Raw genomic sequence first — 144,179 nt, forward strand, 5'->3', positions numbered from 1 at the left:
CAAATGCAATCTTTGAGTTTTGTTTGGATACTGATTTGGCTGAATCAATTATAACAGATACTTGGAAAGGGGGCGAATCTGAAAAATTCAAACATGTTCGAGTATTAAAGAGTTATCACAAGGCCCTGGCTGCTGTGGCTCAGTGGATTGAGTCTTTGCCTGTGAACCAAAAGGTTAGTGGTTCAATCCAGGTCAGGTCACATGCCTGGGTTGCGGACCGGGTCCCTAGCTGGGGGCATGCAATAGGCCACCAGTTGATGTTTCTCTCCCTTTCTTTCTCCCTCCCTCATCTCTCTCTAAAAAATAAATAAAATCTTTAAAAAATAAAAAGTTATCACAAGTTTTGTTAGGTGCAATAATGGTGATTATAGACAAATTTTATTTTATAGTTATGTATTTCACACTGAAATACATAAATAAGTGGCCATCACTTTAAGAAGTATCCTTGTCCATAATAATATCTAGAACTATAAACAAAAATATAGAGGTTACAAAAAATGAACCAACTGGGAATCATGAAATTGAAAAATACGATAAATAAAAGAACTGAAATAAAAGCTGATAGATGGGCTCCATACTAGAGTGGAGATGATGGAGGACAGAAGCAGAAAACTTGAGGACAGATTAATAGAATTTATCCAATCTGAGTAAAAGAGAGAAAATAGACTCAGGCGGTGAGTCTCAGTGACCTGAACAATTATAGCAAAAGAGCTAACATTCAAGTCACTGGCATTCTAATAGGAGAGGAGAGAGAGTGGAACTGAAATAATGGGAAGAAATTATAGCTGAAAACTTCCAATTAGACAAAGACATAAACTTACAGTTCACAACTGGGTCTGTAGCTCAGGAGAGAGAATGTGACTGCAGTAGAGATTTGGGTCTCCAGTTAATAGGGAGAAGATGGCAAGAATGAGGCAAACAGTCAATTGAGTCTTGGGGGACATGAGTGCTTGGGGAGACAGAGAAAGAGGATCCAGCCTCAAATGCAAAGGGGAAGGAAGAAAACCAGGACAAACACACCACTCCCTGAGGACAAAGGGGAAGAGGGAGTTGTAAGAAGGATGGTGTGATCATGGGGTCAAATGCTACCAAAGGTTGAGTATGATAAGGATTGAAAAATAGCCACTGCACTTACATGGAACTTTATCTGAAAGTGTCATTGGTTGGAGCCAGAAGCCAGGTTGCATTGGTTTAAGGGGTAAATGGGAGGCAGGGAAATGGATATTTGGAATAAAAAGGTTTGACTGAGAAGTAAAGGCAAGGGAAAGGCGAGTAGCCAGAGGCTGGTAAAGGGGCTTTTGTTTGTCATGCTCTCAGGCAGAGAGGTAGGGCTCAACAGAAAGCAGAGGATGCAGACATAGATGGGAATGGAACGTGCATAAATCAAGATTTCTTACACAGTTCTCAAAGTCATGCTCCTTGTTCAAAGCCCAGATACCCTCAGTTCAAGCTTTTCTTTTCCTATCATTGGATCCCATAAAAAAAAAAAAAGTCCTTTCTCCCACATTCCCGAAATCACATATGTTCCTCTATCAACCAATACAAGCCCTTTCCCTACTTTTAATTTTTTTAAAATTCTGGTACAATGTACACACAATAAAATTTACCATTTTAAAGCGGTTTTTAGTATATCCACAAATTGTACAACCATCACCACTATTGAATTTTAGGATGTTTTTATTACTCCCCTCGCTCCGCCCCCCCCAAAAAACCATACCCATTAGCAGTCACTCTCTTCTCTCTCCCCAGCCTCTAACAGCCACTGCTCTACTTTCTTTCTGTATGTACTTGCCTGGTCATTTTATAGAAGCAAATCATATACCTTTTATGGCCTTTTACATCTGGCTCCTTCAGAGAAGGAAAACTCTGACTCCAAGAAACCTCCGCTGCCTTGCGGCATACCTCTTCAGCGGAAAGGCTAAGGGAGTAAACCCCGACAGAAAATCCGGAGCCGGAGTCCCTAAGGCGGTTTGATGTTGTAGTCAACACCGGCAACTCCTGCGGCGCACCTGAAGCCAAGCTGTATTGACTCCGTCTTTCCCTTGGGCCCTTCAGCTGCGAAGAGAGGGGGGGTCTGCTGCATGGGCAACAGCAGACCCTCCATATCACCCTGCCCAGGCTCTGTAGCTTCAGCTTCACTGGAGAGGACACTCCAGCGTCATCGCAAGATGTCGATTCAACACGGGAGGAGACAGATACCGTGTCACTCCCGAGTTGGACTGCACAGCCATTCTCGGCGGTGCAGATAGACTCTTAAGAAGCTACACCATCGTCTCTCGAGACGGACGGCTGCCGACGACGACGACATCTGGCTCCTTTCACTCACCATGTTTTTGAGGTTCACCTATATCGTAGCATAAATAAGTACTTCATTCCACTTTATGGCTGAGTAATATTCCATTATATGGATATTTTACATGTTATTTATTTATTCATTAGTATGGACATTTGGATTGTTGACCACTTTTTTGCTATTATAAGTAATGCTACTATGAACATCTGTATACAATTTTTTAATGTTATCATTACATATCTCTGCCTCTTGAGAAACTTAATTTTTTTAAATTTATTGATGAGAGAGAGAGAGAGGAAGAAGCAGAGAGAGAGAGACAAAGACATTGCTCCACACATCCATACATTCACTGGCCGATACCTGTATGTGCCCTTACCAGAGATTGACCCCACAACCTGGGTATCCCAGGACAACACTCCAACCAAATGACCTACCTGGCCAGGGCACAAATTGTTTTATGCACATATGTTTTCAATTATCTTGGGTATATGACTAGGGGTGGAATTGCTGGCTCATATGGCAATACTATTGTATATTTTAGTTTTTGAGAAACAGTCAGAATGTTTTCCAGGGATTATAATATTTTACACTCACAACTGCCCTAATGGGTATGGAATGGTATCTCATTATGGTTTTGATTACCATTTTCCTAATTATTAAGGGTGTTAAGCATCTTTCACACGCTTATTGGCCATTTGTGTATCTTCTTTAAAGGCATGTCCATTAAAGTCCTTTGTAGTCTTGGCTGGTATGGCTCAGTGGATTGAGCACCAGCCTGTGAACCAAAGAGTCACCAGTTCGATTGCCAGTCAGGGCACATGTCTGGGTTGTGGGCCAGGTACCCAGTTGGGGGCGTTTGAGAGGCAACCCCACATTGATGTTTCTCTCCCTCTCTTTCTCCCTCCTTTCTCCTCTCTAAAAATAAAAAACAAAAAATAAATCTTTTTAAAAAAAAGTCTTTTGCACATTTTTAATTGCTTATTTTTCTTCTTGTTGTTGAGTTGTGAGAGTTCTTTATATATTCTGGATGCTAGACTCCTACCCCAAATGTGATTTGCAAATATATTCTCCCGGTATGTGGGCTATCTTCATTCTCTTGAGAGTGTCCTTTGACTCACAAAAATTTTACATTTTAATAAAGTTTAACATCTTACTTTTCCTTTAGTTGCTCATCCTTTTAGTGTCATAGCTAAGAACCATTGCCTAATCCAAGGTTATGAAGAGTTATACTTATATTTTTGCCTACTCTTAATCTTAAAAGCAACAAATGCTGGCAAGGGTGTGGAGAAAAGGGAACTCCTCTACACTGTTGGCTGGGCTGTAAATTGGTACAGCCACTATAGAAAACAGTATGGAGGTTCATTAAAAAATTTAAAATAGAACTACCATACGATCCAGCAATTTCACATCTGGGTATATATTCAGAGGAAACAAAAATGTCATGTAGAAGAGATAGTTGTACCCCAATATTCATAGCAGCGTTATTTATAATAGCCAAGACATGAAAACAATCTAAGCATGCACAGAAAAGTGAATGGATAAAGATGTGGAATATATATTGTTCAGCAATAAAAAAGAATGAAATGCACTATTCGCAACAACATGGGTAGACCTTGATGGCATTATACTGAGTGAAATAAGTCAAAGAAAGATAAATACTGTATGATCTCACTTATAAGGGAAATATTAAAAAACCCTCATAAAAAAAAAGAGATCAGATTTGTGGTTACCAGAGATGAGGGGTGGGGGTGGGGGAGAATTGAATAAAGAGGTTGAAAAGCACAAACTTCTAGGCACAAGTTAAGTAAGTACTGGGGATTCAAGTTATAACCTAATGACTATAGTCAATACTGACGATATATGGTATATTTGAAAATTGTTAAGAGAGTTAATCCTAAGAGTTCTCATGACATGGAAAAATACATTTTTTCTCTTTCTTTTGTATCTGTATGAGATGATGAATTACTGTGATAATCATAGTAAAATATGCAAGTTGAGTCATTATGGTTTACACCTTAAACTTACACAGTGCTATAAGCAAATAAATCTCTGAAAAATAAAACTACTCTAAAAATAAAGGTTATTAATTAATAAAAAGACACATAAAAATCCTAAACCTGTCTTGTGTTATAAGTACACAATAAAGATTTGTTAAATCTGAATGAAAGACCAGTTAGTGGTCAAAAAATTAATGCAAATTTTCTTCCTTATAAAAATGTGACTTGATAGAGGGGAACTTACTTAACTTGATTTTTAAAAATCTATAAGAAAACTACAGTTATTCATACTTGTGAGAAACTAGATAGTTTTCCACTAATATCAAGAACAAGGCAAAGATACCAGTTCTCACCATTCCTTTTCAACATCGTATTAGAAATTCTAAATAATGCAATAACACAAAAAAAGTAAATAAATGATATACAGATAAGGAAGGAAGAAATAAAACTCTTTCCTCACATAGGACAGGATTGTCTACAAAGAAAATCTCAAAGAGTGGACAAAAAAATAGTTCTGGAACTAATAAGCAATTACAGCAAGGTTGCAGGGTATAGATTCAATACCCAAAGTCCACTACTGTCTTTTATACCTGCAATAAAAAATTAAGACTTGAAATTAAAAATATAAAATCATTTTCATTAGCACCTATACATGAAATATTTGGGTGTAACCAACAAAATATATTTAAGATATATATGAGGAGAGCTACAAAAAGTCTGATGAAAGAAATTAAAGAATTAAATGAATGGAGAGACAGTCCATGTTCATGAATCGGAAGACTCAATATTGTTAAGATGTCAGTTCCTTCCCATTTGACCTCTAGACTCTATGAAATCTCAGTTATAATCCCAGCAAGTTATTTTGTGGATAGCGACAAACTGAGTCTAAAGTGATAGAGAGGGACAAAAGACACAGAACAGTCAACACAAGTATTGAAGAACAAAGTCTGAGAATTGACACTACTCAACTTCAGTAATCAAGACAGTGTGCTACCGGCCAGAGAACAGAAAAATAAACCAATGGAACAGAATAAGGAGCCAAAATAGAGACCCACACAAACAGAGTCAACTGCTCTATGTAAAAGAACAAAGGTAATTCAATGGAGAAAGGATTATTTTTTCAACATAAGAGATTGGATATCCACATGCAAAAAACAAACAACACCCCCCCCCCAAAAAAACCTAGGTGCAGACCTTATACCTTTCACAAAAGTTAACTCAAAATGAATCATAGCCCTTAATGTAAAACACCAAACTATAAAACTCCTAGAAGGTAACACAGAAGAAAATCTAGATGTCCTTGGGTATGGCAATGACTTTTAAGATATACCATCAAAGACATGATCCATTTAAAAGAGTGAATTGAAATTCATTAAAATTAAAAACTTCTGCTCTATGAGAGACACTGTCAAGAGAATGAGACAATAAGCCAGAGACTGGAAAAAAAATATTTGCAAAAGACATATCTGATAAAGGACTGTTATGCAAAATACACAAAAACCTTTAAAACTCAACAATAAGAAAATGAAAAACCTGATTAAAAAATAGTCAAAAGATCTGAATAGGTACATCATCAAAGAAGATATACAGATGGCAAATAAGCATAAGAGAACATATTCAACATACTATTAGGAAATTAAATGCAAATTTAAAAAATGAGATATTATTACGTATGTAGTAGAATGGTTAAAGTCCAACACCAAATGTGAGTAAAAATGTGAAGGAACATAAACTCATTCATTGCTGATGGCATACAAAATGGTACAGCCACTTTGAAAGATGACAGTTCAGTAGCTTCCTACAAAATTAAACCTGCTCTTATCATTCAATTCATCAATCATGCTTCTTAACCTACACATGAATAGTTATAGCAACTTTACTCATAATGGCCAAAACTTGGAAGCAGCCAAAATGTCCTTCAATAGGTCAATGAATAAACAAATTATGATACATCCAAACAATGAAATAGCATTCCACCATAAAAAGAAACGTGTTATAAAGCTATGAAAAGAGAGAAAATGTAACTTCATATTGCTAAGTGGAAGAAGCCAACATGAAAAGGTTACATACATACTGTATACGTCCAACATTATGACACACTGGAAAAGGTAAAACTATGGAAATAATGAAAAGGTTAGTGGTTGTCACAGGTTTGGGGGAAGAGGGTTAAACAGATGATGGTTTGTCAACTGTACCAAACGCACCTCACTTAGGAAGGAGGTTAATGGTGATACTGAGTGCTTTGGGGAAAGGAGGGTAGTTACATGGGAATCCTCTGTACTTTCTACTTAATTTTGCTGTGTACCTAAAACTCCTCTAAAAAATGAAGTCAAACAATGAAATACTACTCGGCCATCAAAAAGAAGATAATTTTATCCTTTGCAACTGAATGAATGGGCCTGGAAAATATCATGCTAAGTGAAACAAGCCAGTCAAAGAAAGACAAATACCATATGATTTCACTCATGTGGACTCTAATGAACAAACCGAACTAAAAGCAAAATAGAGACAGAGTCATAGATAGAGAGCAGGGGGGTGGGGATCGAGCAAAAAAGAAAAAGTGGGGTTGGGTGGAGGTAGAAGAGGATATAAGGGGTATAAATGGAAATGGAAAAAATATAATAAAAAATAAACTATTTTTTAAAAATGAAATCTATTGAGAAATGTGTGAATCAGTCATCATTCAAGTATTTTTTAGGCTTACACAGGTTCAGCATTTGGCAGACAGAGCAAACCACAACTCAGCAGTCCACAGTATAGAACAAAGAAGGTTACCTTAGAGCAAATCCTCAGAGGCCAAAGGGACTTTCCTCTTTGCTTATTTCTGCAACTTGGGGAAGACAACATTTAGTTCTTAGGAGGCGCAGGGATAGTCAGCTGGCACCTGGGCCAGCTTCCTGAGACGCTTTCAAAAGTATGGCAGGGGCCACCTTCTTATTCCCAGGGCTGCCCCCAATATAATCCTGTTGCCATGGGAGCTGGACAGAGGAAAGAGCTGCTGTCACCCAGTGTCATGTCCCACTTTGTTGTTCACCTGTCTCAGCCCATTGTTGATATTTTTCTGTTTTAGTTTGTATCTTTCGTGCTTGTCCCGAGTGCCTGCTACACAGAACAAGAAAACACGCTCTCAGCTTCCCTCACCAAGTCTCTCTAGGTCAGCGGTTCTCAACCCCAGCTACATATTGAAATCACCTGGGGAGATGGAAAAATTAATGCTATGTGGGTCCCACCTGCTGAGATTCTGACTCAGTTGGTCTGGGCATGCGTAGCTGGCCAAGCTTCCCAGGTGATTCTAATGTACAGCCATGGTTGCAAAACACCAGTCTCAGTCTTTGAGGTGCACAGACTCCAGCCAGTCATATGAAGGAAGTTGTTTCTATATCATAAAAGAGTTTTAAACACACTTCTCTCTCCTCCACCCTCCACCCCAACCTCAGTACACGTAAGAAGGTTCTAGGAAACATTCAATTTTCATAGAAACGTACCGAGCACCTGCTATGTGTAAGCTGAGTGCTACGAAACTGTAGACACTTCCCGCAAAGACTCAGTGTGCAAAACGTCATCAACCTACACCTCTTAATACAGAGGACTAAGGTATAGCATCACTAGAGTCACTATTTGTGCTTGGAGCTTGGACAGACTCCATTTGACAAGCCTCTGCCCTGGCTCAGGGGCTGCGTCAGCTGGAAAAGGGGACAGGTGGTCTCTGTCATTCAGCCAAATGTGCAGCACAGCACGTACGAGGTAGATGGGGCCTGGCGTCTTGCAGAATGACTGGCATATTCATTTAGTGGCTAAAAGGGCCGCACAGAAGTGTTCAGGACAGGAAATCAATTCCACCAAAGGGGATCGGATCCAGCTCCACTGGAGAGGTGACATTTGAGCTGAGCCTTGAGGAATGACATGCCCAGTGAAAACACAGGAGACAAGCATTCCCTGAAGTGGGCTGACCTGCGTTGTGGAGAGGGGGTATCTGAGGCATTTAGCACCACCGGAGCACATCACTCCACTCCTCCAAGCCGCGAGTTTGGGAAGGCTGGGCTCAGCAGCTGCCCGGCCCCGTGGACCTAAGCCTGGCACCCTATGTCTCTTCTTCTAAGACCCCACTCCCGAGGCCTGGGTGCCCTCACACAGCCTTGTGAAAAGTCCCTTTACCCCACTCCCGCTATCCTTCCCCTACAGGCTGTTTTCTGACACCCCAACCAAACTGGGTTTTTATATGTAAATTTAGAACATGTCTCTGAAGCATGTTAATAAAGGTTAGTATAAGGAGGTTTAACCCTTAATATGTAAAGTTTTCTAAGAGTGGGACTCTTCTCAAACAGATGTGTTCGCACAGTCCTCTGCATCCAGCACCCATGAGACAGTGCCCACGTTTCCTGCCTCATCTCTTTTCAAGCTTCCTCGCTCATTTTGCTGCAGCCATTGTGGCTCTGCTTTTTTTTAAGATTTTATTTATTTATTTTTAGAGGGGGGAAGAGAAACATCGATGTGAGAAAGAAATATCGATCAGTTGGCCCAGGCACATGCCCTGACCAGGAACCTAACCAGTGACCTTCCACTTCTTAGGATGCTTCCCACCCCACGGAGCCTCACCGGTTAGGGGCTCTTTCAGTCCTTGGAACACACCTTACTCTGCCTCTTAATGAGCAAGCTTCTTCCTGCCCCAAGGTCCTTGGATTCCTCCTAGCAGCTGCCTTGTTTGGTTTCAACTCAAATGTCACCTCTTTCTCAGAGGTGGTCCCTGACCAACCTCACACTTCTTCCCACACTCCCCACCCACATCCCCCACCGCCTGCCCCCACCCAGGCATCCTGGGGTGATATTGCCTCTCAGGAGACATTTGCAGTTGTCACAGCTGGAGGGGCACAACAGCCCCCTGGTTGGCAGAGGTCAGGGATGCCGCTAAACCTCCTACATGCACAGACGGCCCCACAACACTTATCCGGCTCACACGCCACAGCGGAGAGACCCGGCTCTGTCACTAGCTTCTCATTCTCCGCAGCATTAATCGGTACCACAGCGGATGGGCTGGGGGCGCGGGTCCCCTACTAAACTGGAGCTCACCGTGAACTGAAGTTCAGGGTGGTTCTCTGCTCCAACCCCAGCACCAGAAGGGTGCCAGGCACACGTGACTCTCCAGTCTTGCCCCACCTGCCCTTGTCCTGGGAACCCACAGCACCTTGTAGAAGCCAGGCAGAGACTAACTGGTGACCCTGAGAAAACAGAAAGTCAGTTTTCAAAATGAAAACAAAAAGCACATTTATTGGTGATTGTTCATACAATGAAAATATGAGACCCTCACTTTCACGTAGTCACAAAATTATCTTCACTGCCATCAGTGGAAGATTGGTTCTGCTGCTTCTTAAAGATGTGGAACATTTCCTAAGTTTAAGTATATGGTCCTAACTATACTCCATTCTAATGTCCCAAAACAGATTTTAGAAAATGAAATCTCAACTGTTTCAAAGGATCAAAAATAAAACTCCATCATAAGTCTCTGAGATTAATAAATTTACAGAAACAAAATACCTCCCATTCCTCCTCTCAGTTATTGACAATTATTTTCGACAGTTTTAAATGATAGCAAAATTAACTTTAAAAAAATCTAAAAAAATAAGTGATGGAGTCTGGCCAAGATGGAGACCTAGATAGACACGCTGCTTCTCTCTCCACAACTAAGAAGGAATATCCTTATTTTTTCCTTGTTTAACTCACTTGGCAAAACCAAAATTTTAATTCAGTAGTGAAAAAGGAATAGCATTGAAATGAAATAAAACCTTCACCCTTCCAAAATAATTTTAATAATCAAAGTGATCAGGGACAATTTAGAATTTCAGTTGAAACTAGTAATACTCTCAAAAAACACTATTATACTTTTCGAAGGCAGCAAGACTTTTTCCCTAATTTCTCCCTTTCCTTTTTCCTTTTTATTTTTTTTTTTAATCTCTGCCCTGCATCATTGTAAAAATTAGTTCAGATTCCCTGACAGTGGCTGACATAATTGCCAGGAGCTATGGCACAGATATAACAAATAGTGTACATGGGTTAAATCAGAGGGCAATCAATCCTCTTCCTCTGACCTACTTTGTCCACAAAACCACTCTAGTTTCTTCTATTAGAAACTCCATTCTGGTCCCAGGGAAAACACTTAAAACTTTGTATATTCAGAACCATGAAAAAAGATCTAAGGCAAAATCACACTGAATTAATTTTCCCATGAAGGAAATAAAAACCAATATACCTCCATGATCTGAAACTCTTGGGTGACTTAAGAAATGTAACGTTTGGAGCTAACAAGATAAAAAACAAGGTAATCATAGAATGCTTCCAAGTGAAGTCATCTAAGTACCAAGTCAGATTTGCTGATTTGAAGCCCTATGTGACCAAAGTTGTTCTTTTCCTGTTTACCCAGTGAGGATTGTTGCTGGACACAGGATTCATAAGGTCTAATGAGAACATACGATTCTAAAGTGTTCATTTGATACTTGGGAGTCAGTTCTGCTATGATCAGAAGGACTAAGTAAGGTTTCACATAAAGATTCAGGGCCTATTACCAATAAGGCTGACCACACACAGATGAGCTAGAGACACTCTAACCAGCATCACCGACATGTTGGAATATGGTGAGAAATTGACAGAAAAAGCATCCTGGAGCTTAAAAGGGCTTTGCAGGTGAGATCTGGTCATCATCTTCTGCAGTCAAGGGCGTAAAGCCTTGGATAGCCACTGAGTCTTAATGCAGCTTGTAAGGACTGTCCTCAAAGCAGACGTTCTCATTTGCTTGGTAGTGCGCAGCAGTTTCATTCTGCGAAGTTCCAGTCAGAAGCTCTATGGATGAAGGCTTGCTACAAAAAGAATAACATGAGGAAGTGAAAAGCAGGTCACTTCTAAATAATGAGCAGCATGTTTGTTCACTTGCAATGCCAGAGCCCCATTCCCACAACCTGTTAGATGAGTAGAAGCTCCCAGAGTTGAGGATATTAAGTTGTGGAAAAGTTTGTTGAATCGGCAGGATTAAAAAACAAACAAACTAAGATGTATTCAGACTATCCTTCTTCAAGAGATTCATGTAATTAGAATACAAACATTGAAAGTCTAAGACAGTTATCAGAAATCAAATAGAAGTACAAATATAAATCAAGATGCATACTCTCATGGTAGCTAGCAAATGGTTTGGTTGGTGCATTCCTATCTGTGGATTGTGTCATTATAGGGTGAGTTTTTCAATCTAGGAAGTGATATACATCCTGTAATTAAGATAAACAGACTACGAAATACCAGAGCATATTGAATGTAGTAAAACAGTGCTGTTTCACAGAAGTGTGTACTGAATGCTGGTGTCAAAAATCTTACTGTGTCTCTATGGTCGGAATCAGAAAGGCATGAGTTAGATGACTTATATAACACATATAGTCACACATTGTGTACAAAAAAGTATGGGTGAAGTTTTGGTATAGCTGCTGTTTCACAATTAGTATATAGTGATTCTTTTTATTACCTGAGGCTACCCGGGAATGATGTGAAATGTACTGAGTCTTCACTCGACTCAGATCTTTATGAACCACTGACACACGTGTGAACAGCTTAGGTGTCAGTAACACGAAACGAGTCAGTGTGATATGGCTGCAAAAGAGTGTCACAATAAAAAGCTCTTTTTTTTCCTTTTTATATTTTACAATACTTTCCCCAATAAATATTTACATTTATAATTAAGCAATAAGAGGTGAATGTAAAGAAAATATTGACAGTTAATGGACAGAAATCAACTAAAGGGATACTATATTCCATGCTTTTCTGCCTGGAAGTATTTTTTTCCCTTCTGTTGATGGACCAGATACTCAAAATTTCTATTCGTATGGGTTTGGAACTCTAAAAAACCTAACAGAGTCTTTTATTTGCTGTATTATGTGAACTTGGATGTTCTTAATATTTCTAAATCTGCTCTCTAATCTATGAAGTAAGAACAATAGGCTCATTGATATGAAGGAATGACGGTAATAATTGAGGCCAACACCTACGGAGCACGTGCAATAAGTTGGGTAATGTCCAAGGCAAAGTCTGCGGGCTGGCTCATGTGATTAAAACATGGGCAAGATTGCCATCTGATGAAAGAGAACTAGGAATAGTGAATGGAGCCTAACAAGGATGGCTTTTGAATCAAAGACCTTGCTTAAAGCCCAAACACGACTCAGTGTAGCAGGCTACGGGGAAGCGGTAGTAAGTAGTTGTTTCATACCTGTCAGGTGTTTGCTCAGATGAACCCAGGGGTGGGTGAAAGTAAGGGGATTTAAGCTTCAATTGGGCAGTACGGTGGATTCACAAAAATTATACATCAAATGCCCGTTGGACCAGATAAGCAACTCAAAGGAGCAGAGCAGGTTGCAGATGGAACCACAGGGCTGGGGACTGCGGAGCACAGGAGGCCCCTGCCCCACTGCAGGGCCTCTGCTCTGCTTCAGCCTGGCCTTGTCTTCCTCCAGATCCTTGCAAGGGGTCTCCTGTCTGTCAGGGCTCCATGCACCGCCCACTACCCTGTCCACATCCCCCTGGTATTTGCCTGGAAACACCGAAAGGACCCTGTTTATTTGCTTATGTGATGTGTCTGTTTTGTTCATCTCTTTGGAATAGAATAGGCTTTCAGTAAACAAAGCACTGAGTGAAATCAAGGATAAACCAAACAATTCAATGAATGTAATTTCATCAAACACAGTTTGCGACTTAGTTCCATTACTCTAAGAGATGAGGATTGGGGGGCTATTTCTGTAGTAGTTCCTGGTACAACGCCAGGGAAATGTAGAAAGCTAAAAATATCACTGGGAGGAGCAGACAGTAATGGAGGCTCTCATTAAACTGGATTTTTCAGGCTCTGGGGTGAAAAATGGAGAGTTCAGGAGAAAGAGGAGAGGGACAGACCGAGATTTTTCTTTATTTTTATTAGAGTAGGAATGTCGAAATGCATTGACACAGACCTCTCGAGCTTACCTTATATGCAACACCTTTCTTCTCACACACAAATATTCTAAATTGGGGAGCAGTTAAAGAGAAAAGTAAACATGTCAGCCAAACAGTTCATGAGATCTTTTCGCAAATATGTATATCAGTTCTGCTATTACTTTAGTATATACAAAACTGTACAGAGGCAGGACAGGGGCTAAAAAAGTTAAATTCAGAAGAGTGTATTTTTAAAAAAAAGGAAATCACATAAAACTCAGACTAGACTCTTCCCTGATAACTTCAGGTAACTCCTTTTAAATATGTAGGACCCAGACAAGCCCCTTTGTGCAAACTATTTCATGTTCATTAAAGGTTTAGTGTATTCCCACACATGCCCCAATTTACTTTAAGCAATCACTAATCATTATATTTCATTTTTTAAAAATGGATGATAGTGACTCTTTCATGGAGGCCTGTTACACACACACACACACACACGCACACACACACACACACAGCAGGGGTGGCTGCTGAAATCTGTCTCCCTTCCAGTGTCGCATTTGCCTCTTCGGTTAAGTGAGTGATGTAAAACTCCCAACAACATTATCCTTCATAAGAACAGAAACTGGGCCTTGAGGGGAGGAGAGCAAGAAGAGTAAACAAATCCTATATGGTAAGGTTTGTCGCCTTCCAAATCCCAACTCTACCCAACAAACTCTTACTTCTTAGTATTTAATTTCTCCTATGGAGAATTTAAATTTCATTTTCTCTTTACAGGCCAATATTTTAAGAAAAAAAAGAAAAAGCTTATGAGACAAGGAAGTCATGTGAAGTCAGAATTACGTGGTGTGAGGAGCTACGTGAAAGCAGCCCGTGGCTCTGGAACCCTTGCTCCGTTCCCTTCGGCACAGCCCTGCAATGACTTACTTTTGGTGACCACGGCAGCCACAACAATGAGCGCTATGAGGGCCGCCGTGGCGAGTCCCATGTACAGGGACTTGTTGCTGCTCGTCCGTGGATTTTGTTTCAGGCTCACGTGCTAAGGAAAGACCAGCAGGTTAAAAAAGCACCTTGTTAGAGTTATGGGTAGAAAACATTTCCTAAAATAATGTACTCATTTATCTTTATTGGCCCTTGTCTACTGCTAGATCATGAGGGGTAAGGCCAAGTGATCTGAGGTTGTAACCATGGTGAAATTATAAAAGAATTTGAAATTCAGTATGTATTTGGGGATGTAGAAATATTTTATATCATGCTCGGAGTGGGATATTTGTGGGTGTGTATATATTTGTCCCAGATCAAACTGTACACTTCAAAGGGTACTCTTTATTATATGTAAATTACCCATATTTTCAAAAAAATCACTAAGCTATTCCCACAAATATATTCTATTATGACATGAAAAAGAAAAACAATTTCTTCATATATAAGTGGACTTGGTGAGGCCATGATGCTACGTAAGACTTGCTGATGCTATATGATGTCATCTGGACATACTTAACTAATGAATTTGCTCATTACTAGACTCCTTATTTTTTAACTACATGAGTAATTCAAGACTCTGTCTATATCTATATAATGGGCCAGAAAACAACTGCTCACAGACTTGGCCTTGATTAATAATTAACTTAAAATGCTGTGCAATGGGGCAGAAATCCATGTGCAGTTCATGAGAATCACCCTTCTAGAATAAGTCTGAAATATGCCAATATTGTGCCAGACCCGTTTACATAGCTTAGTTCCAATCCTGAAAAGATCCCAAAGAGTAGATATTTTAACAGAAAGGAAGTGGAGGATCAGAGAGAAGGATCAAACCTTTTCCTGCATAAAATTTTAATCTCTGGTGTCAGAATCCTGGTTCTTTTAGCCTCTGCGAGACCCTTGACAAGATATTTAGCGTCTCTGAACCTCTGTTTCTGTGTCTGTCAACTACAGGTTGAATAGAGTCCTTGGGAAAGATATGTTTCAATACTTCCTGAGAAACACTGTGAGGAATATGAGGAGGGCAATTTAGCATTTGAGCCATGTTTAAAGGGGAAATGGCCACTATCTGGGATGGAAAGGTGCGTTGGGATAACCTGACCATGGGGGCTAAAGTGGTAGATGGTACATGGGGTCACCAAAGGAGACTTTCCTTTCCTTTTAAAAATATTATATTACACAAAAAGTGCATGTTCATTTAAAAATGTGCAGCTAAGCACAAAGAGGAAAAGTAAAATCAACCATAATTCTAACATCCAGAAACAACCACTGTTACCATTTTTTATTATATACTTCTTCAGAATTTGTTGTATTGTTTTTTCTTAACATAAATAATTACTATATTCAATACATAGTGAATATATATTATTGGTAAAGTTATTTTTTTTTCATTTAATCAGTGATAACTGTGTTCCCAAATCAGTAAATGCACCGCAGTGATTATTTTATTTTGTTTTATTTTAATGAGAGAAGGCAAGGGAGAGAGAAAGAGAGGGAGAGAAACATTGATGTGTGAGAGAGACATCAACCAGTTTCCTGTTGCACGCCCCCAAATGGGGACCAGGCCCACAACCCAGATACATGCCCTGACTGGGGATCGAACCAGTGACCTTTCAGTTCACAGGTTGGCATGCCATTCACTGAACCACGCCAGCCAAGGCTGCAGTGATGACATTCTTAATGGAAATATGTGGGTGTGCTTAATTAATTAATCCCTTCCTATTGAGTATTGAAGTTGTTTATAACACTTTCATGATTACAAATAGCAGCAATGAATATCTTTGCTCATCCATCTTCATGTGTTTGTTCAATTCTCTCCTTAAATAGTGTCCAGGAGGTTATCACTGGGTCAAAACATATGCTGCATACTTTCAAGATACCAGGGAGATTTGTTGACATCCTCAGAATCAAGACACAAAAAGCCCACAATTTTACTACTGTATATTATGCACTTGTGCTCCTATTTGCTGTTAACCATACCTGTCCTACAAGTAACTGAGGTCAAGAACAATCTCACCATTCAGAATGTGTGTGTGTTTTCAATTCAGCATAAATTCGGCCATATAGCAACGTAATAATCACTTCCACTGTGGAAGTGCTGATATTTAGGCGGTATATACAAATTCAGCCCACATCCACCACATAGATCATGCCATATAAGTTGTTAAAATAGCTCATATCACTCCTCTGTAGTGCTCTCTTCGTAACTAAGGTTAACAGTATGAAGTAATCTGACCCCACATGAAATCACCGCACTTTGTCTTAGCTTGAGTTTCTCTAACTGTTGTGGGTTGTCAATTCTCACCACTTGTGACCAGGGAAGACCTTAATAAGTCATCCTGTGGGGAGGTTCCCGTATAGAAACACTGCAGTCACCTCGAAATTTCCGCATAGGAAGGCAATCGGGTTGGAAAGGACATTAGGGAGGCTTTGCTGAAGCAGCACACTTTCACTTACATAACATATTGTGGGGGGGACGGCCTCCTGGCCACCACAGAGCCTCAAAGCATGTTATCCCCTAATGGTAACTTAAGTCTTCCTGGGGGGGTTATATCAGCTTGCTCTCCTGAAATTAGTTCATTCTTTTCTGTCCTATTTTTGGCCAGGAAAAAGTCTGTAGTGCGTGAGTGTTGTGTGTGTGTGTGTGTTTGGGTAAAATATCACTTATCAGGCATCTCTAACAAGCTGGTCTACCTATATCTATATGAACTTCACAAATTAATTAAAGCATCCCTATTTAAGAAAAATACTATTTCCTTCTTTGTCTCTCCACTAGAAAAAATCAGTCTGGGGGCCAGCCTTACAGACAATCTCTAAATATCACTTGCTTCCAGGGAGACATACAGGGGACAGTGAATAAAGTAGGGGATTTGCTTACGTTTCTGCTGCTCTGCCCATGGCCATCTGAAGGCTGCGTCACAGTGCTGTTCCCAGCTGCTCAACAAAGAAAATTATTTAGAGTGAGGAAAAATATTGAATTTTCTCTACAGACACTAAATCTATTCACATTGCTTTCTGGTGATGAAGGAAAAGATGAACAATAATATGCCCAAATGCAGCAGGCATGGCAGGAATTATACCAAGTTACTAGCGTTTATGAATTTGTCCTGTAAGGTTCTGTTTCTTAACAATTTTGTCATGGACCCTGTGAAAATGGCCTCCTTTTTTCTTCTTTATAGAAAAAATGCATTACATACAAAGCGTTACCTACAATTTTAGGAGCACGGAGGACATTCTTGGAACCAGGTTAAGAATGCCACTTATACAGAAGTAATCAATATTTTTATGCCAGATAAGAACCCGCCAGTGAATGCCCAGAGGCCGTATGCACATCCAAAGATCAAACTACTCTGTTCACGATGGACATCACATTGATTTTACATTCAAACTATAAGTAAAATGTACAAAGATGCCTAAAACAGGTCGCATATAAGTCCTATATTACATGCCAATGTGCCTAGACATTGATCCAGAAGTACTGTAGAAAATACCTATTATATCAGCCACAAGACCAATAAATCTTATACTACCTAAAATCCTAATATTAAAAGATATTATTCTTTATTTTTTGGTAAAACAATTATATTTATGTATGTATGCAAATTTTTAATGATAAAAATATCTTAATTTTAACATAATCCTACATTTTAAATAACTAGTACTTTCATACAGCCCAAACTAAAAAGGATATAAAAAGCCTCACTCTCTTCTTTCCTCTAATCTCTATCAATCTCCACACCATTTGTATTAGTTTCTTGTTTAATTTACTTTCTAAATAATTTTTATTTTTTAATACAGGTGACATACAATACTATATTACCTTCATGTGTATAGCATAGTGAACAGACATCCATATAACTTATAAAGTGAACACCTTAAAAAATATAGTATGTGTTTGCTTCCTCTGTCGAATATTAATTGACAATAAGGTGTCTGTTTATTTCTAGGCTCTCTATTCTGTTCCATTGACTTATGTGTCTGATTTTATGCCAGTACCATGTTGTTTTGATTACTATGGCCTTATAGTATAGTTTGATATTAGGTAGTATGATTCCTCCTGCTTTGTTCTTCCTTCTCAGGATCACTGTTGCTTTTGGGGGCCTTTTGTGGTTCCATATAAATTTTGGAAATATTTGTTCTAGTTCTGTGAAATACATCATAGGAATCTTGATAGGAATCGCGTTGAATTTGTAGACGGCTTTGGGTAGTATGGGCATTTTTATGATATTAATTCTTCTTATCTATGAACACAGTATGTGCTTTACTGCTGAGTTTCTATGGTTTTGTCAGTAGCTAGGGAATTTAAAAAACCCAAAGTATGTATGGTGATTATGACTGGACTCTTTTGTCATTACTAGAATTGGAAATTTGTTTAACCATTCCAGATCTGTTTCCTCATCTATAAAGTTGGATTAAGAAAATTGTAAGGATGTGAAGTGCTTGGTACATCATAGATACTCAGGTAAAAGAGAATTCTATATTTGACCTATAATTTCCTAGGAAGGGCAGGAATATGTTCTCTTTTACAAACTAGATATTTCAAAGCACCAAAACTTTAAAGGGATAGAAGAAGATATTTCATGAAAATGGAAGGAAAGGAAAACAGTGGGGTAGCAATACTTATACCAGACAAAATAGACTTTAAAACAAAGGCCATAACAAGAGATTAGAAGGATGCAGCAATTCCACTCCTGGGTCTTTATTTAGAGGAATCCAAACTTTAATTCCAAAAGACATATGCACCCATATTGTCATTGCAGCACTATTTAAAATAGCCAAGATATGGAAGCAAGCTAAGTGTCCTTCAGTAGATGAATAGATAAAGAAGAAGTGGCACACATATACAGTGGAATAAAACTTGGCCATAAAAAAGAATGAAATCTTGCCATCTACAACATTCATGCACCTAGAGGGTATTGTGCTAAGTAAAATAAGTCAGACACAGGAAGACAAATACCATATCATTTCACTTATATGTGGAATCCAATGAACAAACTGAACTAACAAAGAAAATAGGGACAGACTGCTAAACTGAGAGTGGGAAGACAGCTTCGGGGGGATGTTAGAGGTGGAGGGATTGAGCTAAAGGGAAAGAGGACTCACGGACATGAGCAATGCTGTGGGTATTGCTGGGGGTGGGGGTATAAGGGGATTAAATGGTAACAGAAAAAATACAATAAAAATTAAATTAAAAAAAATAATTGCAAAAAAAGAAATTCAGCAGTAGTGAAATTGAAATAACTGTATTTTCCAATATCTTTACATAATTTCTGTGTTTATGTTTTACTCATTCTGAGACTACTTTAGCCGAAGGCAATATTTAGGCTGAGGCAATATCTATAGTCTAGGCTGTGTTCATGACTTGTGTTTGACCTTAAGTAAGTCCTCAGTTATAGAACTGGATGACCCAGAAAAAATAGTCTGGGTTTGAGTCAGATGAGATTGAGTTCAAATTTGAAAATGTCCCTTAAAAGTGTGACCTTAATCAAGGTCTGTTGCATACATATAAACATATATTGCTAGCTAGGGTAACCTTAAACTATAACTACAACTTATTAATATGACCCATCTCATAAAGTTGTTAAATTAGATGATATATGTAAAGTACTTAACATCATATAAGGTAAATATCAGCTGTTAGGAAATATTATGGCATAAAGAAAGGAGCAGGTGTGGCTCAGTGGATTGAGTGCCAGCCTGCGAACCAAACAAAGTGTCACAGGTTAGATTCCCGGTCAGGGCACATACCTGTGTTGCAGGCCAGGTCCCCAATTGGGGACCTGCAAGAGGCAACCACACAGTGATGTTTCTCTCCCTCTCTTTCTCCCTCCCTTCCCCTCTCTCTAAAAATGATTATGTAAAAACAATTTTTTTTTGAAAAAAGGAGCAGTGTGGAGCGGGGAGGCACTGTGCAATGACTTCCAAACATCTTGCCTTTCAGTCAGCATAAATATCCAGTGAGGGTGCAACAACATGCCCTTGGCACATAGCCAGGACCTGGGAGCGGTCCCCAACACACAGCCATAGGGCCTCACCAATCTGGGAATGGCAATGAGTAAGGCCTCCACTGAAAAAGTAACTGAGATAAAGTACGAAAGTTCCCTGGCACGTACACTGTCAAAGGTGCGTGGCGGGCCGTATTGCAGCCCAGATCCCTCCCAGACCTAAGAGTCTCCACTTCTGTGAAGCCACCACCCACAGACGGTGGACATGGGAACAGCGAGACTTGGCTCGAGAGCCTCAGATACTCAGCCAAGACGGGGACGTAGCTGCCTCGACGTCTCTTCCTACCTCGGAAAGCTCCACCTTCCCCAGGTTATAGTGACATGATATTTACAAAGTGATTCCCCACTCCTACTTTCTTCCTCCTCTCAGCCCTAGAAGTGTGGGTGCAGCTGCTCCTCCTGCTGTTACCTTGTGTTCTTATCTATTTTCACTCCGCTTATGTGTCTGGAAACAGTTCACATGAGGATTTCACATTCAAAACCAAATGCCCCCATTATCTGATCCCAACAGAACGGGTCCCTCTGGGACCCTCACTGCAGGTCCATTCTAAATTAACCATCTTCCAGGAATGACTGGCAACAGGTAGGCCATGAGGGGGTCTTACAGATCGGAAGCTCCCGAGTACAGTGTGCCGTACACAGGAGGAGTTTGCAAGGTGTGGCCTTGTTGGACACAGCACTAGCACAGGGACACACAGCCACCTCTGCGTTGCAAAGGGGTCAGCATGCGGCACTCCCCACACTCACCACTCTGGCCACACCATTAGCTGGGGAAGAGAACAGGCTTCAGGATCACCTTCCTCCACTGTGGGAAAGGCAGGCCATTCTTCCAATTCAAAAGAGGAGAGATTACATGGGACCTGCCCAGAGAGGGGAGGATTGGGGAGACTTTTTGGAAGCGAATAGCAGATTCTCCGTGGGGCGGGCCTCTGTCTTTGGTGCTGGTGTTGGTGGCCTCAAACCACCTCTAAGTGTCCACCTGCAGCCCACACAAGGCAGAGTCTCCTAGATGTATCGAGGTTCTGGAGCTTAGGCCAAATGCCAACACAGGTGACTAGTTTGGTCTGGGTTTAATTGTTTTACAGCTCTGGCCCAAGGGAGCCAGCCCAGTAATACAAAAATGTGGGGTCAAGACTAGTTTGTGTCATTTAGAAAAACAGAGACATGCACGTGGATGTTCTCAGATCACACAGGCTACCTATGCGAGTCAGGTTTTGTGTCGGACGTCTGGTAATAGTCGTATTCGCTATTGTAACTACGTCCCAAGCTCTTCACCTCATTTAACCCTCACAAGGATATACACGATCAGGGACGTTCCATTCATTTTACAAGTGATGGAACCAGATTCAGAGAGGGGGAGACATTTGTTCAAGTCACATAGCTGATTGGAAGGGTCAGTGTCGGCACTCGTGTCCAATCGTATGTTAACAGCACGGCAATGATTATCAAAACGTGAATGCTCTCGGTCCTCAGGGAAGAAAATGAAGTTACCTGTCGGGCAAGAGCTCGATGATGAGCCGGTCGTGTTTGTTTCCTGTGGTGTGATAGGCTGGGTTTCTGTTGCCTGCTTCAGAGAAGATGAAGTAGTTTCTGCAATAAAAAGAATGGAAGAGCTGTGTTCTATCTGTAGAGGAAAATTTCCATCCACCCCCAATAAAAACAAACAACAAAACTAAAACCAGGAATTGCCTTCAATTCTTTCTTAGAAATATATTCAAAAGAACATTAAGACATTGTACTGCTTTCTAGGTATTTTATTGTTAGGACTAAATCTGATATAGATGATGGTCTAGATTATCATCGACAGACAGAAACTTTTCACACTTTTCATACCCTTCGGATCCCCCTAAGTGCATAATGCCCATGAGAATAGTCACGGGATGTAAAGAACAGCCCAGGGAATAGAGTCAGTAACATTGTAATAACTGTACACAGTGTTAGATGGGTACTCGATTTATCAGGGTGATTGCTTCTTAAGTTATATAAATGTCTAATCGTGGGATTGTTCATCTGAAACTAATATAATATTATATGTTACATGTATTTTTAAAAATAAATAAAAACTTGTAAAATGAAAAAAGAGAGAACTTAGCATAAATCCTGTCACATAGAGAGAGCAAACAACATAACCAATAAAATATACTTAAAAAAAAAGAGAGAGAGAGTAAATGATAACTCATTGAAATCTTATCCTTCAGATGAGACTCCAGCATAAGGACAGGCTAAAGGGTCTCTACTCAAAGTTCCCTGTGGGGAACAATCTCATATTCTGGCCCGTCTCCTGGCATTCCCTGAATTGTCCTGATAAGCCTGTGCTCAACTGAGCCAACACCACATAATCCTCATTAACTAACCAAGATAATTGGGGCCCTGGCCGAGTGGCTCAGTGGGTTAGAGAATTGAACCAATACGATGGGTTCAATTCCCAGTCAGGGCACATACAAAAATGAACTAGTGAATTCACAAGTAAGTGGAACAACAAATCGATGTTTCCGTCTCTCTCTCCCCCCAAAAATCAGCAAATTAAATTAAAAAAAAAAGATCATTGGTCTGGGGATTTTTTTTTTTTTTTTTTTTGGCTAATAATGAATGCCCTTGAGACCCTGATTTTTAAAAACTATGGATCTCTTTATGCTGAAAATACTTATAGGTACAAAAGGTACATATAATCTGGAATGGAGATTGTCAGAATCTGTGAAACTCACATGTGGAACCCAGGGATAAGCATTAATCATAGATTGTACTTCTACCTTAAGATAATACACTGGGTGGTCTACCTCCTCTCATTAGAGGGCCTCTGAACTCAAAAACATATCAGTTCACCTGTCATAAGATCCTGCATGGGTGCTGTAGCTGTAGGAGCAGAGGTGAAGACCCTAGTTGATGGTGCACTGGTGACCTTGGGTGGAACTAGAAACCAACATGAAAGCAGGATTAATCAATCAGCAGGAAACAAGAGCTTTGTGCTGTACATCAACTCAACCTATGAGAACTGGGCATTAATCTCCCTGAGGCATTAATCTCTCTGAAGTAAGAGTTCTTTTTTAAAATTTTTAAAAGATTTTATTTATTTATTTTTAGAGAGAGGAGAAGGGAGAAAAACATCAATGTGTTTTTGCCTCTCACACACCCCCAGCTGGGGACCTGGCCCACAACCCAGGCAACGTGCCCTGACGGTGAATCGAATAAGCAATCCTTTGGTTCGCAGGCGAGCGCTCAATCCACTGAGCCACATCAGCCAGGGCTGAAGTTAACAGTTCTTAATCCTTGGTCTACTAGAATTGAATGAGAGAGAACTTGAGAACCTGCTCACAAAAAGGAAACTACATTGAAAAGTATATATTTCAGGATGTTCAAAATAAAAATGTTCCCCAGGAATAGCACTGAAACACTTTTAAAAGACCAGCCATGCATCAGATTTGTGAATCTTCGTAAACATTGATGAGTGGGGGAAATGTCTAGAACCTGAACCTGTTTCTGTCCTCTCAGTGGTGAATGACTAAGACTTAAACAGTAGCCACAGACCCAGAATGTTTACCAAATAAATAGCATTCAGCTCAGTCAGTTGTGAGTGTACCTGCCAAAAAATACACTCTAAATGAGGATTAACCCACAACTCATTAGCATGTGCTAGATCACAGGGAGAATTAACGCAACATACATTTCGTTAGAAGGTAATAACTTTGAGTCTTTAAAGACTCAGAGTGGGTATAGCATTACGCCTCTTCTATGGATAGTCTCAAAAAGAGAGCTGAAACTTAAAATTAAGCCCAATCACAGTGACTTGCACAAAAACAAATCAATGAAACCCTGATTCAAGAATATGTATTTTTTAGCATGGGAAATATAGTCAATAATATTCTAATAACTATGTATGGTGTCAGATGAGTGCCAGCTTTATTGGATTAGTCTTAGTAAGTTACATCATGTCAAATCATGGGAGTGTACACCTGAAACTAATATAATAATGTATGTTACCTGTATTCAAAACATAATTTTTAAAAGAAGAATGGGTACTTTTTTTCCCTTCAGGCACCTTTTTTTTTCCTTATGAGAAGCTTTCTTAAATCTAAGCTAAGTATAAAAAAGAACACTTGTATAGGAGCCCATTGATTTGAAAGCTGTTCTTTTGAGAGAGTCAGTATAATTTGGAATCAAGCCAATGTTTGCCTTGAGAGGAAAAAAGCTTTATTCAACAAATATCTGGGAGTATCCATTACACACAAGGCACTGGTCTAAAGCACAGGTCAGCAAACCTTGCGTGAAGAGCCAGACAAAAAGTGTTAGGGTTTGGGAGGCCCTGGTCTCAGCGGCTATTGCTCAGCTCTGTCAGTGTGAAAGCAGCCATAGACCAGATAATGACTGGATATGGCTCTTCCAATAAAACTTTCATATAAGACCAGTGCTGGGCTGGTTATCCTTGAGTGGAAGGTCCAAGTAGAGAGGACTAAAGGAACTCCACCCAGATTTGCTGGTGAGACAAAAATCTCATTAACCTGACACTTCTTCCCTGGCATTACCTAGATTTTCCTCACAAACTTGTGCTCAGCTGGGCCAATCCACATCCTCCTCATTGGATGGCTAATGATAAATCAATCCCTTTGAGAATCTGATTTAAAAAACAATGGGTCCTCTCACTCTGAAGATACATACAGGTACAGTAGATGCATATAACATGGGACAAGGTTTCACAGAACACCTGGGGTCAGATGGAACAAACCCAGGGAAAGAATCTTTAGCACAGATTGTAACCCTGTCTTACACATGCCCTGGGTGCTCTATATCCCCTCATTAGAAGGCCTCTGGCCTCAGAGACACATCGGTTTACCTGTGTTAAGTTTTGGCGTTGGTGTTGGTTCCGAAGTTGTAGGAGCAGAGGTAGAGACCCCAGCTGATGTGGCAACACTGGTGACCGGAGGAGGAGCTAGAAACCAACACGAAAGCAAGGATTAATGAAGCAGCAGGAAACAAGAGCTTGTGCTTGGCCTGCACATCCACATAACCAAAACACTTCTTTCCAACAAATACTTGTGAGTGTCCATTACACGCAACACATTAGTGTAAAGCACAGGTCAGCAAACTTTCTTTAAAAGGCCTGACAGAAAGTGTTAGGGTTTGGGGGTCTGTGGTCCCAGCGGCCATTGTTCAGCTCTCTCCATGGGAAACAGCCATAGACCAGGGAGTATAATGACTGGATACGGCTGTTTCAATAAAACCCGTGTTATGCTTAGGAGGAGGGTCCGACCTCAGAGAGGACTAAAGGAATTCCACTCAGATTTGCTTGCGAAGACAGACTCTCATTAACTGGACCCTTGTTCCCTGGCATTACCTATATTTTCCTCATAAACCTGTGCTCAGCTGGGCCAGATCCACATCATCCTCATTAGATGTCTAATATCACAGGCTGGGGGTGCGGGGGGTTGGCTAATGATAAGTCAATCCCTTTAAGAATCCAAATTAATAAATAATGGATCCCCTCACTCTGAAGATACATATAGGTAGAGTAGATGCATGTAATATGGGACAAGTTTTTAAAGAGCTTGTTCCTAGCTGGAACCCAGGGAAGAACTGTTAACATAGATTGTAACTCTGCCTTAACACAAGCCCTGGGTGGTCTTCATCCCCTCATTAGAAGGCCTCTGGCCTCAGAGGCACATCAGTGTACCTGTCAGAAGGTCCGCTGTTTGTGCTGCAGTTGTAGGAGCAGAGGTGAAGACCCTAGGTGATGGGGCACTGGTGACCTGAAGAGGAGCTAGAAACCAACATGAAAGCAGGATTAATGACGCAGCAGGAAACAAGAGCTTGTGCTGGCCCTGTGCACACACACATCCATTGAGAGACTGTCTCACATAGAATTGGACATTAACCTCCCTTGAACTCCAAGTGCTTGTCCTCAGCCTACTACGACCTGACATGGGAGGGTTTGAGGACAACAGAAACAGAAACAGCTGCATCGAAATGTATATATTCCAGGAGGTTCAGAGGTGAAAAACGCTAGTTGGGTTACGCACTGAAGCACTTTGAAAACACCAGCCAGGCATATCAGATTTATGTATCTTTATACACATTGATGTGGTGGGGGAAACTGTCTACAGCCAGGACCTGTGTTTGTCCTCTATGGTGAATGACTAAGATTTAAACAGTAGCCCCAGACAAAGAGTGTTTACTAGATACATAGCCCGCATTTCAGGTCGGTCCTGAGGTTACCCTCCCAAGAGTCCTGCATCCTAAATGAGGATTAACTCACACCACCGATATATGCTAGATCACACAGACAGTGTATACATTATACATTTGGCTGAAAGGTGAATTAGGCCATTAATGGTCACTGTGAAACTAAGAGATGATAACAGGTAATAACTTTGGCTCTCTCCATGACAGAGCAGATTTAGGATTTCAAAGCACTTACGGAAGATCTCAGAGCTACCCTGAGAGAGAGAGAGAGAGAGAGAGAGAGAGAGAGAGAGAGCTGGCACTAGAATTAAGTCTGAACACAGTGCCTGGCACAAAAGCAGATCAATGAAGGCCTGATCAAGAATGTATGCTTTTTGCCCTGGTTGGTATGGCTCAGTGGATTGAGCATCAGCTTGCAGACCGAAAGGTTCCTGGTTTAATTCCCGGTCAGAGCACATGCCTGTGTTGCAGGCCAGGTCTCCCGTTGTAGGCATGAGAGAGGCAACAGATCGATGTTTCTCTCCCCGTTTCTCCCTCCTTTCCCCTCTCTCTAAAAATAAATAAATAGTCTTTAATAAAAGGAAGGTATACTTTTTTTTTTCCTCACAAGGCACCTTTTTATCCTGCAAGAAGCTTCCTTGAATCTCAACTCTATTACTAGAAAGGAGGACTTTGCGTAGGAGACCATTGATTTGAAAGCTCTTCTTTAAGGGATCCACTTTAATTTGGAATAAAGCCAATTCTTGCCTTGAAGAAGAAAGAACTGTTTTTTCAACAAGTACTTGAGTCAGCAAACTATGTAAAGGGCGTGATAGCACATGTTTAGGCTCTGGTGGTCCTATGGTCTCAGTGGCAATTGCTCAACTGTGCCAGTGTGAAAGTAGTCATGGGCAAGATAGTTTAATGATTAGGTATGACTGTTTCAATAAAACTTTATTCATAAGGCTGTTCGTGAGACTGTTTTGAATATGGTCTGTCTCTGGGCTATAGTTTGCCGACCCTAATGTAAGCTGTAGCATGAGACTAAAAAAGGAGTACAAGCCTATCTCTTCTCTCCAGTTTAAAATCGAATCTTCAGAAAAATGCAAGCATGCAAAAAGAAATCCAATCAAAGGTGCATAAGGAACAATTAAGAGGAGGATACCTAGTCAGATTGTCTATCCAGCTTGTCTGATTCATTGGTAAGTATCCTCCACTGAATGCTAGGGGGGTTGCTGGTGAGGAGAAGCCTTACAAGAAGAATGAAGAGTAAACTCAGCCTGTGTAAATGCAAGAAAACGTCAGCAAAGAACTGGTTTGGGGAAGCTGTGAGTTACTGCGGCTCGGTCATGGACCTGCTTTATACTGGATACAGCAGCTGCCTTGGAATTAACCCACCTATTGAAGACTCCTACTTCATTGCCGCGTTACTTTTAAAAATTCAGCCAGGCGAAGGAACGTCACAGCTCCAACAATATTGCAATCACCATCTCTGCTTCACTGCTCCCTCCTCACATCTGTCTCTAGCCCTCTATCCCACCAGTTTCTTTCCTCCCCGAAATTGCCTCTCAGATACAGTTGCCACAGAGTCAGCTGTTCCCTCCATTTGAATTGACCTTAACTTTCTTGCCTTCATAAAAAAGACAAACACCAAGTTGATAACTTGGGAGATTACATAATACAGTTTCTCTTAATTATAAAAGAAAAATAGATATAGGTTATTGAGACCACAGGTATTGGGTTCTACTGTCAACAAGAGACCTTAGTGGATGGAGATTTATTAAGAAGGAGAGCATAAACCAGGAAATCCCCAAATATCACCCCCTACTTTTTTCATCAGATGATAAGGCTCTTAGCATGTCCCCCTCAAAGTGGAAAATATGTAAACTCCCAAGATATTTGGATTTCATGAAATTCCTAAAACCAGTGGGTGAAGAGTTATTGGGATGCTAATATTTTCATATTGCAATAAGGTCATTTTCATTTTTCAACAAGCTATGCTATGATACGAAAAGAGATACACTTCAAAAATCAAAGGTAGGGCAAAGGGTAGGTGTGGAACTATATATGCTTACACAATGTATATTCCAAAAGATTAAATGGACAATCATTAAACTTGGTTATGTAGGAACTGTTAAGTTGGTTTTGCTGAAACAAAATTTTACCCTTGAGATACTATTTGAATGTTGGTTTCAATAAAGGTTCTTCAAATTGTTAAAAAAAAAAAAAAAAACTTGGTTATGTATCCATTTGACAGTACCCACAACTAAAAAGTAGGACTTAATCGCACCGATAGTACGTGGGGTTGTCCTAAGAAATCAAGTAATGTAACACTTGCACAGAACTCAGCATGCTTCCTGACATATGAGACAGAATAAACATTAACTTCACTGAAATCTTATCCTCAAGGGTAGGATCCAACTTCAGAGGGGACTGAAGGATCTCAACTCACAGCTCCTTGTGAGGACTGAATCTCATTTACCTGATCCTTTTTCTTTTGTGTATCCCTGTATTTTCCTCATAAACTTCTGCTCAACAAGGCCAAATCTACACCATTTTCATTCTATGCCAAAGATCAGTGGTCTGGGGTGTTTTGGCTAATAATGTATCCCACTGAGAACTGACTGAAAAACTAACAGGTTTCCTCATTCTGAAACCATTTATACAAAAAGGGCATGTAATGTGGAATGGGGGTTCACAGACACGATGCAGTTCTCTTTTGGAAGCCATCTAAAAAACCTTACCCTGAATTTGACTTGTGTCTGACCACAATGCCTTGGGTAATCTACAGCCTCTCATTAGGAGGGCTCTGGCCTCAGGAACACAGCAGTTTACCTGTCTTGAGTTTCTGCGTGGGTGCTGGAGTTGTAGGAGCAGGGGTAGAGACTCTAGGTGATGTTCCAACCTTGGTGACCGGAGGAGGAGATAGAAGCCAACACGAAAGCAAGGATTAATGAAGCAGCAGGAAACAAGAGCTTTGTGCTGGGCCTGCGCATCAGCATAACCAATGAGAGGCTGTCCCCAGGCAGAACTAGGCACTGATCTCCCCTGAACTCCGCGTTCCTGTCCTGATTCTATTCATTCAGCCAGGTGAAAGAATGTCACAGCTCCAACAATGTTGCAGTCACCACCTCTGCTTCACGTGCTGTCTCTTCACATCTGTCTCTAGCCCTCTAGCTTACTAGTTTCTTTGCTTCCCTGACAGAGGAGGGCTTGAAGGGGGAGAAACAGAAACAAACGAACAGAAGAAAAACTGCATTAAATGATATATATACTGGGAAGTTCAGAGTTGAAAAGGGATACCTGGGATTTACACTGAAGCGCTTTGAAAATCCAGCCATGCATATCAGATATATATATCCTCATAAACATGCATGAGAAGGGACACATGTCCAGAGTCTGAACCTGTCACAGTCTGCTCAGTGGGGAATGACTTGGACCTCGATAGCAGTTCCCAGGCCCAGAATGTTTACCAAATAAATAGCATTCAGTTCACTGAGTCCTACAGATATGCTCCCCAGGGACCTGCTCCCTATATGAGGATTACCTCACACTCACTAGCATATGCCACATCACACAGGCAAGTTATACATTTGGCTAGAAGGTAAACTAGACCACAGGAAATAACTGCTATTCCTTCCAGGGTCAGAGAGGGTATAGGACTCAAAAACACTTAGGGAAGGTCTTAGAGCTACCCAGAGAGAGAGCTGAAAAGTGAAGCCAAACCCAGTGTCTGGCACAAAAGCAGATCAACGAAGGCCAGAATCAAGAATGTGTATATTTTTCTCACCAGGCATCTGTTTTTGTTTGTTTTTACAACGTCCTTAAAACTCAACTCTGCTAACTATAAAAGAAACCTGTAGAGAGCAGACCATTGGTTTGAATGTTCTTCTTTTCAGAGAATCTGTTTAATTTGGAATTAAGCCAAGACGTGCCTTAAAAAGGAAAAACTTTTTTTTTTTTCACATACATTTGTGAGTTTCTATTACATGCAAGACCCTAGTCTTAAGCAAGGTCGGCAAACTTTCTGTGAAGGAGCAGATAGTAAATGTGTTAGGCTTTGGGGGCCCTGTGGTCTCAGGGACAGTTGCTCAGCTGTCAGTGTGAAAGCAGCCATAGACCAGATGGCACAATGGTATCGCTGTTCCAATAAAACGTATTTATAAAACACTTGTGGGCCCTTTTTGAATCTGATATGGCCTTGGGCTATATAGTTTGCTGACCCTAATCTAAGCTATAGTCAGAGGCTTTTAAGAAGTGTACATTCTAATCCTTTCCCTCCAGTTTAAAATCTCGGCGGCGGCAGCCGTCCGTCTCGAGAGACGATGGTGTAGCTTCTTAAGGGTCTATCTGCACCGCCGAGAATGGTTGTGCAGTCCGACTCGGGAGTGACACGTTATCTGTCTCCTCCCGTGTTGAATCAACATCTTGCAATGATGCTGGAGTGTCCTCTCCAGTGAAGCTGAAGCTACAGAGCCTGGGCAGGGTGATATGGAGGGTCTGCTGTTGCCCATGCAGCAGACCCCCCCTCTCTTCGCAGCTGAAGGGTCCAAGGGAAAGACGGAGTCAATACAGCTTGGCTTCAGGTGCGCCGCAGGAGTTGCCGGTGTTGACTACAACGTCAAACCGCCTTAGGGACTCCGGCTCCGGATTTTCTGTCGGGGTTTACTCCCTTAGCCTTTCCCCTGAAGAGGTATGCCGCAAGGCAGCGGAGGTTTTTTGGAGTCAGAGTTTTCCTTCTCTGATGTGCCCTGACTGGAAGATCGAACCAGCGACACTTAGCTCGCAGGCTGACGCTCAATCCACTGAGCCAAACCATCCAGGGGGAGTTTAAAATCTAATCTAGAGAAAAAAGGAAGCATGCAAAAAAATCTGATCAAATGAGCTTAAGGAACAATAAAGTGGAGGAAACCAAGGCAGATCTAGTAATGCATGTGTCTTCATCAAAAGGAAATGTCTTCCCCAGGAAGAAGCTAGGAGGTGTAAGGGTGGATGCCAATGAGGAAAAGTTATAACAGAAAGTTGAAGTATAAGATGAGCGTATGAAAAAAGCAAGGAAACTGAAGCAAAGAATTGGTTATTGGAGCCCGAGAGTCACTTTGTCTCAGTTATGGGCCCATTCCCCACCTAATAGAGCAGTGGCCTTGTAAATATGTGCCTATTAAAGAATTAGGAGACACAACCTGACTGATGTGGTTCAGGAAGTTGGACACTGGTTTGATTCCCGCTCAGGGCTACCGACCAATGTTTAACTCTCACATCAATGTTTTTCTTCCTCTCTTTCTCCCTCTCTGTCCCCCTTTCTAAAAATAAATACATAAAACTCTCTTTAAAAAAGAAAGCATTTAAAAAATAGGGAGGCATTGTAAAAGCAGCCTATTAATTCCTTTCCAGGTTATATTCAGCCAGATCAACATAATTTCACAACTCCAAAATTTTGCAATCTACATCTCTTCTCCACGTGCTGCCTCTTCACATCTGTCTCTAGTCCACTATCTCATCAGATTTGTTGGCTTCCCCGAATAGATATAGTTTCCCCAGAGTCAGCTGTTTTCTCCATCTGAATTGACCTTATCTTACTTCCTTCTTAAGGGACATAAGCCTAGTCCAAAAATTCGAGTTTACAAAATGAAGTTTCTCGTAATTAAAAAGAGAGAGGGAGAGAGATACAGGTTATTAAGGCCACAGACATTGTATTCTGCTGTCATTATAAACCTTTAGTGGACAAATATTCATTAAGAAGGAGCACTAGAAACCAGGAAATCCCAAACACCTACTTCTTTCATCATATAAGGTTTAGCATACCCACAGCAAGACTGAAGAACTGTAAACTTCCCAGATTTCTGGATTTCATGACACCTTAAAACAATTGGTGAACAGTTAGTTATTGGGATGCAAAGGTTTTCAACTGCAATAAGGTCATGTTTATGTTTAAATAAACAGTGTGATGATGTGAGACATGCTTTCAAAAAATTCAAGATAGGGCGGAGTATGTGGGTGGAACTATATGGGTTTACACAATGTACAGGCAACAAAATTGAGTTGATAATTGTTTTTTTCCCTAAATGTTTGATTCCCCAAAATTTGAAGAATAAACAGATAATCCTATTACTCTAATATTTTCTGTGAAGAAAATCAAATTTTAATTTATGATAACCTAAATCCTAGGGTCAGCCCTTAAGGCAATAGAAGGAACAGTCATCAAAGAGTTGATAGTTATTAAAGCTGGTACTGTATCTACCTGTCGGGATCCACAACTATAAATTAAGATTGAATCACAACCAGAGTACACAGAATTGTCGTAAGAATTAAGTGATATAATACCTGTAAAAAAACTTATGCTTCCTGGCACATAGAAGACCGACTAAGTGTTAACTTCACTGAAATCTTGTCCTTCAGTGGAGGGTCCAACTTCACAGAGGACTAAAGGACCTCCATTCAGCTGTGTGAAGTCAGTAGCTCATTAAGCTGACCCTTCTCTTTGGCATTCCCTATATTTTCCTCATAAACTTGTGCTCAACAGTCAAATACATACCATCCTCATTAGATATCAAAGATTTTGGTGGTTGGTTGCCTAAAAACAATGGCCCCCTAACTCTGAAAATACTTATAGGTACAAAACCTGCATTTAATAAGAGATGAGGGTTCATGTGTCCCGTGCCGCCCATGGCTGGAACCTAGGGAATAATTCATACCCTAGATTGTACTTCTGCCTTAACACATGCCCTGAGTGGTCTTCATCCTCTCATTAGAAGGCCTCTGGCCTCAGAGACACATCAATTTACCTGTGTTAAGTTTTGGTATTGGTGTGGGTGCTGGAGTTGTAGGAGCAGAGGTAGAGACCCTGGGTGATGCTGGAACACTGGTAATTTTGGGTAGAGCTAGAAACCAACAAGAAAGCAAGGATTAATGAAGGAGCAGGAAACAAGAGCTTTGTGCTGGGCCTGTGCATCAGCATAACCAATGAGAGGCTGTCCCCAGGCAGAATTAGGAGCTAATCTCCCCTGAACTCTGAGTTCCTGTCCTGGTTCTACTATTACCTGACAGGGAACGGGTATAGGCGAAGGCCAAAAAAGGAAAGAGCTGTATTGAAGAGTATATTTCAGGAGGTTCAGAGGTGAAAAAGGTTACCCAAGATTAACACTGAAGCCCAATGGAGAAGACCAACCATATCTATCAAATATATGTATCTTCATAAACATCAATGAAGTGAGGAAAATGTCTGCAACCTGGACCTGTCTTTGTTCTCTAATTGGTAAATGACTAAGATTTAAACAGTAGGCCCTGGCTGGCATGGCTCACTGGATTGAGTACCGGCCTGCAAACCAAAGGGTCACTGGTTCGATTCCCAGTCAGGGCACAAGCCTGGGTTGAAGGCCAGATCCCCAGTTGGGGGCATGTGAGAGGCAACCACACAATGATGTTTCTCTCTGTCTTTCTCCCCCCCTTCTCCTCTCTCTAAAAATAAATAAATAAAATCTTAAACAAACAAAAAAAAAAAAGATTTAAACAGTAGTACCCAGGCCCAGAATTTTACTAAATAAATGACATTAAATTCAGTCACAGGCTGCTCTGGCTGTGGAGTAGCCCACTTTCTGTCTCACTGTTTCAATGATAAGACTCTATTTCATTTTAACCTCTTAAAAAAAGGAATTCAGTCTCAGTTGAGGGTACCTTCCTAAGGGAGTTACACCTTAAATGAGGATTAACTCAAACATGCTAGCAAATCCAAGATAACACAGAGAATTTATATAATTTATATTTGGCTAGAAGTAGGACTAGCCCATTTAAGGTTCCTTCTTAAACCTGAGAAAAAAAGATAATGACTTTGGCTCTTTCCAAGATCTGAGGTGTATAGGTGTTCAAAGCACTTATAGAAGGTCTCAGAGCTACCCAGAGAGGGAGCTAAAACCAGAATTCAGTTCAAGCACAGTGCCTGGCACAAAAGCAGATCAATGAAGGCCTGATTCAAGAATGTGTACTTTCTGACCCTAGCAGCATAGCTTAGTTGTTTAGACCATCACCATGATACACCAAGGTTGTGGGTTCGATTCCCAGTCAGAGCCCATACAAGAATCAACCAATGAATGTACAGAGAAGTGCAACAACAAATCGATGTTTCTCTTTTTCTCTCTCTCGCTCTCAAAAAACAACAATAACAACAACAACAAAACCACAAATTTTTTTCTTTTTTTCTCACCAGGCACCTTTTTATCTTGCAAAAACTTCCTTGAATTTCGACTCTAGTAAGTAGAAAAAAGAGAAGCTTTGTATAGGAGACCTTTTTTTTAAGTTCCTCTTTTGAGATCCAGTTTACTTTGGAATCGAGCCACCTTTTGCCCTGAAGTGAAAAACACTTTTATTTTTCAACAAATTTGTGAGTGTCCATTACATGTGAGACATTGGTCTACAGCACAGGTCAGCAAACTTTCTATAAAGGGCCAGACAAAAAGTGTTAGGGTTTGGTGGGTCGTGGTCCCAGCGACCATTGTTCAGTTCTGTCGGTGTGAAAGCAGCCATAGACCAGAGAGTATAATGACTGGATACAGCTGTTCCAATAAAACTTTATGTGTAAAACCAGTAGTGGGTTTGTTATCCTAGAGAGGAGGGTCTGACTTCAAAGAGGACTAAAGGATCTTCACTCAGTTTTGCTTGTGAAGACAGAATCTCATAACCTGACCCTTGTTCCCTGGCATTACCTAGATTTTTCTCATAAACCTGTGCTCAGCTGGGCCAGATCCACATCCTCCTCAGTAGATGGCTAATAACATGGGTCTGGGGGTTTCTGGCTAATGATGAATCCCTTTGACACTTCAATTTTTAAAAATGAGTCCCTTGCTCTGAAAATACAAGTAGGTGCATTAGACAAATATATTATAAGACAACAGTTCACAGATCATGTGAGGCCAGATGGAACCCAGGGAAGAACTGTTTGCATAGGCTGTAACTCTGCCTTAATACATACCCTGGGTGGTCTGCCTCCTCTCATGAGAAGTCCCAGAGCTTCAGAAACACATCATTTCACCTGTCTTGATTTTCTATGTGTGTGCTGGCATTGTAGCAGCAGAGGTAAAGACCCTAGGTGATGGGGGGACCTGACGACCTTAGGTCAAGCTAGTAATCAACATGAAAGCAAGGATTAACCAAGCCGTAGGGAACAAGAGCTCTGTGTTGGCCCTGTACACACGCATCCAATGAGAGACTGTATTCAGGTACAATTGGGCACTAACCTCCCATGAACTCAGCGTTCTTGTCCTTAGTCTACTAGAATCTGACAGGGGGAAGCTGAAAACAAGTTGGCTAAAGGAAAGCATTCCTTTAAAAGTATATATTCCATGAAGTTCGGAGGTGAAATGGTTACCCAGAATTAATACGGAAGTACTTTCAAAATATTACCCAGACCTAGCCAAGTTATATGTCTTCATAAACATCTGTGTGGTACAGAGAATGTCTAGAACCTGGACCTGTCTTTGTCTTCTTGATGGCAAATGACAGAGTTACTTAAATAGTAGCTCCCAGGCCCAAAATGTTTAACAAATAAGTAGCATTAAATTGAGTCAGTCCTGAGGGTACCCTCTCAAGTGACCTGCACCATAAAAGAGGATTAACTCATACTCACTAGCAGATGCTAGATTACAGGGAGGATTTATACAACATACACCTGGGTAAAAGTGGAGTAGACCCCAGGTAATAACTTCAACTTTTTCCAGAGTCAGAAGAGGTATAGATTGCAAGACAATTATAGAAGGTCTCAGAGTAATTCAGAGAAAGCTGAAACTAAAATTAATTCCAATCATAGTGCCTGGCTCAGAAGCATATCAATGAAAGCCTGACTCAAGAATGTGTAACTTTTTCTCACTACGTACCTTATTTTTTTTTACAAGAAGCTTTCTTAAATCTAAACTCTACTAAGTGTAAAAGAGAACCCTTGTATAGGAGACCTCTGACTTAAATGCTCTTCTTTTGAGAGAGCCAATTTAATTTAAAATTGAGCCAATTGCTTCCTTGAAAAGGAAAAAATTGTTTTTCAACAAATGTTTGTGTCTATTACATGTAAGGGATTAACCTAAAGTTATAAAGGGCCAGATACTAAATGTTTAGGCTGAGTAATTTTGATGGGGGAATCAAATGCTGGAAAACTTTAGTTTCAGGTAACAGCTAATGAGCTTAGTAATCAGTGTACGTAAAAAGCTATTGTTTCAGAAACTGGAGGTACAACCCACCCTGATTCCAAGAAACCAGAAGCAGTTCCACCTTGTGCCTCAGGAGGCCTGCAAGCAATCAAGATGGTATCTGAGCCATTGTGCTCCAGGGTGAGGTGACCACCACCCAGGACACAGAAGAAAGAATGCTGCAGCTTTTATCCAATTAACCTTTTCCCTGAATTCCAAACCCTTTATAAAGAGTCTGTTTGTAATGGAATTGAAGACAGTCTGTTAGGGTACAAACCCACCAACTCCTCAGATTCCTGACCATCCAAATAAAGCGCCCATAAAGATTCAGTCCCTGTCTCTGCTTATTGGGTCTGGTAGGTGACAGGCAGCAGAGAAACCGGCTTGTCCAGTTGCAATCTCAGTGGCAGTTGCTCAGCTCAATCAGTGTAAAAGTTGCCATACAAAAGATAGTGTAAATGGGCGTGACTGTTCCAATAAAGCTTTATTTACAAAGAAGGGCGTGGGCCTATGTTGAATCTGATCTGGCCCAGGGGCTATTGTTAGCTGACCCTGATCTAGGGTGTAGTCAGAGGCTTTTAGGAAGATACAATCGAATCCCCTTTCTCTAGTTTTAAATCTAATGTCAAGGAAAAAGCAAGCCAACAAAGTCTACTTAAAAGAACTTATATGCATGATCCATGGACATGAACTAAGGGTGGGGTGGAGGGATTGCTGGAGGGAGGGAGGTACTGAGCGGAAGAGGGCAAAAGGGATAAAAACTGGGACAACTGTAATAGCAAAATCAATAAAATATATTTTTTTAAAATCTCTTTAAAGAAACATAAGGAAAAAGAAAGAGGAGAAAAACTGACCAGATTGGCTAATGAACTTGTCTTCTTTAGAGCTTACACAAGGCATATGCAACAAGATTGAATGGACAATTATTAAAGTTGGTGTTGTGTCTACTTGACAATATCTTGTAAAATAGATTTGAATCACACCTACGATGCATAGGACTGCCATAAGAATTAAGTGATAATGTCTCCTGACATAAGAGACAGAGTAAATATTAACCTCACTACAATCTAATTCTCCAGTGGAGGGCCTGACTTTGGAATGAAGTAAAGGATCTATACTCAGAACTCCTTGGGAGAACACAATCCCATTAACCTGATCATTTTACTCTGGCATTTTCTGTGTTTTCCTCTTAAACCCATGCTCATTGGGCAAAATCCACACCATCCTCAATAGACACCAAAAATCAGTATTCTAGGGGGTTTTACCTAATAATGAATCTCTTTGAGAATCTGACTATAAAAATGAATGGGTCTCCTCATTCTGAAAGTACTTGCAGTTACAAAAGCTGCATGTAGTATTGGACCAGGGTTCACAGACCCTGTGACACCTTCATTTGGAGCTACCTAAGAACCCTTACCCTGGATTGGACATCTGATTTAACGCAATGCCGTGGGTGGTCTACATCCTCCCATTAGGACACCTTTGGCCTCAGACACACATTGCTTTACCTATCTTGAGGTTCTGCGTGGGTGATGGCATTGTAGGAGCAGAGGTGAAGACTCTAGGTGTTGTTGGGGCACTGGTGTCCTTAGGTGGAGCTGAAAGTCAACATGAAAGCAGAGATTAATCAAGCAGCAGGAACCTAAGAGCCTTGTGTTGGGCCTGTGCACACACAACCAATGAAAGACTGTCCGTCCCCAGGCAAAAATGGGCACTAAACTCCCCTGAACTCAGAGTTCCTATCCTTGGTCAATGAAAATCTTGCAGAAGAGGGCTTGAAGAAAAGCCAAAGCCGACAAAAAACAAACAGACAAACAAACAAAACACACATACACAGCTGTATTGAAAAGTACATATTTCGGGAAGTTTAGGGGTAAAAAAGGATACCTGGGATTAACGCTGAAGCACTTTGAGAAGACCAGCCTTGCCTGTCAGATTTATGTATCTTCATAAAGATCAGTGAGATGGGGAAAATGTCTAGAACCTGGGCTTGTCTTTGTCCTCTCAGTGGTGAATGACTAACTTAAAAAGTAGTTTCTAGGCTTAGGAAGTTAAAAATAAATAAATGAATAGCATTCAGATCAGCCAGTCATGAGGATACCCTCCCAAGAGACCTGCACCCTAAATGAGGACTAACTCATGCTCACTAGCCTACGTTAGATCACACAGACGATCTATTCATTTGGCCAGAAGGTGGACTAGACCACAGGGTCGGAGCGGGTGTACGATTCCAAACCACTGTGGAAGATCTCAGAACTACCCAGAAAGAGAGCTGAAACTGGAATAAGCCCAAACACAGTGCCTGGCACAAAGTACATCAGTGAAGGCCTGATTCAAGAATATGTACATTTTTCGACCCTGACAATGTAGTTCAGGTGGTTAGACTGTTGTCCCGATACATCAAGGTTATGGGTTTGTCAGGGCACATACAAGGAGCAACCAATGAATGCACAAATAAGTGGAACAACAAATATTACTCTCTCTCTCTTTCTCTCTCTCTTGTTCAATATATTTAAAAAATAATTAAGAAAAGAATATGTACATTTTTCTCAATAGGCAATTTTTTAAATAAGAAAATTCTTTAAAACTCAACTCTGCTAACTATAAAAGAAACCCCTGGAGAGTAGAAATTTAGTTTGAATGCTCTTCTTTTTAGAGAATCAGTTTAATTTGGAATTAAGCCAATCTGTGCCTTAAAAAGGAGAAATTTTTTTATCAACAAATATTTGTGAGCATCTATTACATGTAAGATATTAGTCTAAAGCTGAGGTCAGCAAACTTTCTGTGAAGGGGCAGACAGTAAATGTGTCAGGCTTTGGGGGCCCTGTGGTCTCAGGGACAGTTGCTCAGCTGTCATGTGAAAGCAGCCATAGACCAGATATACAAAAATTATTTATTTATAAAACACTTGGCGGGCCTGTTTTGAATCTGATCAGGCCCTGGGTTATATAGTTTGCTGACCCTAATCTAAGCTGCAGTCAGTGGCTTTTAAGAAGTGTACAATCTAATCCTTTCCTGCCAGTTTAAAATATAATCTAGAGAAAAAAAGCAAGCATGCAAAAAATCTGATCAAAAGAGCATAAGGAACAATAAAGTGGAGGAAACCAAGGCAGATCTAGTAATGAACTTGTCTTCATCAAAGGGAAATGTCTTCCCCAGGAACAAGCTAGGGAGGTGTAAGGGTGGATGCAGGTGAGGTAAAGCTATAACAGAAAGTTGAAGCGTAAACGGAGCTCGTAAAAAATGCAAGAAACTTTAGCAAAGAATTGGTTATTGGAGCCAGAGAGTCAAGTTGCCTTGGTTTAGACCCACTTCCCACTGGACAGAGCAGTGGCCTTGTAAATTACCTGCCTTTTAAAGAATCGATAGGCACTGTAAAAGTCTCCTACTAATTCCTTTCCATGACATTTTTAAAAAATTCAATGAGATCAAAATGATTTCACAACTCTAAAAGTTTTGCAATCATAATCTCCTCTCCACGTGCAGCCTCCTCACACCTGTCTCTAGAGCTCTATCGCATCAGCTTCTTTGGCAACCCTGAATTGCCTTCCCGATATAGTTCCCCTGGGGTCAGCAGTTTCTCCATCAGGACTGACCTTATCTTACTTGCCTTTTTAAGGGAAATAACCTAGTCCAAAAATCGGGAGTATGTAAATAAAGTTTTCTTAATTTAATAAAAAAGAAATAAAGATACAATTTATTAAGGTCACAAAATTGTATCCTACTGTCAATATAAGATTTTACCAGAAGATGAAGAAAAATACATCAGAAACCCAGGCTATTAAGATGTGCACCTCAAGAGAGACGAAATGTAAACTTGCCAATTTTTGCATTTCATGAAAATCTTAAAAGCTACTGGTGAACTGTTATTGGGATGCAAAGGTTTTTATATTGCAATGAAGTCATTTTAATTTTTAAACAAGCAATGTTGGGACACGGTATGAAATATGCTTCAGGAAATCAAAGGTAGGACAGAGGTTGGGGTTCAAATATGTATGTTTAGACAACATATATGAAACAAAATTGAGTTGATATATATGAAAACTAGGTGATAGATCTACTTGATAGTATTACATAAAATATTGCTTATTTATATGTTTGAAACTCTCCATTATAGTTTTAAAACATTGAGAGGACATTCATAATTTTTCTAATTGCAGAGAAAAAGTGGAGGTTTTTAAATTGAATAAATTCAGCTTGAATAAAAATGTTCACTACATTTCACAGTGGAGCTGTGAATGCTTTTTCATAAATTAATTAACGTTTTGAAGCACCGCGATAAGAGATAGTTTGCTGACTGGGAAGATCCTCTAGCCCACGTTCTTGAATCACGGTTGTTTTTAACACTTCCTTATATACAAGTAAATAATTCTATTTCCCAACAGTTATTTAAAAACAGAATTGTAGGAACCTCCTCCTTCTTTATTAAAGGAAGAGTGAATAGTAAACCTCTCAGTTCACCCACGTTACGTGATTAAAAGAAGGAGGAAGACAAGCTCACCTGGCTTTACATCCAATAATACGTTGATTTTCATGTCATTAAACCACCCTGTGTGCTCCACACGGCAGCAGTACGTGCCGCTATCAGACGGGGCTGCGTCCTCTATGGTTAGAGACACATTCCCTTTCGAAATCATTCCTTTTAGGTTATAACGCTTGTCCTTCTGAAAGGTGACTCGGTGTCCGTCCGTCCAGATGAGCTGATCTGAGCACTGAGATGAAGGACATGCCCCTCGGCCCCAGCACATGGTTGTGGTCTCACGAGCTGTTGAGTAGGTGCAGGGCAGCGTGACAGACTGACCCCCCACTCCGTTAACTCGGGCCTGAGAAACTACCGCGTCTGCAGAGAAAGGGAGAACAGGGCGTGAGGCCTCGGTATTTTAATTTTACATTTATTTCCACTTTTATCTCTTTGGATAGTTTGTTTCCTTTGTAATCATGTGACTTTACACCTTGAATCTAAAGTTGTATTATAAGCATTTTTCTATTTACATCTTTATCAGCATTTTGTTTTCTGATATTTGTAAATAACACATAATTTAAACTTTCTTTTTTCCTAATAGGATACGTTTCTAAAAGAGAAATTATCAGAATAAAGAGCAGAAATATTTTCCACCTCTTTTTTCAAGCTCTTTCCAACATGTTTGAACCAAATGACACTCTAGCAATAAGCAATACATGAACATATATTTCATCCTGTGTTCGACAGGATCTGCTTATTAAATAGGTAACGCCTGTATATTGCCTTTCCCGTCCCCTTGAGCCAATCACTGTCTTAGTTGAAATACGTCTGAAAATTCTATTGCCAAGTAGGTACCTATTGTCACGAGTGAATAATAGCTATCACTAGAGCCAGGCCCTCTTCCCCTGGTGAAGAGAGAGTATCAGAGAATATTCAATCAAGTACTGAATTAGGCCACTTTAAAACAAAAACTCTCTCCTGTGGTCATGGCATTAAAACTCTATATTTTCAAATGCAGTCAAGGTGATCCTTAAACGAAATCTGAGATTCACCAACTAATCTTATTTATTTATTTAAATTTTAAAAAATTAATTACAATTGCTTTACAATATTCTATTAGTCGCGGGTGTATAAAATGGCGATTAAACATGTATATAACTTATGAAGTGATCACCCCAATGAATCTAGTGCTCATCTGACACCATAAATAGTTATTACAATATTATTGACTATATTGCCTATGCTGTTCTTGACATCCCTCAACTAATCATAGTTAGGACTCGGTTGTGAGTTACAGAAGTGCTCTGGGAATAAAATGTTCATTGTTACCTAAAATAAGAGATTGTCCTGTATTTTTTTTTTTTGCCTGACATCATGTAATACATGATAATTATAAAAATTAAATTATAGAGGTATAACAAAAGTAAAATTTTCCCCCATGATCTCACTTCTAGTGATTATTCAGTTTAGAATATGTCTATCCCTAAACTTTAATCTCATAGAATGCTTTGAATCAAAATTATCTTATTTTTAAAATAAATCATTGCAAATGGTTAAAAAAAATACCAACTGCACAAAGAGTACCATGAAAGACTGGTCACTTTTCCATCCTATCCCCATTTCTTCTTTTCCTCTTCTTTTACCCTATAATAACATTGGTGCTATTTTTCACATGTATACACATGCATCCTCAACTGTCCGACCACCCCATTTTTTGTTTAAACACAAATGGCAGCATATGATAGCTATACTTAGCCACAGCTTTTGTAATTCACAGCATTTAAACAATTTCTTTGGAGTAAGATTGCAGCCTGGTTCTTTTCTCACTAGTTGACACATTACCTTCCAGAAGAGTCCAAGAACATCCCTCTGCCTCCACCACACCCACACACCCGCTAAACTCCCCCATGCTCAGGGCTTATTCACTTACCTGTCCAAAGTAGTATGAGGCCCATGAAGGCTACCCAAGGATGCATGATGGTATCAGCCTAAAGGAAAACAAAGAAACAAACAAAAAACAGACTGTTTGGTGTGGCCCCCACCAGATGGTATGGGAACAAGTCTTAATTCTCACACTGCCACTTTTCATTTCACCCTGACTGGGTGAATCCCATGAGCCTACCCTGCTAGGGATTGGAGACCATGTACACTGGCTTCAGGTCTCTGTTAGCTCAGTGTGGCTGAGCGCCTGCACCTCCGACAGACAGGCAAAGCTGTATGTGGAAGCAGGTCCTATTTCCCAGATTCTTTATTCTTTTATAGGATGTAAGCAAGTCATCCAGCTTCATTGTTTTGCGTATGTCTGTCCAGTTTTCCCAGCATCATTTATTGAAGAGATTGTCCTTAACCTTTTCTATATTCTTGTCCTGTTGTCATAGGTTAATTAACAATATAGGTGTGAGATTATTTCTGGGTTCTCTATTCTGTTCCATTGATCTATGTCTGTTTCTATGCCAGTACCATCCTGCTTTGATTACCATAGCCTTATAGTATAGTTTGATATCAGGTAGCATGATACTTTCAACTTTGTTCCTTTCTCAAGATTGTTTTGGCTATTCAGGCTCTTTTGCAGTTCCACATAAAATTTAGGATAATTTGTTTTTGTTCTGTGAAAAATGCCATTGGTATTTTGATAGGGATTCTATTGAATCTGTAGATGGCTTTGGGTAGTATGAAGATTTTAACAGTGTTAATTTTTCCTGTCCATAAGCATTTATTTGTATCTTCCTCAATTTCTTTCCTTAATGAATTATAGCTCTGTGGCTTATTTTCTCTCAAATTATTATTATTTTTTATTTGGAAGGTATGCACTTTTGTGCTAGTAGCAATATTTATACTAACACCTTCTGACCCCCACCTATATATGCTATGAGGCATTCATTATTTTAGCTGCTGCCTATTGGAAGTGTAAGTTTTAGAGGTGCTTAGGGGGGGATTCTGGTCGTGACTGAGGCCTTTTGGGACTTGTACCAGTCCTGGAACCGCTTGGTTGGAGCTATCTTGTAAACCCAGGCCAGTCACTTCTTGTATCAGGTTGAGGGGACTTAAATAAGGCTACAATGGGAGCTGAGGCTAGCCACTGCTTGTAAGGAGCTTAAGGGTGTTTAGGAGAGTCTGGGGGATTGTGGGAGGGGGCAATTTGCAGAGCCCAACCCTTGCTCCTCTGAAGCTTGAGGGCATCTGAGAGAGAATTTAGAATGTGTCCAGCTGAGCTACTGCTCTTGTGGAGCTGGAAGTCAATAGGACAGATTGCAAGGAGTGCCAGAAGCATCCCACTACCCCGACAGAGCTAGAGGGCATTTAGAAGAGACAACATGAGCCCCGAGGCCCCAGTGAAGGGTCTGGAGCTGCTGGGACAGGCTCCAGCAGGGTGAGCAGGCTGGGTGGGGCAGGGTCTCAGGGAAAAGCCAGAGCAGGGCAGGCAGTGTTAGCCAGGCTAATGGAAAGAGAGAGATTTACGCCTGCCTGTTCAGGACCAGCTAGATAGATGGAAGTCTCAACAAAGGAACAATAGCACCCACCAGAGCTTCTGTCCCCTGAAAGAGCTCCTAGCAATCCCTGCCCCTCCAGCCTTTGCCCTAAAGTCAGTCAATTTAGTTCCTCCCCTATGTCCCAGGCAATTCTGGAACTGCTGCGTCTGTGCCAGAGCCTGGAGTGAGTGAGTTTGTGCCAGACCCTCTAAGTACAGAGTCTTGGTCTCCCACAGTCCTTCCTCAATCTCAGACGTTATCCCCACTGGTGCTCAAAACTGCATGTATGGGGACTTGTCTTCCCGGCATAGGTGCCCCATGCCAGGGAGCCTGGTGGGGGGCTCAGACCACTGCCTCAGCGGGGGGCACCTCTGCAGCCCAGCGGACCCTCCCATTCATTAATCAGACCACACAGCCACCCCTCCTACCTGTCTCAACATGGCTCCTTCTTTGTAGCTGTAGAGGACCTTCTGTTCAGCTAGTCTTCAGGTGGTTCTCAGCAATGACTACGCTACAATTTAGATTTCACTCAGATGTGCTCCTGGGAAGAGGTGAGTTCAGGGTTTACCTCCTTGGCCACCTTGACTCCACCCCCTCTGAATTTTCCCTAATTCCTATTGGCTGAATCATTGTTGTCTTAATATGCCTTATAATACACGGAAAGTTCAAGCAACAAAGTTCCGATCTTTTCTTAGGCATTAATTTCCAAAGGGCTCTACTTACCGGTGAGTTAGGAGGCTTCCAGCTTCCAGCTCCTCTGGTCGCTGTCACTGATCCTTCCCACAAAGGTCGTATGGGTAAAGACAACTATCTTGCAGAATTCCATTCTTTATCTCTTTGCCACACCCTTACATAAGAACATTGGGAGTATCTTTGAAAGTCAAACTTCTCCAGCCCACCACAAACTTCTTGCTGAATTTATCCACTTACTAACTTAAATAGATTATAAGAAGATATTAGTAGGCTGGAACAGTATTTGTTCTCTGCTAGGCTATCTTTAAAAGATTCAGCACAGAGCTTGATTTTGGGTCAGACTCTAAGCCTGAAAAGTCATGCAAATTCTGAGATTGTTTGTACACAAAGGGACCTTAAACTACCTGGGGCAACTCGTCAACTTATAATGAATGAACTGAGGACCAAAAGGAGGACTAGAGGATGGGACCCAGAGAAGACACACTATGACGCAGACACAGATGTGAAAGCCTAGTGGCCTACTTCTACTAACTGTTCTTGTCACTCAACAAACATTATTTCACCAAATAGTCAATGAGCACCCCATGCTAAGCAATAGAGCAACATTCTATGATAAAAATAAAAAAAAAAAAAAAAAAAAAAAAAAAAAAAAAAAAACCTACAGTCTTTACTGTGGAAAGTTTAGGAAAACAAGCTGCCACCTTTAATAAAAATGAACTAGACCCCAATATAATTGATATACATCTTTTGGTGTTAATTGCATATCCATGGACACTCAGGGTATTAACTGTAACCCCACCATTCTTTTGACATTGTTTCTGTAAGTGCTCACTCAGACTAATACGGAGCTTGTAGATAAGCAGCATGTTTGTATAAGAATCCTAGGAACTAACTTCAAAAGATACAGACTCCAGCCTTTAGGCATCTCACCTCCAGGAGATTTGCTCCCCTTCATCTGTGGAGCCAGGATGATGTGAAGCTCCGATGCCATGAGCCAAGATAACTTAACCAGGATGAGGCGCACCAGACCGTCACTTGCCTTATCAGAATGGACTGTGCTAGTCTGCACGCAGAGAACTATTCAACCCCCTTCCTTGATCCCTTTGTTCTGTTCCCCTCTCCCTCCTTATAAAAATCTCTGCCTCCACTGACATGTAGAGATGGGCTTTGAGACATGAGTCCCCCATCTTCCAGTTTGTCAGCACCTGAAAATAAACCACTTTCCTTTGCAGCAGCACCTGCCTCTCAAATATTGGCTTTTGTAGGGGCAGGCAGCTGGATCTGCTTTCACTTACAATACTACTTGTGCACAGCAGGATATTTTCCCCCAAAATTATAATATTATGGTGACTTTCCCCCCACCCTGAAACCAAAACAATGGGTGTTGTCTGCTTAAAAACATTAACAACATCACAGATTTGCTTTTGGATCAACTCTTTCACTTGCAAGCAGTGTGCCTTGTTACATTATCACATGATTGTATGACATTTTCTTCACATCAGTTTTAGGGAAAATGACTTGGTCAAAGTGACTTAATAGCATTGGGCTTTTGTAAGATTAGTTATTTATTACTATGCAAAATATTATAAATATTTTCTAAAGGTGACGACCCACAAAACAACTATATTAAAATAATATGTATATTTAAACAAATATTCCACCATCACCACCACACACGAATATCTTAAGTAACTATTTTTTAAAATCTCACTCTTTTCTCTGGGAAAAGAGTCACACAATAAACAGAAGGAATTTAAACAAGAATTCAGAAAAACAATATCACTATTATGTATAAATGAGTCACTTGGAATGTCTCTTATAATCATAGTCAATGTAACTAAGAAAAGATACAGAGGAGCTTGAAGCCTGAAAAGTAATATTTCTGGCTCGTATTGCTCTTTGCACAGGTTTCCAGCGGAAATCAGCCAAAATCTGAGCCCTCCTTAAGCTTGAGAACCTTTCACCCAAATGGTCTAGCAGCTGCCCCACCATTTCCCCCTCTTCCCATCTGAGTCCCAGAAAAGGCTGATGGAAAATCTTAAAAATTATAGCTCTAGGGCGCTGCTACTTATCTCCAGGAGGATCTATACTTTCTCTCTAGAAATCTGCAAACAATCTAATGGGGTTTAGTTTAATTTTTTATAAGTTATTTAAATTTAAATGAGACTAAGCTCAAGGGATGTCCCAAAATTAATTGCTGGCACACCGTGGAGGTTATATGGGTTCATTCCCAGACCACCCACAATAAATCGAGTGGGAATCTTTTTGCTGGTGAAGGGCCCTGCCTTCAATTTGTAAAAATAACTCAGCACCTGGGAATCACAACAAGGGAAGTATAAAGGAGGAGCCACTTGGAATTTCTGCTTCAGGAATTCCAAGCCTAGAAAAAATAACACATAGTAAGACGTTACTTTTTCAGCCTAAAAGAAACTGTGAGTCCTAGGCAGAGCTCTATGAACAAATCACAGTCAATATTATTACACTGTTACTAAGTTACCACTTGTCACCTCCAGGGTATTTGCAATAGCTTTTCATTCCCCTTTCTGCTATCTTTCCCATTCCAAATAATTGATGTAATGTGGACCCTACTCTGAAAACCACGGTTCCAGTCCTAGCCTGCTGCCACACTCAACTGCCGCCTTGACCTTTAATTTACTTAACCTGTCCCGGTCTCTTTTCTTTCTTTCTTTCTTCCTTTTATTTATTTATGAATTTATTTATTTATTTATTTATTTATTTATTTATTTATTTATTGTAAGAGAATCTATTAGGGAAGCAGCAAGACAGACTGGCTACTTGGCAGACAAAGCAGCCCTCATTTCTTACTATGAAAAGGAAGGCGAACGAGACAACAAGATTACTATAATGCTCTATCTTCTCTTTTACTTACAGAAGAAAATGGAGATCGTGAAACAATTACAGAAACATGTAAAAGAAGTGAAAGTCTATATCCTGACCATTTGCCCCTGTGGGATAAACTTATTAATTAGGGTAAATTCTTCCAGATTTTTTTTTTTTTAAAACCAGTTGCCCGGGCCCAGAGGATAGAACTGCAGACTGGAAACCGCCAGCACTTTAGACATGACACAGAAGGTGCCAGAGCCCTTCTGCTGCCATATATTACAGGGACCAGGGCAGCATGCCCTGCCTCCGCCAAGGAGAGAAGGTCTTCCAGGCTTTTATAAGGTAAAGAAAAGATTTTGCGTCAACTATATATCTATACTAGTCTGGAACTTTTTGTTTCTTTTGACTAAGCAAGATAGAACTCTCCTCTGACAAGTAACATAGGCTCTGTCAGAGTAAGGTGTTATCCGCTCCTCACTGTTCTATTCCCAGGGCCTAAAAAGGTGCCTGACAGAGGAGATGCCAATGAACATTCAGAGAATGAATGGATGGAATGAATGTTCCTGCCGGTCACACTAGGAGTTCTGTGGGGTCAGGGGTGTGTCTATCGGATCTGTCTCTCTGGGCTCCCATCAGAGTAAGCACATAGTAAGCACTAATAAATGTTTGTTGGACTAGCAAAACAGCTCAGTGATAGAAATACTTAATTCTTTCTGCCTGCACCAGAGTGCTCATGGATCACAATAATCAACTATTCCCCTGTCGATGAAAAAAGTCTCTTGCAAACATCATTGCAATGGTAATCTGTGTATACATCCACTTGTTTAAAGATTTTGTAGGATAAGAATCTCCTTTGGAGGGGAACCGCTGAGCTGGTACAAATGCATTCTGGAGTCCCTTCCTTCCAGCATGTCATAACTTTAAAACAATTAATTTTTCAACCTGGATGAGAGCCACTGCCTATGAGTTTGTAAAGTGAGCTCCTTTACGTAGCTCCCTATAAAAAGCCAACGCTTCCCCAAACTGTCCAGACGCAGCCCAAACACCAGAACTCACACAGTCGTCCAGGCTGCCAGAAAGCCTCTAGAAAGGAGCAAACAGGCTGCCTGCGTCTTTGGTGACTAAGGTCCATGGCCTGCAGTGCAGCAGCAGTAAGGCCATCACCTGGGAGGGGCAGCTTCCAGGCAGGAACAGGTGCCTGCTGATGATTAATCCCTTACGGGCTGAGGGGTCTCAGCAGGAGGGGGAAACAGCCAGGGGGTAGCAGACTTCCAGGTGCCTGACATGGGAGATGACACTGACAAGCATCAGCCACTTTCGCCTACATGAGAGCACACGTGGAGCTCAGGGCTACGTGTGAGTTCTCCAGGGAGTGAGGTTACAGAGCTCGGTCTGTAACTTTCTGTGATGGGTGAGAGCAGGGACAGGCACTAGGGAGACTGTGTCTCCACCATCTTGAATTGGAAGCTTAGGGACCGCGGTCTTCCCGCCAAGGGACCCGATGCTGACAAATACAGATTGCCGGAGCCCTTTGCCTTCTTCCCACCAGGAAACAGAAATTGCATCCCAGTCACTGCTTCTTCTTCTGTGAAAAACAGAACTCCAGTTCTCTCCATGAATGGAGAAGTTGGTCGGAGATATTTCCCTCTGAGGCACCCCAAGCAGAACTGGACAGCATACGCCGAGTGTGCTTCCTTTTTCTCCAGGTGCTCCTGCCCCCACCAGCTCACTGGGCCAGCTTCTTGGTTGGGGAAGGAGCGCTGTGCAGTGGCATCTGCTGTCGGAGAGTCTTCATTCAAAGCAGCATAAACCCTGAGTCTCAAAGGAAACCTTCAAGGCCATCTAGTCCTCCAGCAGTTCCTTACCCCTTCATGAGTCACCGCTCTCCTTGAAAATCAGTGGCCCCTTTAGACTTTCTGTTCCAGGACATGCACACTTCCCAGCATGTAGCTTTCCCTCCCATTTCAGGAGCCTCAAGGACACATCACGGGACTGAAATTCCTGGAGTTTAGGACCCTATAGTAAGAATTCCTACTTTACACAGAAGCTCCTTTGAGTTCTAAAGTCCCAATGAGCAGTCCCTGAGCTGAGTAACCTGGCTGGCCGGAATGCAGAGGTAATGTTGCAGCAAGTCTGAGTATTGTGCAGGTCATGGTTCAATCCTTATGTGAGCTAATTATCTTCAGAAATGGAAAAAGATTGTTGGGTAACCATGGGCAGAAACAATCCTGATCAGCTGACACACTTGATAGTTTTTAAAGACAATACAAGAGCAAAAATCAAGCTGGCCATGGCTGGTGTGGCTCAGTGGACTGAGTGCAGAATGGCCTGAAAACCAAATGGTCGGTCACCTCTTGGATTCCCAGTCAGGGTACATGTCTGAGTTTTTGGGCCAGGTCCCCAGATCAGTGCTTCTCTCACACACTGAGGTTTCTCTCCCTCACTTTCTCCCTCCCTCCCCCTCTCTCTAAAAATAAATAAATAAAATCTTAAAAAAAAATGAAGCTGGGAGCTATGGCATAGAGGAGTGACAACCCAGACGTTATCAGGGTTGCTGCCCACCGCTGACGTAGCTGTAATACTCCGGTGGATCTTCTATTTCATATTCGTTCTCCTCAACTGTATAGATGTTTTCCTTGGAGCGCATCCCTTCTGCCACCGTATTTTCTAACCCAGAGGGAGGGAGGGTGGCCAAGGTGATGAGGCTGTGGAAAGAAAATGTTGCAGCAGAGGTGAGCACTTCTTGGCAACAGAGAACAGGCTTCGCTGAAGGGTCACTGACCCACCATAGCACGTGATGCTTGACTGGGTCCTGACCAGGGTGAGGGTGGGGGGACCATCAATAGAACAAAATAATGTGAGGAACACTGAGAAAATTTGAATTACTATTAATTAACTTAGGTATAAAAATGGCAGTGTGTGATCTAAGAGCATATCTTTATTCTCGGGAGGTACAGTCTCTGAAGTTTAGTGATGTATCAAGATGTCTGAAGCATCCTTAAAATGGATAAAAAAAAAGAAAATATGTGTACAGCTAGAGAAATAGATAAAGTAAATGTATCAAAATGTTAACGCATTTAAGTAAGGGGTTCTTTATTTTAAAATATTTTATTTATATATTTTTAGAGAGAGGTGAAGGGAGGGAGAAAGAAAGAAAGGAGAGAATCTTCAATGTGTGGTTGCCTCTTGCATGTCCCCAACTGGGGACCTGGCCCACAACCCAGGCATGTGCCCTGACTGGGAATCGAACTGGCCATCTGTTGGTTCAGAGGCCGGCGCTCAGTCCATTTAGCCACACCAGCCAGGGCTCTATGTTTTTTGTATTATTATTTCAATTCTCCTGTGGAGTCGAGCAATTTTAAAAAACAAAATAAGAGCCCTGGCCAGGTACTTCGGTTGATTAGCACATCCTCCCGTTATGGAGGGTTGCAGGTTTGATCCCCACCCACCCCATGGGGCACATACAACAATCACCCGACGAATGCATAAAGAAGTGGAACAACAAAGCGCTGCTTCTCTCTCTCTCTACCTTACTTCCTCTCTCTCTGAAAATCAATAATTACAAAGAAATAAAAACAGATTCATAGATTAAAAAAACAGACTGAGAATGGTCAAAGGGGTAGGGGACTAGGGGACAAACTGAAAAGGTGAAAGGATTAAGCAAGGAAAAGAAAGAAAAGAAATGAATTATGTTACCCAAGCACATCTCTCTGTTCTATGACCTTAGGTACGACGGGCTTTGCTTCTTTCATTCACTTATGCAGGAAATATTCAGTGTCTTATATACTGCCCTATGCACCAAGATACACAGCAGCGAAGAAAACACACAAATCCCATGAAGGCTTCATATTTAGTAAACTTTGTACCTCTGGGTCCTTTTCTGTAAAATGGGACTAATTGGTGCTCTATCTCACCAGGGTGCTATAAGGAGCATTTATTTATTTAATAATCAAATATTTATTAAGTGCCTACTAAGTATCAGTTACTGTGCTAGGGGATGCAGTTGTTGATGTAGCAGATGAGTTTTTTACTTCATATGCAGTTTACCTTTGTAGGTACAGATGAACATTAACCCAATTATGTCACGAATAATGACTTAATGCATGTAAATGATACCTATGAATGTTATCACACTTCAGGCTTCAGCTCTGGGAAAGAACAGTGACATAGATAATCTAAAACTACTGATAATTAAAATTTTACTTGACCTTTTCTGACTTCTTTACTGCAGACTATTTTGTCTTCATGAATATATTGTCGTTACTTAGTCTAAAATTATTAGTGGTTTAGATAGCATTCAATAGAGTCATTTTTTATCTTGAAATATACTGCATTGAAGCAACATACCAGATGTCGCTAAAACCCAATAAAAGGTACGTTAGCTATATGTATTTGGACTTGAGGTGTATGACCCTGTGAATATGGTCAGGAATGGAGACTAAGACTGCAACATAACGAACCAGCCGTTCTCAACTCCATTTGCACATTAGAATCACTTGGAAAGCTTTTAGAAAAATACCTCTGCTTAGGCCTCACGCCCTACAGCTTCTGGCGCATTTATTTGCTCTGGGGTTGACAACACATTGTGCAAGTGCCACAGGGGATTCTAATGCATTATCTGAGTTGAGAACACCTGCACAGGGCTGGGTTTCTTGTTCACTTCCGGAGCCCAGTGCCTACTCCAAGCCTGGATATAGTAAATGCTCAATTAATTGAAGGGTCAGTTGAAGAAAAAGATCTATTGATACAGAAATAAATATTTCCTATCAATGGGGAGATAAATTCTGTACATTAAATTTAGGACTACAGAAGCTAGATTGATCTGAACATAAATAGAGCGGTGTGTTTGCATTTCAATGTAAGATTAGGTCCCCAAGTCCCAGGGAAGGGCTTCTGAGAGCAAAGATCAAAGCCCTATTAGTGTAGGGACCTCCAAGATTCCTACTTTCCTCCACCCCACCCCTCATTCTTACCTTGAATTCTGTAACTTCTTCTTCCTATGAGAATACCCTAGGTAAAGAAGGGAAGAAAAGTCAATTAAAATTGCTGTCACAAATAAATAAAATGGATCCACTGGAGGTAAGGATTGTTTAACCAGATCTGGTTTCCCCTTAGATTGAATTAAATCAAAGTACCACCGTGTGTCTTGGTTTATTATATGAACTATGCTAGAAAGTGATAAAAATGCATTGTTGATATTTAAACATATATGGAACACTTACTATGTGTCTCGTAGTGTGCTAAGCACCAAGAACACAAAGGTAAATTACGAGCCCTGACTTTGTGAAGCTTGTGTTCTAGTGAGGGTGGATTTAAAAATGATAATAATAACTATAATGATAATACCTCACTGTGATGTGATATAAAGGAAACCAACAATGCGCTAGAACTGACACTAGAGAAGGTGGTCTGGAAAGCACTCTCAGAAAAGGTGACCTTTAAGGTTGCCTCTGAAAGAACTCAGCTAAGTGAAGGGCCAGGTGGAGCATTCCAGGCAGAGAGAATCCCTGATAAAGATCCTGGGGAGGGCCCGAAACCGAAAACATGGCTGGAATAAGAGTGACCCAGGATAAGGTCTGAGAGGTAGGCTGGAGCTGGATCCTATAGGACCTTTAACAGCTCAATGAAGGGTTTGAATTTTATACTAAGACCTGTAAGAATAATAACATGCAGAAATATGATATGATTGGGTTTAAGAAGATCACCCAGGCTGCTTTGTGGAAGGTGGATTAGAAAGAGGTATACAGAAGTGAAGAGGTAAGTAGAGATGATGGTGCCTCGGAGTAAGGTGGGGGCCAAGAGATACAGAATAATGAATGGACTTTAGATATATTTTGGAGAAAGACTGCAGGAATTGAACTTGGGTTGTGTGTTAGGAGTGAGGAAAGAGAGGATTCAAGGATGGCTTCTGGCTTTCTGGCTTTCAAAACCAGATAAATGGTAGTGTAACAAGAGGGCTGAAGGGCCAGGGAGGGAGAGGGTGCATGCTGGGAAGGTACAGTATAGACTCTAGGTTCCACTGGATGTGTTAGATGTGCGAGACATCTAAGTGGAGGTGTCATTTGGACAAACACTCTGAGAGTTGGAGAGAGGTCCTAAGGATGACATTTAAGTGTCTGGAAATACAGGTCATCACACAGAGGTGTAGAGAGAGGGAAGTGGCCGGCCCTGAGGGATTGCAACACCTAGAAGTGAAGCAGAAGGGGAAATAAAAGTGGCTGAAAAGAAATGGCCAATGAAGTAGGAGAGCAGTGTTTCAGAAGTCAGGAGAAGGAAGACTTTCTAGAATGAGTGAGACTTAAGTACTGCTGAAAGATGGACTAGAATGAAGGCAGAGGTGTCTATTGCTCTTAGCTAAATGGAGGTCATTGGTGAGTTAACTAACCTGTTTCCTTGGTGCATTGGGTGTAGAAGCTTGGTGGTGGGTTGCACCATGCAGTGGGGTGAGAAGCAGGAACAGCTCTTCTGAGAAATATGGCTGTGGAGGAGCGGAGAAGTGAGGGTATGTGGAGAGGAATGTGTACATTAAAATCTATTTTTGTGCTAATAACAATAGTATCATAAGAAAGGACGAGACAGGTAATTCCAGGGAAAGGGAGGAAGGCAGGCCTGGCGAAGGCAGAGCTGACGGAACAGGCCTCTGACACTTCATCAGCTGAGTAGACATGGGGAGGTCTGCATGGCTGTGAGGCACAGATGTTCATCCCAGAGAGGGCACTAGAAAGACAGAGGTTTGCTGGGCATTACCGAGTGCCAACACATGGAGTTGATGTCATGACTTAGAAACCGGTCACCTGGGTGCTAAGATTTTCTAGAGCAACTGCTAGGGGAAAGATTGCAAATTTAACAGGACTTCCCCATCTGTTCTCCTAAGTAGCCACGATTGTGGAGTAATACATACTGCACGTGTGTACAGAATGCCAGGCTCTCTCCAGTCCTCATTAACCTCCCTTCAAATCCCTTTACTTGTACCAGAACAGTCCTTAATATCCAGGCCTGTGCAAAACCCAAAAAGGTAGTGAGTGTCGTCTTTGGCCTTATCAACCAATACACCATATTCATGTGATCAATTCACAAACTCCAGTGCTGTCATTAGCCTTGGTTATGGGCCCTAGGCCAGGCTGTGACTAATCAAGAATCCTAGCCTGGAGCTTATTTTTCCCAGCACAGGTTTATCTCAACCACCAGGTGTACAAAAATATTTATACCTCAGTTCTTAAACTGTTTCCTCATTTTTTCTTTTTTTTTTTATCTCTTGCTCAAGGATATATTTTGATCTTTAGAGACAAAGGAAGGGAAGGAAGGAGGAAGGGAGGGAGGGAGGGAGGGAGAGACACACAGAGACAGAGATATCCATGTGAGAGAGAAATACTGATTGGTTGTCTCCCCTATGCACCTGAGAGGGGATCGAACCTGCAACCTAGGTATGTGCCCAGACTGCGAATTGAACTGGCAACCTCTTGGTACACGGGGCAAGGTATGTGCTCCAACCAACTGAGCCACGCCAGCCAGAGCCTCATTCTTCCTCATATTCAAAATCCTCTGAACTCAGAAACCACTTAAATGCCTCCTCCTACACCCCAAATATAATTACCTGAGCCATGTCCCTCCGTGGTGAACATCTTTAGAAAGGTTGTAGTAAAGATTCTCCATGGAATCCAAGAAGGGGTGACCTTGGCTAATGTCAGAAAGCAAAGTAAGGATGAGGCCTCTCTGAGAGCACGGGGTTTGTTTCAAGGAATCAAAGGGGCAGCAGAAAAAACAAGAAACACAACAAATAAGGAGCAACACATGCTCAACTTTCAAACCTGGACAACTTCCTTGAGAGTACATCACACATTTAAAATGTTCGTTACACATTTTAAGAACTGTGTTACAGTCATCACAGCGTAATTGTTAATAATAGAACTAATAGCCACACCAATGGCCACACTAATGCTTTTCATAAAACATCTCCTAAAATTGTTCCAATGGCCTATATGGTAGGTATTATCATATTTCATAAAGGAGAAAGTCAAAAGTTTAAATAACTTGTCCCAAGATTACACAGCTAGTAAGAGGCAGAATTGGAGTCGAACTCAGCTCCAACAGCCACAAAGTACACACTCTATAAATCTTAAAACATACAAACACATGCACTTCCCCCCGACACACACACACACAGTTCAGTGGGTCTCAATCCTGGCTGCATTTTGGGGAGAATCACCCGGGGAAGACTGTGCAAACTCCCAGTGCTCAGGTCTACCTCCAGAGACACTGGTTTCTCTGGATTGTGGGCGGGGCCCAAGCATCAGCAGGTGTGAAAAAACTCCCCAGGTAAAGCTAATGGGCAGTCAGGCTCCCAACCACTGATGTGGGCCTCTCCTCCCCAAGCAAAGTACAGCACAGGAAATGTAGTCAATGCACTGTGATAAGCATGTATGGTGCCAGGTAGGTGTGTATGGAAATACTGAGGGAACACTCTTTAAAGTATGTGATTGTCTAACCACTATGCTCTGCCCCTGAAACCTAAACAAGATAGTGTTTAACGGAAACTGTAACTGACAAAGAAAAAAGAAACCAAAAAAGAATAAAATGGCTCTTAATCCTAAAACAATAAAATAAAATATTAAAATAAAATAAATGCTCACTTTGGTTTGTTTAATCCAGGCCCACTTAAGTTCCCCCATTGCATTTGACTCTTAACAGTATTTTAACCTAGGACAATTTTCCCTCCTCCTCCTCCCCTCCACAGACCGATTGGGCAAGGCGGTTGCCCTGTGGACTATTCCATATTCTGGTTTTGTCTGTTTCCTTATGGTGTCAACCTCTTCTCTTTCTGTTTCCTGTAAATGAAACTTAGCACTAGAGGGCTGGTTTGACGTTTTGGAAAGAACACTTCACAGCTAGCGCCGAGTGCTTCAGAGTCCATCACAGCTGTCTGGTTGCTCCACATTTAGAGACGCTAAGATTGACCACCTTGCACCTTTCTCTTTTAAATTAACTCTATATTCTGATGATCTTTCCATTCCAGCTCATATAGAATGTCCTCATCCTTACGGCTACATGCATATATTCCACTTAACAAGACATAGGGTGAAAACACCAAAATTAAGTTATCATCCCCTTGAAATAAAGAGTTTGACTCAGTTAATTTGTAAAAATGATAATAACAGACCCAGCAAGGCCTAGGATTCTGCTAGCCTAACAAATAAAAAGGCTTTTCAACGTGAGAAGCCACAATCATTTATTTGACATCAATATAAATAGCTATTCGGAAAACACTGATTGGGACAGAAACGCAGAGTGTTTGATTAGGATACAAAGGCTATGAGTATTTATAGAAAGAGAAGGGAACAATTGCCTCAGCACAAAGAAGGCATTTTTACTGGTGCAGAAACAGAACGTAGTGACGTTAATGCCAAATAATGTTTTTAATTTTCAGTCTATGAGTCATCGCTGCAGCAGTCATAATAACTGTTTTCTTGTTAGTTTTGCAAGCAGCTCTTTGGGATTCAAGGTTACTTCAGGCCCATGACAAAGGTGCTTTTGCCCTGTTTTAACATTCCAAAGGTTTCAGGCATGTTACTCACAAGGCGGTTCTTCTGGCTTCGCAGCGCCGCCAACTCCATTTTAAGGTGGCTCTTTTCTTCCTTCCTTCCATCCTTTCTTTCTTGCTTGCTTTCTTCCTTTCTTTTTGGTGCCACTTCTTTAATTATGTGAATGCAAGTTTCCTTTTTAAGAAGAGAGAAAGGGGAGTTTCTAGAGGTTCTTACAGGATTAGGTGATCCTTTAAGACAGGGCCTTCTGTTTCTCATGCTCTCCAAGCAGAGAGTAAGGTTCCAATAGAAAGAAGAGGTTGCAGACGCAGATGAGAATGGAATGTGCATTAATCAAGATACTGCAGAGAGTTCTCAGAGTCATGTTCCTTGTTCAAAGCCCAGATGCCTTCAATTCAAGCTTTTTTTCCCCCTATGAGGGGATCCCATAAACCAGCTCCACAGTCCCCATATCACACATGTTCCTCTGTTGATCAATACGTTTGTTTCATACTCTTAATTTTTACTTGGAGGTGCAATGCACATAACAAAATTTACCAGTTTTAAGTGGTTTTAGTACATTCACGGAGTTGTACAACCATCACCACTATCTAATTTTAGAATGCTTCTATCTTATGAGTTTTAAAGACACTCATTTCTGCCCCCTGCCCCATCCACAGCATACACAAGATGGTTCTAGGAAACTCTTCAATTTATTCAGCAGTTTTCATAGATATGTATTGAGCACTTACTATGAGTACGCTGGGTGCTGAGAAACTGTAGACACTTCCCGCAAAGACTCAGTGTACAAAGCGTCATCAACCTACACCTCTTAATACAGAGGACTAAGGTATAGATAGTGTCACTAGAGAGTTACTGTTTGTGCTTGGAGCTTAGACAGATTCCATTTGACAAGCCTCTGCCTTGGCTCAGGGGCTGCGTCAGCTGGAAAAGGAGGACAGGTGGTCTCTGTCACTCACCCAAATGTGCAGCACAGCACATACTAGGTACGTAGGGACTGGCCTCGTGCAGAATGACTTGAGGTAGACACTAGCAGCGTGCCTGGTATATTTGTCCAGTGACTAAAAAGGGCTGCACAGAAGTGTTCATAAGAAGAGATCAATTCTGGCTAGGGGAATGAGGTTCAGCAGAGTTGAAGATGTGACATTTGGGCTGAACCTTGAAAAGTGACACGCCCAATAAAGAAACAGGAGACAAGCATTCCCCAAAGCTGGGTTGACTTTTGGGGAGGAGAGTGGGCATTTGAGGCATTTATTACTGCTGGACCATAGCAGGGAGGGGCTGCATGAAGCAAGCAAGGGGCTTACTACAGTGTAGGGTCATTTACCCATTGAGAAGCAGTGGGAGGGTTTTCAGCTAACCTGTAATACCATCAGATCTTGTTTTTGGCCCTGGCTGGTGTGGTTCAGTGGATTGAGTGCTGGCCTGAGAGCCAAAGGGTCATCGGTTTGATTCCCAATCAGGGCACATGCCTGAGTTGCAGGCCAGGTGCCCCATTGAGAGTGCATGAGAGGCAACCACACATTGATGTTTCTTCCCCTCTCTTTTTCCCTCCCTTCCCCTCTCTCTAACAATAAATAAAATCTTAAAAATAAATAAATAAATAAAAAGATCTTGTTTTTTTTTAGATTTCACTGTAGGCTGTGATGAGGAAGGCCCCACGGGCCACCACACCTGGAAGTCAGCCCTGGAAAGGCCCTGGGGGAGTCCTTAAGGAAACTCGATGATTAGATTCTGGAAGTTGAGTACTGGAGGCTGGTAAGGCGCCAGCTTACATCTGGATGGTTCTCATTACCTTTTCACTGGGTGGAGTCACGACTTTTTCTTTTTCCCCTGATAATCTGATGTGATCAAGAGTCAAAGAAATCTTGGGAGGATGTGTATCTTGAGACCCTTCAAAGCTGTCTACCACTAACTGAAAACAGACCTTGATCAGGGAGAGAGCCATAGACAAATTATTTCTTTCTTTCCAGAGAGCACTGTGAACCTCAAAGAAAAATTTCTCAACAAACCAGGCCAGGAGATTCAGAGCATAAGTACGCTTCCCTGCAATTCTTAGGGTTTTCCTGTATTTGGGGAACTCAGAGTGAGTAATTTCGCTTAGCCTCAAAAATGGTATCACAATTCCCACACAGTCAAAATATAAAGTTTTTGTGTTCATTTACTGTGATTCATTTCAGAAATAGGTAGAAATGCAGAATTATTGCATGCTCTCTTTTGTACATGCTCTTTCATGAAGTATGTTTTTGTTGAAAGGTAAACTAGTTTGTAGTACCTCTTCTTCTGTAATTAGAACAAAGAAAAAGATATATTCGTAGCTCACATCTGACCGGAATAGCTAGGAGTATGACTCAGGAATGTGCGCTGTGACAGCTCCCAGCTGTTCTAATCTATTGTTTCCACAACTGCAGGCACCCACATAGCCTTTGCCACACTCCCATTGCTTTTTTGCTATTATTCACTCAAGTTGTCTTAATTAAGTTTGTCATTGGAGGCATCTAAACAATATCCACTAAATTATGGTTTTGATGCACTGTTATCTAAAAATACACATCAAAACACATCCGCATTTTAAAAAAATAATTTACTTGTTTGTTTATTTATTTTTAGAGAGAGGGGAAAGGAGAAAGAGAGGGAGAGAAACATCACTGTGTGGTTGCCTCTCACTCGTGCCCCCAACTGGGGACCTGACGTGCAACCTAGTCATGTGCCCTGACTGGGAATCGAACCAGTGAACACTTGGTTCACAGGCCGATGCTCAATCCACTGAGCCACAGCAGCCAGGGCCACATCCACATTTTTTAAGTCCATGGGGGACCCACCTGAGGTGGCCCTGCATCACTCCATTACCCCACGCTGCCCGTTTGGGAAGACTGGGTTCAGCAGCTGTCTGGCTCAATAGATTGGAGCCAAACTCTGTCACCCTCTCCCTCTTCTTCCAGGACCCCTCTCCTGAAGCCCTCACACAGCCTTGTGAAGAGCCCCTCACTGTCAGGATGTACCCCACTCCCATTATCCTTCCCTACATACCCTCTTCTGTCACCCCAACCAAACTGGCCTTTTATATGGAAACTTAGAACATGTCACTGAGCACGTGCATGAAGTTAGTACAGTTCCCAAACCTGTGTTCACAGAGCCCTTTGCATCCAGCCCCTGGGAGAGACAGTGCCCACGACTCCTGCCTCGTCTCTTTCCCACGCTGCTCACTCACTGTGCTGCAGCCACACCGGCTGTTTTAGTCCTTGGAACACACCTTACTCTCTGCCTCCTGACACACAAGCTTCTTCCCGCCCCCAAAGCCTTGCATTTGGGGGATTCCACCAGGTGGCTGCCTTGTTTGGTTTCAACTCAAATGTCACCTCTTTCTCAGAGGTGGTCCCTGACCAACCTCACACCTCTTCCCACACTCCTCACCCACATCCCCCACCGCCTGCCCCCACCCAGGCATCCTGGGGTGATATTGCCTCTCAGGAGACATTCGCAGTTGTCACAGCTGGAGGGGCACAACGGCCCCCTGGTTGGCAGAGGTCAGGGATGCCGCTAAACCTCCTACATGCCCAGACGGCCCCACAACACTTATCCGGCTCACACGCCACAGCGGAGAGACCCGGCTCTGTCACTAGCTTCTCATTCTCTGCAGCATTAATCGGTACCACAGCGGATGGGCTGGGGGCGCGGGTCCCCTACTAAACTGGAGCTCGCCGCAAACTGAAGTTCAGGGTGGTTCTCTGCTCCAACCCCAGCACCAGAAGGGTGCCAGGCACACGTGACTCTCCAGTCTTGCCCCACCTGCCCTTGTCCTGGGAACCCATAGCGCGTTGAAGAAGTCAGGCAGAGACTAACTGGTGAGCCCAAGAAAACAGTCAGTTTTCAAAATGAAAACAAAAACCTCCTCATCAGTGTCAATACAATGCAACTAATAAGAGACCCTCACACTTTCATGTACTCACAATTATGTTGGCCACCATCAGTGAAAGATTGGTTCTGCTACTTCTTAAAGATGTGTAACATTTCGTAAGTTTAAAATATGGTCTTAATTACAACTCTGTCCTAATGTCCCAGGACAGATTGTAGAAAATGGAAAACTCAATATATTCTACAAGATTAATATATTTAGCAAAAATAGCCCTGGCTGGTGTGGCTCAGTGGATTGAGCACCAGCCTGTGAACTGAAAGTTTGCTGGTTCAATTCCCAGTAAGGGCACATGCCTGGGTTGTGGGCCAGGTCCCCAGTTGGGGACCTGTGAGAGGCAGCCAACTGATGTTTCTCTCTCACATCAATGTTTTTCTCCCTCTCTTTCTCCCTCCTTTGCCCTCTCTCTGAAAATAAAAAAATAAAATCTTTAAAAAATAATTTTAAAAAAGATTAATATATTTTGAAAAATAATTTAATATTAAGTAAATACTTTCCCTTCCTTCTAACCCATTCTTTCTGTCAGGTATGAACAATGATTTTCTATGGTATAAAATGATAGCCCAATTACCCAATATCAACTTTTCTAAAAAAGAAAATTATTTAAAAAATAAAGCTACTGTTCTGGCCAGGTGGCCCACCTGTTTGGAGCATCATCCCATATACCAAAAAGGTTGTTGGTTCAACCCCCAGTCAGGTCACATCCTAGACTGCAGATTTGATCCCAGGTAGGGGCACGTGTGGGAGGCAGTCAATTGATTTTTCTCTCTCACATTGATGTTTCTCTCTCTCCCTTCCCTTCACTGTAAAGTCAATAAACATATCCTTGCGTAAGGATTAAAAAAAATGAGAAGATACTATATAGCAAGAGACTGATGAATGCAATATTGTAGAAAGTATTTACTAAGCACTGATGCTAGGAGAGCTATTAGTAAAAACTCAGACAAAATAAAAACCCTTTGCATTTCTGTGATGTTTTTCACTTCTCAGACATCTCTCAAGTAACGTGTCATTGTCATGGAATTAACGCTATGCTCTGACATAGGTATGGAAATAATGATCTCTAATAGATGTAGAAACAAAGGCAGAAAGAACAATGTGCTCTAATGTCATCCAGTGTCACTGGTGAGAGTTAGGACGGAACTCACGTCCTAGTTCTAATTCCGTGTCCCGCCTGCTGCCCCCACAACCCCACATAGTGTCACCGGTGCTACTGGGGTGCCAGCAGCTATTATTGCACTCATGAGTTTCACACAGGATTGGAAATGCTGGAATAAGCAGAGTGTGGCAGAACCCCAGAGCCTTTAATGTACCATCATTAAGGTTATGGAGAATAGAACTGCACCATGAATTCAAAGCCCCAAAAGTCACAGAACAGGTTGCCAATGGGAGCTGCAGGTAAGACAAGGACTGGGGGTGAGAGGATGGGACCCCATCTAAAGGTCTTCATGGCACTGGGATGCAGCCCGATGTTACCTGGTCTTTCCAGAGAAGCTACAAATCTGGGTTATAATCTGCAATCTCCATGGTCATGTATGTTGTCTTGAATTTAAAAGAAAAACACTGTAGTTTGAACAAAACAAATTTTTAGACTGGATTAGTCTGACCCAGTTTGGGAAATCTGATAGACAAGGCTTACCAATCTGATTTCCCCATATAACCTTTATTCAGAGGTGCTTGCTCTTAATTTTCTAGAATTCTGCAGAATTGTGTCAAAAATGTTGCCTTCAAAAACAAGCATCCTGCCCTCCTAGACCACTATGGTGTGAGTAGCACTGAACCCCAAGCATGAATTATTTCAGGATTGAACCGAATTGAAATTAAAACTCAGCCTTGAGAACTATTAAAGCAATGTTTGTAGTGGCTGAAAATATCCTTATTTTTTGCTTGTTTAACTCCCTTCGCAAAACCAAAATTTTAATTCAGTTGTGAAAAAGGAATAGCATTGAAATTAATTTGAGATGAAGTAATCTTCATCCTCCCAAAATAATTTTAATAAAGTGGTGGGGGACTATTTAGAATTTCAGTTGAAACACTATTATATTTGCAAACTTACTTTCCTAAGGAAGAAAGCCTTTCTCCTGTTCTCTCCCTTTCCTTTTATCTAGCTCTGCCCTGGGTCATTCTAAAGATTAATTCAGATTCCCTGACAGTGGCCTACATAATTGCCAGGAGCTATGGCACAGATGTAACAGAAATAGTGTACATGGGTTAAATCAGAGGGCAATTGATCTTCTTCCCCTGATCTGCTTGGTCCAATCACCACTCTAGTGTCTTCTAACTACTAGAAACTCCATGCTGGCCCCAAGGAAACCTTATATTTTCAGAGCCAAAAAAAAAAAAAAAATCAAGTAGTGATATCACACTGAATTTATTTTCCCATGAAGGAAATAAAAACTTATGCACCTCCATAATTTGAAAACCTTGGGGGACTTAAATTAGATTTCCTGATTTGAAGTCCTACATGACCAAGGTCATTCTTTTCCTGTTTACCCAGTGAGAATTGTTGCTGGGCACATAAGGTCTAACGAGAACATATGATTCTAAAGTGTTCATTTCATACTTAGGAGCCAGCTCAGCTATGATCAGAAAGATTAAGTTTTCACATAAAAATTCAGGGCCTATTACCAATAAGGCTGACCACACACAGAGGAGCTAGAGACACTCTAACCAGCATCACCGACATGTTGGAATATGGTGGGAAATTGACAGAAAAATTATCCTGGAGCTTAAAAGGGCTCTGCAGGTGAGATCTGGTCATTGTCATCCGCAGGGAAGGGCAAAAAGCGGGGTCTTAATGTACATTGTAAAGATCGTTCTCAAAGTAGACATTCTCATTTGCTCGGTAGTGCACTGCAGTTTCATTTTGCAAAGTTCCATCCTTACTGCCATTCGATGAAAGTTTCCTAGATAAAAAGAATAACATGGTAAGAGAAGAGCAGATCAATTCTAAAGTACAAGCAGCATGTCTGTTTATGATCAGGTAAGACAGGGAATTTGCAACTCCCAGAGCCTCACTCACATAACCTATGGAATGAATGGAAGCCTCCAGAGTCATTGATATTAAGTTGCAGGAAAGTCTGTTTAATAAGCAGTATTCAAATAAGTCAGACTAGCCTCCTTGAAGAGACTCATGTAATGGCATACAAAAATTGAAAATCTCAGACAGCTAATGATATCAAATTGAAGTATTTTATTAAGATGCATATTCTCCAAGTTGGCTAAGAAATTCTTGGCCTTGTTTTTCCAACAGTGGATTGCGACCTTTTAGAGAGGATTATTAAATTTATGGTGTTGTCTACATTCTGTATTTAAGAAAAAATAGAGAATACGAAATATTGGAGTGTATTGGACGTAGTATTTAAAAGTGTTGTTTCACATAAGTATGTACTGGATACTGGTGTTAAAAATCTGTGTCTTTATGGTCAGAATGTGTTTTTATGGTCAGAATCTGAAAGCCATGAGTTAGATGAATTTTATAACACACACACGCACATATTAAGTGTACAAAAACTTTATGCGTAGAGTTTTGATATAGCTGCTGTTTTGCAATTTGTACATAGTGACAAATTAAGCCTCTCCAGAAAAGATATGAAATGTACTGAGCCTTCACTCAACTCAGGTCTTTAAATGAGCTGCTCACACAAGTGTGAACAGCTTAGGTGTCAATAGCGCGAAATGAACCAGCGTGATACAGCTGCCAAAAAAAATGTCGTGAGAAAATGCTCATTTTTTTTTGTGCTTCTCATATTTTACAATACTTTCCACAAAAAATATTTTCATTTATAATTAAATGATTAGAGGTGAATGTAAAGAAAATATTGACAATGACAGGTTGGAAATCAGCTAAAGGATGCTATGTTCCATGCTTTTCTGCCTGGAAGAAGTATGTTTTCCCTTCTATTGATGGAGCAGGTAGTCAAAATTTCTATTAGTATGGGTTTTGAACTCTAAAAGACCTAATATTAAGTCTTTATCTGCTGTGTGATGTGAACTTGGATGTCCTTAATATTTCTAAATCTGCTCTCTAATCTATGAAGTAAGAACAACAGGCTCATTGATATGAAGGAATGACGGCAATAATTGAGGCCAACACCTACGGAGCACGTGCAATAATTTGGGTAATGTCCAAGGCAAAGTCTGCGGGCTGGCTCATGTGATTAAAACATGGGCAAGATTGCCATCTGATGAAAGAGAACTAGGAATAGTGAATGGAGCCTAACAAGGATGGCTTTTGAATCAAAGACCTTGCTTAAAGCCCAAACACGACTCAGTGTAGCAGGCTACGGGGAAGCGGTAGTAAGTAGTTGTTTCATACCAGTCAGGTGTTTGCTCAGATGAACCCAGGGGTGGGTGAAAGTAAGGGAATTTGAGCTTCAATTGGGCAGTATGGTGGATTCACAAAAATTATACATCAAATGCCCGTGGGACCAGATAAGCAACTCAAAGGAGCAGAGCAGGTTGAGGATGGAACCACAGGGCTGGGGACTGCGGAGCATAGGAGGCCCCTGCCCCACCGCAGGGCTTCTGCTCTGCTTCAGCCTGGCCTTGTCTTCCTCCAGATCCTTGCAAGGGGTCTCCTGTCTGTCAGGGCTCCATGCACCGCCCACTACCCTGTCCACATCCCCCTGGTATTTGCCTGGAAACACCGAAAGGACCCTGTTTATTTGCTTATGTGATGTGTCTGTTTTGTTCATCTCTTTGGAATATAATAGGCTTTCAGTAAACAAAGCACTGAGTGAAATCAAGGATAAACCAAACAATTCAATGAATGTAATTTCATCAAACACAGTTTGCGACTTAGTTCCATTACTCTAAGAGATGAGGATTGGGGGGCTATTTCTGTAGTAGTTCCTGGTACAACACCAGGGAAATGTAGAAAGCTAAAAATATCACTGGGAGGAGCAGATAGTAAGGGAGGCTCTCATTAAACTGGATTTTTCAGGCTCTGGGGTGAAAAATGGAGAGTTCAGGAGAAAGAGGAGAGGGACAGATGGAGATTTTTCTTTATTTTTATTAGAGTAGGAATGTCAAAAGGCATTGACACAGACCTTTCGAGCTTACCTTATATGCAACAACTTTCTTCTCACACACAAATATTCTAAATTGGGGAGCAGTTAAAGAGAAAAGTAAACATGTCAGCCAAACAGTTCATAAGATCTTTTCGCAAATATGTATATTAGTTCTGCTATTACTTTAGTATAAACAAAACTGTACAGAGACTGGACAGGGGCTGAAAAAATTAAATTTAGAAGAGTGTATTTTTAAAAAAAGGAAATCACATAAAACTCAGACTAGACTCTTCCCTGATAACTTCAGGTAACTCCTTTTAAATATGTAGGACCCAGACAAGCCCCTTTGTGCAAACTATCTCATGTTCATTAAAGGTTTAGTGTATTCCCACACATGCCCCAATTTACTTTAAGCAATCACTAATCATTATATTTCATTTTTTAAAAATGGATGATAGTGACTCTTTCATGGAGGCCTGTTACACACACACACACACACACACACACACACAGCAGGGGTGGCTGCTGAAATCTGTCTCCCTTCCAGTGTCGCATTTGCCTCTTTGGTTACGTGAGTGATGTAAAACTCCCAACAACATTATCCTTCATAAGAACAGAAACTGGGCCTCGAGGGGAGGAGAGCAAGAAGAGTAAACAAATCCTATATGGTAAGGTTTGTCGCCTTCCAAATCCCAACTCTACCCAACAAACTCCTACTTCTTAGTATTTAATTTCTCCTATGGAGAATTTAAATTTCATTTTTCTCTTCATAGGCCAATATTTTAAGGAAAAAAACTAAAAGCTTATGAGACAGGGAAGTCATGTGAAGTCAGAATTACGTGGTGTGAGGAGCTACGTGAAAGCAGCCCGTGGCTCTGGAACCCTTGCTCCGTTCCCTTCGGCACGGCCCTGCAATGACTTACTTTTGGTGACCACGGCAGCCACAACAATGAGCGCTATGAGGGCCGCCGTGGTGAGTCCCATGTACAGGGCCTTGTTGCTGCTCGTCCGTGGATTTTGTTTCAGGCTCACGTGCTAAGGAAAGACCAGCAGGTTAAAAAAGCACCTTGTTAGAATTATGGGTAGAAAACATTTCCTAAAATAATGTACTCATTTATCTTTATTGGCCCTTGTCTACTGCTAGATCATGAGGGGTAAGGCCAAGTGATCTGAGGTTGTAACCATGGTGAAATTATAAGACAATCTGCAATTCAATATACACTTAGGGATGTGGAACAATTTTATATCGTGCTTGAAGTAGTATTTATGTAAGTGCATATATTTGTTAAAATTCAAACTGTACACTTTAAAGGGTATATGTAAATTACCCATATTATTTTTGAAAATCAATAAGCTACATCTTCTTATTATATTAAAAAAGAAAGAACAATTTTTGTTCATATGTAAGTTGACTGGTGATTCTATAGAATTTTGTTTAAGTCTCCTGGTGCATTTCACAAGGATCACCCTTCTGGAATAAGCCAAAAATATGGCAGACATAGTGCCAGGCCCCTTTACTTAGCTTAACTCCAATCCTAAAAAGATCCCAAAGGATAGATATAACAGAAAGAAAGTGGAAGTTGAGAGAGAAGGATCAAGCCTCTTGCTGCATCAGAGTCGAACCTCTGGAGTCAAAATCCTGGCTCTTTTAGTCAACAATTATTTAGCTTTTCTGAACCTCTATTTCTGTGTCTGTCAACTACAGATTAAATACGGTCCTTGACCCTGGCAGGGTAGCTCAGTTAGTTAGAGTGTCCACTCCCTTATGCGAAGGTTAGGGGTTCGATACCCAGTTAGAGCACATACCAGAAGCAACCAATGAATGCATAATGAGTGGAACAACAAATTGATGTTTTTTTTTCTCTCTCTACTCTCCCCTCCTTCTTCTTGCTCTTCAAAATAAATACAAATTAAGTGAAAATAAATAAATAGGGTTCTTGGGAATGGTACATTTAGATACTTCCTGAAAAACACTGTGGGGAATGTAAGGAAGGTACTTTAGCATTTGAGCCATCCATGTGTTTGTTTTGTTTTCTTTTCTTTTTAATTTTTTTGAGCTGTCCATCTTGTAAGGGGAAATGGCCACTATCTGGGAGGGAAAGCTGCATTGGGATTACCTGAATATGGGTGCTAAAGTGGTAGATGGTACATGGAGTCACCAAAGGAGACTTTCCTTTCCTTTTTAAAAATATGTTATATTAAAAAATGCACATTTATTTTAAAATGTGCAGCTAAGCACAAAGAGAGGAACATTAAAATCAGTCATAATCCTAACATTCCAGAACAAGCACTGTTACCATTTTAATTATATATTCTTAATATTATTTAGCACTTCTTTGGGACACTTTGTTCAAAAGGCCTTGGCAAAAGAACTCGCCAGCACAACACTGAATCCCAGGGTTTTCAGGCTCCTGTTAACAACGCTGTGGGTAGGAGGTGAAGCCTCTGAGAGAAAACAAAGTCAGGGAGAGTCGGGGCCCCTGGCCGCACTCAGAGCTGATCACAGACTCGCTTCTGAATTGTTTCTACTTTTTCGCTAACCATACCTGTCCTACAGGCAACTGAGGTCAAGAACAATCTTACCACTTAGAATGTGTGTTATTTTTTTAATTCAGCATAAGCCTGGCCATATAGCAATATAATAATCATTTCCATAGTGATAGTTCTAATATTTACAAATATATACAAATTCAGTCCATATACATCAGATCCATCAGTGTCTAGGCATATAAATGTTAAAATTTTTCATGTAGCTCCTATGTCATGTTTCCATTGTCACTAAGGTACACAACATAAAGTCATGTGACCCTATCCTAAATAATCCCACTTTGCCTGAGCTTGACTTTCTTTTACTATGGCTGAGTGGGTTGTCATTTCTCACCACTTGGGCTGGAATTGTTCTCATACATCAAACTCTCTGGTTAGTTGCTTCTAAGAGTTATTGGAACGTACAAAAGGAGAGTGGTTTCTACCAGGGGGCCAAAAGAAAATCGTCCTATTCATAAATTTGCCTAACTTATTTGCAAAGAAGAGACTTGCATGAGCATCATGAGACTACAGACCTTATATTTTTCTCAAGTCCACTGTGGAAAAGTACAAGCAAATCTTTCAAAATCACAAAGTTGTTGAAGACATTAAAACCTTAATAAGTCATCCTGTGGGGAGGTTCCCATATAGAAACACTGCAGTCGCCTCGAAATTTCCGCACAGGAAGGCAGTCGGGTTGGAAAGGACATTGCGGAGCCTATGCTGAAGCAGCACACTTTCACTTACATAACATTTTGTCGGGGGGACGGCCTCCAGGCCACCACAGAGCCTCAAAGCATGTTATCCCCTAATGGTAACTGAAGTCTTCCTGGGGGGGTTATATCAGCTCGCTCTCCTGAAATTAGTTCATTCTTTTCTGTCCTATTTTTGGCCAGGAAAAAGTCTGTAGTGCGTGAGTGTTGTGTGTGTGTGTGTGTTTGGGTAAAATATCACTTATCAGGCATCTCTAACAAGCTGGTCTACCTACATCTATATGAACTTCACAAATTAATTAAAGCATCCCTATTTAAGAAAAAAACTATTTCCTTCTTTGTCTCTCCACTAGAAAGAATCAGTCTGGGGGCCAGCCTTACAGACAATCTCTAAATATCACTTGCTTCCAGGGAGACATACAGGGGACAGTGAATGAAGTAGGGGATTTGCTTACGTTTCTGCTGCTCTGCCCATGGCCATCTGAAGGCTGAGTCACAGTGCTGTTCCCAGCTGCTCAACAAAGAAAATTATTTAGAGTGAGGAAAAATATTGAATTTTCTCTACAGACACTAAATCTATTCACATTGCTTTCTGGTGATGAAGGAAAAGATGAACAATAATATGCCCAAATGCAGCAGGCATGGCAGGAATTATACCAAGTTACTAGCGTTTATGAATTTATCCTGTAAGGTTGTGTTTCTTAACAATTTTGTCATGGACCCCGTGAAAATGGCCTCCTTTTTTCTTCTTTATAGGAAAAAATACAATTTTAGGAGCACGGAGGACATTCTTGGAACCAGGTTAAGAATGCCACTTATACAGAAGTAATCAATATTTTTATGCCAGATAAGAACCCGCCAGTGAATCCCCAGAGGCCATATGCACATCCAAAGATCAAACTACTCTGTTCACGATGGACATCACATTGATTTTACATTCAAACTATAAGTAAAATGCACTAAGGTACCTAAAACAAGTGGCATGTCACTGCTACCTTATATGTCAATCTCTATTTGTCTGCTATAAGTATTGCTATCCCAGCTTTTCTTCTTTATTTTCATTTACATAAAAGTTTTCTGAAATATCTAGGTCATCATAGAGAACATATCGCTGGCTTTCTTAGGTAATTATAGGTCAATTATAGAATTCTCTTTTAACTAAATACCTGTGATGTACCAAGCACTTCACATCCTTACAACAAGTTTCTAATCCCATTTTATAGATGAGGAAACAGACCTGTAATGGTTCAACACGCTTCTAACTCTAGTAATGACAAAAGATTCCAATTGTAACCACCACACCACACACTTCGGTTCTTTGAAACTCCGTAACTATTGACAGAGCTATAGAAACTCAGTAGTAATTTCTGTGTTTACATTTTACTTATTCTGAGACTACTTTAGTCTAAAGCAATATCTAGGCTTAGGCAATCTCTACAGTCTAGGCTGTGTTCATGACTTGTGTTTGACCTCAAGTAAGTCCTTCAGGTATAGAACTGGATGATGCAGTAAAAATAGCCAGGAATTGAATCAGATAAGATTGAGTACAAATCTGAAAATGTTCCTTAGAAGTGTGACCTTGACCAAGGCCCATACATATATTTGTGTGTGTGTGTATACATATATATGTATACATATACATACATATGTACATATACATAATATATATGTATTTCTAGCTAGGGTAACCTTGAACTACAACTTATCAATATCACCCATCTCATAAAGTTGTTAATATATGTAAACTACTTAACATCATATCAGATAAACATCAGCTGTTACTAAATATTATGTCATTATAAAGAAAGGGGCGGTGGGGGGAGAGGGCACTGTGCAATGGCTTCCCAAACACCTTCAGTCAGCAGGAACATCCAGTGAGGGCGCTACAACCTGCCCTTGGGCACACAGCCAGGACCAGCAATGGAATTGGGAGCGGTCCCCAACACACAGCCATAGGGCCCCACCAATCTGGGAATGGCAACAAATAAGGCCTCCACTGAAAAAGTAACTGAGATAAAGTACGAAAGTTCCCTGGCACGTACACTGTCAAAGGTGCATGGCGGGCCGTATTGCAGCCCAGATCCCTCCCAGACCTCACAGTCTCCGCTTCTGTGAAGCCACCGCCCACAGACGGTGGACATGGGAACAGAGAGACTTGGCTCGAGAGCCTCAGACACTCTGCCAAGACGGGGACGCAGCTGCCTCGACGTCTCTTCCTACCTCGGAAAGCTCCACCTTCCCCAGGTTATAGTGACATGATATTTACAAAGTGATCCCCCACTCCTACTTTCTTCCTCCTCTCAGCCCTAGAAATGTGGGTACAGCTGCTCCTCCTGCTGTTACCTTGTGTTCTTATCTATTTTCACTCCGCTTATGTGTCTGGAAACAGTTCACATGAGGATTCCACATTCAAAACCAAATGCCCCCATTATCTGATCCCAACAGAACGGGTCCCTCTGGGACCCTCACTGCAGGTCCATTCTAAATTAACCATCTTCCAGGAATGACTGGCAACAGGTAGGCCATGAGGGGGCCTTACAGATCGGAAGCTCCCGAGTACAGTGTGCCGTACACAGGAGGAGTTTGCAAGGTGTGGCCTTGTTGGACACAGCACTAGCACAGGGACACACAGCCACCTCTGCGTTGCAAAGGGGTCAGCATGCGGCACTCCCCACACTCACCACTCTGGCCACACCATTAGCTGGGGAAGAGAACAGGCTTCACGATCACCTTCCTCCACTGTGGGAAAGACAGGCCATTCTTCCAATTCAAAAGAGGAGAGATTACATGGGACCCGCCCAGAGAGGGGAGGATTGGGGAGACTTTTTGGAAGCGAATAGCAGATTCTCCGTGGGGCGGGCCTCTGTCTTTGGTGCTGGTGTTGGTGGCCTCAAACCACCTCTAAGTGTCCACCTGCAGCCCACACAAGGCAGAGTCTCCTAGATGTATCGAGGTTCTGGAGCTTAGGCCAAATGCCAACACAGGGGACTAGTTTGGTCTGGGTTTAATTGTTTTACAGCTCTGGCCCAAGGGAGCCAGCCCAGTAATACAAAAATGTGGGGTCAAGACTAGTTTGTGTCATTTAGAAAAACAGAGACATGCACGTGGATGTTCCCAGATCACACAGGCTACCTATGCGAGTCAGGTTTTGTGTCGGACGTCTGAGTAATAGTCATAGTCGCTATTGTAACTACGTCCCAAGCTCTTCACCTCATTTAACCCTCACAAGGATATACACGATCAGGGATGTTCCATTCATTTTACAAGTGATGGAACCAGATTCAGAGGGGGAGACATTTGTTCAAGTCACATAGCTGATTGGAAGGGTCAGTGTCGGCACTCGTGTCCAATCGTATGTTAACAGCACGGCAATGATTATCAAAACGTGAACACTTTCGGTCCTCAGGGAAGAAAATGAAGTTACCTGTCGGGCAAGAGCTCGATGATGAGCCGGTCGTGTTTGTTTCCTGTGGTGTGATAGGCTGGGTTTCTGTTGCCTGCTTCAGAGAAGATGAAGTAGTTTCTGCAATAAAAAGAATGGAAGAGCTGTGTTCTATCTGTAGAGGAAAATTCCCACCCAACCCCCAACAAAAACAAACAACAAAACTAAAACCAGGAATTGCCTTCAACTTTTTCTTAGAAATTTATTCAAAGACAACATTGAGGCATTGTACTGCCATCTAGGTATTTTATTACTAGGAATGAATCTGATATAGATAATGATCTAGATTGTTATCTATAGACAGAAATATTTCCCATTTTTCATAGTCTTAGGATTCCCCTAAGTGCATAATGCCCACACCAGTGCATTTTTTGTAGGAAACCAAATTAAGCTTTTATTCATACAAATGACATTCCATTGTCATGGAACAGGGCCTAGGAGTTTGCTCTGATCTGTCCTCCCATCTTCACACAAACCCTAATCTGGATTTTCTGACCTTTTATTCAAGTTCCCAGTTATCCAACCACATGTCTTTCCAAGGAGAGGCACATATGGACCAGCACAGGATACATACTCACAATGCTTAATTCCTGGAAGTCTATTCAAGGTGACTATACTGCCCAAAGCCTCACGTTGGTAATCATTCACAACCCTCATAGCCAGGTTCCTGGTAGACCGTGACCACGGCTCCTTCTGCAGTTGCATTCCGGTCACTCCTTTGGTAAGACTGATTTCCTGTGTTCTCTGACTCATCTTCCATTTCTCACCAAAATGCTTCACTAGAATTCTCCTCCACACACAGCTCTGCATTACTTGCCTCGTTATCAGAGCTTTATATTCCAGCCTCTGAGAGCACCACAGATTTTTGGAGCAAATGTGTGGTGCTGGCTGAGCAACAATTCTCAAACCTGGGCTTTCCTTATTGCCTCTCCCTGGTCTTTCCGTTTCCCCTTTCCCACCAACATCTTCACATTTCAACATCAGCCTTCCTTATGCTCTGAACTGATGTCATGTTTTCCTCTAACACTGAACCCTCTAACAGGATGTGGCTCTCTTTAGGAACAAAGAACAGGGCAGTACAAGAAAGTCAGATGATCAGAGTCTATCCAACTTAGATCCACATACAAGACCTCTTGATCTTAACATCTTTCCCAAGTTTGGTTCTTCGTGGGCATCTTTCTTATCTCACCTGCTCCTATAACCTTACACCCAGCCACTCCATGAATATTTTAAGAAACTAGCATGTGTAGAGGCACCAAGGACAGGCAGGGGGTGGGTATAAAGGGAAATGTCTCTGCATTGAATTAGCTCCAGTGTCCACCTCCTTCCTGTACTGTAAAGCTCAACTCTAAACTCAAACTCCTTACAAAACTGTCAGGATAAAGGTAAGCTCAATTTAATTAATGTTCCCCACAAGGCCACACAGATCCCTTCTTCTGAATCTCTGCCTTAAATGAAATTAAAAACTTACATATGTTCACTAAACCAAGTCCACCAATCCTCACACCCTTGCAGGCCCCCACTAAGTCAAACTAAGTATAAAGAGCTAAATCAATATTGAGAAAGTCAACAGATTCTCTAGTATGTCTGGAACAAAGCTATTTTTCTTACAAATATTTATGGCTCTAAATCCCAGATTTAACCTAAAGCCCTCTCTTCCAAATTCAGCTCATATCCCAATGCTTCAGGTCCTTCCTGGTAAGCATACACATGGTTCAGTGGGAGTCAAGGAAAATCAATATGTCCCATCAGAAATTTCTGGCTAAGCCCTGGCTCAGTGGATTGAGCACCGACCTGTGAACCATAGGGTTGCCAGTTTGATTCCCAGTCAGGGCACATGTCTGGGTTACAGGCCAGGTCCCTGGTTGGGGGCGCATGAGAGGCAACTACACATTGATGTTTCTCTCCCTCTCTTTCTCCCTCTCTTCCCCTCTCTCTAAAAATAAATAAATAAAATCTTTTTTTTTTTTTAAAGAACTTTCTGGCTAAGAGGTTGTGACATCTCTGCTATTCTCAGAATCAGAGTCAAAGAATTCTGAAGGCTTTGAACATTCTTCATTAAAAGTTATCTTTTTAATCCTACAAATAGAAAGCTTGAACCTAAATTGGTCCTTAGGAAGCCAGGTTATTTCCACACCCACATGTCGAATTATTCTCCATTTATTTTTCACCTGGACTCTTAACCATCAGAAATTCGAAGTGCGAAGCATGTAGCCTGAATTGAAAAAGGAGCTATACCTTCTAAATCCCTAGGACCCTTAAATTCAACGTTTACTTTGTCATTAGTGTAAACAGCATTTTCCCTATTTTTATGCTATATATTAAAGTAAAGAATGCTAGAAGCACAACTGTGCAAGCCACTGAATGATGTAAAAACCAGGATGTCAGCGAGGAGGTCAGATCAGGACAAATTCCTCCTAATATATAATCTCAGCCAGTGCTCATGGTAGAAGGCACGAGCCAGTCATTGTAAGCACAGCCCCGAGTTCCAATTCATGGAGATCGAATCCTGACTCAGCCACTTTCTAACCACGTGCCTTTCAGCAATGAACAGACACCCTCTGCCTAGGTTCCCGCAACTACAAAATAGGTTTGAATTGCACCCTTGCTACACAGGGTTGTCCTAAGATTTAAGTGACACGATCATTGTGGAAAATTTAGCAAGGTTCCTGTCATGTAGGAGATGAATAAGTGTTAACTTCATTGAAATCTTATCCTGGAGCCATGTTTGGAACCGAGAGCAGAAGCTTTATGCTAGATTGTACTTCTTCATTCACACAATTCCTGGGATGCTCTAATCCTCTCATTAGAAAGCCTCTTGCCTCAGTAACACATCAGTTTACCTGTCTCGGGGTTCAGTGTGGGTGACTGCATTGTAGGAACAGGGGTAGAGACCCTAGGTGATGCTGGAACACTGGTGGCCTTAGGTGGAGCTAAGAAGCAACAAAAAGCAAGAATTAAAAGTGGTAGGAAACAAGAGCTTTGGGCTGGGCCTGTATATCAACTCAGCCAATGAGAGACCAACCCCAGCCTCCTCTCAACTCAGCATTCGTATCATTAATCAATTTGAATATGAAATGGGAAGGCTGAAAATAGTCTGGTTAAAAGAAATACCTGCACTGAAAGATATAGATTCCAGCCCTGGCTAGTGAGGCTCAGTGGATTGAGTGCCAGCTTACAACCGAAGAGTCATGGGTTTAATTCTCAGTCAGGGCACATGCTTGGGTTGCGTGCCAGGTCCCAGTTGGGGTCATGCAAGAGGCAATGACACACTGATATTTTTCTCCCTCTCTTTCTCCCTCCTTCCCCCTCTGTCTAAAAATAAATTTAAAAAATCTTTTTAAAAAAGAGATTGCTGATGTCTATACCTATCAGTACACTCAACTATAAAATAGGATTGAATCATATCTACAACGCATAGGGCCGTCACAAGAATATAGTGACATAATGCTTATAAAGGACTTAGCATGGTTCCTGACAGAGGAAACAGAGCAAATATTATCTTCACTGAAATCTTATCCTCTAGTGGAGGGTCTGACTTCAGAGTGGACTAAAGGATCTCCACTCAGAACTGTTTGTGACGACTGCTTCTCACTTATCTGACCCCTCTTTATGGCAACCTTAGAATTTCCTCATAAACCTATGCTCAACTGGGCTAAGTGCACAGCACAGCACCCTCATTAGAGGTCCAAGATCTATGGTCTGGGGTAAGCTGGCTAATAGATGTATACCTATGAGAATATGATGTAAAGAAAACTCCAAAAATATTTATAGGTACAAAAATGAATGCAATAAAGAATGATGGATCATGAATACTGTGAGGCCATGTGTTTAATCCAGGGCAGATCTTATCGTAGATTGTCCCCCTGACCTAACACATGCCCTGGCTTTTGGTCTCAGAAACACATTTAGAGTACCTGTCGTAAGGTCTGCTGTCGATGCTGCGGTTGTAGGAGCAGAGGTGAAGACCCTAGGTGACGTTGGAGCACTGGTGACCGGAGGAGGAGCTAGAAACCAACAGAAAGCAAGGATTAATGAAGGAGCAGGAAACAAGAGCTTGTGCTGGGCCTGCGCATCAGCATAACCAATGAGAGGCTGTCCCCTGACAAAACTGGGCACTGATCTCTCTTGAACTCAGGGTTCTCATTATTGGCCAACTAGAATTTGACGGGGGAGGCCTTAAAGACAAGCTTGAAAGAGCTGTATTGAAAGGTATATATTTCAGTAGGTTCAGAGGCAAAAAGGACACTCTCGGTTTGCAGTGAAGCACTTTGAAAAGACCAGCCACGTCTGCCTGATTTATGTATCTTCATAAATGTATGTGAGGTGGGGAACATGTTTAGGGCCTACACCAGTCTTTGCCCTTTTTGGGGTGAAGGACAAGACAAATCGTATCTCCCCACCCTGGCTGGTGTGGTGTGGTGTGCTGTGGTGTGGTTCAGTGGGTTGAGTGCCCCACTGTCAACCGAAAGGCTGGCCGTTCCGATTCCCAGTGAGGGCACATGCCTGGCTGCAGGCCAGCTCCCAGTTGGGGGCAGACCAGTTGGGGGCATATGAGAGGCAACCAATTGCTGTAACTTTCCCTCTCTCTCCATTCCTTCCCCTCTCTCTAAAATAAAATAAATATAAAAATAATTGCAGCATCCACATTCAGAATACTTAGTATTCAGTTCAACCAGATCTGAGGGTTCCCTCCCAAGGGACCTGCACCCTAAATGAGGATTATCTCTCACCCATTAGAATATATATTCTAGATCACACAGACCATTTTTACATTTGGCTAGAAGGTGGACCAGACCACAGAAAATAACTCTGACTCTTTCCAGAGTCAGAGGTGGTGTAGGATTCCAAACCCCTTACCCAGCAGGAGAGCTGAAACCAGAATTAAGCGCAAACACAACGCCTGGCACAAAAGCAGATTGATAAAGGGCTGATTCAAGAAGGTGCGCTTTTGTTCTGGCCGAGTTGCTCAGTTGGTTAGAACTTTGTTCCCATAAGCAAATGGGAATTGGCTTGGTCCTCGGTCAGGGCACATACAGGAATGAATCGATGCACACATAAGTAAGTGGAACAACAAATAGATGTTTGTCTCTTTCTTTCTCTTTTTCGTCCGTTTCTTCCCCCCCCCCCCTTTTTCTCTGTAAATAAATAAATTTGAAAGTTTGAAAAAAATAGTGCCATTTTTTCTCACCAGACACCATGTTATCCTGCAAGAAGTTTCCTAAAATCTCAACTTTGGGGCCTTCTCGAATTGCCCCCAGTATAGTTTTCCCAGAGTCAGCTGTTTTCTTTATATGAATTGACCTTATCTTACTTGCTTTCAATAAGAAAATAGGTTAATGCCAACGATTAAGAGATGTCAAAAAAGGTTTCTTTTAATTAAAAAAATAAATAGGGACATAGCTTATTAAAGTCACAGGTATTGAATTGTACTATTAATATGAAACCTTAGTTGAGGAAAAAATACAATAAAAAACATGTAAAAGATTTTTAAAAATTTACTTTAGTTGAAGGAGATTCATTAAGAAAGAACACCAGAAACCACAAAATCTTCTAGAACTTACCTCTCTAATTGAATGTTAAGGCTATTAGCATGTCCATAGCAAGAGGCGTAAACTTTCCCGAATTCTAGATTTCACGAAAATCTTAAAAGCAGCTGGCGAACTGTTACTGGGATGCAAAGGTTTTTATATTGCAATAAAGTCATTTTAATTTTTAAACAAGCAATGATGGGATACGATATGAAATATGCTTCAGGAAATCAAAGGTAGGACAGAGGTTGGGGTTCAAATATGCATGTTTAGACAACATATATGAAACAAAATTGAGTTGATATATATGAAAACTAGGTGATAGATATACTTGATAGTACAGTATTCCTTCACTTATCGCAGGTATTACATTCTAGACCGCCCTGCGGTAGGTGAAAATCCATGAAGTACAAACCTTACGTTTAGTTTAGTATTTATATATATTTTAAGGCTTTATAAACCCTTCCCACACACTTATAAACCGTTTCCAGTCCCTTATTAATCTTTCCCACTCCCTTATTAACCTTTTCCACACTTTTATAAACACTACATATGTTCTTAAACATATTCTACACTCTTAAACCTACATAACTTTAACAACATACATATACAGTACCACAAAATCCCGCGATATAGCAAAAAATCCGCAATAAATAATTAAATATAATATTTTTTTAACCCCGCGATACAGTGAGGCCGCGATAAGTGAACTGCAATATAGAGAGGGACTACTGTATTATATAAAATATTGCTTATTTATATGCTTGAAACTCTCCATTATAGTTTTAAAACATTGAGAGGACATTTCATAATTTTTCTAATTGCAGAGAAAAAGTGGAGGTTTTTAAATTGAATAAATTCAGCTTGAATAAAAATGTTCACTACATTTCACAGTGGAGCTGTGAATGCTTTTTCATAAATTAGTTAACGTTTTGAAGCACCGCGATAAGAGATAGTTTGCTGACTGGGAAGATCCTCTAGCCCACGTTCTTGAATCACGGTTGTTTTTAACACTTCCTTATATACAAGTAAATAATTCTATTTCCCAACAGTTATTTAAAAACAGAATTGTAGGAACCTCCTCCTTCTTTATTAAAGGAAGAGTGAATAGTAAACCTCTCAGTTCACCCACGTTACGTGATTAAAAGAAGGAGGAAGACAAGCTCACCTGGCTTTACATCCAATAATACGTTGATTTTCATGTCATTAAACCACCCTGTGTGCTCCACACGGCAGCAGTACGTGCCGCTATCAGACGGGGCTGCGTCCTCTATGGTTAGAGACACATTCCCTTTCGAAATCATTCCTTTTAGGTTATAACGCTTGTCCTTCTGAAAGGTGACTCGGTGTCCGTCCGTCCAGATGAGCTGATCTGAGCACTGAGATGAAGGACATGCCCCTCGGCCCCAGCACATGGTTGTGGTCTCACGAGCTGTTGAGTAGGTGCAGGGCAGCGTGACAGACTGACCCCCCACTCCGTTAACACGGGCCTGAGAAACTACCGCGTCTGCAGAGAAAGGGAGAGCAGGGCGTGAGGCCTCGATATTTTAATTTTACATTTATTCCCACTTTTATCTCTTTGGATAGTTTGTTTCCTTTGTAATCATGTGACTTTACACCTTGAATCTAAAGTTGTATTATAAGCATTTTTCTATTTACATCTTTATCAGCATTTTGTTTTCTGATATTTGTAAATAACACATAATTTAAACTATTTTTTTCTTAATCAGAGGCAGATTTAACCGTGGGCACACTGGGCGCGCCCCCTGGACCCCAACTTCTGAAGGGCCCCGCAAAACCCCAACTTTACACTTTTATCTAATGACACCAATTTTGGTTTCATTACTATGCTGCATAAAATATGGTTAACATGTATTTTTATTTTCCCTGTCTCTCTTTTTTTAAGGGACCCAATATATTCTTCTGTGCCCGGGGCCTCAGCTGACCTTAATCCATCTCTCTTCCTAATGGAATGAATACGTTTCTAAAACAGAAATTATCAGAATAAAGAGTAGAAATATTTTCCATCTCTATTTTCAAGCTTCTTTCCAAAATGTTTGAACCAAATGATACTCTAGCAATACATGAACATGTATTTCATTCTGTGTTTGACAGGATCTGCTTAGTAAGTAGGTAACACATGCATGTTGCTTTTCCTGTCCCCTTGAGCAAATCACTATCTCAGCTGAAATATGTTTGAAACTTCTATTGTCATTAAAGTTTTAATTTTTATTGCAATAAAATGTCTATCGCAAATGAAGTCACCCACTTCCCCTTTCTCATAAAAATAAGCAGAGTCAAAATGTTTTGTTTAAAGTATTGTTGGCTTAAAGACAGAGTCTAATAAACTCTTTTAAAAATTTTTTTAGAAAATAGGTTTCTAATACTTCCAGGAGCAGCTAAGGCTTATCATGTGCTTTCGGACTGCCCCCCAAAACTCCAAGTAGGTACCCATTCTCTGAGTGGATGACCGCCAGTACTAGAGCAAGACCCATTTGCCCTGGTGAAGCCAGAGAATTGGAGAATATTCAATCAAGTACTGAATTAAGCCACTTTAAAACAAAAACTCTCTCCTGTGGTCGTGGTATTAAAACCCTATGTATATCATCTTCACAACAATTAAACTGCACAAAATGGTACAATGAAGGACAGGTCACTTTTCCATCCTATCCCCATTTCTTCTTTCCGCCCCCTCCTACCTCATGATAACACTGCTACTATTTCTTACATACACATGAGAAGTCCATGCATACCCAACTATCCACCTATCCCCTTTTTGTTTAAACACAAATGGCAGCATATGACACAGTTATACTTAGCCACAGATTTTGTAATTCACAGCATTTAAACAATTTCTTTGGAGTAAGATTGTGGTCTGGTTCTTTGCTCATTAGTTGACTTATTACCTTCCAACAAAACCCAAGATCATCCACCTTCCTCTGCTACACTCACACTCACAGGGCTTCCAAACTCCCAGCCCGCCTCTTCACTTACCTGTCCAAAGTAGTATGAGGCCCATGAAGGCTACCCAAGGATGCATGATGGTATCAGCCTAAAGGAAAGAGAAATGGACTGTTTGGTGTACCCCCACCAGATGGTATGGGAACAAGTCTTAATTCTCACACTGCCACTTTTCCTGTCGCCCTGACTGGGTGAATCCCATGAGCCTACCCTGCTGGGGATTGGAGACCACATACAATGACTTCAGGTCTCTGTTAGCTTGGTGTGGCTGAAGGCCTGCACCTCTGACAGACAGGCAAAGCTGTTTGTGGAAACAGACCCTTATTTCCCAGCTCCTTCCCCACATACAAGTCCAAACTGACTCCTGATGCTCACACAGAGACTAGGGAACAAACAGGAAGGAGGCCAGAGCAAAGACGAGTCTTCCAGTGGTACTGGTGCACTTTCCCTTGGCCTCTGAGTGATAGTCAGCTGGCCCTCTGTGAGTAGAGGGTATGTCCTGCCCTGTGGCCCCAGTGGTGAGTCCCCAGCCTCAGTTATATATTGCCAAGTTATCTATTAACAAGAATTAAGCCAGACTGTGAATCACTGTGTTTCACCAACCATGCTCCAAGGACCAATCACTGAGACTGCATTTTACTGCATGATGTCAGAATCTGGACCAGACTTGGTGTTCATACACACAGCCCCAGGCAAAAGTCCCAAGGTGGAAACTACCTCTGTAAATGGGGGGGGCAGAGAGAGACTGACAAGAGAAGCAGGCCACCCCAGTCTGGCAACTAATAGTTTAGTAAGAAAAACTTACATACAAGGCTCCTATCAGATGACTGCAAGACAAAATGGATCTCCACACCTCTTGGCGGGTACCAAAAACTTATATAGAGTAAAGGGTGGGGACAGTCATAGATACTAGTTCATGAATGCTACCAGGTATTGAAAATCATTTTACATGCTTGACAAGCTCAGGACAATGGCCTGTTCCAAGAACTGGCACATAGCAGGAGGCAAGGCAGGGGTACTGATTTATGTCAGAATGGACATCACCTATGATCAGACAGTCTAAAAGAGGGGGTCTGTGGAAAGCAACCTCTACTCTGGCTGGGATCCAGCTCGTGGGACAAACAGTGGTCATGTCATAGAAAAACCTTTCCTCCACACTCCACCCCTCATGACTGGCTCTTACAATCTCATGCCTCCTCTCTTCTGCAGGGTGACCTGAGTGGTCAGCAAGGGGCTTCAGTAGTAGGAAGGTAGCACGTGCCTGGGTTGTGGGCCAGGTCCCCAGCTGGGGGCGTGCAAGAGGCAATCACTAGATATCACCCTCACCCATCGATGTTTCTCTTCCTCTCTTTCTCCCTTCCTCACCCCTCACTAAAAATAAATATAATCTTTAAAAAACAAGAAAAGAGACGAACTAAATGAAGTAGTCCAAAATTAAATAAATAAATAAATAAATAAATAAATAAAGCAGTCCAAATATTAGTAACAACTTTTTCCATCATGTTCCCCCAGGACCCAAACCACTGGGTTAGTAGGTTGCCTAGCAGGCTTGGGGCTGGATTATTTAAGGCATTTACAGTATACCTGACTTTTTATATGTGCTAATAAAAAGAAATATTAGCAGATGCATCTGGTATAAAAGCACAACATTCAGTTTGGATAATGGCACTGGTGGCCTCATCTCCATAACTGGGTGCCATAAGAACAACAGGATTATTCTAAGGTCATAAAGACAAATATTTAGTGGGGACTTGAATTGGGAGATATTCTCCTTTATGAGAATTACACTTGTAGCCTAGCCAGGCTGTGCAAACCATATATATTGGCCAGGAGAAAGTTGTACTCTCTGGCATGAGGAGGTGATAGGTGGGGGAATACACCAGACTAGGACCCATTGTCCCTCTTTAAACAGCGCGTGTACCAGTCCATATATAGCGTGCCTCCATGGATGGGTCTCAATAGCATTGGAATGACAGGATCCCACCAGAGACTGAGCAACTCCTCCCCATCCAGGGATGTGAAGTAACTGGCCCATCCTGCTGGAAAACCCCATTGTAGATTCTGCTAAATGGCCCTTCTTGCGGACAATAGCGCTTGGTGTCCTCATTATCATAACTCCATGGTCCATGGCAAGCTTAGGGGCCTATTGCTGTGTCCTTTGTTTTCCACACCTTTACTGTAATTTAACACAAAGAAAGAAACTAATTTTGAATTTGGATCAGTTTACTTTCGATATTTAAATCCACCTGATTAAATGTTATTCTAATCTGAGAATGCTTACCCAGGTCAGGACAATGGGCCTATACCAGGAACCAGCACATAGCAGAAAGTAAGGAAAGGGTGCTGATTTTTGTCAGAATGAACATTAGTTACCATCAGATAGTTTCTAATGGGGGTTTGTGGAAAGCAACCTCCAATCTGGCCCAAGTCCAGCTCATGGGGCAGACAGAGGTCAGGTCAAGAAACAATCTCCTTCACAGTTGGGTTCAAATCCTAGCTCTCCCACTTAGGAAGGTGGGTATCTCTGGGAGTTACTAAGTTGATCCAAGCCTTGATTTCCTCATTCATAAAATAGCATAAAATACTTGTTCCATCTCCCTTCAAGAATGTAAAAATGAACAAAAAGGCTAAACTAGGGGATTCTGCTTACATGTGACCAGGAGAGGGAATGGATGACCTTCTGACAGCACTAAGGTGACCCTGGAGGTAGGTGTCATGAAAATGAGACCAGTCTCCAGCAACCATGAGGGAGAAGTAGGAGAATCCATACCTAAGGATAGCTGATTTTTAAAAATCATCCTGGGTATCTGTAAATAATTCAATCAAGTATCTCCCCTATCTTAAAAGCACACAATGGCTTCCTGGTGCCAAAATCTAAACTTTACAAGCTGCTCACCTTCCCAAGCAGAGTACACCCTTCCAACACAAGCCTCACATAACTCCAGCTAAACCAGCCAACCATTTCTACCTGCTAATCTTGCAGTCTCAATAGTTTGTAACACAGGAGAGACTGCAGTCCTATCAAAACCTACAAAAGTCAGAAGCCACTATGAGGCTCCTCCTTTAACAAACATTAGACTTTACAAGACAAGTTATTATTGCTTTCCCAGTCCCCCTGTAACTGAAAACAGGTGGCATTTTTCTTTTCCTGTCTGCCTTATTTCACTTAGCATACTGCCCTCTAGGTCTATTGTGTCACAAAAGCAAGATTTCATTCTTTTTATGGCTGAGTAATATTCCATTGTACATATGTACCAAATGTGCTTTATTCATTCACCTATTAATAGATGCCCAGGTTGCTGTTGGTGCTGAATTTGAGGGCATTTGGGAGGGATTGCAGGGCGCGCCAGAAAGCAGGCCGTTATTCCTGTAGGGCTTGAGGGCATTTGGGAGAGACTGTGTGGGCTCCAGTCCGGAGCTGCTGGGACAGGCTCCAGCAGGGTGAGCAGGCTGGGTGGGGCAGGGTCTCAGGGAAAAGCCAGAGCAGGGCAGGCAGTGTTAGCCAGGCTAATGGAAAGAGAGAGATTTACGCCTGCCTGTTCAGGGCCAGCTAGATAGATGGAAGTCTCAACAAAGGAACAATAGCACCCACCAGAGCTTCTGTCCCCTGAAAGAGCTCCTAGCAATTCCTGCCCCTCCAGCCTTTGCCCTAAAGTCAGTCGATTTAGTTTCTCCCCTATGTCCCAGACAATTCTGGAACTGCTGCGTCTGTGCCGGAGCCTGGAGTGAGTGAGTTTGTGCCAGACCCTCTAAGTACAGAGTCTTGGTCTCCCACAGTCCTTCCTCAGTCTCAGACGTTATCCCCACTGGTGCTCAAAACTGCATGTATGGGGACTTGTCTTCCCGGCATAGGTGCCCCATGCCAGGGAGCCTGGTGGGGGGCTCAGACCACTGCCTCAGCGGGGGGCACCTCTGCAGCCCAGCGGACCCCCCCATTCATCAATCACCACATGGATGTGGGACCTGCCCAGACCACATAGCCACCCCTCCTACCCATCTCAATATGGCTCCTTCTTTATAGCCATAGAGGACCTTCTGTTCATTTAGTCTTCAGGCGGTTCTCAATGACCTTTGTGCTACAATTTCCACGTTCCTGGAAGAGGTGAGTTCAGGATTTATCTCCTTGGCCACCTTGACTTTTCCCACCCCAAGTTTTCCCTAATTTCTATTGAGTCAATCACCGTTATCTTAATATGCCCTATAATACCAAGAAAATTTAAGCAAGAAAGTTCTGATTTTCTCTTAGGCATAAATTTCCAAAGGCTGTACTTACCAGTGAGTTAGGAGGCTTTCAGCTTCCAGTCCTCTGGTCACTGTCACTGATCCTTCCCCCTAAGGTTTTTATAGGTAAAGACGACTATCTTCCAGAATTCCATTCTTTATCTCTTTGCCACACCCTTACAAAAGAACATTTGGGAGTATCTTTGAAAGTTAAACTTCTCCAGTCCAGCACAATCTTCGTTCTGAATTGATCCACTTGCTAACTTAAATAGATTATAAGGAAATATTAGTAGGCTGGAACAGTATTTGTTCTCTGTTAGGCCGTCTTTAAAAGATTCAGCAAAGAGCTTGATTTTGTTTTTAGGTCAGACTCTAGGCATGAAAAGTCACACAGATTCTGAGACTGTTTATACACAAAGGGACCTTAAACTACCTGGGGCAACTCCTCAGGTACAATGAATAAACTGAGGACCAAAAGGAGGGCTAGAGGATGGGACCCAGAGAAGACACACTATGACACAGACACAGATGTGAAAGCCTAGTGTGCCTACTTCTACTAACTGTTCTTGTCACTCAGCAAACATTGTTGTCGGCAGCCGTCCGTCTCGAGAGACGATGGTGTAGCTTCTTAAGAGTCTATCTGCACCGCCGAGAATGGCTGTGCAGTCCGACTCGGGAGTGACACGGTATCTGTCTCCTCCCGTGTTGAATCGACATCTTGCGATGACGCTGAAGCTACAGAGCCTGGGCAGGGTGATATGGAGGGTCTGCTGTTGCCCATGCAGCAGACCCCCCCTCTCTTCGCAGCTGAAGGGTCCAAGGGAAAGACGGAGTCGATACAGCTTGGGTTCAGGTGCGCCGCAGGAGTTGCCGGTGTTGACTACAACGTCAAACCGCCTTAGGGACTCCGGCTCCGGATTTTCTGTCGGGGTTTACTCCCTTAGCCTTTCCCCTGAAGAGGTATGCCGCAAGGCAGCGGAGGTTTTTTTTTTGGAGTCAGAGTTTTCCTTCTCTGATGTGCCCTGACTGGAAGATCGAACCAGCGACACTTAGCTCGCAGGCCGACGCTCAATCCACTGAGCTAAACCAGCCAGGGCAAACATTATTTCACCAAATAGTCAATGAGCACCCCATGCTAAGCAATAAAGCAACATTCTATGCTAAAAAGAAAAAGCTAATCCAGTCTTTACTGCGGAAAATTTAGGAAAACAAGCTGCCACCTTTAATAAAAAAGAACTAGAGCCACGCTGTACCCCAATATAATTGATATACATCTTTGGTATTCATTTGAGAGAGAAACATTGATATATTGTTCCATTTATTTATACATTCATTGGTTGCTTTTTTTATGTGCCCTGACTGGGGACCGAACTCACAGCCTAGGTGTATCTGGACAACACTCTAACCATCTGAGCTATCCGGCCAGGGCCTGATACACACCTTTCAGATGTTGATAGCATGTCCACTGACACTTGGGGTTTTGTACTGTGTATGACAAAGATACAGAAAACTGGATGTGAGCTGAGCTCCTGCTCATACAGCTATAAGGCACTACTTGTTTCCCTGAGAAATCATGCTATTATGGTGACTTACCCACACCCTGAAACCAAAATAATGGTGTTATCTATTTAAAACATTTACAACATCACAGATTTGCTTTTGGATAACTCTTTAACTTGTGACCATGTGCCTTATTGCATTATCATATGATTGTAAGCTATCTATCTCCTTCCCCTCAGCTTTAGGGAACATGGCTGGGTCAAAGAGACTTAACAGCATTGGGCGTTTAGCAGATAGGGTTAGGGTGGTTTTCTAAAGGACTCTGCAAGTCTCCCAGACCAAAACTTCTGCAAGACTTGGCACAAAGCTGAAATGCCTGTGCTAATAGCAATTACTTAAAATATATGCTGAGCTCTGTCTAAGTCCTTGACAAGGCACTGTATTAGTGGTAGGCACTGGGACTTTGGATGATGTCGACAAAACCCTCTGCTTGTTAATAATATACACTGACAAAGAATGTTGACATTTTATTGGGACTCACACATGGAAATGTGAGAAAACAAGTGAGAAAAACAATTCACACAACAATCTACTTTATAGGAACCTATTTTTGTAAAAGCATTGCAACCCAATGGCAACATATATATGTGCATATGCATCTACATGGAAAAGTAATTGGAAAAGCATGTGGATACCCATCAGACTGTTCAACATCCTCTCTGGTAGGTTAACTGAGACAAAGCATTCTTTCGGTTTAAGGCTATTTATGTATCACTTAAGTACTTTTAACAAGAATGTACCAGTGTATTGCTCAGAAAATGTATGTAAAACGTTTTCACTAATGAAACACACATGCACACACACACGCACACACACACAAGCAAGCCCCCAAACTGTGTATTCTTACAAAAGTAGAAATCTTCTACATTTACTTTCTTGCAACATACTTTTTGCCGTCTAATGACATCCATCCGCTTCTTTATCTCAGATGGAGGGAAAAGAAAGCAACTTAAATTGACTAAAGCTACATTCAGACATCACCAAGCCTCTAGAAAGATGGAAGATTATGAAATAATGCTTGAATAAACATATAAGTGCTTACACTACAAAGCATGTTTTTCTATGCAAGAGAAAATACATCAGGTCACTACATATTTATTTAGGTGTCTGCTGTTAGAATCATATATTCACCCAATTAATATGTACTGAGCATCTGCTGTGTAGTAGGCCTTATTCTACAAGAGTCACTTGGCATTTTACAGATATAAATTAAGGAAGTGGTAAAGACAAGGATTAACATTTCCTGGTTAAAATATATATATATATAAACAAAAACTGCTTTTCTGCATCATTCAGAATCTAGTATGCAGGTCTGCTAATGCTTATTGCCTTTTATTGTAATCTTTGCTTAGATATCGGGCTGCCCTAATGGACTCTGTCTTTCTTGAAGGAAAAACATGAGTCTTGTATCAGTGGCACGTGCATGATGGCTTGAGTGCACAGTAAAGCAGGCATACATTCAATGATTCAATCAGTCTACAAATGCTTATTTAGCGCCCACTCCAAGTCAGCCCCTGGGATATGAGATGAAGGGTGGAGTTTACTTTCTAGTTGAGGGTCAAGGGAGACATCACGAAAAATGTAAACAAACTAGAGAATTTCAGATTCGAATAAACTACGTAGGTAATAAACTGGACTAGAGATGGGCATCTTGGTACTTTAGATACAGTGGTTGGGGAAAGCTCTTAGATGACATTTAAGCTGGAAACTCAACGATGAGAAAGAGGCAGCTCTGCAAACCGTGTGAGAAAAATATTCCAAACAGAGGAAAACAACTGCGTTGAAAAGGCTTTAAAGCCAGAAAGCACTTGGTCTTTTTCTAGAAGCAGAGAGGAGAGGCTGATGAGGTCAGCAGAAATCACGTCCCATGGAAGCTTTGAAAGGTTTTAAATAACATAATAGTTGAATCTGGTTGATGATTAAAAAGTAAAAAGAAAAGAAAAATATTTAGGCTTCTTTGTGAGGAGAATGAACTATCAGGAGAGCAAGGAGGAATAGAGGGGATACCAATTAGGAAGATATTTCGTGGATGAATGGATGGACTGATGGGAAGGAATGAAGGTGGGGGAAGGGACGGAGGTAGGAAATGAATAAGTTGATAAATAATAACCACGATTACAAAGGACTAAGGCCTATGAGAGTCATTTGGCTTAGGTATTATAGCTTAAACTGGTCCTTAAGTCAAATTTAAAAAAAGAAAAAGAAAAGTTTGAGTGAAACATTGCTGAAATAGTTTTCTAAAATGACTGCTTTGAGAAAAATAATCGTCGTCGTCGTCGTCGTCAGCAGCCGTCCGTCTCGAGAGACGATGGTGTAGCTTCTTAAGAGTCTATCTGCACCGCCGAGAATGGTTGTGCAGTCCGACTCGGGAGTGACACGGTATCTGTCTCCTCCCGTGTTGAATCGACATCTTGCGATGACGCTGGAGTGTCCTCTCCAGTGAAGCTGAAGCTACAGAGCCTGGGCAGGGTGATATGGAGGGTCTGCTGTTGCCCATGCAGCAGACCCCCCCTCTCTTCGCAGCTGAAGGGTCCAAGGGAAAGACAGAGTCAATACAGCTTGGCTTCAGGTGCGCCGCAGGAGTTGCCAGTATTGACTACAACGTCAAACCGCCTTAGGGACTCCGGCTCCGGATTTTCTGTCGGGGTTTACTCCCTTAGCCTTTCCCCTGAAGAGGTATGCCGCAAGGCAGCGGAGGTTTTTTGGAGTCAGAGTTTTCCTTCTCTGTGAGAAAAATAATATACATTTAGTAATACACTGACCGGCATAATTGTTTTAAAATAACTTATTTGTCTTATAGTGATACTACTTCATGATCATATGGACACAGCAATTCCATATCTAGAACTGTATACTTTGGAAGTAAACAAAAATGCATATATGTTTTTGTATAAAGGATCATCCTTGTAGCTTTATTTGAAATGGAAGTGATTGAAGAGATTGTGCACATTTTTTCTACTTAATACTACATGAAGACTGTTGTCCCATGTATTTTGACATGGACCAATGGCCTCCTATAAATAGTGGGGAAAACTTAAGTTATATGTGCGTGTGAGAAAGAGAGAGAGAACAGAGAATGGTTTAGAAGTGTGCCAGCATGACAGCCACTAGCCACATGTGGCTATTGAGCACTGAAAATGTGACTAGTCAGAGCTGACATGTGCTCTAGGAGCTGACGTACTCTAAGTGTACAATACTCACTGAATTTTGAAGACTTGCAATAAAAAAATTGAAATCATTAATGATGTTTCTATTTATTCTACATTAGATAAGTCGACTTAATAAAATATATTCTTAAAGTTAATTTCACCTGTTTCTTTTTCACTCTTTTGAATATGATTAGTAGAAAATTTTTAATTACCTAGATAGCTCCCATTGTAATTTTACTGGACAGTGCTGATCTAGAAAAATAAAGTAATAACACTGATTATTCCAGGGGAGTGGGACTGGGGAGAAGGTTTGATGAGGAGGACGGGGAATAAGGACTTTCACCTTGACCCTAAAATCTACTATGTTTTTCACACAGCATTTAACTCAAAATTTAAAAACCCAATAGCAGGACTCCAAGTAAAGTCTGTAGTTTTCATAATAGTATTGTACCAATGCTAATGTCTTAGTTTTGACAAATGTACCCTGGTTATGAGAGCTGTTAACATCAGAGAAAATGGGTGAATTGTGGCAAATTTCTGTAAATCTCAAATTATTTCAAGATAAAAAGGTTAAAAAAAGCAATAAAAGAAACCAACAACTTAACAGGTTGTATTTACTGCTCAGAGAGAGGTTCTTACTCAAGAGTTTCAACATACTGTAGTCAAGTGGTTCCCAACTGGATGCCCCACCCAGAGTCCCTTGTAACACATTTGCTTGAAATAAAATCGCTAGGATAGCTAAATGACATACTGTTTAGTTTTTATCTGAAGTTCCACCCAATCGGATAACGCTTTTCTCCCAAGGTGATCAGACATTATTTGGCTGCTGTTTGCATAGTAGAAATTTTTATTGCAGTAGGGGTTTGCTGGAGAGAACCAAGAAGGTACAGCTCCTCTGAGAACTTTACTGAGGTCTGGGCCACTGGCAGGTTTTAAAGGCCCATCGCCACTGGAACCTCACTTCAACTCTCAGATTTAGCCAGGACTAAGGTCAAGAGATTTTTGCTAAGATCTAGTGGCAAACTTGGGAATACAGAAATGAATTAAAACATCTATAATATTAGTAAAACAAAACTGTGTGAAACAATCTTAACCTGCAAATACACAGCTGTTACATTTTACTTAAGTGTTTTATGAACAAGAATTAAATTCAGCACACAATTGAGAAGTAGTGGTAAGTAAAACTGTAGATAATAAAATTTAAAACATCTTAGATGTATAGGTATGTGGATATTTCAGAGGGGACCAAATGAAAATAAACATTACACTGGAGTGTAAAATAGTCCTATTTTAAAGGAATTAGGTTTAAAATAAATGTAAAAGTAGAAATACAAAATGTAGAAATTACAAAAGACAGCATATCAACTTATCGTGCAGCATCAAGCCAGTGTGAACTATAAGCTATAAAATACTTTCCAAGAGTGATGCACCCACAAAACAACTATTTAAACAGATGGCACACCACCACCACACATAAATAGCTTAAATGATGATAAAAAAAAAAAATTTCACGCCCTGGCCAGGTGGCTCAGGGCTGCAGGTTCCATCCCTGGTCAGGGCACATACCTAGGTTATGTGCCCACTTGATCCCCAGTTGGGGCACATATGGGAGGCAACTGATCTATGTTTCTCTTACACTTCAATCTCTCTCTCTCTCTCTCTCTCTCTCTCTCTCTCTCTCTCTCTCTCTCTCCCCCACCCCCTTCCTCCCTCTCTAAAATCAATAAACATATCCTCAGAAGAGGATTAAAAAAGAATCTCACTGCTTCTTCTGGGAAAAAGGGATCACACCATAAGCAGAAGGAATTTGAACAAGAACATAAAAAAATTTTTAAAAATCACTACTATGAGGAAATGAGTCACTTGGAATGTCCCTTATAATCATAGTCAATATAACTGAGAAAAAGATACAGAGGAGCTTGAAGCCTGAAAGTAATATTTCTGGCTCATACTGCTCTTTGCACAGGTTTCCAGTGAAAATCAGCCAAAATCTGAGCCCTCCTTAAGCTGGAGAACCTTTCATGCAAATGGTCTAGCTAGCAGTTGCCCCATCCTTTCTCCCTCTTCCCAACTGAGTCCCAGAAAAGACTGATGGAAAATCTTAAAAATTACAGATCTAGGGCATTGCTAATGATCTCCAGAAGGATCCACACTTTTTCAATAGAAATATGGAGACAAATTAATGTTTTATTTAATTTTTTGAATTTAACTTTAAATGAGAATAAAATTAAAAATTTAAATAGGAATAAGCACATGGGCAAACCTTGGAGCTATTGCGGGGTCAGTCCTAGACCACCCACGATAAAGTGAGTTGGAAACTTTTTGCTGGTGAAGGGCCCTGCCTTTAATCTGTAAAAACCTTAACACTCGAAGCACAATAAGGCAAAGTACATGAAACAAAGAACCACTTGGAATTTCTGCTTCAGGCATTTCAAACCTAGAAAAAGTAATAGACAGATAAAACATAGTAAGGCTTGCCCTGGCTGGGAGCTCAGTTGGCTACAGGATTGCCCAGATAGGCCAAGGTTGCAGGTTCCATCCCCTGTCCGCGTTCAGACAAGAAATGACCAATGAATGCATAAATAAGTGGAACAACAAACTGAGGTTTCTCTCTCTCCCTTCTTCTCTCTCTCTCTCTCTCTCAAATCAATAAATTTAAAAAAAAGAAAAAAACATAGTAAGGTCTTACATTTTCAGTCTTAAAAGATAAGGGGCTTTTCTTTTCATACCCCATGAGTCTCTTAGGCAGGGCTCTGGGGGAAAAAAACATAAAAACAAAAACCCTAAGGCACTTCTATGAACAAAGCACATATTTGAACTAATTATAGCCTTTTTAAATAAGTATTTTATTGTTGTTCTATTACAGTTGTCCCAATTTTTCCCTTTTTGCTCTCCTCCACCCAGCCCTCCCCTCCACTCCCATGATCAATCCCCACCCTGTAGTCCATGGGTTGTTCATACATGTTCCTTGACTAGTTTAATTAAATTTCCACTTGTTATCTCCAGGGCACTAGTAGCAGCTTTTCATGTCCCTTTCTGCCAACTTCCCCATTCCAAAGAGTTGATGTAATCAGAGCCAGATCCTACTCTGAAAACTAGGGTGCCAGTCCTAGCCTGCTGCCACGCTCCACTGCTGGCCTGACCTTTCAGTTAACCTGTCCAAGTCTTCATTTCTTTCTATGAAGTGGAAGGCAGAGAGGAAAATATTGCTGTAATGTTTAAATCTAATCTTTTATTACAAAAAACAAAAACAAAAAACATGGAGATCATCAAACAATTACAGAAGCATGTAAAAGGAAAATGTGAAAGTCTGTCTGATCATTTGCTCCTGTAGAGTAACCATATTAATTTGGGTATGTTCTTCCAGATCTTTTTAAGGTAAGGAAGAAATCCTCATCAACTATATACACTATTCTAGAACTGTTTTCTTTTGACGAAGCAAGATAGAACCCTCCTCTGACAAGTAACATAAGCTCTGTCAGAGTAAGGTGTTATCCGTTCCTCACTGTTCTATTCCCAGGGCCTAAAAAAGTGCCTGACAGAGCAGATGCCAATGAACATTCAGAGAATGAATGGATGGAATGAATGTTCCTGCCGGTCACACTAGGAGTTCTGTGGGGCCAGGGGTGTGTCTATCGGATCTGTCTCTCTGGGCTCCCATCAGAGTACCTGGCACATAGTAAGCACTAATAAATGTTTGTTGGATTAGCAAAACAGCTCAGTGATAGAAATACTTAATTCTTTCTGCCTGCACCAGAGTGCTCATGGATCACAATAATTAACTATTTCCCTGTCAATGAAAAAAGTCTCTTGCAAACATCATTGCAATGGTAATCTGTGTATACATCCACTTGTTTAAAAATTTTGTAGGATAAGAATCTCCTTTGGAGGGGAACTGCTGAGCTGGTACAAATGCATCCTGGAGTCCCTTCCCTCCAGCATGTCATAACTTTAAAACAATTAATTTTTCAACCCAGATGAAAGCCACTGCCTATGAGTTTGTAAAGTGAGCTCCTTTATGTAGCTCCCTATAAAAAGCCAATGCTTCCCCAAACTGTCCAGACGCAGCCCAAACACCAGAACTCACACAGTCGTTCAGGCTGCCAGAAAGCCTCTAGAAAGGAACAAACAGGCTGCCTGCGTCTTTGGTGACTAAGGTCCATGGCCTGCAGCGCAGCAGCAGTGAGGACATCACCTGGGAGGGGCAACTTCCAGGCAGGGACAGGTGCCTGCTGATGATTAATCCCTTACGGGCTGAAGGGTCTCAGCAGGAGGGGGAAACAGCCAGGGGGTAGCAGACTTCCAGGCACCTGACATGGGAGATGACACTGACAAGCATCAGCCACTTTCGCCTACATGAGAGCACACGTGGAGCTCAGGGCTACGTGTGAGTTCTCCAGGGAGTGGGGTTACAGAGCTCGGTCTGTAACTTTCTGTGATAGGTGAGAGCAGAGACAGGCACTAGGGAGACTGTCTCCACCATCTTGAATTGGAAGCTTAGGGACCGCGGTCTTCCCGCCAAGGTACCCGATGCTGACAAATACAGATTGCTGGAGCCCTTTGCCTTCTTCCCACCAGGAAACAGAAATTGCATCCCAGTCACTGCTTCTTCTTCTGTGAAAAACAGAACTCCAGTTCTCTCCATGAATGGAGAAGTTGGTCGGAGATATTTCCCTCTGAAGCACCCCAAGCAGAACTGGACAGCATACGCCGAGTGTGCTTCCTTTTTCTCCAGGTGCTCCTGCCCCCACCAGCTCACTGGGCCAGCTTCTTGGTTGGGGAAGGAGCGCTGTGCAGTGGCATCTGCTGTTGGAGAGTCTTCATACAAAGCAGCATAAACCCTGAGTCTCAAAGGAAACCTTCAAGGCCATCTAGTCCTCCAGCAGTTCCTTACCCCTTCATGAGTCACCGCTCTCCTTGAAAATCAGTGGCCCCTTTAGACTTTCTGTTCCAGGACATGCACACTTCCCAGCATGTAGCTTTCCCTCCCATTTCAGGAGCCTCAAGGACACATCATGGGACTGAAATTCCTGGAATTTAGGACCCTATAGTAAGAATTCCTACTTTACACAGAAGCTCCTTTGAGGTCTAAAGTCCCAATGAGCAGTCCCTGAGGTGAGTAACCTGGCTGGCCGGAATGCAAAGGTAATGTTGCAGCAAGTCTGAGTATTGTGCAGGTCATGGTTCAATCCTTATGTGAGCTAATTATCTTCAGAAATGGAAAAAGATTACTGGGTAACCGTGGGCAGAAAATTAATCCCGATCAGATGACACACTTGATAGTTTCCAAAGACAATACAAGATCAAAAATGAAGCTGGGAGCTATGGCATAGAGGAATGACAACCCAGACGTTGTCAGGGTTGCTGCCCACCGCTGACGTAGCTGTAATACTCCGGTGGATCTTCTATTTCATATACGTTTTCCTCAATTGTATAGATGTTTTCCTTGGAGCGCATCCCCTCTGCCACCGTATTTTCTAACCCAGAGGGAGGGAGGGTGGCCAAGGTGATGAGGCTGTGGAAAGAAAATGTTGCAGCAGAGGTGAGCACTTCCTGGCATCAGAGAACAGGCTTTGCTGAAGGGTCACTGACCCACCATAGCACGTGATGCTTGACTGGGTCCTGACTTGGGGTGGGGAGAGGAGGAGAAACCATAAAATAGAATAATTTGATAAACATTGAGAAAACTTGAATTAATCTTAATTTTCTTAGGTATAAAAATGGCAGTGTGTGATTTAAAAGAATACCTTTATTCTTAGGAGGTAGAGAGTAAAGTTTTGGTGACGTGTCAAGATGTCTGAAACATCCTTAAAATGGTTCAGAAGCAAATTGTGTGCATAAATTAAGAGACAGATAAAGCAAACATTTTAAAATGTTAACATGTTTATATAAAGGATTCTACTGTTCCTTGTAATATTATTCCATTCTCCTGTGGACCTAAACAATTTCAAAAAACAAAAACGGAACAAATATGTTATGCATCTAATCAGACTTGAGTTTGGATTTGGTCATGTCAATTACCAGCCATATAATCTTGAAAAAGCTGGGTTTCGTCTTTTCATTCATTTACTCAAGATATATTTAGTGTGTTACACATTGTTTTATGAAGCAAGAGATACAGCAGTGAATAACACCTACAGATATCACAAAGGGTACATATTAATAAACTTTGTGTCTCAGGGTCGTCATCTATAAAATGTGAATAATTAGTGCTCTATCTCACCAGGGTGCTATAAGGTGTATTTACTTATTTGGTAATCAAATATTCACTAAGTGCCTACTAAGTATCAGTTACTGTGCTAGGGGATACAATTGTTAATGTGGCAGACAAGTTCCTTATTTTCTATGCAGTTTACCTTTATAGGTACAGATGAACATTAACCCAATTATGTCACAAATAATGACTTAATGCATGTAAATGATACCTATGAATGTTATCTCATTTCAGGTTTCAGCTCTAAGAAAGCATAGTGACATAGATAATATAAAACCACTGATAAATATTTTACCTGACCTTTTCTGACTTCTTTACTGCAGACTATTTTGTCTAAACACTTAGTCTACTACTTAGACTACTTAGTCTAAAATTACTAGTGGTTTAGATAGCATTCAATAGACAGAGTCATTTTTTTTTCTTGAAATATACTGCATTGAGGCAACATACCAGATGTCACTAAAACCCAATAAAAGGTACGTTAGCTATATGTATTTGGACTTGAGGTGTATGACCCTGTGAATATGGTCAGGAATGGAGACTAAGACTGCAACATAACGAACCAGCCGTTCTCAACTCCATTTGCACATTAGAATCACTTGGAAAGCTTTTAAAAAAATACCTCTGCTTAGGCCTCACCCCCTACAGCTTCTGGCGCATTTATTTGCTCTGGGGTTGACAACACATTGTGTAAGTGCCACAGGGGATTCTAATGTGTTATCTGAGTTAAGAACACCTGCACGGGGCTGTAAAAGCCCTGAGAGTAGATTCTGGGTTTCTTGTTCACTTCCGGAGCCCAGTGCCTACTCCAAGCCTGGATATAGTAAATGCTCAATTAATTGAAGGGTTAGTTGAAGGAAAAGACCTGTTGATATAGAAATAAATAAGACCCTAAACGGTGTGGCTCAGTGGACTGAGTGTTGACCTGTGAACTGAAAGGTCACCAGTTCCATTCCCAGTCAGGGTGCATTCCTGGGTTGTGGGGCAGGTCCCCAGTTGGGGGCATGTGAGAGGCAAGCGGTCGATGTAGCTCTTGCACATTGGATTTTCTCTTCCTCTCTTTCTCCCTCCCTTCCCTCTCTAAAAAATAAATAAATAAATAAATAAATAAAATCTTTTAAAAAAAGAAATAAATATCAAAAAAAATAAGTAAATAAATTATATTTCCTATCAATGGGAGATAAATTCTGTACCACAAATTTAGGACTACAGAAGCTAGATTGATCTGAATGTAAACAGAGCAGGGTGTTTGCATTTCATAAATTTAGCCATAAATCAAAAAGGAAATATAAGATTAGATCCCAAAGTCCAGGGCAGGGCTTCTGAGAGTAAAGATCAAAGCCCTGTTAGTGTAGGGACCTCCAAGAGTCCTGCTTTCCCCTACCCTATCCCCAATTCTTACCTTGAATTCTGTAACTTCCTCCTATGAAAATACCCTAGGTAAAAAAGGGGAAAAAAGTCAATTAAAACTGCTTTCATAAATAAATAAAATGTACTCTTTGGAGGCAAGAATTATTTAAGAAAATCTGGTTATCCTTTGGATTTAATTTAATTAAACTACCACCATGTCTTGTTTTATTACAAGAACCATGCTAGAAGTAATAAAAATGCATTTTTCATATTTCAAAAATGCATGGAACACCTACTATGTGTCTGGTAGTGTGCTAAGCACCAAGAACACAAAGGTAAATTATGAGCCCTGACTTTGTGAAGCTTGTGTTCTAGTGAGGGTGGATTTAAAAATAATAACAATAACTATAATGATAATACCTCATTGTGATGTGATATAAAGGAAACCAACAGTGCGCTAGAATTGACACTAGAGAAGGTGGTCTGGAAAGTGCTCTCAGAAAAGGTGACCTTTAAGGTCGGCTCTGAAAGAACTCAGCTAAGTGAAGGGCCAGGTGGAGCATTCCAGGCAGAGAGAACCCCCGATAAAGATCCGGGGGAGGGCCCAAAACCGAAAACATGGCTGGAATAAGAGTGACCCAGGATAAGGTCTGCGAGGTAGGCTGGAGCTGGATCCTATAGGAACTTTAACATCTCAATCAAGCGTTTGAATTTTATACTAAGACCTGTAAAAATAATAAAGTGCAGAAATATGATATGATTGGGTTTAAGAAGATCACTCAGGCTGCTTTGTGGAAGGTGGATTAAAAGGAGGTCTAGCCCTGGCTGATGTGGTTGAGGGAGCTGAGTGCCAGCCTGCGATCCCAAAGGTCGCTGGTTCAATTCCCAGTCCAGGCAATGCCCGGGTTGTGGGCTGGGTCCCCAGTTGGGGGCATGTGAGAGACAACAGATAGATATTTCTCTCCCTCGCTTTCTCCCTCTCTTCCCCTCGTTCTATAAATAAATAAATAAATAAATAAATAAATAAATAAATAATAAATATATATTTAAAAAAGGAGGTAAAGAAGTGAGGAGGTAAGTAGAGATGATGGTGCCTCAGAGTAAGGTGGGGGCCAAGAGATACAGAATAATGAATGGACTTTAGATATATTTTGGAGAAAGACTGCAGGAATTGAACTTGGGCTGTGTGTTAGGAGTGTGGAAAGAGAGGATTCAAGGATGGCTTCTGGCTTTCTGGCTTTCAAAACCAGATAAATGGCAGTGTAACAAGATGACGGAAGGGCCAGGGAGGGAGAGGGTGCATGCTGGGAAGGTACAGTATAGACTCTAGGTTCCACTGGATGTGTTAGATGTGCGAGACATCTAAGTGGAAGTGTCAGTTGAACAAACACTCTGAGAGTTGGAGAGAGGTCCTAAGGATCACATTTAAGTGTCTGGAAATACAGGTCATCACACAGAGGTGTAGAGAGAGGGAAGTGGCCGGCCCTGAGGGATTGCAACACCTAGAAGTGAAGCAGAAGGGGAAATAAAAGTGGCTGAAAAGAAATGGCCAATGAAGTAGGAGTGCGGTGTTTCAGAAGTCAGGAGAAGGAAAACTTTCTAGAATGAGTGAGAGTCGACTTAAATATTTTTGCTTTGGCTCACTGGGAAGTCAGTGAAAAGAGGGTCTTGGTGACAGATTCAGGGGGTTATCCCTGGACGAGATGCCGCTTCCCACTGCTTCCCTGGTTGCAAGTCTCCTGGGGTCCCTTGGAGTTTAGGAGATACATGCCTGAGAGGGAAGAAAGGTGTGGGCATGCTCCCAGGAGCGCACATTATTTATTTGTTCATTACATATTTTTCTATAGAAACAACTGTAAACCTACTTTTGCCCATCAGTGTGAGTGTGTGTGTATGTGTGTGTGTGTGTGTGTGTACACAAAACGTCAGACTTCTTACTCCTCATTACCCTCTTTTCACACTCCTTTACACACACTAGAATGGACCCTAATACTCAGGCTTGGCAGAGCTCAAAAATGTAGTGAGTATTATCATTGCTCCTTATCAACGCATAGACTTTATATTCATGTTATCAATTCACAGACTCCAGTGATACCTCTGGTAAACCCTTGTAAGTGTGTAGCTGGAATAGTTTCTTTTTCTACACAATGCATTTAGCAATAATGGCAGAATAACATAATAGTGAGAAGCAGGGGAGCCCTGGTTTCAAACCCTGTATCTAGCAATTACCTGTGTGACTTTGGACACGTTGCTTTACTTTTCAGCACCCTGGTTTTCCATTTGGTATGTTAGAATAATATTAGTATCTTTCTCAGTAGAGTAGTTGTAAGGATTTAAGAGACATAAAGTACTTAACAGCTTCTAGCCACACAGTTAGGGTGACCAATTCATCCTGGACTATCCCAGTTTTTCGCAATGAAGTCCCACATCTTAGGAACTCCCTTCAGTCCTGGGCAAATCTGGGATGGCTGGTTCCCCTACACTACACACAGTCCACGTTTCTATATTAGTAAGAAAGTCTGCTATAATGCTCTGAGCCCTGGGGTATAAGGCCCTAGCCTCTGCCATCAAAGAGAAGAGACTACATCACAATTTTAACATTGTGTGAGGCTTTGGGGCTCATGGAAGTGTGTAGGCCTTGATTATAGTCATAGTTTCCTGGGTGCAGTCATCCACTAAAATTCACCAAGTTGAATATACTTTAAATAAGAGGTTTATTGTATATAAATCATCCTTTAATAACATTAAAAAATAAATATAAACAACTTAGAGAAAAGTGCATGAGCTGAGTGTCATGGTGGAGGAAAAGTCTAAGGCTGCAGTCCTGGCCATTCCCAATATTAAAAGGACTTGACACCTCACTCTAAATCTCTATGCCTGGGAAACAAAGTAGAAAAATTCACAGCAGGAAAGGATTTCCATTGTTGGGCTTCCTAATAAACTAAATGTATTCGTGAATATAAAAGGTTAATTTTCTTAATGAACGATAAGGGCACAGGTGCTGCAAGCAGGCTGCCTGAATTTGAATTCCAGCTTCGCCACTTCCTGATTCTGAACCTTGGGAAAGTGGCTTACTCCCTCTAAGGTCTCCTCTCCTCTGCTGTAATTTGGGGATAATAATCCTACCTATCTTTTAAAATGGAGATCATGATAAAATGTACATAAACCATTTAGTGCAATGCCTGCCTGTTATGTGGTAACCACTGAATAAAAATTAGCTGCTATTATTGCTAAGGTTCAGAAGGATTAAAGAGTTTTAGTCTAATCACCTTTAGGTATAAATAGAAACTTATATTTCTATCTAGGTTGATGTTGGTTCCTATACTAACAGTTTCTCATTAGAGGGAGAGACAGACGTACAACATCAAGTGACTTACATTTGAGAATTAAAGCACCAAAGATAAGAACCAGAGCCAGCCCAGCAGAAATCCTTACTCCGAGGTAGATGCTTCTTTTGGTAGTTGCATCAGAGTCTTTTAACTCGTTAGCCCGTGTGGATATTTGCTATGGAAACACAAACAGAATTGCAGCATCTGGCCAGAAATTGGTTGTATGTGCAGCCATTTCCATGACTTGTGCATTGGAACATCCCTTTTACAGCATCACAGAAGTACAGGGATCTTGAAACCACCCTTGATCTGGTCCCTTCTAAATAAGCCTCAAAGCACCCAAAGAAAGGGAGTACCTTAATCTTTGGAGTTCACAAGGGAATAAAATGTGCCCTTCTGTGCTGTGGGTAAAGGAGGCGCTCTTAGTAAACAGCCTTCGCTTTCCCACAAACAATAATGGGCTTTAGAGTGGTGTCTTCTTCATTCAAGATCCCCCGGCAGTCCCAGAAAGTTTCAGAGTAGTATAAGTTCGGTGTCTTCTAGTGAAACCACTATTTTCACAGAAAGACAGTGACTTGAACGCCAGGGCTTTGCAGCCAGACAGTCCTGAGTTCAACTCCAAGCTCTGTCACCAAGAGCTGAGCTGTCTTGTAGAGGTATTGGGAAAATGAAGTGACAAAAGACATAAAATGCTTAGCCAAGGACCTGGTATTGAAAACATGATAAATGCTTAATGAATAAAAGCTACTATCCTTGCTGTCATTTGTTTGATTTTTTTTGATAACTGAAGGTCACACAGAAAATCCTCTCCTAAAATTTCAGTCCGTGTTTCCCCTTTAGAACCAACAATAGCAAACACTTTTAAAACAAAGAAGTCAAAGAAACTAAACCTTCTATTTATTCAATAAACATTTACGGCAGAAGTGCTATATGCAAAGTATTGTGCATCAAACACTGTGGGCGCACAGAGGTACTTAAAGGCAGTACTTGATCACAAAAAGTGGAGGGACAAATAGAAAAAGCTGAGCCTCGGTGGTGATCACACAGGTAGACTGAGTCAAACAAGTGAGGGCCCCTGGATATGCCCTTGGGAGAATTTCTAAGTCATTGCTGTCAGTATGCTTTTTAGAGGTTTCCCCTTTTACTCTAAGAAGTTGGGAGACACTAAAATCATCATTAATATTGCTTTATTTATAGTTAGATATATAAATTCTTGGCTTAGAATATTCTTGACTGGTATCTTGTCCTACATAAATAACTAAATTGAAGCAAAAAGTAATCATCTCTTTTCCATTGGATTGCAATGGAAGCAAGAAAAAAATCTATTCTAGGGAGATGAAGGGTCTCCCAATTCTCCACAGTGGTATTCAGCTGTGAATTTTGAGAAGAGGGACAAAATGCTAATGCTTCTTCTTTTTGGTTTTCCAGCACTTGCTATGTGCCCGGCACTTCACATGCATCACTGTATTCCATGCTTACACCAGGCCTATATTACAGCAGTTAGAACTGCTATCATCAATACGTTATATTCAAAGAATCTGAAACTAAGGAAGACTAAGGCGTTTTTCCCCAACGAAAGAGTGGGCAGGAAGGAAGGCAAAGCCATACTTCCTTTTCTCTGAGTTAAACTCAATGTTAGCTCACACACACTCACAAAAAGTTACTTACTGTTTGATTTTTATCATGGAGGGTCTCCAGGGTCTGTGTCTCTACAACAAAGAGGAAGAATAATGGTTAAAAATATTTTCTTTTCTTTGAGTTTTTAAAAAACCTTAAAGATGCCTATAACCCTATGTGAAATTAACACCCCACACTCTTCACAACAATGAATTGGGAGACCAACAAACTTTACTGAACATTTACGAATCAACTTTAGGATTTTTTTTATCCAGATAATGAACCGAGCTACTTATGTTCTATGAAATGGAGGCTTCTGCCAGGAAGACCTATGCTGAATATGTAGTTTGTGGTATCCACAGGCCCTAATGAGGTCTGCATAATTCCAACATTGATAACACTCAGGTAGGCATTATATTATAATTAGAATTCAACAGACGACAAGTTAATTTTCTTGAAAAGTTCGGCATTTTCTCAGAGGGAGACAAGATATTTGGTTGCTTAAAAAGGAAAATAAAAATATCTGTAGCTACAATTTACCAGGCATTGTGCTAAACTCTTGGAGTATCTCAGTTAGCATTCAAAACAACTATCCAAAAGCAGGGACAATTAGCCCCATTCCACGGATGAAGAAGCTGAGAATGAGGAAGTGACTTAAGCAGGTCACACAACTTGGTGAATGACAGAAATGGGCTTCCAATTCCGGTCTGCATGCCTTTAGCATACACTTTATTTTTTTAAGAATAGTTGGTATACAATATTATATTAATTTCAGGTGTACAACACAGCGATTCAACATTTATATACCTTATAATGTAATCATCACAGTAAGTCTAGTAATCATTCGTCGCAGTGGACATTTATCGCAATCTTATTGACTATAATCCCATTCACCTTTTCACCTTCTCCCTATCCTAGCTACCATTGGCTGTGAGTCTATTTTGTTTTGTTTGTTCACTTGTTTTGTTATTTTAGAATCAACATACAAGTGAAACCATAGTTATTTGTCTTTCTCTGATTTATGTCACTTAGCATAATAGCATTTAGGGTCCATCCATGTTGTCACAAATGGCAAGCTGTCCTTTTCTGTGGCTGAGTAATATTCCATTGTGTGTGTGTGTGTGTGTGTGTGTGTGTATCTTCTTTATCCATTCATCTATCAATGGACACCTAGCTTGCTTCCATATCTAGGCTATTGTAAACATAAGCATACTCCTAACTCTGCTGCCTTCAACAACCTTCATATCAGCATTGTCATCACGATTAAGTGCATCACATTGCCCAGCTGCCAGCTCACCTTCTTTGCTTTCTGTTTATTTATTTACTCATCTGCCTACTGATTCGATAAACAAGTACTACACATCTACTTTGTCAGGCACAGGGGACAGAGCAGAGAACAAGAAGGGCACAGGCCCTGCCTGACCTTTTCGATTCTGCATCCTAAAGACTGTCAGCTTTGGGAAAACAAAGTATGCCTACTCATTTTTTTGGTTCAGTCGGAGACTCTGAAACTTCTTAAGTGCTACTGTCACTTTCTGGAGGCCTACAAGCCTAAATCCTTTAATATAGAACCTCTGGTTAAACAAACTATGATTTTAATATCATATGAGCATAGTCTCAGTCTAAAATTATTTTTTTTAAAAAACAGAAAGGAAAAAGATTACCTTCCAGTCACCTTTGTTTTTATTTCCCAAAAGGAATTTAAAATATAAAAACCACATTGGTGGAACTGCTAAGTCAACATGAATCTTAACCACACACAAGATTTTCTATTATAAATCCAGTTTCTGCTTATTGTATGTATTTTTCTTGGCCTAAATGGTGAAACTATCTGACTTCTCTCTCTTGCTCTCTCTCTCTCTCTCCTCTCTCTCTCTCCCTCTCTCTCTCTCTCTCTCTCTCCACCCCCCCCCCCCACTTACTTTATTTTACAGTGAAAATGGTCAATGAACTAGAGTCTTTTAGGTCATTGTGGCTTGTTTTCACACAGATGCTCATCAACTGAGATGGTGGAACATTTGGAGGAAATTGTAATGTTTTTCCTGAGGAACCCAAGACTTGGCTGTGGAGAAAGCAGCAGGGGGGGTGGGATGCGATGGTCTTAAAAGAGTGTGAATTTAGTAGTTACCACCTAGCATGTATTATGTGCCAGACATAGTGCTTAGCACCTTACACGCAAAATTTATTTTAATCTCCACCACAGCAGCTAAGTACTATTCTTTTCCATTTTCCAGATGGAAAAACTGAGTCTCAGAGAGGTACTTCTGCCCTCAGCTCTGGAGGACTTATCTATGACCCAGTCCTACGTCCTTCAGGTAGAAGAGATATTGCATTTGTTTTGTATTCAAGGTTGATTCAGAAGCTTCCAAGAGCCTTGGAACCCTTATCAAGGCTCCACTCCACTTTATAGCAAACATATTAAGTGTACCCACATTCCACATTAAAGAAAAGGTATATATGACTACATATGAGTTGATTTGAGGGTAATTGTCATAATGTTACCTATTATAGATATGCAATTAAGTATATTAATTTGAAATTTTCATTCCATTTTCCTATTTTGAAGACACCGACTTTTTTTCTGTTTACTTAAATATTTTTTTGGTGTTTGAAAATCTGAGATTATCGGTACTGTGCCTGTATTCCCTGATGCAAAAGATAGTTCTCTCTCTTTCTCTCTCTCTCTCTATATATATATACACACATACAAGAATCAACCAACGAATGCATAAATAAGTGGAACAACAAATTAATGTTTTTTTCTCTCTAAATCAATAAAAATAAAAATAAACTAAATAAAAATATAATAATAGCATACAATAAATATCTGGTATTACTTGATTAGCCCACAACATGGATCATCTGTTCCCACCATGTTTCATTTCCTCACTAATTGCATACGTGATTGTGGCTAACAATCACTAAGATTAAACCTTTAGAGAGCTGAAGTTAATAACTACAATAATAACTAATTTTGAATGCTTTTTGTGGGCCAGTAACTATGTTGAGCACTTTACATACATTATCACATTCAATCTTCATAACAGTCCTATGAAGTAGGCACTGGAGAGGTAAGGGAATTGGCCCTCATAGAGTTTGAGCAACTGTACTGAGTTCACAGATCTAGAATGAAGAACTGACATTAGAACCCATCCTCCCTGTCATGGAAGCACTGAGCCACAGTCTCACTCTGCCTCTGGTTTTTACTGATAATGTTAACTACTAACATGTATTGAGTACTATGATCAGTATGATCAGGGCTAAGCACTTTAGTCACACTTCTTATTTAAATCTTATTAAAGTACAATTTATGAGATTAGGAAATCGGATTTACCTATGTTTAACTTGACTTTCCAGAATAAAATACTGAGCTCCAAAGAGTTCTGGAGAGACTAGATCTCTGGGAAAAAGTATATAAGATTGACCTTTCTGATCAATAGGACCTGAAGCCTGCCTTTCTGATCCCATCTTCTTTTCCAGAGCAGCATGAAAAAGTCCTTGCTTAATTACCTAAAGAATTTAGCTGCTCTTACTGAGATCAAAATCTGAGGAGGATGTTGGGCTTTATTCCAGTTAGAAAGGTCCCAGGAAACCACCTAATTCAATCCCAAACGTGGACTGGGGCCAATTCAAGGCAAAACGTCACCAATCTAGGAAACACAAAATAATAGTATAATGTAAAGAGTTTTTCATTAGACTAAATTTACTTAATTCAAAAGTAATGGCAATATTTGGCAGAAGTTTTGCTTTCCTTACTTGGCAAATATATAGATTGAAATTCTTTCAGGTGGGGGTCAGGAATTTTACTGGGTCGTAAAATTCAAAATTCTCTGGACAGAAGAGAAAGCTGAGATCCAAAGAAGTGAAAGGCATTGGCCCTGGGCTAGGTCTTGTCTAATCCAGATCCTAGCCTAGGGCTCATTTTTCCCAGCACAGGTTTATCTCCATCATCTCCCTCATCTGAAATACTATCTCTTGTGTACAGAAACATTCATACCTCCACTCTTAAACTGTTTCCTCATTTTTCCCCATATTCAAAATCCTCTGAACTCAGAAACCACCTAAAGGCTTCCTCCTACACCCCAAATATAATTACCTGAGCCATGTCCCTCCGTGGTGAACATCCTTGGAAAGGCTGTAGTGAAGATTCTCCGTGGAATCCAAGGAGGGGTGACCTTGGCTAATGTCAGAAAGCAAAGTAAGGATGAGGCCTCTCTGAGAGCACGGGGCTTGTTTCAAGGAATCAAAGGGGCAGCAGAAAAAACAAGAAACACAACAAATAAGGAGCAACACATGCTCAACTTTCAAACCTGGACAACTTCCTTGAGAGTACATCACACATTTAAAATGTTCGTTACACATTTTAAGAACTGTGTTACAGTCATCACAGCGTAATTGTTAATAATAGAACTAATAGCCACACCAATGGCCACACTAATGCTTTTCATAAAACATCTCCTAAAATTGTTCCGATGGCCTATATGGTAGGTATTACTATATTTCATAGAGGAGAAAGTCAAAAAGTTTAAATAACTTGTCCCAAGATTACACAGCTAGTAAGAGGCAGAATTGGAGTTGAACTCAGCTCCAACAGCCACAAAGTACACGCTCTATAAATGTTAAAACATACGAGCACATGCACCACCACCCCCCCCCCGCCCCGCCCCAGTACACACACAGTTCAGTGGGTCTCAATCCTGGCTGCATTTTGGGGAGAATCACCCGGGGAAGACTTTGTAAACTCCCAGTGCTCAGGTCTACCTCCAGAGACACTGGTTTCTCTGGATTGTGGGCGGGGCCCAAGCATCAGTAGGTGTGAAAAAACTCCCCAGGTAAAGCTAATGGGCACTCAGGCTCCCAACCACTGATGTGGGCCTCTCCTCCCATTTTACAGATCCTCTCCTTGAGGTTCAATACAGACAGAGGAATTAAACATAATTGGGCGTTGCTGGAGGGCCTGTAGATAGGTCTTAGTGGCCCACCGCCAGGGCTGTAATTGGGGAGGTCAGAAGTGAGACCAATCAGTATATTTAATATAATCTTCAGGTGAATCTTATTCATAAAGAAAGCACACAAAGGTCCACTCACCTTGTCTGATGACCAACTGCAGGTTTGATTTTCTATCATTCATTAAGCCTGAATATTGGATGCGGCAGCAATAAGTCCCACTGTCAGCTAGAGTCACATTCTCTATGGTCAAGGACACATCTCCCTTTTGCAAATACCCCTTTAGCTGATATCTGCTGGACAGCTGATGTTGTATGTCCTTTCCATCAGTGCGCAGTACCTCATTCCGACATTCAAACGTAGGACAGGGTCCCCTGCCCCAACACACAGGCACGAGATCCCTAGAGGTGGCTGGAGAGTACGTGCAGGGCAGATAAGCATTCTGACCCACTTCAGCTGTGTGTGACCCTTCCAAAGACCCTGAATAAAGAGAAAAGAAGAGCAAGACTCAGGCAATGAATGAGATGGGCCCACTTCAGGTAAGTGCAAGTAATGCCCTGTATTAATAGAATAAAGAAGAAACCACTGCTGCTATCCTATTTGGAGAAAGATTCACTAAGACAATGACTCTCAGACTTGAGGGGCATCAGAATCACTGGGAAGTCTGGTTAAAACACAGATGCCAGGGCTCAATTACTAGAATTACTGATTCAATAGTTCTGGGGTAGGGCATAAAATTTTGTATATCTAAGAAGTTCCCTGGAATTGCTGACATGGCATCTCTTGGAACATCACTTTGAAGACCAATGTTCTAGGAGAGAATTCTGACCCAGTCCTGTGAACACTGGAAGGCAGGGCTGATAGAAATACTTAGTCAGTCATTGTCAGGCAGGAAAACAGCTCACGCATTTGGGTTTGTTGCCTGTTCATCAACAAAGGCACTTACACGATTCTCTCGTCTCCTTTTTTCTTTTTTAAGCACCAGGCACATAATGAATAAAAACTCTTGCCTGAGTGAGAAACTAATGTATGGCTGTTTTTAGGTTTAAAATTAATTGTCTTTAAAAAAAAATACATTGTAAAACAGTCAAACAATATTAAAAGGTTTATGAAAAGAGTAGTCCCTCTCTGCTTTCCCACTCCCTAGTTCCCCTTCCCAGAGTCTATACGTTAAGAAGCATTCATGTATTCCCACACCCTGCAGCACATACACAAATAGATACCTACTATATATATATATTATTCTGCTCCTTGCTTTTTTCAATTAACATTATGAATTGGAGACATTTCGTATCATTACGTTTAGTCAATTTCACTGTTTGCGTCATGGGTATATCACAATTAATTTATTTTTGTCTACATCCTTGCTCGTGGATATTTAGGTTGCTTCCAAACTTTCACTATTGCAAACGTTACAACAGTAATCCTTGTATCTTTATCTTTCACTATCAATGGCAAGAGTCCATGCCCAGACTTACTTGTAAGTAGTAGCAGCCACAGAAGGACACAGTCAAAGGGAAGATGTGAAAACATGAGTTCTGCAGAAGAAAAGTCCAAGAACAGCTCTGTCAAAGTGCCGTTTTAACTCTCCTATTGAGCTGGATACTTCCTTCAACTGTGTCTCTATTCCACAATCACATGAGCAGTGGCCACTTCCCTGAGGACCAGCCCAGCAAATTAGTACATCAGACTACCAATCATTGCTCTGGTAATGCTGCTAAGTGTACAGTCACATCAAAGGAAACCCCATGCTACACCACACACATCCTGTAAGGACTCTGATATTTATTCTGTTAGTATCAACAAAGCGGAAGCAATACTCAGAGAAGAAGTGTTACTCGATCAAAAAAAAGTGTCTCTCGGTAAGTAAAAAAAGCCTTCTGATGCTTCAAAGAAATAGTCCTCTGCTTGAAATAGACTGTCTGGGTCCAGCTAGTCATCAGGGAACCAAAGATAAAAACATACGCATTCATTCAGAAAACCAGCCAGCTGGTCAGCTGTGTGACCATGGCTTATGAAGCACTTACGAGGTGCCAGGCAGGGAAGTAGGAGCTAGAGAACACCACAATGAACCACAGGTTCCTTATCCTCACATTTATGGGTCCTTTCCACTCCATCACCAGCCTTATTCTAACACAAACTGGCCTGCACCATATAACCTTGATGGAACTCAGTCTCTTCACTTATAAAACTTATAAGATGAAGAATTTGCGTTTATATTCTTACTTTGACTTGAACTTTCAAACTCTGCTGTTTCGGGAAGGCACAGCCCTGTCAGCAATGCCTCTCTTCCCTTCCTGTGAGTGGAATTAAGGAGCTTCAATATCCTACTTCATCTCACCTACACAAGATGTCCCCGACCCTCCCAACCCAGGGGCTTCAGGTATCAACTGTCAGTAGTCATTGAGGCTCAAACAGTCTCAGCCCTGGGAGAGAGGCGTTTATCTGGAAAATTTAAAAGCCAAGGGTTCTTTACAAAAGACAAGTGAGATCACAGACTAAATAATTTCTCAAAACCCATGATCTTTCTCTGTCTTTCCTTTCTGATTTCCTTGTCACTGACCTTTATGCCATTAAATGCATTTAATATAAATCTCCAGCTTGTTCAATGTGTGGACAGATAGCATCACAGAGCTAGCAGTTACTCAAGAGATCATAGTTAACTTCTTCATTTTACAGACAGAGAAACCAAGACATGAGAAGATTGATTTGCCCAAAGGCACATGACTGGTAATTTCAAATGAGAATGCAAGTGCTTAAGCTTCAGATTTTTCCACTATAAACTACATTTCATGAATTTGATATTTGCCCTTAATAAGTCTGCCCACATAACTAATAACACCAACAAATGCCCAAATCCAAGTGTCAGGTAGAGTAGATTAACCGCAGGGAGAGCAGTCATATTAACTAATAGCACGTGGTATGTGATTTCTCTCTCAATAAAGCTGCTAAAAAAAAAAAATCTACCTAACATTCTGGCCAGGTCTCTCCCACTGGGCATTTGCTAGAGCCACTCTGCCAACTTCCTCTCTAAGAGTTCCCTTCTCACTGCCAGGAAGAGTTCTAGAAATGTTCTCTGGCTTGTGGTAGCTTCCTAGACTTTGAAAAAATTATTGCAAACATTACAATGCCCATCCTTGTATCTTTATCTTGCACTATCCAATTGCACTTAATTCTTTAGTTCATACCAAATTCCTGATTATCCAAAGAATGTTCTCCAAAATGGAAACAGACTCACAGACACAGAGAGAGGACCTGGTGGTTGCCAGAGGGAATGAGAGGATAGGGAACTGGGTGAAAGAGGTGAAGGCATTAAGAAGTACAAATTGGTAGTTAGAAAATAGTCATGGGGATGTAAAGTTCAGTGTATGGAAATAACCAGTAATATTCTAATAACTATGTGTGGGGTCAGATGGGTACAAGATTTATCGGGATGATCACTTAGTAAGTTATGTCTAATCACTGGGGTATACACCTGGAACTAATATAATATTGTATGTTAAATACAATTAAAGAATAAACAATGATAAAATGGCAAATAAATAGGAAAATAGAAAAGAAAAAACAAGGTATAAATATAATATTCAGCATTAAGGTGGGAATAACCAGAACATGAAATAAAAAGTTAAATGTGGTTATCTTTGCCAAATAGACCTGGGAATAAAGAATGAGAGATTTTTATTTAGTGCTTTATAATCTTGTTATATTGGATTTTTATTACTATATTTATTTTATCCTTATAATTTAAAAAAAGTGGTAAACTTAGTTCATATTCTCTGGATACTTACAATCAAGTCATACACCACAGAACAATTAAAGTACCATGGAGGGCAGTATCGTTCAGCAGTATATTTATCTCTTTTGAAACATATGGCATAGAGTATAATTATTTTCCTTTAAGAAGAGAAGTTTGGCAGTAGCATTAATGAGGAGAAAGGAGGTACTACACTTAAAACTTCTGTGATCTGTATGCAGACAGTAGTGTCTCACACCATAAAATACTAAGATGAATGAAGGTAAGTAGCAGGACAGCAGTAAGAACATTAACCTAAAATCTGAAAGCAATTTAAATATTCTATGGTCAGCTACATTACATAATGGAAAACCATGTCAGTTTCTTCCTTAAGTGGATCAAGGCACTTTAGCATTACTAGTATTAGGCAGATATAATAGAAAAATGGATCTTGATGGAGGTTTTCTAGAATATGTTTGATGTTGAGAAATTCTTTTTTTAAAATCCTCAACAAGAGGACATTTTTTTCTTCATTGCTTTTAGAAAGAGAGGAAGGGAGAGAGAGAAACATTGATGCAAGAGAGAAGCATCCATTGGTTGCCTCCCGAATGCGCCCAGACCTGCGATCAGACACATCTGGATCAGGAGTTGAACCCACCACCGAGATATGTGCCCTGATGGGAACTGAACCTGCAACCTTTCTGTTATGGAATGACGCTCCAACCAACTGAGCCACACTGGCCAGGGAAATGTTGAGTAATTTTAGAAGTCATTCATTTCTTTCAAAACTAGTCATATTTAAATTGTGGCTTTAAATATAATTGTGGGCAAACTTCCTGACTTCCAGAGAATGTGTGAATGGACATGAATATGGGAGGGAGGGGGGGCTGAATTTGCCAGAATTTATGAGTAAAGAGCCTGTAACCTTTTGTAGATGTTAGATACCTTCGGGAGTGTGAGAGTGTGGTAGCCGCCGTGTGTGTTTTCCGGCTGCCGTTGTTCCATGAATGCACGTTGGTATTTTTGCATGGAGCTAAAGAATGATGCAGATTTTTAAAATTTGTGCATGATGTAAGGTTGTGGTTGGTAACAGGCATTCTTCTAAGTTTGGGTATTGGAAGATGACATATTAATATGAGAAATTAGATTTTGTTTACCAAGAGAAGCAGAAAGTTCAATTACACTTTAAAAATACTAATGTTCAGAATGACTTGTAAATGGACAGAAAGAATCAAGTCAATTAGTAAACCACATGTAAGAGAACATCTGTTTTTCCATCTTATACATAGTAATTGAGGCAAATAAACTATTTGTTTGGTCCCAGGTAAAAAACAAAACAAAACAAAATATTGGGTGGTACACTTGCAACTTAAATAATTTTATTAACCAATGTCATCCCAACAAACTTAATAAAATTTTATAAAAATATTATATATTATTCAATTTCTAAAAAGAAAATCATTGGGTGAAAATATCAAAATAATTAACTCCTTGAAGTGAATACTTTATGTCACAGTTTATTTGTAGAGATGATCATAAAAGATTCACCAAGGCCTATGATTCTTTAATTACACGCATGGAAATTTGCTTTTTTAAAGGAACCCTGCAATGTGTTTTTTGTAAAGGAGTCTTGTATTGAAATTAATTCATTTCTAAATTGTGTTTAGAGAGTTGCATTGTGAATTTTCTTCAGGGGCAGTTGTTGAGTGTTGGTTGTAATTATGTAGAGAGGCACTACATGGAAACTGCTATGTTAAAATACTACTTTAGAGATTAACTCAGTGTTTTGCTTTCTCCCTTCATCAGCAGGAAAAGTGGCAAAGAAAATCTGACTCCTTAAAGATAGCCCCCAAGCACCAAATGAAAACATTAGAATTATATGTATTATCATTAGAATTACAAAATAAGAGATAACTAAAGGGCCACTTGACAAAATTCATAAAATAAAGTTAGAGAATTTTGCCCAGGTTGGAACACAGGGGGAACAGGGGGCAGGGGGATATTAATGGGATTATCTGGAAACTTTCAGTCCACACTACACAATGGGGGAGCTGCAGCGGAATGGATACTGGGGAGGTCACCACAGCGCCCACTAGGGAATCTTGTATGTACTTGATTTGAATCAAAAATCCTCTTGTTTAAATCTCAACATCTTATTTACATTCTATGTAGTTTTAGTCCCAAAATTTTGCAAAGGGAAACACTATGTTGGATACAAAGGGAAGAGGTTGAATGAACCGATTATGAGACGGTTCTTCTAACTTCCAGATTGCAGCTGGCCATGTGACTTCCCTTTCAGAGGACATGTGATAATGCAAGTCTAACTTGAAAAAACAAAACCTGTTTTTTAAATTATATGTCATATTCACTGTGGAAAATTCTGAAAGATGAAACAAGGATAAAAATAAATAAATAAAACAAAGGCCAGAATGCCAGTACCATGAAATATGCACTATCATCGTAATGGATCTCCTTTTGGCTATTTTTCTGTGTACCTCTCTCCATGTACAAACATTTTCATGTCAGAATATCATGGATAATTGTGAACATCATGAACATAATGGGATCCAGGAGAAGGTACAAAATATTTCTTAATACTCCCCATTAAATCTTCTTTAAGTTAGTGGACTCCGCCTCAGTTGGAAGTCTTTTAATTTTTATTTTATGTTCATGTTCGTGGTCTCAGTGACCTCATTTGCATCAAGTGCTTTCAACACTGCCCCAGCCAGATCCCAGTCCTGAGAGGGCTACTTCAGACCAGGGACCCAGGGCACACATGGGTGGAACTGCAGGGCTTTCATTCTTCAGGATGACACATTCACACGACAAATTCCTCCCTTACTACGAACCACTTTTCATAGAACAATCTTAGGCCAGCAAACTCCTCTTTTCTCACCAAACACTTTATGTTGCCGGTGACAGAAAACCCAACTTACACTGGCTTAAACTATGAAGTGAATTTTTTTGCTGCATGATTGATAAGTCCAGCTTCAGACAGGTTAGTTCGATGGCCCCAGTGAAGTCAACAGAGACCTCATGTCTGGCTGCCTCCGGTGTCGGCTCCTTCCTCCTACTCTACGGCGTCCCTCTCTTGCACTGCGGAGCACATACCCACACACCAAGGTCATGTCTTGACTGCTCTCACACAAGCCCGGAAGTCACATTCCCTCAAAGGCCCAGACTGGGTTACAGACACATTCCTAAACACGCTGTGTTCACAGGGTCAAAGCGGACTAATTGGGTTAGGCCTGGGCCACATCCTCAAAACTCATGTTCTGAGAGTGAGAGATGTGTCCCCCAAAGAAAGTTCAGTGCATTTCGGGGGGAGAAACTGGATGCTTGGCAGCAAAAACAAATGTCCACTACAGACCCCTTCCCAGAAAGGGATGGGGTAGGCAGATGGAAAAGAAAGCCTGCCCCTCCAAATATGTGTCATTCTTTTTCTTACAAAAATGACAGGTTACTAATACTGTGTTTTTTTAACTTACAAAGACACACCCCTCACAATCCTGGGGCTTGATAAAGAGCTCTCGTGTCTGTCGAGTTTTTATATTGAGTGACTACGGATGGACGGCAGAAACAAGCAGGGGGTTACACTCAAACCTGGGCAAGAGCCAGCTTTGTGCACTCTCCAGGGCTCTCTGCCTCGCAGCACAGAAAACAGGGGCTCAGCCAGGACAAGTCAGCACTCTAAGCTATCACAATATTTACGCAGCAGGTACCTTCTAAGAGAAGTTAATACTGCTCCTGCCCACACAATCAAACCTCTTCAGAGTAGAGGGACTGGGATGGGGTGTAAAAAACTTACCCTCAATAGCTCAGGGAGCCCCCCAGTGGTGACACTGAGAAGGACGAGAAGGGGTCGGCCGTGGAGAACATTCTGTTGCGCTCCGTCTGAGTCACTGTGGGAACTCTCACCACAGTGTCATCTTGAAAAGGCCCGTCCCAATACCTCATACAGAGGCCGTGCTGGTGGGAGAGGTGTTGAGAACGTTCTCCAATGTGACGCTTTTTCTTTCTTTCCATCTGCTTATTAATCAGTCTTTTAATCCAGGTTCAAAGTTAACCATAATCTTCAGTTCAAGGGACATACTTTAAAACAATTTTTACTTATTTACTTTTAGAGAGAGGAGAAGGGAGGGAGAAAGAGAGGGAGAGAATCATAACTGTGTGGTTGTCTCTTGCATGCCCCCAGCTGGGGACCTGGCCTGCAACCCAGGCATGTGCCCTGACTGGGAATAAAACCAGGGACTCTTGGGTTCTCAGGCCGGCGCTCAATCCACTGAGCCACACCAACTAGGGCTCAAGGGACATACTTCTTATCAATTCCAGTGAGCACTCTTTCTTATTTTATTTCATTTTACTATTTTCCTCCTTTGTCCCTGAACCATATTGTCATTTTTAAAAGGCATTAGCCTTTAAAAATTTTTTAATTTTTAATTTATAGATTTCAGAGGAAGGGTAGGGGGAGTAAGAAGAGAGAAACATTGATTTGTTGTTTCACTTATTTATGGATTCCTGATGGGGGATTGAATCTGCAACCTTGAGATGCTCTAACCAACTGAGCAATCCGACTGGGGCTCCGTATTGTCATTTTTCACTTCCCACAGGAATCCACTTTACATGAGAATATTAAGCAGTCCTCCAAAGTGCTTATTCCAGCTAACATTCTCACTGGAGGCGACAAGAACTCTTATGATGCTGCGTGTCTTTGCCAACATCAGTACTGTCAGGCTTTAATTTTTTCCAGTGTGATGGGTGTATGATGACATCACAATACACCCTTAAGGTTAAACTACTGTTTAATGGAAAATATAACAGATGTACAACACATTGCATAAACTTACATTTATAGACGCCCTAACCAAGTAATTGCCCTGGCTGGTTTAGCTCAGTGGATTGAGCGTCGGCCTGCGAGCTAAGTGTCGCTGGTTCGATCTTCCAGTCAGGGTACATCAGAGAAGGAAAACTCTGACTCCAAAAAACCTCCGCTGCCTTGCGGCATACCTCTTCAGGGGAAAGGCTAAGGGAGTAAACCCCGACAGAAAATCCGGAGCCGGAGTCCCTAAGGCGGTTTGATGTTGTAGTCAACACCGGCAACTCCTGCAGCGCACCTGAACCCAAGCTGTATCGACTCCGTCTTTCCCTTGGACCCTTCAGCTGCGAAGAGAGGAGGGGTCTGCTGCATGGGCAACAGCAGACCCTCCGTATTACCCTGCCCAGGCTCTGTAGCTTCAGCTTCACGGGAGAGGACACTCCAGCGTCATCGCAAGATGTCGATTCAACACGGGAGGAGACAGATACCGTGTCACTCCCGAGTCGGACTGCACAGCCATTCTCGGAGGTGCAGATAGACTCTTAAGAAGCTACACCATCGTCTCTCGAGACGAACGGCTGCCGACGAGGAACCAAGTAAGCTTCTGGTAGGGGGTGGGGGGGTGAGGGTGTGTGTGTGCGTTTTTTGTTGTGTTTTTTTGCCAAACTGGTAAGGATATAATGGCATGTTACTGTGGCTTTACCTTGCATATCCATCATCAATTCCAGGTTAAATAAGCACCTTTTCTTTTGTTTAAGATTGAGGCAATTGAGACCCTGAGGGCTCCTGAGAAACTTTTACCTCTCTCCCTTAAAGAATGTAAATTAGGGGGCTTGCCCATAATAAGTTATTATAAAAACAAAAGCAAAAACAAACAAAGAAAAAACAGTTTTGACCTATCTATAGGGGAGGGCAAACAACTGCTGAATGTCTGCTCTTTCTGTCCTATAAATGACCTTCCTCCCCTCCAAAGCTCCAGGTATTTGACCTCATCCTTAGCTCATAATGTCCTTTATTTCTCATTTTCTCTGTCTGAAGGTCTCCTGTATGTGGAGTTACTATATATCACATAAGGCAAATCCTCCCCTTAGTCCTCTTAACAAGGTCATCTTGGCTAGCTGGGGTCTTTGTTCTTCCTACACATTTTAGAATCATCTTATCAAATTAAAAATAAAAAAGAACCTGGTGAAAATCTGATTGGCTTGCACTGAATTCACAGATCAATGTGGGGTAAATTTGACCTCTTCACAATATTGACTGTTCCAATCCATAAACATACTCTTCCCTCTATTTAGATTTTCTTGGAAATCTTAGTAAAATTTAAAATTTTTCTACATAGAGGTCTTCAAGTTACTCCGTGATTTATTTCCTGGGTATTTCATATTATCAATGCTATCTTACATAGTATCTTACTCAAAATTTTTTATTTTGTTTGTTGTGGGATTCTGAAATGCATTTTTGAATGTTGTTCTCTCCAACCAGTAAACTCTTATTAATAAATTACCTGTAGATTGAATTTTCTATGTAGAAAAACATTTTCTGCAAATAATGACAGTTTAGTTTCTTCCTTTTCAATACATTTTTTATTCTACCGTGCTGGTTAGGAAATCTAGTACATATTTGATACCTTTGATAGCAAGCATCGTAGTTTCATTCCATCTCTTAAAGGAAAGATTTTAGCTTCTCACCTTGGATATAATGCATGCTGCAGGTTTTATGGAGGTACCATTTATTAGATTAAGGAAGTTCTCTTCTATTCCTAAATATTCCAAGAGGTTTTCTCTTTTGTCTTTTTCATGAATGAATACTAAATTTTATAAAATGCCTTTTGTGCATCTGTTGAGATGATCAAGTAATTTTTCTCCTTTAATCTATTATTGTGACAGACTACATTAATTTTCTATGTTACATTCCTGAAATAAACATAGATTGGCCATAAAATATTACCTCTTATTTTTTATGTATTACTAGGTTAATGTGCTTTTTTAATGCTAATCTCATAAAAGAGCTGAATAATATTTCCTCTTTTCTTATTCTCTAAGAGTCTGCATAAGATTTGATTTCTTTTTTCTTTCTGGCAATCTTTGGTAGAACTTGCCAGCAAAGCTATTTTAAACAACTTGAAGTTTCTTTGTGATATTTTTGACTACTGGGGTTTTTTTTTGTTTTGTTTTTTTTTTAATCATTAGAAAGTTATTCAAGTTCCTTTTTTTTTTTTTAAAGGTTTTATTTATTTATTTTTAGAGAGTGCAAGGGAGGGAGAAAGAGAGGGAGAGAAACATCAATGCCTCTCACACGCCCCCAACTGGGGATCTGGCCTGCAACCCAAGCATGTGCCCTGACTGGGAATCGTACTGGCAACCTTTTTTTGTTCGCAGGCCAAATCCAGAGCCATACCAGCTAGGACTCAAGTTACCTATTCTCAAACCAATATTGCCTATTTTATAAGAATTTGACCATGTTGTCTAAGTTTTCCAATTTATTGGTATAAAGTTATCTATAATATTTTCATATTGTCTATATAATCTATAATAATGATCATTTTTATTTCTATTGTTTCCTCCTTTTTTTTCTTTATTACTCTCCCTAGTAGGTAGTAATAATTCACAGCCCCGGGCTCATGCACCACCTAAGCCTCCAGGCCCCACCTCATTCCTTCTAGATCAATTAGCAAGCCTGAGACCTGAGTTGCTTGGGGACCATTAGAATGGGTTTTCTCTTTTACCCTCAACATTAGATGATACCTAGCCTAAGAGATAGGTACCATAATTATCATAGTTAAGTAAATAGTAAAGCCCAAATTCTACCATGCCTGTTCTTTTTCTTTCTCTTTCTCTTAAACTTCAGTTTTAATTCTGCCATTGACTAGCTGAAATGTCATGAGTGGGAAATTAAATTTTAATTTCAATTTCCTCATTCATGAAATGTTTTTTATATAATTTTCCAATTTGACTATGCATACACAAATATGGTCTAAGACTATGCCTAGCAATTTGCTTTTATCATATCTTAATCTTTCCACATCAGAACGCTCATTCTTGATGGCTCTTAACTGGTTGCATGGTATTCATAGTAGATCCCCTTGTTTGTTGAATGAATGAATGTGAAAATCGGTAAAGACCCACAAGCCATCTTTCCTTGCAGAGCTGATATCATGCATTCTTGGCCAACCACACCTCCACTGGACTCCCATCTCTGGAATGTCTTTCCTTGTTCCAAACCAGCAGCTTCACAGAATTTGGTCAGATGTTAAGCAAATATGAGAAGCATCTTACTGTTTACTCACTACTAACCAATAATTGCTGAGGTCTTCCCCAGGTCTTGTCTAGGAAACCCTGGGAGAAAGGCTCTGATCAAAAGATTCTTATTCACAACACAATACTGATTACTGTATTTCACACCCTGTTCTCTCCACTAGAAAAGGCCACAGTCAGGCACAGGCAGCCGCCTCACTTGTTGGATGAAAAGCTCAGTATCAGAAACAGAACCTGAGTTTTATCATCTTATTCCCCTCCTCTGGCATCTGGCTGCAGCTACTAAACTTGAGGTGAGAGTGCCACTTACTGTTAGATTCATTACACTGCAATTTGAAACCAGTTCTTCAATCCTTGATTCTGAGTGCCACATGCAAAAGATAAGACTTAGCAGGAAGAATAGCAGATCTTTGATAATTTACTAAGTACCAGAAATTATGTTAAGTGCTTTGTAGCCATAAAACCACAAAACTCGACCCTCAGTTTCATAAAGTGGAGATGATATGTAGGTATCTCCTTAAAATACATAAGTCTAAGACAAAAATGCCTTAACATGTCCAGAGTTCATAATTTCCATGCACAAATCTCTTCTCCCTCAGTCCAGTATCATGTAGTATCTTAAGAGTATGGATTTTATAGGGTCAAAATATTGGATTCTACCTTTAACTCCACTACTTATAACTATGGCTTATTAACTATATGATGCAGTAGAGAGGTGGTCAAGTATGGAGGTTGAGTGTGTAGACTTTAAAACTAGAATTTTTCAATCCTGGCTCTGCCACTCATTCTTTTGGTGACCTTGGGTAAATTACATAACTTCCCAGAGCTCCTGCTTCCTCATCTGTAATATGGGTGTAAAAATCATACTGATTTCATTGGGTTGTTGTGAGGATAAAGTGACTTTGTGCATGTAGTGATTAGAATAGTGTCAACAAAGCCCTATATATGTTTGCTATTATTTCCCATCAAATGGAATTTTTTAAAGTATATTTTATTGATTATGTTGTTAAGAAGTTCCAATTTTTTTCCCTTTTACTCCCCTCTGCCCAGTAGCCCCCTTCCCTCCAGCAATCCCACCCCCCTTAGTTCATGTCCACGGGTCGTGCGTATAAGTTCTTTGGCTTCACCTTTTCCTATATTATTTTTAACTTCAACCTATTTTGTACCAACTGATTATGCTTCTTAGTCCCTGCACCATTTCCACATTTCTCCAAGCTGATAATCCTCCAAATGATCCGCATACACATGATTCTGTTCCTGTTCTGGTTTGCTTAGTTGGATTTTGTTTTTATTTTTTAGATTCAGTTGTTGATAGTTGTGAATTTGTCATTTTAGTGTTCATAGTTTTGATCTTCTTTTTCTTAAGTCTTTCTGACATTTCATATAATAATGGCTTGGTGATGATGAACTCCTTTAGCTTCACCTTGTCTGGGAAGCACTTCATCTGCCCTTCCATTCTAAATGATAGCTCTGCTGGATAGAGTAATCTTGGTTGTAGGTCCTTGCTTTTCATCACATTGAATATTGCTTGCCAGTCCCTTCCTGCCTGCAAAATGTCCTCTGAGAAATCAGCTGATAGTCCTATATGCACCCCTCTGTAGGCAACTCTCCGCCTCTCTCTTGCTGCCCCCAGGACTCTGTCTTTATCTTTCACCTTTGGCATCTCAATCATGATGCGTGCTGGTGTGGTCCCCTCTGGGTCCAGCTTGCCTGGGACCCTCTGTGCTTCCCAAACCTGTATGTCCATCTCCTTCCCAAATTTTGGGAAGTTTTCCTCATTTTTTTCAATTCTTGCTACCTCATTCTGCACTGGTTGACTGTTTTTTTCTTACGTTCCAAATCATTGATTTGAACCCTGGTTTCCTTCCTTTCACCACTGGTTTTGTGTGGATTTTCCTTCGTTTCACTTAGCATAGCTTTCACTTCTTATGCGTTTGCCATACTCAAGCATATCTGTCAAGCCTGTGAGCATCTTTTATCACCAGTGTTTGAATTCTGAGTCTGTTAGGTTGTCTATCTCCTCATCTGTGAGGTTGGCTTTCTCCTCATTGCTTAGTTCTCCCACTGGAACCTTGATCCATTCCCCCTCTTTAGGCCATACTTCTCTGTCTCCTCATTCCGACAGGCTCCTGTGTTTGTTTGCCTCTGCTCACAGGTAGAGCTGTCGCTCCTGTTATGTTGTAAGGGGCAGAGCCTTAGGGATTCGTCAGTACAGGGCAACCTGTTTCACCACACCGTAGCGCTGTATGTGGGGGAGGGGTCCATGAGAAAACAATGCCGCCTGCCCAGCACTTACCCCTTTTCCAGGCACCTCTCCCACTTCCGCACCGGACTGGCACCCCTCTAACTGCTGCCCTGGCCGTCGTTCCCAGAGTGGGTGGGTCTGCGGATGTTCTAGGACCATGGGGGCCCTTTAAACAAGCGGACTCTGCTGAGAGACCAGTAGTTTCTGCCTCCACCCCAACCCCCACTGGTCTGCACAGTCAGAAGCAATGAGGCTTGATTTTCCTCGGTGCTCGGACCGTGGCCTGCGAGTCCAGTGAGGAGTTGGGAACGCTCCCCAGGTGTCCCTCCTGACTTTTTAAAACATGTGACTGCGCTTTTTGCTGGCTCACTGCTGCTGCCACTGCTGCCGCCACCACACCGTGTCCTCTCCACCCTGGCTCCGCCCCTCCTACCTGTCTGGATGAGTATTTTTTCTTTATATCTTTGTTTGCTGGATTTCCATGCAGTTTGATTTTCTGGAACTTCTGGTTATTTCTAGTTTTAAGGTAGTTGTATTCCTTCTTAGACGTGGAGGGAGACACCGGATTTAGGATGAAACAAAATCCTTCTTTGGCCTTTTAAATCCTATAATCTGCCCTCCATCTGCTTCTCTAGCTCTAACCTCTTCCCAATGTGTGGCCACAATAGCCTTTCTCATCCAAATCATGTCAACTTTTTATTTCCTCATGACACCCTTGAACTAGTTGTTTCGTGACCTTAGGAACTAGCACAGGCCTTTTCTAAAATACCACACAGCACAGCTGAAGTTGCCTTCCAAAGCCCTTAACATATAAACATTAACTTAAAAAAAAAGTGAACAAGGCATTTTGAGTAGGCAATAGGGATGTAACTGGAAGCAAAAGTCTTCAGAATGTTACACATATAATATCTGAAGGTTAAGGTGTGAACTTAACACCTTCAAAAATTAACTCATTTTTCTTGTTCATCTTTCTTCCATTTTCCTCCCTACCCTCCAAATCCCTAGCAACTAAACAAGTATCGAGCATAGAAAAGACAATACCAACTAAATGAATACAATGAATACAGGAAAGAATGGGGGTGGTGACCACCCTCACATAGATCAGGTAAATATAAATTAGTACAACCTGTTTACTTTTGCTTTTTATATCAAAAATGTACATGTGCTTAACTTGTATTAGATAGCTATAGTATGGTCAGCACAGCATCTCCTCTCCCCTGGGAGGTGGATCCCTATGCCCATACAGGCATTTGGGGGACTGTCAAATTCTTACAGGACCCAGCTAATTGGTCCAGTTGGAATTAGGAATGCCACCCCTAATTCCTCCCTCCAGACTGGTTAATTAGCCTACTTTTTCTTTTAAATATGAGAGACAACCCCCAGATAGTGATGCAGAAAGACTTAACACTTGGGAACGATCAGCAGCCATGTTCTCCAGCCATACCGTGAAAGAAGCTGCGCAATAAAGATAATGAAGCAGAGAATAAGGCTCACAGACAGAAGATAGACAAGAAAGACAGAGGGGGTCTGGATGGAGTTTGTGTTCCAGTTGCCCTGGAGACCCTCCCAGTCCTCTTCATAGTTTGGAATATTCTACTTATTCTTCAATCATGTAACACAGTATCCTTTCAACGAATCATCCTTTTGCTTAAACTATTTCAAGTAGAGAGTACTGACAATGCAATACTTCTTTAACCCACTGCCCAATGAAATAATTTAAAGATCCTTAAAATCAATGTCAGGGCCCTACCCCAGAACAATGAAATAAGAATCTCTGTGTTCTAGGCCTGGAACAGTAATTTCGAGAGGTACCCAGGCTACTCTTCCAGATATTTTACTTTGATGAATCAATCTATCAGGAATATCCATTATAAGCAGGTGTGCCAGAGATGTATTTTAATCTTCACAAGATCGAAAATTTTATATAAACTTTTAAACTTGCAACTATCAGACCACCAGTGCTACTTTATAGTTCACATCAACTCTGAAAAGACCTACAATATCCTCTCAAAGTCAGATTTTAAGATTCCTAGTGGAATTTAAAACCCATTAATCTTCTCCCCAACACACATTCATATACAAATTATGTTGTAAATCTTGTAACATTATAGTCAATTAGGTTTTTTTTCCCCCTGCAATGATTTGCGAAGCAGCCAAAAATTGGTTTTGTACTTCTTAGCCAAACACCCTCAAAGTTATAAAAGGGTTGAGGGTAAAGAAGTAAATGAGATTTCTTTTGAGAGTTGCTCAAGTGTTAAAGGCAAAGTCTAGCTTGATTCCCCTCCCCCTTCTAATTTAAGCTTAAAAGAGACTGGACTGTGTATTCTGGAGTCTCTGGAGCCTAAAGACCTGCCAGGAAAAAAAAAAAAAGGTGACCAGGGTCTACTTAGGAATAGCCTACATTCCAAAGATTCCTAAAGAGAAGGATGAATGTTTCCCATCTAGAATTGACCTATGGCCACTTTAAACTGGTCTTTGCCAGCTCTAGAGCTGAAGACCTTAACAGAGTACATTCCTTAAGGATGGCATACTGGAAACCAGGGACTGAGGGAAAAATCAAAGGTGGACATCTGGGAAAAGGAATTACCTTTATCAGTGATTCTTAAGTCTTGATTATTTGCACCAGAATAATCTAGGGGCTTTGCTAAACCACAGCGTGTTGAGCACTACCCTAGAGTTTGATTTAGTAGGTCTGGAGTAAGGCCTGAATTGTTTCTAACAAGGCTCCAAGTAATGCTGCTAGCCCAAGACTACACTTTGAGAACCAATGGCCTATATTAAGAGAAACATCAACGGAGAACCTCAGATACATGATAGACTCTCCAGCAAGTCTTTGGTGGAGGGGAGGCTAGAGGGAAGTGAAGAGAAATACAGAAATAAAATCTGTGATCAAAATAAGGTGACTTCTTACTCATAACGAAATCAAATCATCTGGGATTCAGAGGGTGGGTGAAGTTAATGAAAGGAGGGCCTAGTCCTCAATTCATTAAAGGGCCCAAACTGAGTGAACCTTTACCATCTTCAAAATGGTAGTTATCCTGAGTGTGGCCATCCAGCCAGATGAGCATGGAGGATCATGCAAGAAATTTTAGGGGGCAGGCCTGAATTTTTACCCATGTATTCCACTACTAATAACTTAGTCACATGGCCTACACAGATGCCAAAGGGAGTGGGGAAATGTAGTCCCTGGCAGGGTAGCCTTACCTAAGCAACACATCTCAGGGGAGACACAATCTCCAGAAAACACTTAACAGTCTCTACCTTCAAACTCCTTTCTCATTGCAGTCTTCCAGCTTTAAGCAAGTATAAATTTCTTTAAAGGAAATGTACAGCTAATTACCCACACTTTTTTAAAAAGATTTCTTTTTAAAGAGAGAAAGAGAAACATCAATGTGTGATTGCCTTTCATATACCCCCAACTGGGGACCTGGCCCGCAACCCAGGCATGTGCCGTGACTGGGAATCGAACCAGTGATCCTTTGGTTCGCAGGCTGGCATTCAATCCACTAAGCTACACCAGCCAGGGCTACATAAACATTTTTATTACTAAAATGAATGGTTGCAACTAAAAGTGAACAAAGGACTTATATGAATGACTAAAAAATGTTATGGGACCCATCCAGGATAGTGACAAGAGGCTGAGATAATGTGTTTACAGGAACAGTTGAGGAAAAATAAAATTGCTGTTTTATAATTCTATGGGGTTCCTCGCTTTTAACATATTAAAATACTTTTTTAGAGATTTAACAAATTTTAAGTGAAATATAAAGATTTCATAATGTCATATTATATAGTTTGATATCGTTTATTTATCATTCTTAAAGCAAATGACTTAAAAGCAAATTTACTTTTCAAGGCTGAAAGTTTGCTAACACTATTATCTTCAACGTTTACTGCAACAGGAATGTTCCACACAGCAGCACTTTGCTTTTTAAGTTGATCACTCTTAATGCAGTCATCCTCATTTGCCTATGCTTGCCATAAAGTGAAATTACTGCCTGCAACAACTCATAACTGATGAAATTGCAGAGTGAGGTTGTTTACATAAACTACTTATATCTCTTTTAAGACACAAATTAACTAACATACGATGCTATTTACTGCAAGGAAAAAAGAAAAACAACAAAAAGAGAAACATCCTTCACGGTCTTTCATTCATTTCATCAATTAGAACACACAAGGCAGCATCTTTCTCTATAATCTGGTCCTTCCGATGACCTGAATTTTCTCTTTGCTGTTCATTCTGTCCAGTACAATTGTTGCTATCATCAGCATCCACTGGTTCAGTTCTTACTCTCATTCCTGCTTCTGAATGGGGTAAATCATCAGGCAAAGAAGCCAGGCAATTTTGAATCATCTCAATGACTCTTTCCAGATGCTTTTGAAACCTCTCAGCTGTTTCAAGGCGTTGACGTTTTTGCACCTCCATCATGACCCTCAGGGTCTCTCGTGCTTGATGGGGTCGGTATTCATTTATGAGATGATGCACATGTACAAAAAGCAGCTTAAGATCTTCTAGCTTCTCTTCTCGTTTTATACTCCCAGGACTCCTTATCAAAATATCTAAGAGGTCTAAGAAATTAATAAGGATAGACATATTGAGTTTCCTCAGTTCTTTCTTGTGGTCAAACTGCATAGGATGAAGCCGTTCGATGCCCTGACTTTCTAAAGGGCGGATGATAAGATCATCACACTGGAACTGGTTGCCGAACATCATATAACTGTCTTTTATTGGAGGTGGAGGCTTGGGAGCTAGGCCTTCCTGAATATTTTCATCCGTATACTCCTTGATGTACTGCATTGGAGGTGGTGGAAGGGCACTCACTTGCTGTGGCTCACCCATTGTGGAAGATCAACAACCTATAGAAATAGACAAAAGATTTGGAGTATCTCTACAAAACAAACCTGACATATTAGGTGACTAAAGGCAGAATACTTTCCGTTTTTCACCCTCGCAGTTGGGGTCCAGCACAATACAATCTCCTTCGTTTCTGAAACTTAGCAGTTAAACAGGGAAAGGCTGTCACCCTGCTCTAATCATCGAAGTACCTTCCTGGTCTACTTGATACTTTCATCAGCATTAAAAAAAATATGCTGCAGTATATTTTCATCTATAAAGCCTGGATTCCATACCTCACCAGCTATGCCCCAGTTCTCTATTCCTCTCCATAGCCAAACCATCCATGCTGTCTCCCCACTGCATTTGCCCCTTTTTATATCATAGACTGATTTCCAAAAGCATACACTTATAACTCTAATAAAACACTTTGACAAAATTAACTATATTCCAGACAGCTGGTATCATCTGAGCTTCTTTGATAAAATGATGATCCAATTTCATCCCATTTTTTCTGCAAGGTACTATACATGTTTTCTCCTACAGAAATTTCGAACCCAAATTATCTTCTACGGTCACAATAACACCTATTTCATTTTAAGCTTAGGTATATCATAAAACGAGAAGATTCCAAGTGCTCATTTAGATTGATCTTATTAGATTTTGAAGATATAACACCACCATACAACATCAGAGATGGCAAATAATATACTGGAATTTGTGAAGTTCTAAGAACAGCTATGGGGTATCACTGAGTTCCCACCAAGCCACAGTGATAGAGAGAATGCTGTTGAGGACCAATGAGGCAGTGGACATGTGCATCATGAGTTACTGTAACTATACCAGCCACAGTTCACTGCTTTACTAGCCTTCTGCATATTCATTTTTTTTGTCATTATCCAGTCTGGCTTCAACCTCCTACCTCCACAAAAACTGCTCATCAGGTCTTCAACAATCACCACGTGACCAAATCAACTGGCTATTTTTCTACGTGTTGATTACTCAACCTATCAGCATTTTCTTCCTTTTCAACACATTCCCTTCCTCACCCAGGTTTTGTGAGCCTACGTTTGTTTTCCTCCCACCTCACTAACCACTCTCTTCAGTCTCCTGTACTGCCCTTCTCCTTTATCCAAAGTTTAATGCCGGTGTGGATAACAGGGACATTTTATTGATATAATGAAGATCAGAAACTGGAAGGAATACATTTAGGCTGCATGTGTACATGGGTTGTATAAAAGGCATGAAATCAAATTAATTTAAGTTTGAACACCCTAGGAGGCATAGGGTGTCTCAGAAGACTGCCGTGGGACCTCTTCTCTCTAAATTAGGGGTTCACAAGCAGAAAAAGGCAGGCGACATAAAGAGTGAAGCACTATGGGGCAGGGATTAGAGTGAACTAAATAAGCATACACATGCCAGATCTCAAAACCTCCAGCCATTAGCATTCATGTGGGACTGAAAATTCATTGTTCCTCAGTTTCTTAATTTTTCAAAAGAGAGCTAAATCCCATATTTTTATGTGAAATCTCTCAACTTTTAAACACTGCTAATTAATTCCAGAAATTGTCAAGTACTGTGGGGTCAAAAAGAACTTATCTACAACAAACTTGCTGGCCACTAGTTTTAGACCGCTGCTTTAAATTCTTCCTTGGGTGATCCCAGTCAGTTCCATAGCGTTCAATACCATTTCTATCAGTGGTTCTCAAGCAGGGTCAATTTCACCCGCCAAGGAGACATATGGCAAGGCCTGGAGACATTTTTAATTGTCACAGTTGAAGAGGTACTAGTGATATCTAATGGGTAGAGGCTGGGGATACTGCTGAACACTTAAATGCACAGGACAGCCCTCCACAACAAAGAATTAACCAGCTCAAAGTGTCAATGTGTTCTGTCAAAGCAGAAAAACCCTGGTCTATGTTTATGACTCTTTACCTCTAGTCCAATGGCCTCTGAGCCCCTTCTGAATGTCTTGTAAGATGTTCAAACTTAAAAAAAAAAAAAAAAAATCATCCCCTATATACACATACAGCCTACACCTATTCCTCCCAGTTTCTGATCTTCCGTATCTCAACAAAATGTCCCCATTATCTATCGAATGTTTCAAGCCAGAAACCCAAAGGTTATCTTTATCTTCCAGCTTTGTTAACCTCTTCTCCTCCCCATCACTGTCAAATTTATGAAGTCCTATTGATTCCACATCTTCACTAACTCAAATTCATCAAGTACGACCAAGTCACTACTCCCTCTTGCCTTCCCCAGGCATCTTTTTGCTTTCACTACTGTTCTTCTATATAATGGTCAGGATAATTCTTCTTACACCACATCCCTTTTTCTTTATTATATCCTAGCAATACTGTCTTCAAACTAGTACTCTTACACAGTTCTTTAACAGCTTCTGCCTTTGGGTCTTTCCTTAATGCTTTTCTTCCTGCTTCAGGCACTAGCTTAAAATGTCACCTCAAAAGAAAAAACTACTCTGATTGCTCAACAAAAGCAGATACTGCCTTAAGCAGGGGCATCAGCTATTCTCTGTAAAAAGTTGTAAAGGTCTGCTAAAAAGTTGCAAGGGTCTGCTAAAAGGTATTGTCAGGGCACTCGAAAGGGGGAATGTTACAGCCACTCGGTGATTTACAAGCTAAGAAACCCCAGCTCAGCTCCTTTCCATAGACCCTATCTCCTTCCATTTGCTTGTGACTTGTTTGTAACTCTTGTAAAGTTATGTCTTACAGAATGTCTAGCCTCTTTGCAGACATAATTGGTTTATAAAGAATTCAACCACAACTAATATGCTGCAGGTGCAGTTAAAGATAACCTTATGGCCTTGTGAATTTCTGTTACTGCCAAGACATTCCTGCAGCCCTGCCCAGCCCCCACTTCCCAAGGCTGCTTCCCGCCAAAGGAGAAACAAAGAAGCAAACCCCCTATCCTATATAAGCCCTGCCCCAAAGCTCATTCACAGTCAGAGCTCTGTTAGAGACTTGTTCAGGTCTCAGCCCATTTGTGGGCAATAAACTTGGCTTACTTTATACACTGCTTCAGAGCGTTCAATCTCGCCTATGCAGCCACATTATGACGTTTATTCTCTGTACCAGCGCCTGATCTGTCTCCCTAACCAGCCAATAAGGTCCATGAAGGGAAAATTTTTTGACTATTGCAGTTCTCACTGCGGCTACAACCATGCACACAGGAGCTTCATGAATATTTATTGAACAGCTCCATTCATTTCAAGAAAGCGCCAAATCAATGAGAATTTGGAAGTAGGTGCAAACATCCTTAAGTGTGTTCACTCCTTCATATATCTATTGTTCATTAATATATGACAATGAGTATTCAGGGATGATTATAATGATGGATAGATAATATTTGGGTGCATACTGTATGCCAGACACTATTCTAAATACTTTTCTCATGGTTGTGAGAAATCTGAGAAAAGAAAGATGTTCTTTCCATTTTAGAGTTGAGACAATATGGCTCAGAAAGGTTGAGCTGCTTGTGTGGTCACAGAGTTAAGTAGTAGAGGAAGGATCCAGAATTTAAACATCTCAAACACTACACTACACTATGTTTCAAAAGTAAACGAGAAACACTGCCTCCATCCTAGTGCTGCTTACAATCTATGAAGGAAATAACTACAAATTTTAAGACTGCTGCAAAAGAGCAACAGATCTGACTACCAAAAATAAATTTAACACAACAGAATGGTGGTTACGAGAGAGGAAGGTGGGTGGGGAAGGACAAAAGGCTTTGTAAAGGGTCAAACACATCAGAGACTAGACTTTGGGTGATGGGCACAAAATGCAGTATACAGAGGTTGTATTATAAAGATATACACCTGAAATTATATATTATTAACCAATGTCACCCCAATAAATTTAATAAAAATAAATAGGAAAATATATATATAAGCCAAATAAACAGGCAATCCCATTTTTCTGGTATAAAAATGTTTGCAAGCTAAAGAAGCAAATACTAGAAATTTTATTGTTTTTCTAAAAACATATTCTGACTCCATCCCCACTGGAAGAAAAGCACTGACTTCAGGAGTTGCCTGCCTTGTTCACAACTCTACCTCCAGCACCCCAAACAAAACCTAAAAGGTGCTAGATCTTCTGTGAAAGTCTACTGAATGACTCTTTTTAAAACCTACACTGAAAAAGAAAATAGGCAAAAGATGGCAAGAAAAATGCAAACACTAAATAAAGGTGGAAAGATATCCAGACTAATACACCTTTAAAACCAAATTTTAAAAAGGATACTTTCCATCTAACAAACTATCAATATTTCAAATATTCCATCATTCCACCAATATAAGGTAAGCCCTAACATAGAGGTCCCACTCTCCTCCCTCTGGGTTTCTTCAGAGATCATCCCAATTTTAGAAGCAGGCTTTCAGCAATCCTGGCCCTTTAGGGACGCCTTCTGGGGTGGAGAGCACCCATTCACCTAGGCCCTCATCGAAGCCACCATCATGATCACCACCACCTAACACTCTTAGGCGGTAGGCCAGTGCTGCCCTAGAGAATACGGTAAATTCCCATACACAACTGACAGAAAAGGAAATAAATACATATTTGGGATTTAATTTGGCAGTATCAAAAATGTTAATGCTGATATTCTTTGAACAATTCTATTTCTAGAAATTTATTCTATAAAAATATTGGCACAAGTACACACCAAAAAATGTGTATATAATACAGCCATTAAGGAAAGAGGTGGAAGTGCATAGGGCGAGGAGTTATAAATATGTGTACTATTTATTTACAAACTATGACAGCTGCAAAGTTATAATCAACTTTTTAAAACTTTTTACATAAATTCAGATATAGAAATGTAGTACAAATAGTACTAATAAGGAAGCTCCATATTTTCATGCAGATTCTCCAAATGTTAACATTTTCCCTCATTTGCCTTATCAGTCTCTCATCTCTTTACACCCAAATACTGTGGTGCATGTCCCCAAAACAAGAATGTTCTCTTATTAACGACATCATTACAAAAATCAGAGAATTGGCATTGATCTGGAACTTCAACATAAATTTAGACAGCCTAGGTTTCCCCTTCTCAAGCCTCTTTCGGTTTGGGCTTCTCAGCACAATGCCCATTCCTCTGTTGAAGTTGCCATTTTCTAAATGCTAATTAGGGAACAGGTACCATTGTGTTATATCCTTTCTTAATCTTCATAACAATTCTGACTTAAGCTCTGCCATCAATTGCACGTTAGAGATGAGGATCCCAAGTCTCAATGAGGGAAGTGCTGGCACCAGATGAAAAGGTTAGTGAATGGTACAGAGCAGGAATTCTCATGCTCGGTCCTTTTAGTGGCACCGTGCAAGCTCTCCTAGATCTGGAAACTGTGAAGCTTCTAACCGTACAACAGGAACCTGACACGGCATAGAAATTATGCTTATTTCTCCATCACTTCTCTAGAATGAACTTTTCAAGGCGATGTTGGTCTTTAGTAAAACCAGAGCCCAGGCATCGCAGCGCGTTATCCGCGCCCCACCGCTGACACTTGACCCTCTTTGCGCACTGTCGGTGAGGCCTAAGACCTCTGCAGAGGAATCCTGGACGATTAGGCGTGGGATCTCCCTCCCTCCCCGCGCCTATCAGCGATTTCAGGGTCGCTCCGTATGGAAGACGGACAGGGACGGTATTTTCATTTTAGAGCCCGGAGAGGCCAAGTGACTCTTCAAGGCCACACATTTTAGCAAACCGGGTGTTCCCACCTCCTGTCCGGCTCGGCCTCCCCAAACCCAGAAGCCCCGAGCCCGCAGGGCAATCCGCCCCGGGGCTCCACGAGGGGCGGGAAGGCCGCGCTGAGGGGCGCGGGGGAGGGAGGCGAGAGAGCGGACTCCGCGCCAGGTCTCCCCCTTTCCCAGTCTGCCCTGACGAAGCAGAGGGGTCCAGAAAGGGAAAAACGCGCGGAACCGAGCTCCTAACCGTTGCCACCCACTCACCTCTGCTCCGGGGTTACTCTAGCAGCCGCCTTCGCCACCGCAGGCGAAACCCGCTTCCGGCGTCCCCCACCGGGAAAAAGGCCAACGGTGCTGTCTCCTTATTGGCTGGGAGAGCTGTCCTTTAACATAGACTCCAGTCCCTCCTGAAGCCGCTGGCTCCCCATTGCGCCTGCGCATACCTCTTCTTCCCGCCCTGCCCGTGTGCTCAGTCCCTGGAAGCCGCGCGGGGGGGTAGTGGGGTTGGGAGGGTTACCGTGGGGTTGTACCCCGACTTTCTGTTAGTAAAAGTGCAGTAGCAGCTGGTAGCTCCGTGATTTTTTAACACTTAAAATTAAACAAGGCCTCTATATATGCTTTACATAAGAATTAGAAAATAGAGATAAACAGATAATTTTTTAAATTACGTCGACTCTAACCACACTCAAAAAAAATTTTTAAATGAGATTGGATCCCATATACTATTTAAATATTCTTTAATTTGGAAACATTTGCGACCATAATTGGGAATGAATAATATATTCTCAATTTCCATTTCTTCACCATCAATTCACTTTTCTGTTTAGAAATTCATAAATATCTGTTCTATTTCCAGGCAACAAATACGCAAATTAAAAATGAAATCAGACTTAAAGTTTTCTTTTGGAGGTTATTTTCATTAGCAGTGTCATAAGTTTCTAAATTCATGGAAAACTTACAAGAGCAGATTGCACATAAAAGATACTCTGATAAAAGTTCTCAACTTTACTTCTTTCAAACAAGGTTCTTTGATTTCATTTTTAAAAACGTCTTAGAGAGTATACCAAATGTCAACAAATAGTCGCTGCCACCAGTTTAATGCCAAGAGGAATGGCCAGTATGGGATTCAGTAAAAGGAGAAACGATTCAGGTTAACAGCTTACAAGAGGACACACATCCCAAACTGGAAACAAAAGTGTGCTCTGCCCCACTCACAGGGGAGGCCGCATTTTAGAAAGTTCCCACCCTAGTCCATCATTGGCCCATTTTTATGCAAATGAGAGATACAAATTTGCACAGTTTCATTGGTTCAAGCAGCACTGCCCTGATTGGTCAGAGTTGCATGTTCCAATTGGATATTATGGAGCTGCTCTGATTGGTCACTGAAGATGCAAATGAGGATACAGTTGTGCTGTTCCCATTGGATAGGGCAAGTCTCAGCCCATTGGTGTAAAGACTGTACCAGGAACTCCTTTATAGGAGTTGACTGACAGGCAGAAACACACTACTAGACAGGATTAGCTTAATCTGTGGCTTCTCCCTGGAATGCAGAGTGCCAGGAAAGAACTTTGTCATTGATGACTGCTAGACTCTGGTTATGAATTTGTGACCAGTCAACCACAAGGAGTCCTTCCCAGCAGATACTTCCTTCTCAGGGTTCACACAGACATAAAAAAAATTAGAAAGAGCAGTGTACTCATCACCCAACTCCAACAATTATTTACCCATAGACATTATTTCATTTCAACGTGCATCTCTAAAATCTTTTTTATTTTTTCACATAACCACAGGATTCATTTTAAAATAAATTAATAATTATTTAATATCAAAATCAAGTCAGTGTTTGGATGTCAATTGCCTCGGGACCCAATAAAGTCCTTCCTTTTGTGACTGGCTGATGTGTCCTTTAATTATGTTTTAATCTATAGGTTGTTTCCCCCATCCCAATTGCCCCCATATCAATTTATTTGTTGAAGAAACCCATTCACTTCTGAGCATATTCAGTCAGGCTTTTCTCCCTGCCACTGGGACCAATGTGACCTATGCCTGTGACCTCAAATGCTCATTCTTAATCCTCATTTTACTCCACTCACAGCAGCATTTGGCACGTGTGATCATTTGAACTGATTCAGTTCTCACTTCTTAGGGTATCATCCAGGTGACAAAAGCCAGGTGGTATCCAGGCCCTGACAACACCCACATTGTACTCAGACTTCCTTATCCAACAGCATTACACACTTTCACTCAACTGCACTTTCCTCGATTGCAAAGGCTCAGATCTAAAGATTTCATTTTTTTTTTACTCCTCTTTCTCCCATATGACGTCAAAACTACCATACTGGCCTTTTGTATTCTATTTAGAAATAAGTAGAAGTCCCAAATACAGTATGACTAATTTTTACCATCCCCTCTGCTATGGTCCTAGTCCACGCTACCATTATCTCCCCCTGGACTTCTGAAACAGCTTCCTAAAAGGCTTCTTTGTTTCCAGTTTTGTCCTCCCCTAGCACAGATCTGACCACTCTCCTATTCAAAATTCTCCAAGGTATTCCATCACATGTACAAAAACATCAAATGTTCTCACAATGGCTTATATAAAGCCCTACAAAATCTAGTCCTTGGCTGATTCTCCAGTCATATTTCCTACTTTTTTTCCCCCTTGTTCACTCTTCTCCAGCTACAGGCTTTATTATTTTCCCTCAACATTGCCAAGCATGCTCCTACCTTAGGCCATTGCATTTGCCTGGAACTCTCTTTCCACAGATGTGACCTTCTCAGAGAGGTCTTCCGTGATCGCTCTATATAAAATAGCACATCCCCAATCTCTCTCTTGAGGAACGCTCCAAACCTCTTACTATACGTTATCCTTCCTTCCTTCATAGAACGGATCAACCTTTGATACCATGTTATGTGGTATATTTATTTATTTTTAGCCTTTCTTCCCCATGAAAATAGTGTTCGTGAGTGTAAGGCCTTTATCTCATTCACTGCTATGTGCTCAGTGCATAGAACAGTGCCTGAAACTGGCCAGTACTCAATGCACACTTATTGAATAAATTAAAAGATTAATATAATCATAATTTTTAAGTGAATTCACAGTGCAACATTGATGGATAAGTCACAGTGTGTGAAATTATCTTCCTTTCAATTTTCATTATTATTAATATGCTAGATGAGCATCGTGGTGCCTTCAGGATGGAGCCAAAGTAAATTTACAGTTGTTGGTATGGAAATAATACAATACTTAGTAAATAATAATACAACAATAAACTATTTTGCAGACTCACAAGTGTAAACCTACTTTTGCCCCACCCTGTATGTATGGTTGTGCACATGTCTATCTTTTTTACTTGAGATAAATTTTTAGAAATGGAATTACTGGACCCAGAGGCATAGTGTCTTGCTGTTAGTGGCAGGATCAAGGCTACAATCTAGGACTCTCTACTCTCAGTCTAGTGTTCTTCACAATAAACTACAAATGAATACTGGTATGAAATTCCTATCATGAGAGGGGCTGGTGAAAATATAGCATGTAATAATATTTATTTACATGACTGTATTCCCAGAAAATGAATGAAGGTTTATTCCTTAAAGGTGCCTTGCATGGCTTAACAAGGAATATATCCATTCAACAAATCTTAATTGTGAGTCTGCTGTGCCAGGTACTGTTCTAGAAGGTAAAAAAGACACTCAAGGGCTTGCATTTTAATGCAGAAACAGAGATAAGCTGCAAACAAATAAGAATTTCAGATAGTCATAAGGGCTATGGGGAGAAAACGCAAACTAATGCGATAGTTACATGAGATGAAGATAGCTACTTTGTAGAGCAGGATCAGGGTGGCCTCTTCCCAGAAGGTGACTTTGGAGCTAAGACATGAGTGACAAGAAGGAGACAATCATGCAAAGATCTAGGAGACAGCAAAGAGCCACAGTCGAAGAGCCCAAAGCTGCCATAATCTTCCTGAGTTAGAGAGGCAAGAAGGGAGCCTGTGTGCAAAGGGAGAGTGAGAGGAGATGAGGGGGTGGAACAGGCAGGAGTACATGGTAACTGGCAACTTGCCTGTTTTAGGGAGCCTGACACCTTATAACAAACATTGTTATTTAACATTTGAGCCTAAGTGGCAAGCAGAAATAGTCACACTTTTCTTCCACCCTGTTGATTTATTTTAAGGTTAGGTGTATTGTGGTTATGATTTATATATGGTAAATTAACTTCACTGCCCTGGCTGGTATGGCTCAGTGTATTGAGTGCCAGAATGCTAACTGAAGGGTCACCGGTTCGGTTCCTGGTCAGGGCACATGCCTGAGTTGTGGGCCAGGTCCCTGGCTGGGGGTGTGCGAGAGGCAACTGATTGATGTTTCTCTCACACATTGATGTTTTTCTCCTCCTTTTTCTCTTTCCCTTCTCCTCTCTCTGAAAATAAATAAATAAAATCTTTATAAAAATATTAACTTCAGGTGTATGGTTCCATGAATTTTGATGACTATGTACTGCTGTATAACCACCACACCAGAATTAAGATATAGAATATTTCCATCACCCCAAGCAATTCCTTTGGTGCCCCCTCTGCAATCCTTTTCCTCCCTTAAACCCCAATCCCTAGTAACAACTGATCTGGTTGCTATTTATATGGTTTTGCCTTTTCCAGAATGTCATACAAATAGAATCAGACAGTATAAGACATTCTCATCTGGCTTCTTTCTTTCACTTAGCATAAAACTTTTGAGGTCCATCAGTGCTGTTGCATGTATCAATGGTTTGTTCCAATTTACAGGTGAGGAGTATTCCATTGTATGTAATTTCATTCATTCACTCACCAGTTGATGGACATTTGAGCTGTTTTCAGTCCTATAACCATCCATATACATGTCTTTGTATGGACATATGTCTTTATACCTTCTCAGTCACTACATAGGAATGGGATTGCTGGGCCTTGTAATAGTTCTATGTTTAGCTATATAAGGAAGCATCAATCATTTTTCCAAAAAGGCTGTATCATGTTTTATTTCTACCAGAAAACTGTGAGAGTTGCAGTTGCTCTGAATCTTCATCTGCACTTAGTATTTTCCTTTTTATGTTTACTTGCTGCAATTCTAATAGCTGTGTAGCTGTTTTAATTTACATTTACCCAGTACTAAGTATCTTTTATTTACTTATTTGCTAGGTGTATCTTTTCTTTGGTGAACTTTCTGTTCAATTTTCATTTTTGCCCCTTTTTAATTGGCTTGTTTGTTTTGTATTGAGTTGTAAAAGAGCATACCCATAAATACACACACACACACACACACACACAAATGGATATGTCCTATATCAGATATGTATTTTGTAAATATTTTCTCCCAGTCTGTGGCTAATCTTCTCATTTTCCTAACAGTGTCTTTCTAACGGCAGAAGCTTCTAGTTTTAATAAAGTCCGATTTACCAACTGTTTTCTTTTATGGTTCACATATTTCTGTGTCTTAGCCAAAAAAATATTTGCCTAACACAAGGTCACAAAGATTTCCCCTTTTGTTTTCTTTAGAAATGTTATAATTTTACATTTGGGTCTATGATCCTTTTTGAGTTAATTTGTATATATCTTGTGTAAGATAAGTTGAGTTCCTCTTTTTCTTTTTCACGTGGAAGTACAATTGTTCCAGACTATTTACATTGATTTTGATTTTGTTGGTCTTCCCACCTTTGTCATTGATAAGAGGTTCACAAAACACCCTCTGAGCTCTTATTAGCCAATTACATCGTACTTGTTTATCAGCCCAGGAAGAAGAAATGAAAATTAACACATTTAATTTTTCATCTCCAATTCCAGCTTCTATCTACCATAGAGTTTCTGTCAGCTCATATATATTGTTCAAACAATGCACTTATGTGGGAGTCATCACTAAGGCATTGTTCCCTGCTGTACAGTTTTAATTCCTAATCTCCAGGTTACTAACGACCTCATCACGAACAATCTCAACAACCCATTTCTGTGCACAGCAGATAGGATGAGAGGATGCTGGCTTCTTGTGCCTGCTATACCTTTCCTTAGCAGCAGGGGACAGCAGTAACCCTGATACTTGGGAACTATTTCCAGTTTACACTTTCTTTTGTAACACAGATTTGTGTCCCCAAGTACGATGTCCCATGAAGCAAAATGAGGTCCCACTGAGGGCCGGTCATCTCTTCTTGCAGGCTGAAGAACTTAAAATGGATTTGGAACCCTACAAAAAGGCAGGTAATTCCTTTTGAATTACTTGTAGCTTTTACTGTAGTTAAAGTCAACATTTACATCACTATGTGAAATTTCACCAAAGAAAAAATCAACTATACCATTATCATACCTGTTTTTGAATCTCCATTTTATTGATTGCTGGGGTTGGGGGTGGGAAGCACTGTTTTTTCTGTAACGTTTGGCTGGGGTGGAACCATTATTGTCTAAAAGATTTCTGCCTGTTTTGGCTGCTCTTCTCCTGGCCCTTAGGCTAGTGAGAGAAGGTTTTTGTTGGGACTTTTCCGCAGGATTGCCAAGTCTGGGATGCATGAGACAAATAGGAAAACCCAGGGAACTCACCACTGTCTTGTTCCTCATTTCCTGTGGTCCCCGCTGGTCTCTCTGCATCTCTCCACCTTTCAGAGTCTTGTAATGTTTGTTTTATATACAATGTCCTAGGTCTTTAGTTGTATGAGTGAGAGGAAGAGGGAAAGATATGCCTGCTCCATCTTTCTGGAAGCATATGTCGAACCAGTCCGTTTCTGAGTAATCAGTGAATTACCAAGGTACTCAATGGGGTATTTGTCTTCTTTTTTTCATATTTACATGTTCTAAACTTTCTAGAGTAGACATAATTTTGGAATAAGAAAATGCACATTATTTTTAAATTACTTAAAATTCAAAACTATATATATAGTGCGTTATACCCTTCCTGGTTCACTCTCCACCCCCACCCCACCCCTTTTTCAAATACAAGCAAAAGTTTATTTAGAAAGTCACAGAGGCCAAAGAAGTGAGCCATGGAAGAAGTGAGCCAGCTGGGCTGCATGGGCTCAGGAAACACTTTATAGAGGCAAAAGAAGGGCTCTTGGAGCTTAGGAGAAAGAAAGCACAGATATACATGCCTGGTGGGAACTAGGGAGTAAAGATGAGAGAGAGAGAGAGAGAGAGAGAGAGAGAGAGAGAGAGAGAGAGAGAGAGAGAGAGAGAGAGAGAGAGAAACACCATTCTGAAAGAGAAACATTGATCAGTTGCCTCCCATACTCACCCCGACTGGGGATCAAACCCACAACCAAGGCATGTTCCCTAACCGGGGATCGAACCCTCAACCTTTTGGTGGACAGGACAATGAACCAACCAACTGAGCCACCTGGCCAGGGTTACTTTTCTTTTCTTTAAATATCATTTTATATTTGTTTCAGGTATACAGCATAGGGGTTAGATAATCACACTTTACAAAGTGCTCCCCTGATAATTAAAGTACCTACCTGGCACCATACATAGTTATTACAATATATTGACTATATTTCTTATGCTGTACTTTACATCTCCATAACTATTTTGTAACTACCAATTTATACTTAAAAAAGTTTTCTTTTCAAAGATATTATTTATTTTATTTAGTGAGAGAGGAAGAAAGGGAGAAAGAGAGGAAGGGAAACATCAATGTGTGAGAGAAACATCAATCAGTGCCTTTCTCATACCCCTAACTGGGGGCCTGGCCCGCAACCCAGGCATGTGCCCTGACTGGGAATTGAACCAGTGACCTTTTGGTTCACAGGCCGATGCTCAATCCACTGAGCCACACCAGCCACGGCACTAATTTGTACTTAATCCCTTCACTTTTTTCACCCAGTCACCCCGAACCTACTCCCCTCTGGCAACCATCAGTCTGTTTTCTATACCTATGAGTCTGTTTCAATTTTGTTTGTTCCTTCATTTTGTTCTTTAGATTCTACATAGAAGTGAAATCATATGGTACTTGTCTTTCTCTGATTGATTTAGTACACTTAACATATCTTCTAGGTCCATCCGTGCCATTGCAAAAGGTAAGGTTCTTTTTATGGCCAACTAATATTTCATTGTATATATATACCACAGCTTTTTTATCCACTTGTCTGTTGATAGGCACTGGGGTTGCTTCTATACCTTAACTATTATAAATCACACTGCAAAATGAAAAATAAAAAGGATGTTGAGATAGAGTTTTGTGAGACGGATGTTTATTAAGGGGTGTGTGGAGGACCAGCACCTGGGGGAGGGGAGAGAAGAAAACAAGAGTACCCAGAGGAAGAAGTTGTGCTGTGAGACAGGCCCCACAAGGAGCTCGCAAACTTTCAAAACATCCCTTCCAATCTCCTTATTTTTTGGATCCTGTGGCAAAAGGTAGGAAGTGACATAAGGTCACTTATTAACAATACCCTCCCCAAATATTTCTCTTCTCAGCAACCACAGTGCCCTTCGCAAAAGTGCAGATTTGATCAAGTCACTCCCCTATTTAAAACACTTCGGTGGCTTTTCATTACTCTAAGGTTGGATGTCAACATCCTTTACATGGACCTCAGAGCCTGGCCTGACCTGTCCCCTGCAGTGTTCCTCATCCTCTCTCTCTCCTCTCACCCTGCCAGCCCTGACGCTGCCTTCGGTGGCTTCAGATACCTGGCTTCTTCCCACCATGGTACATCCTCCTTCTATCCGAAGGACTCCCCCAATTACAACAACTCCATGAGTTATCTTATTTTTCTATTGGCAAAAGAGTTCCTTCTCATGTTTTGTATGTAGGTGTGGGACACAGCTTAGTAATCAGCCATCCATCTCCTCATTACATTGCTGCAGCAGAATTGCTACCATGATGATGCGTATTGCTGTCAAAAATATTGACCTTTATCTGATGGGGTATGTTGCCTTGATGCCCGAATTGATACCTCCCCCCAGAGGAAGAGACCTGTTGCTTTGAAATACGTAGGTATTTATGCATATGTCTCTTGATGAACTCTCAAGATAGAAAAGGAAATGCAGATAAAGTGCCTGGAAGAGCTCCTTGTGGTGGGCAAATCCCCACCTCCACTTTACTTTGGTGGCATTTGTGTAAACTGTGGGTCTGCTCAGCTAACGTCCTGCATGGTGGACAAATTAGGTTTGTGTTAAAGAAGCACTGTGGGGTGTGGGAGTGGAAATGCATAAAATAGGGCTGCAAGAAGGACAAAAGGTAAAGCCATGGTCTACAGAATCACGAGATTATGCCATTTGTAGCTAGGATATATCAGCCTCTGGCTTAGCATAAATTTGATGGCTTTAGAAAGAGCTCCCTCTTCTCACTCCCCGCCACACCATAACCTCTTATATTCCCAGTAGGCTTCCCCAAAGGCCCTATTAGGTCTTTGAGAGTAGACCTTTTTCTCTGTTTCTACTTCTACCTCCCCTGCTTCAAGAGTCAACTCTAAGGACACCTTGATACCAGCATTTATTGGTCTTTGCATATTGGAAATCAGGAGCTGGGATTTTCCAGTCACGCATCAGAGGAATGGAGACAGGGTTTGCTTGATAGTCCTAAACCACCACTTCTCCCAGAGTACCTTGTTTCTCACCGCCTCAACTTTTTTTTTTTTAAGATTTTATTTATTTATTTTTAGAGAGAGGGGAAGGGAGGGAGAAACAGAAGGAGAGAAACACCAATGTGTGGTCACCTCTTGCACACCCCCAACTGGGGACCTGGCCCACAACCCAGGCATGTGCTCTGACTGGGAACTGAACTGGCAACCCTTTGGCTCACAGGCCAGCATTCAATCCAATGAGCCACTCCAGCCAGGGCCCACCTTCTCGACTTTTGCCACACACATTTGTCTCTGGAGAAAGTCCTTAAGTTTTACTGCCCTAGTAGTGCTACTGTCACAGAGGAGAATGAGCAAAGAATTGCAAGGCCGGGCAGGTCACTCCCAGGCTCAACACAAATACACATAGTTCTCAGAATCACTTTTCTCAAATCCAGCTTTTATCATCTATTGTTAAAACAACTTAATAAGTTTCATAGACTCATGAAATATATTGACAACTTTTTTAAATTGAAAAGACAATGTAATCTCTTTTTTAAAATAGACATTAAAAAATTATCTTATTTCTAACATAGTATGACTTATTTTTGGAATTACCTTCCACATGCATGCATAGTTTACAGAATTTTTTAGTACACAGCATTTAGGATTATTCTACAAGATATATACCTCTTTTCTGTGTTCCTGGAATCTAAGTATTTATGTTACTTAGAATTTTTATTTTATATTTATTGAAAGATAGCTTTCAGACTTAGACATTTTGTCATCTACCTCTCTTGCACAAAAGAAAACATAAGTGAAATAAATTGCTTGGTATTTCTAAGGCCCTGACTGCCACGTGACAGCAATTTAAAACCGTGCTGATTTCAGAGATGTTAAAATAAAAAAGATAAAACAACAAAGTCCCGTGGACATTCTCCTTTGCTTAACAGAACAATCCCCACTCCGTTCAAGCTCTTTGTATGTACCTCTCAGATCATTCCTCCCTCCTTTTCACCCTATAGATATCCACTGTTCTGAATTTTGCATTTATCATTTCCTTGCTTTTCTCTATACCTTTAGCAAATACCCCCAAACATATTGTTTGACCTTGTTTCTGACTTGTTCTACAAATGGAACTATATCATATGTATTTTTCTGACTTGTTTATATTATTCACCAGTCTGTGAGATTCATCCATGCTAACATGTATAGCTATTATTTACTTTTTCTGTTGTATTATATGCACTGTAAGCAAATACTGCAACTTATCAGTTCTTCTGTTTGATGAACAGTTGGGGTTTTGCTATTACAAATTTTTTATTAAAAATTTCCTAGTTGTCACTTGGGAAGCATATGTGAGAGTTTCTCCACAGTATATACCCAACAGGAAGAAGAATTGTTAAGGTTAGATCCATGGAGGGCAAGCCTTTTCTGCTAAGTGCTAAGTGGTAAATATATTAGACTTTGCAGACAATACAGTTTCTGTTGCAACAACTCAAATTTGTTTTTTTCATGTGAAAGTAGACATAGACAATAAATACATGAATGGCTATGGCTATGTTCCAATAAAACTTTATTTACAAGACCAGGCAATTGGCAAGATTTGGCCCTCAGGCTACCAATTCCTGACCTAGATGATAAACTTCACTATTCTGATTGCCTACAAGTGCTGCTGGACCCCCTCTTTTCTCCCCTAATTATTCCCCTAGGAGACATGAGTCCTGTCTTCACTTAGTTATGGACTGGACTGGATGTGCATGTTCAGGAGAAGAGAAAGAAGGGGATGGGGACTTCGTGGCGGTGGTGCTTCCCGGCCCATAGTCTGTGACTTGGGGCCATGGTCTTGAGTAGACCAAAGGCAGAAGAGGATGGGGGCAAGGCAGGATAATCACACTGGGCTTGGGTGGGGGGTGGGTTCTGTATGAATGGAGGCTGGGGTCTCAGGCTTTCGCACAGTTCACATCACTGTGAAGTCACTACCAGGACAGGGGACATAGAAAGTCAAGCAAAAGAAGCATTTCTTTTGGAGTTATATGGTTTCCTTTATTAAAGAAAGCTGGCA

General features: G+C 41.0%; 4 protein-coding genes and 2 non-coding genes across 6 annotated transcripts; all 6 read right to left on the reverse strand.

Moving 5' to 3' along the window:
• Nucleotides 1-11,026: 11,026 nt before the first annotated feature.
• Nucleotides 11,027-42,982, reverse strand: LOC150000917 (T-cell immunoglobulin and mucin domain-containing protein 2-like). The gene is made up of 9 exons (XM_090290265.1): nt 42,931-42,982; nt 41,040-41,378; nt 38,047-38,136; nt 33,152-33,247; nt 21,705-21,803; nt 17,087-17,142; nt 14,155-14,266; nt 12,625-12,850; nt 11,027-11,138 (listed from the first exon to the last, which is right to left on the reverse strand). Exons 1-9 carry the CDS (start codon nt 42,974-42,976, stop codon nt 11,027-11,029), a joined length of 1,176 nt encoding a protein of 391 aa, XP_090146391.1. The 5' UTR covers nt 42,977-42,982.
• Nucleotides 32,430-32,570, reverse strand: LOC150000918 (small nucleolar RNA SNORA79). The gene has a single exon (XR_016513847.1). It is a non-coding gene; the product is annotated as a small nucleolar RNA SNORA79 (small nucleolar RNA).
• A 5,204-nt stretch (nt 42,983-48,186) lies between the features above and the next one.
• LOC150000919 (small nucleolar RNA SNORA57) lies at nt 48,187-48,330 on the reverse strand. The gene has a single exon (XR_016513808.1). It is a non-coding gene; the product is annotated as a small nucleolar RNA SNORA57 (small nucleolar RNA).
• A 15,838-nt stretch (nt 48,331-64,168) lies between these two features.
• On the reverse strand, nt 64,169-81,729 carry LOC150000920 (hepatitis A virus cellular receptor 1 homolog). Its single transcript, XM_090289662.1, has 9 exons — nt 81,678-81,729; nt 79,852-80,190; nt 77,070-77,159; nt 75,996-76,085; nt 73,135-73,233; nt 70,166-70,221; nt 67,395-67,506; nt 66,524-66,560; nt 64,169-64,365 (listed from the first exon to the last, which is right to left on the reverse strand). The coding sequence occupies exons 1-9, from the start codon at nt 81,721-81,723 to the stop codon at nt 64,254-64,256; spliced, it is 981 nt and encodes a 326-aa protein (XP_090145788.1). The 5' UTR covers nt 81,724-81,729; the 3' UTR covers nt 64,169-64,253.
• A 13,358-nt stretch (nt 81,730-95,087) lies between these two features.
• HAVCR2 (hepatitis A virus cellular receptor 2) lies at nt 95,088-109,626 on the reverse strand. The gene is made up of 7 exons (XM_090289663.1): nt 109,510-109,626; nt 108,173-108,511; nt 107,181-107,264; nt 103,136-103,176; nt 101,516-101,642; nt 98,191-98,224; nt 95,088-96,089 (listed from the first exon to the last, which is right to left on the reverse strand). The coding sequence occupies exons 1-7, from the start codon at nt 109,562-109,564 to the stop codon at nt 95,930-95,932; spliced, it is 840 nt and encodes a 279-aa protein (XP_090145789.1). The 5' UTR covers nt 109,565-109,626; the 3' UTR covers nt 95,088-95,929.
• A 16,239-nt stretch (nt 109,627-125,865) lies between these two features.
• MED7 (mediator complex subunit 7) lies at nt 125,866-132,959 on the reverse strand. Its single transcript, XM_090289664.1, has 2 exons — nt 132,877-132,959; nt 125,866-126,939 (listed from the first exon to the last, which is right to left on the reverse strand). The coding sequence occupies exon 2, from the start codon at nt 126,920-126,922 to the stop codon at nt 126,221-126,223; it is 702 nt and encodes a 233-aa protein (XP_090145790.1). The 5' UTR covers nt 126,923-126,939; nt 132,877-132,959; the 3' UTR covers nt 125,866-126,220.
• Between the last annotated feature and the right edge of the window lie 11,220 nt (nt 132,960-144,179).

This window comes from Furipterus horrens, unplaced genomic scaffold (assembly GCF_987537825.1).
Source record: "Furipterus horrens unplaced genomic scaffold, mFurHor1.1.pri manual_scaffold_10, whole genome shotgun sequence".
NCBI classification, from domain to species: Eukaryota; Metazoa; Chordata; class Mammalia; order Chiroptera; family Furipteridae; genus Furipterus; species Furipterus horrens.

Excerpts from the sequence above, each read along its gene's own strand:
- LOC150000917 (XM_090290265.1), bottom strand. The coding sequence starts at position 42,976 with ATGCATCCTTGGGTAGCCTTCATGGGCCTCATACTACTTTGGACAG. Across the intron at positions 38,137-41,039 it reads ATTATTGGATGTAAAGCCAG|CTCCACCTAAGGACACCAGT; the intron begins GTGAGCTTGTCT and ends GTTGACTTTCAG. Across the intron at positions 14,267-17,086 it reads ATGGGCAGAGCAGCAGAAAC|CACGTGAGCCTGAAACAAAA; the intron begins GTAAGCAAATCC and ends GTCTTTCCTTAG.
- LOC150000920 (XM_090289662.1), bottom strand. The coding sequence starts at position 81,723 with ATGCATCCTTGGGTAGCCTTCATGGGCCTCATACTACTTTGGACAG. Across the intron at positions 66,561-67,394 it reads GGCTGCCGTGGTCACCAAAA|AATATTTGTGTGTGAGAAGA; the intron begins GTAAGTCATTGC and ends TCCCCAATTTAG. Across the intron at positions 64,366-66,523 it reads AGAAAGTTGTTGCATATAAG|GAAACTTTCATCGAATGGCA; the intron begins GTAAGCTCGAAA and ends CTTTTTATCTAG.
- HAVCR2 (XM_090289663.1), bottom strand. The coding sequence starts at position 109,564 with ATGTTTTCACATCTTCCCTTTGACTGTGTCCTTCTGTGGCTGCTACTA. Across the intron at positions 108,512-109,509 it reads GTGGCTGCTACTACTTACAA|GGTCTTTGGAAGGGTCACAC; the intron begins GTAAGTCTGGGC and ends CTCTTTATTCAG. Across the intron at positions 101,643-103,135 it reads TCCATGATAAAAATCAAACA|CAAATATCCACACGGGCTAA; the intron begins GTAAGTAACTTT and ends GTGTTTCCATAG.
- MED7 (XM_090289664.1), bottom strand. The coding sequence starts at position 126,922 with ATGGGTGAGCCACAGCAAGTGAGTGCCCTTCCACCACCTCCAATGCAG.